Here is a 144,179-nt window from a genome sequence, read left to right as displayed (position 1 = left end):
GTAGCTGCACTTGATGCACTTGGCCCGGGAGCTGTTGTAGCGGGCCGGGATGAAGCTCCCGCGGCATCCCCAGGCGCACTCGTGCGATACGTCGAAAGCGAAGTTATCCGGCAATTTGGGGGGCCGGTTCTCCCCCAAGAAGGACTTGCAGAGCCGCTCTGCCTCCCTCTTGGTGATCATGCCGCAGCGGCGGGAGGAGATGGGCATGGCCCCGGCCCGCCGCAGGATCTCCAGCTGCACCGGCGTGCACTGCACGCAGGTGATGCCCAGGGCCACCCGCCGGTTGTGGATCTCGTTGTAGCTGAAGTTTTTGAGGAGGGTGTTGGAGATCTGCGCCAGGCACAGCCGCTCCTGCCCGTCGATGACCAGGGAGACGATCGGGATGCCGTAGAGGATCACCTGCCCCACCTGGTTGGGCTTCATGGCGGCGTGGCCGGCCCTCGGCTGGTTCATGGGGTCCGGCGGGTACGCGCTGGACGGCGACGGCAGCAAGATATCGGTGGGGCCGGGCAGCGGGCTGGTCGCCATCGTCTCAGCGCCGGGGGGGCTGCTCTGCTCTAGCTGCAGGAGGGGAGGGGGACAGAGACACAGCGCCGTCAGCCGAGGGCTCACCGGGATGGGGGGGGGGTCCCCGCCGCACGCACCCCGTCCTCCCCCCGCTCCTTGCTCTGCCGGCGTGGGGAGGCGCTACCCGTGGGGAGGATTGCTCCGCGACCCCGACTCCCCCAAACCTCCTCTGTCCTCGCCGGGAGCCGTCCTCCCCCGCGCATCCCAGGTCTCCGACGTGCACCTCCCACTACAGGTGTGGAGATGGCGGTACACGAGCGAACCGTCCCCGTTTGGAAGAACCCCCGACCCACGGGCGCTTCGACCCCCACGCACGCAGCAGAGACCCGTGTCCGTCTCCTCGTCCTGGAAACCCGCCGCCACCCGGGAGGGCTGCACGCAGAGCCTCCGAGGGGACAAGGCGACGGAGGAAGGGTCCCTTCTCCTCACGCCCCGGGATGGGGGAAAGCACGGAAGAGGAACGAAAAAAAAAACAAAAACCAAAGTTTCGGTGCTCCCCGCGGCTGCCCGGGCATCCTCCCCGCCCGGCGCCCGTTACCTCCGCGGCCGCGCTCCGGCCGTGCCGCCGCCGGACCTTCCTCCTCCTCCTCCTCCTCCAGCAGCCGCCGGGAGGGAGGGAGGGAAGCGCATCCCCGCTCCCGCCGCCGCGGAGCCGCGCGGCCGGACAGAGCCCCCCGCCCCGCGGTGCGGCGGCCCCCGCGGGCGCTCTGACGTCAGCGGCCCGGGGGGGCGGACGGGGCCGGACCCACCGCACGCCCCCCCCGGACGGTGGGAGGCGAGCGGGGCTGGGGGCGGCTCCCCCCATCCCTCTCGTCCTCCCTCTCTCCCTCCCCGCACCGGGAGGGGATGCGGGCGCCCCGTCGGGGCCCGGCCTCCCGCCGCCGCCCCCCTCGCCCCGAGCGCGGTTTTCCCGGCGAGAGGCCGGAACGGTGGACGGTGGAATGCGCTTTGGATTTTGGTTTTTTTTTTTTTTTTTTGCCTTTTTTCGCCTTCCTCTGTCTTCCCTCCGCCCCTTCACGGTCTGAGACAAATCGCTTCCAAGAAACTGAATATTTCTCCTTTTGTACCCCGCGTCTTTTCGGAAACGGTGTTTTTTAAGGGATCGGGAGAAGTTACAGGGTAGGGGAGGAGAAAGAGAGAAAAAGTTGATTTCTCGCCACAACCGTGTCCTCGCGAGCACGAACAGCTTCTGTGTCCTCACTGCCATTCCCAAATACACCGAAGTCATTCACCAGAACCACTTTTACAAGCACCCGGACCCAGATTCTCGCTCCCACAAAAACCAATAGGGCGCAAACATGTTCTGCTTGGGTTTTTTTTAACTTTTCCCCCTTTCCCCTAATTGGTTTATGCCCCTATTTAAGGAAAAAAAAAAAAAAAAGCCACCAGCACAACGGTTGTGGTGGTTTCTGCTTTTTCCTTTTTTTTTTTTTTTCTTGTGAATACAGTGAACTGAAAATGTAGATTTTTTTTTAAACATGAATCACCTCCAAAAGGTTGTGGGTCCTAACTGCCTCTCTGCGTAGTGCTGCGAGAGGATGGGGAGACCCCGCCGCGACTCCCCCACCCCAAGGCTGAAGGCCAATATCGCTCAACGCCGCTGCTTTCCAGGGAGGAAAACTGCAGAAAAACTGCTAAACCCCGGGAAAATTAAAAACTCATTCCTAGCCAAAACGGGGAGACAACTGAACCGTCAAGTGTTTCCTAATACCCTTCTGATTTATTTTTCTTTTACAAAAATATTTGTATCTCTCTTTTTCTCTCCGTGCACATGACCAGCACTTAGTATTCCTGCACATTTACCTATGAAAACTTGGCGATTTTTTTGTTTGTTTGTCTGTTTTTTTTCTCGGACATCACAGGTCCAGACAGAAATCTCTACATCGACCTTTCCCAGGACATCCACACTAAAGCTCGCACCTTCTCTCCCCTATCCGGGTATTGCTCGGGTCCTTGCTAACAATAATAACAATAATAACAATAACAGTAATAATAATAATAATAATAATAATAATAATAATAATAATAATAATAATAATAATAATAATAATAATATAATCACACCTCTCCTTATTACTTCTGTCACTTCTTATTAAACCTTGCTCTTCCCCGTGTCGCAACTGTCACAGGGAGACTTCCCCTTTTCCCCTCCCTCCTACTTTTTCCCGATCCTCTTCTGCACGGAGCCTGCTGCTTTCGTGTGAGCAATGGCCATAAGCCTCACATTGGTGACATTTTAATCAATGCTTCCTAGCCAGACTGACATGAATTTTACACTTCAAAACTCTCCTCCGTCAGCTAATTGATTCAAATTGTTTTATTGGTTAAACCCGTGTCACACATTGTATGATCTATTACCACGCCTCGGAGAAAATCTCCCCTCCTGTCTCCGCTCCCAGGTCGGCACCAGGAGGGACGGGGGGTTTTAGGGGGAAGCCGCTTGATCCTGCGGATGCTCAGTGCCTGCATCCCCGCAGCGGCCGCCGGGCAGACCGCTCCCCTCTCCCGCGGTCACTCGGCGGCTTTCCCCCGGCCATTCCCGGGAGAACCGGCGATGGGCAACTTCGCCCCAGGCTCTGAGCCCGGCGTTGGAAGAGGACGAGGAGCGGTTGCAGGAGGCGAAAGGGATGGGAGGGTTTTGCAGAACACCTCCAGCGAAGGGAGAGGCGGAAAACTCAGGCTCGGGACAGGGTCGTCGCTAGCCAGCAACTACGTTCTATTTTGTGGTAACTAAACGAAAAGTAAAACTAAACTACTTTTTTCTTTTTTTTCTTTTCTTCTTTTTTTTTTTTTTTTTCCTTTTTGTCACCTGCTTGTTGCTGTTGACCCTCCTGGATTCCGTTGTAAAAACTGAGTGGCTTCCTCCATTCCCTTTAAAGGGAAAACTCAAACCTGCGGGTCGGGATGTCTTAGTTCCCGGAGGGGGGAGGTGCAAGGGCCACCGAATTTGGGGCAGAGACTGACCCACACCAGCACGGTGGAGAAGCGGGGCAAGAATACACCGTTCTCTACTTTTTTTTTTTTTTTTTTTTTTTTTTTTTTTCACTTAAGCCTGTTGGGAAATCTCATGGGGTAGCAGGACCTCAGTGCGGGCACGGCGGGGGTGGCTTGGCAGAGAAAGGCTGGCCCACGCAGTGGCCGGGATGATCCCGCGGGTGTCCCCAGGCGGGCGAGGCCCGGCGGAGCTGCTCGGCCGCCGCCAACCCCAGCGGGGTCTCTGCGGGTCGGACGGAGCCCACCCTGACCACGACGAGGGGTGGAAGGGAATTCCTGCTGGAGGTGGGGTGTCCACAGTCCCCCTAACGGGTAGGTACAGATCTGGGGGGCTCCTGTCCGGATGTCGACTCCAGTTTCTCCCGTTCATTTCGCTGTTTGCTGTTGTCTTGGAGTCACCTCTCGACAGAGGAGTGGAAAAGGTGGAGAAACTTCTCACGGAAGCCTGGAAGGGCTAAGCAGGAGTCCTGACTCCTTTTCCCTCTTCCCTTCTCTATCGCGATTCTGCCTCGGAGCGGCCGAGCGGGAGGCGACAGCAGCCCGTTCTCCCGCCGCGGATCGCGTCGTGAGGAAAACGAGCAGCGGGGAAAAGCGGCCAAGTTTAAACCACCCTAGCCCACCCTCATGGCCTTTATTTACTTCCAGAGCGCTTAAATATTGTAGCAGAGAGGCCAAGGGAAGCGAGATAACCTTGGTGCGTTTAAAAAGACCACAAAGAAAACCACCCCCAACGCGAATCCATTCCCTCCTCCCACCTCTCCACATCCCATTGAAACTTCCAGCCGTGTAAGTAGCAGACACGCAAAGGTATTGTTATAAAACCTCTTATTCTAACAAAATTTAGACAGTAAAGTTTGGTTTTGTTTTTTTTTTTTTTTGGTTTGTTTTTTTTTTTTTAATACTTTTGTGTAGATTTTGCTTGCACTGCTTGGTCTAGAGCGAAGCTCTTTTCTAAGTAGTATTTTTTTTAATCGCACTTTATTATATTAAGCAGAAAGGGCATTTGGAATAGAGGTGGTCCCATCTGGAAAACCCCGGAGCTCATTTAGATCACATCACTTCGGGCTTTTGTCTCTGCTCTTGAATAACCCAGCTAGACATAACAAAAGGGTAGAGATCTCTACGTGGAGTTTTTCAGTGGCAAAAGGACGCCTCGGAAAGATGCTTCTATATTCGTAATAACGAGGGGGGAAACGACTCAACGGGATGTTCTCTCGGCTCTCGAAAGACACCAGGAGAGTGTCAGGGATGGGGTATTTTTTAGACAGCTTTTTACCCCACCGGTAGCTGAAAAACAGCACGCCGGCTGAAGGGAAGGAACCGAGAACGGCACCTTTTGTCTGATGGAGGTCCCTTAAATTCTCAGTTTAATGTGCTCGGAGCGATCCAAACCCGAGATGGTCCTCGCCGAAGGTACGTGCAGACCTTAGCCAGGAGGCGCGATACCCCCGCCGGGGGAAGGCTGCCCGCCAGCCCCCCAGCATCACTCACCCGATAGAAACAGCACCCCACAAAAAAAAAAAAAAAAAAAAAAAGCTGTTTATCATTTTATTTTATCCTACGGGAAGGGACTGGCAGCCCGGGAGGAGATGGGCGCTCCCTAACCCTCCATTCAGCTCCTAAGAACACGAGGGTGATTATTTCTGTTCTGCCTGAGGATGGGGTGGCAGGGAAGAAAAGAGCTGCAAGTTTTAGGTGTGCGTGAATTAGCACCCCAGGGAGTGGTGGACTGGGGGAGGGCGGGGGGGGGGGGGGGAAAGAAAGATCCCAAACGAAAAAAAAGCCACCTCAGCTATTGATTTTTTTTCCCCCAAACGCATAAATTAAAGAGCTCTGAACATCTTTGCATCAGAATCAGAAACGTGCCTGCTCCGAAGTATTTAAACGAGCAACAAATTTCCACGGTGGAGAAGCAGGGCCCCAATCGGGCTGTGATGGGGAGCAGCGATCCCAAACTTCCGAGAGAAACGTGACGAAGAGTCATCACGTCAGTAAATAATTCAATTTTGCGTCTTTCAGAACCCAGTAACCTTGGGTGTCTTAGAAAGCAGATTGTACAAACAGGCAATTAAGATGAGCACAGAGACTTTCAGAGGAGATATAATGAACCAGCTTTAATTACTATCTTGAAATTAAAAATGTAATATACAGATTTAAATTTATTTTCACCTAAATTGTGTATAAAATTATATGGCGTTCCCCACCCCCCACCCTTTTCCCAGGCTAAGAAACGAATTGCCACCAAGCTTGCCACTAAAAAGTCTGAAGTACTTTCCAAACCCTGCTCCCCAACACGCAGTAATAATGATACATTTATCATTACTGATGACCGCCCACTGGTTTATTATTGCTTTGTTGCAACTATTACAATCAAGAGATTTCTTTATTTACTGTTAACATTCACTTAAAGCTGAATGTTAATGACTCTTCTGAATTCACCGAAGACTTTTCCGTTATATTTCAGGAGTAGTTACGGTTTGGGTTTCAGAAACGGCAGAAAAGAGGAGAGATGCTGGGGTGGTGGTTTGCTCCTGGTTTTTGCTATTTTTTTTCCTCCTTCTTAAAAGGCTGTTTAAGAGGATTTATCTAAGTCGGATTTTCAACAAAGAGTTGCAAAAGCCTTGGCGTAATGTACGTACTTGACTGTAGCTAATTATGAGTGTATTTTATTACAGGAGATTCATTCATTATTGATAAATGTTTGCAGTAACTTCCTGCTATGTAGAGTTGTATTTTACGAGGAATAAACAACCTATGGGGATTGGGAGTGTTTGGCTTTTACGCTTCTGCACTCTTTGACAGTTCCCATTACCCACTTCGGGGTCTGGCTTGTCACCTTCCCTCTTTCTACACCCAAAAGCAACTTCTTCCCTCTTCTCTTACCGCCGCATTCCTCTCGTTCCCTTACCCCTTGCCATGATTTCAGGATTATCATTAAAAAAAATAGTGATTTGTATAGTACAGGATTTCACTATAGGCACTCTTCCCTAAAGCCAGGTCCATGTGGATGTCTCCAAAGGGTTGTACAGACCGGGATGAGCTCCTGTTTCGGGCCAGCCGATGCGCAGGAGCTGTGCAACAAGCAGGCAACACACAGGGAGGGCTTGGAGGGCGGGGAAAAGGGCTTCCCCGAGGGCTCCCCGCTTCGGCTCCAACACTCGGAGCCCCAAAGGTTTGGAGTTGCAGCCAGTAAAAAAATACGAATTAAAAATAATTTAAAATACCTATATATATATATATATATATATTTTTTTTTTTTTTTTTCCGCGCGGCTTTTAAAACATCGGAGCCGCTGCTTAAGCGGAGGAGACGCCTCTCACAGGCTGGCGGTCGCCTCTTATCCCACCTCTCCCTCAAAGTCAGCCCCTTCCCAGGCAACGAGGGTCGCTCCAGGGGGGAAAAAGCTGAACTGTCTGGGGCAGAGGCGCAGCGCTGCGCACACCCCCGCCACCCCCCCCCACCCCATCCCGGTGCCGGCAGGACGCGCAGCGCTGCGCGGGCGCCGAGAGCTCCGTGCGCTCCCCTCCCCAGGGAGGACCGGGAGGTCCCCGCTTTGGACTTGGGGACCAGCCAGCCCCGATCGTCCTTTCCGATCTCCACGCCTGGCGCAAAGTTCACGATTTGTATGGAAAATTAAAAACCATGTATTCGTGAAGGCGTAAGGGACACGGGAACGCGGGGCCGCGCATCCGGAAGGCTCCAAACCATCGCCCCTTCCCCTCCGCGGCAGCCCAAACTTGCGGGGGGCTCCTCTCGCCCAGCGGCGCTCTCCCAGCCAGATCCCACCCGGCAGCGAACAGCCGCCTTCCACTCCCCTCCCCGCCACGGCCAGCACGACCCTGCGACCTATCGCGACAGCGAGCGACACCGCTACTTGCTCCGGGAAAGGATGGTTGCACCCAAATCAAAAGGTTCCCACTCGCCCCATCCCGCCCCAGCCCCACGCTTACCTGGACACCCGGGCTCCATGGGCTCTCCGGGGGTGTGGCCGGCGCGGGGCCGCTCTCGCTCCGCGGCAGCTCCGCGGCGCGTAAGTTTGGCTCCCGCGTCTGCCGCGGCGGCTGTGCCGCGGGTGGGTCGGGTCTCGGACGCCTTCTAGCAGCCAGGCAGCGCCTTGCAAGCGGTGCGGGGAAGCCGCCCCCTTCCCCGGCCCCCTCCCCTCGCTGAGGGGAGAACGGCGGCCGCCCCCGCCCCGCCGCTACCCCGGGGCAGGTCCGCCCCGACGGCTGCGGAGGATGGGAGGAGGGCACCCCCCACATCCTCCCCGCCTAGAGGGGGGGGCAAGAGGGACCCTGTTGCAGGGGCGGACTCTGCTTCCCCAAGCTCCCCCCACCCCAAACTTCCCCTCTTCCCGCAAAATTTCCTTTGCCTCTTCCCCGCTTTCCCGGCAAAACAGGAACGCGGGCGAGCCCCCCCCCGCCGCCGCCCCAAATTGTGAGTGCTTTGAGGGACAGCGGGAAGGGTGTCCCCACAAGCACAAGCCCCTGAGGGAAATTAAGGGGCGTGTGGGGGGGGGGGGGAGCACTGCCACCTCCTCCAAGCCCTCGCACTCCCGCAGAGGCCCCGTCCCCAGCAAAACGCTTCCCGCAGATCACTCGACGTGCGGAACAAGGCGGCTGCTTAAAAACACAAAGCCGGAGCCCTAATGAGTTCAATTACAATGTGGTAAACACATTGCCTCTACGCTTTAATTAAGCCGGCTGTCCAATTTTAACTCATTAGTAATTCATTAAGAGAACAGCCTTTAGCTGGCTGCGAGGAGTTCCGAAGCTTGTGCGGTTACGCGCCGTGTACATCCCAACGCGTTTGAGGATGGGAGAGTGGCGTGTGTCCGTCCTCCCCCAGAAGAGGGGACTCCTGGACCCCAAAGGGAGATCGCCTGTTGTCCCGGCTGCTGTGGGACACCCTCGTAGGGAAGGGGGCCCGAAGGTGCCGGGTTGAGGAGGAGGAAAGGGGTACTGAGGTTACCCGGGACCCCCCATTCTTCTTCCCTCGGGAGAAACCGGATTTAAGGGCAGGCGGAGGGACACACTTGGGACTTCGGAGCCCCAAGTCTTAACAAAATCAAAACATACCAAAACAAAAAACAAAACAAACAAACAAACAAAACCCCAAAAAACCGCCCCACAAGCACGGAGAAAATGTTAGAAACGTATCTGGGCCAAGAAACAGGTCAAATTTTGCCCGAAAAGCAAATTTGGTTTGATGAGCGAGCCCAGGGGTCTGCAGAGCCGGGTCTTGCCTCTCCGCCCCGCGGAGAAGGAGGGGAGCCTGGGAACCGGGGCGCTGCGAGGCGCCGGGAGTGGGCGTGGGAGGTGCACCCCAAAATATCCGCGTCGAAGCCCCCCGTGGCCCGCCGGGGCTCACCCCGCTCCGCGGCCCCCCTGCGCGTCTCTCCGCGCCTCTCCGCTCGATGTGGCGGCTGCTGCGGGGGGCACCGCAGCAAAACGGGCTGGGGGAACCCGCGTTTCCCTTCGCTTTTCCTCCGAGGAGCGGCGAGCCGCAGCGTCCCGCATGTCCCGAGGATGACGGTGGCGGTGCAGGGATTTAGGGTTTCCCACTGCAGCTGCTGCCCCATTAAGGATTCAGGCATTTTCCCTTCAAATTGCAGCGCTTGGGGCGGCTCTGAGGCGGTCCGGGCTGGACATCCCCAAACCTTCCCCAAATTCTATCCCACTAGAATCGCTGCTTTTTAAGTGTTTGCATCATGACTATAGTTACCATTTTAGCACAGCTCCAACAGGCGGGAGGTTGCATTTATTTTTCCTAGATCTATTGAAAGTTTATTTTCCTGTCTTCCTTTATTTTTAGCTATCTTTTACATTTGAAATCTGAATATGCAAAAGTATTTAGCGGACAGGAGGAGGTTTGGTCTCGTCCCCCTTCACTACTGCCAGGTGCTTCAGAGAAACACACGCAAGACTACAGAAAAATCTTTCAGAAGTAAGTTTGGGTGGTTGTTTATTGTTTGGCGTTTCATTTGTTTATTTGTTTGCTTGACCACATACATTTATCTGATCCCAGACAGATTCAAAAGTCTTTATTTTTTTTTTCTTGCCTCTCTCCTTGGCTGGGCTCCTTGCAGCGTCCCCTGCCTGGCACGGACACTTGTCACCTCTGCTGTCCTCCCTGCCCAAGCTCACCTCCAGCTCAACAGAAGGAGGCAGGTTCAGGACCTCTGAGCTACCAAACAGTAAAAGAGGGGCTTCAAACTCCAGGTGTGAGTTGTAAACGACTAAATCCCTTCTGAAGAAGCCTTTAGGCAGACATCTCAAGAAGAAACCCTTAATAAGAGTCTTCTCCTTTGGGGAGTAGATTGGGAGTAGTTATCTCTTTAAAGCAGTTTTTCCTTTTTCACATCGCGGGCCCTCTCTGCCATAGTCTTGATTTTCATTTGGCTCCAGGCTTGCAAAATCGGATTGTCTGGAATTAAGAGATTTGAATATTGTTCCTCTTGATGTCAAAGAAAATTTTTTTCCTGCCAAGAAGGAATATCACACATGCAGGATCAAGCCCCAGTGGAAGGCAAGTCTGAGGGCACCCTACCCAGGGCTCAAAAGCAGAAATATTTAACCTGTTGCTGTGTTGCCTTTGTCACCTTATTTTCATTATCAGATCTTTAAAAAAATTGCCCTGGAAGCTAAAATAATACTGTTTATCTATTTCCAGAAATGTCTTCCACTCCTTTGTCTTGCCTAGCAAAGCACTGGATTCTGGACACCCAGGGGACAATCTTCCTCCAGAGCCTCCTGGTATAAATCTAAAAATAATCTTGAAGTCAGTGGGCTACAATTCATTTTATTACCCCAGTGTTAATCTAGGATAGGTACATAAAAACTGTTAGGACAATTAATCTGAATTAATTTCCAAAGTGAATTAAATTAAATTGAATGAAGACCACCTGAATTCTGAATAAGAACAACCTTCACAGGGGTTTCACGCAGTTTAATTAATCCACTTTTAAATTCTCACCTTCAGCTAATTTGGGTTATTTTCCTGAGTGTCCCCACGTAGGCAAAATCTTAGAGGTAAACGTGGCTCAGGGGAATTCCTCTGGATTTACCCAGATGTAATTTAGAACAGAAATGTATCCTCTAATACTCTTTGACCACGGCACAGAAATGATGCAGAAATGAGAGATATATAAATTGTGCTGCTGCATGGAGCTCAGCTTTATGAAGGAAACCTTTCCCAAAAGTTTTTTTTTTAATTGTTTTTTTCTCTTCTGTCTCCCTGTACCTCTGTGTGTATAAACACAGATACGTGTGCATGCAGACGTGCACGTTACAGACGTGTGCTCTATTTGACTTTGCTCTATTTGTTTAATCCATTAAAGCTTCTCCTCTGTGCACCTGGGACTTCCCATTGAAGTTAAACTGGGAGCTGAAGAAACAGCAGGATCAGCTGGCCGGGAGAGAGCTCAGCACTGCACCTTCTCAGCTGAAATAGGACGGCAAACCCGGAACCCACAGCCACTCAGGGCCCAGCAATCTAGGACAAATTCACAAAAGCAAGGTTGTCTTTCAAGGAGCAAAGCCTCTTCTACTGGCTGAGGAGGTGCCATCATCTTTACAAGGGTTGTGGGTGCAAGAGATGTTGTTGTGATCATTATCACGACATTGCAATATTGCTGAGGTGATGGTCCTCCACTTTCAGGGGTGCCTGGGGAATTGAGGAGAGCAGCTGGAGCAGGCACAGGAAGGTCTCAATTCTCTCCTCCCAAAAAGCCACTTCAAGCAGCTGACTTGTTATTTCAGCATGTTAGGTAACTATAACCAGGTGCCTGCTTTTTTTTTAAACAGCTATTTCAAAAATCAAGGGAATTACTTTTTCCTTCTGAAATCAGTGGCTCTAGGACTCAAGGGTTAAAGCTCCCTAAATTGCATTTCATGGCCAATACCACAGAGCCATAGAATGGTCTGGTTTGAAAAGGACCTGAAAGACCATCTATTTCTAACCCCTCTGAGATGGGCAGGAACATCACGAGTGGCTCCCTGGTGCCTCTCAGGTGAGATTCCCCAGGTCAGAGCAGTCTTCTCCCAGCAGATACTTGTGCCAAATGTCCCAGATTGTCACAATTACAGAATCTCTGAAATAACTCCTCAAATTACCATATCAATGGGGTAAGGTATAGCGTGATGTGATCATGCCAGAGCACATCCAGAAACCTGGAATTTTACTCCTTAGCACAATGAATTACAGCATGACCTTGCAGAGAGCCATTTATAGCCCACATTTTAAAGATAAGCTCTCAAATAAGAGTGCCCTGTGAGTAATCTGGTGTGCTGCTCATCTGTCCAGACTGGGCATTTCTGAAAATCAATCTCCTTTGGATTGGGATTTCTCAGTTGACATTCCTAAGTTGTAAAAATACGACCTCTTCTTCAAGCCTCAATTTATGCACCTGGAAAGGATGTGTGTGTGTGTGTGTGTGTGTGTTTAGGGAACAGCATTCATCTACCAGCATCTCAGAAAGGTTTTATAAAATGCAGTTGAGTTAAAAACTCAAATGTACCCTAGCCTTCCTTCTCACTTTTGCATAAAACAGTTGAAAATAAATAAATAACCACATACTATAGCTAAAAGCATCTCTGAAAGGCAGCAAAGATTCTCAAGATTTTAGAAACTATGGAGTAATTTCATAGTTTGATTCAGATATTCCCAGACTCATCAGGACAGGAGATTTTTGCCAGTCTTTCCTCCTTGCCTTTCAAATTTTAATTTCATGCACCATAAGATCAATCCACCTTCTGACACATTCCTTTCATAAATTTCGATACATTTTGGAAAAATTCAAGGCCACGTTGAACAAGGCTTTGAGCAACCTGGTCTAGTAGGAGGTGTCCCTGACCATGGCAGGGAGTTGAAATAAGATGATCTTTAATGTCTCTTTCAACCCAGACTATTCTATGATGCAGAGGAAAATGCTCCTACCAATTTGTCAAATTAAAAAAAAAACACGTTGCAAGAACCCAATGGAGTCAATCCTTACAGTGGACACAGGAGATTTTCAAAACAGGCAGCAGCAAATTTTACGGCACCTACATCTAACACAAAAGGTGAGGATATGGCCTCAAGTTGTTCCAGGGGATTAGATGTTTAGATGGGATGTTAGGGAAAATTCCTTCATGGAAAGGGCTGTCCAGTGCCACAGGCTGCCCAGGGCAGTGGTGGAGTCCCCATCCCTGGAGTGATTGGCACTTCAGGACAGGGATTAATGGTGAGCTTGGCAGGGCTGGGGGAATGGTTGGACTCGATGAACTTAAGACATCTTTTACAACACAAATGATTCTGTGATTCTCCCGCCTGATGCTCCCACCACCCCCTGCTGGGGTTGGGACCACTCACTGAATCACCTCTACTCCTACCTTGCCAAATCTTTTGTTGCTGCCATCCCCATAATTATAATTTAGGCATTTCCAGAACCCAGGACTTCACTGGTGTAATGGAATTTTCAAGGACTAGTGAGTTTTCACCAGTGGCAGAAACAGTTTCATTCCATTTCCTTGTGTCCTGCCTATTTTTCCAGCTCCCTCATCATGGTTCATCTTTCTTTTATCTGTGGTAACCCCTCTGTCTGCAGGGTCACCTTTCAGCTCAAACAGTGAAATGCTGCTCAGAAAACAAAATTTTCTACCTCCATGAGAGGGGTGTTCTTCATCACAACAGAAAAAATACTGAGAAGAGGCTTAAAAATATCGTCAGCTGATTTTGACATCAGGAAAAAAAATTATAAGGATTTTTCCCTAGCATAAACTTGTAAGTTCCTATATGAAGTACCTTAAAAAAGGACTTTTATTTCACAGCAATGCTAACACACTTTGATGAGCTGATGTTTAGAAATCAAGCAAGCACAAAACTAATTTCGAAGCAGCACCACTGTAGATTAGTTTGGCCCAGAAATTAAAGTCTTTCCTATCTGCTTTCGCTCATGATTGTTAATTAATTGGTAGGTAACAAACACAGACACCAGTTTTGCAGGAGTAGAAACATGAGGATATCATGGACTAGCTTTCCTGGTCTTATGTTATTAAGTCACAGTCCAATTTTCAGGAAAAACAAACCTGCAGAGAAGACATGAGAGGCGTTTTTGAAGAGGTGCCTACGAGCCATCTGCAGCCCAGTTGCTTTTTGTGCAGCACCGTGCTCTTGCTCTCCTTTGGGGCCTGACCTTGCTGGTTTATTTCTCTCACAGTTCCAGCCCCAAGATGACAAGTTGAAGTCCTTGGTCAGGCTTGGGGTGCACACCAGACCTGCAGGACAGCTCGATTAAATTCCTGTCTTTGCCATCAGCTGCTACTTGTAGCTGTGTGTGAGCTGTGCGAGTGGTTTTGCCTCTCTTTATGAATTCATCGAATCACAGAATGTTTTGGGTTGGGTGGGACCTTCATAATCATCCACCCCCTGCCATGAGCAGAGACACCTTCCACTGTCCCAGGCTGCTCCAAGCCCCATCCAAGCTGGCCTGGGACACTTCCAGGGATCCAGGGGCAGCCACAGCTGCTCTGGGAACCCTGTGCCATGGCCTCAGCACCCTTACAGCCAGCAGTTCTTTCCCAATGCCCAATCTAAACCTACTTCCTTTCAGTTTAAAATTATTCCTACTTGTCCTATCAGCTTCTTCCCAGGATAAACATAAGTGCCCATAATTTATCACTGTAGGGTTTAAGGAGACATCTCTGGTGCTGGATTAGGTAACCAGACCTGCCCAATAATAAATTTGGGGGATATGTATTAACCCATAGGACAAATCTGCAAGAGGATATTTAGAAATATGGTAACAATTTTGGAGGATCAGTGTCTTAATTCCACCCCACTGCAGTCACACTAAGTGCACTGACAAGAAGGTAACCAATTAACAGTGATTATAAATAGGCAGAAAGTGCAATAAAAGTTACTGGAGCCCTGGGATGCAGCGAGAATAGAGGTGCATGGACCACACACTGTGCTTTTACCCCATGAATTCCTGTCTCAGGAAATAAACCCCAGATAGTACATGACACCCTTGCTCGCCAAACCCACCATCCCCAAGCTCTCTGGTCCCCACTCTGCCACGTCCCATTTCTGCTGCAGGTAAGGCAGACGCCTGTCCCCCTCAGGACAGGCGAGTGCCAGTCCCACGGGGACAATCTCCTGGACGTGCAGTCAGCCTCCTCTCGCTTGAGGGGGTGTCAGTTTCCCAAACCTCATTAACTGAAACAGCACCATAAGTGTTTGGCTGAGTTTTAGGAAGGGAGGAGTTAGAGCACCTACTTTGCCTATTTATATTTGCTGCTGCCAAAGGAACTGAAAGGCCATTAGCAACCCTGCTGGTCTTTCAGCATTGGAACTAAACACCTTTAGCCCCAGAGGGCTTCACAGCAGCAGGAAAAACCTCACGCTTGTAAGGTCTCCAGCCCTTTATTACTTTTTTCCATCATGATTACCTTGGCTCCAGAAAGTTTTAATACCGTTCAAAATCCAATCCAGTTTTATTGACATCTCTAGTTTTGCCAAACAGTTAAACTGAAGCAGACGGCATGAATTTCAGTCAATCAATATTCATTTAGAACTGGACACCCATATGTAAGCATACTCTCTCCTTGGCAATGAGTAGGGAGGCTAAACAATCAATCCACACTTGTATTTAAACTCGGCGACTGCATTTTCAAAAACCCCCACATAAGGCAAAATTGAATGGTTGAATAAGGCAACATGTGATTTCTGTTATGTTATTATTAATAATTAATAATTCACTTAATAACACAGCGGGAGCCTAATCCAAAACCCACCGATGTCAATAGATTTCTTTCCAGTGCACTCAGTAGCACAAAGCAGACACAGAAGCTCAGGTTTTTAACAGCATTTAAGAACCTACATCCTGTGCTGGACTCTGACACCTTCTGCTTCATGGCCACTGGGCTCAGAACAGGGCAGGGAAGTGGTGGTGATCTGGTACAGAGGATAATGGAGCGTGGTGGATGTATGGTGAGTAAGAGAGCAGATCAAGAGCTGTCCAGGTACATGTAGCAGGGCTAGATTTAAATGTTGGCCTTACAGCACTGGTTGAATATGCCCACCTTTTCTGTTATGGGTATACACCATGTAAGACTGACATTTATTGTGTTGTACTTCAATATAACAAGCAGATTGCATCCATTATTGACAGGCTGAGAGAGCTGGGGCTGTTCAGCTGCACAAGAGAAGGCTCCAGGGAGAGCTCAGGGCCCCTGGCAGGGCCTCAAGGGGCTCCAGGAGAGCTGCACAGGGACTGGGGACAAGGCATGCAGGGACAGCACACAGGCAATGGCTTCCCCTGCCAGAGGGCAGGCACAGGTGGGAGATTGGGAACTGGGAATTGCTGGCTGGGAGGGTGGGCAGGCCCTGGCACAGGGTGCCCAGAGCAGCTGTGGCTGTCCCTGGACCCCTGGCAGTGCCCAAGGACAGAGCTTGGAGCTGCCTGGGATAGTGGAAGGTGTTCCTGCCCATGGCAGGGTTTGGAACAAGACAGACTTGAAGGTCCCTTGCAGCCCAAACCGTTTTGTGATCCTGTGATTAACAGCTGTCATACATTATCTGCATCCCTGCTCTGGCTGCGTGCGGAGTCTGATGTGTAAAAGATAAGAGGATCCAGGAAACAGCAAGCTGTTAAGTTTACTTAAAATTTTCCCTGGCCTTTTCCTGGCTGCCATCAACATCTTTAGGGCAGGTTCTGAGAAGTGCTGTGCCAGCCAGACACCCAGGCCTTGGACATCTGGACCTTAAAGCAAATATTACGGTTTTTGTTATTACCACTTTTGCCTCCCTAATTAACCAGTTGGGCACTTGCCAGCTCTTTCTCTCTGCATTGCAAGGACTGTTTCCATTGGGTTTAGGCAGACAGTCTTACTTTAAGATCCCTATTGATCAGCTGCCATTCTCACATGGTTAAAGCACTCCTCTTGGGGAACTCTCCAGTGTTTTAAGTGCACACAGTTACTCTCATGACTGGCTTGTAAACAGGTTTTAATGGGGCTATTAGTGTAAAAGGACAGGAAACTTTCAAAAACAGCCTTTTAAATATTCATGAAGATGTTTAATCTGGTGCTTAATCACCACTGTTTGCATATCAGAAAAGAGGGGGGGCAGCAGTGCCTCACTGTTAACTTCAACAGGACATTAATAAATGTTCTTAAACCCATGGTTAATGCCCAAATGGCAGCCAAACTCTTCAGAAAGCATTCCCCACCTTCTTCAGAAGAGCTTCCCAAAACTGGTGTCCAGGGAGAGTGTTAGCTCCCGGGAGAGGAGGTTCAGGGCCAGGCTCTGCTCTTGCCCATGCTGAGCACGGCATGACCTACACCTTCTGCACTGGCCGTGTCCCACTGGGCCACAGGGGCATCAGAGTGGGCTTTTCTGCCTGAGTGGAGGGTTCAGAGCCCCAGGGGATCTCCCAAAAGCAGCTGTGCTCAGGTGGCATGTGCTGTGTCCTGTGTCTGTCCCTCACTGGGGCCGGATGGGCCCTCCAGGAGATGCCAGTATCTCCCCACTCCCAACAATGGGTTCATTCACTCACGTTTTCCCTCCAGCAAAGCTCTGGCTCAGGCTTTCAGCTGGTTTAGGCTGACTGAATTGGTGCAAGGGTTTAAGCAGTGATTTTTTCTCCGTCCCATTTTATATGCCCCATTCTCTGTAACCCCCACTGTCCTATCCTGGCCATTCACGTGGTCATACCTACTCACTCGCTGCTCCGAACCACCCCAGGAGCCTCACGACTTGGGTAAAGGCAGAGTGAGCTAGACACAGAATTTCAGCTTCTGTGTTGCTTTGGGCGTGGATTTTAGCCACTTCTTTGGCAAATTTTGTAATACACGCTTTATTTTCATTTAAAAAGTAAAGGCGGAAAGGATAGTATTTCCCCAGTGGGAGAGACTTCATGCAATTTTAAAAACGTGCATTATTTAATCCAGCAGGCATTAAGATGCCTTGAGCTGTTAACACCTGTTGTGGAAATCCATAATACACAGGCTTAAAAAACCAACAACCCTGAGAGACCCATAAAGGTTCCTGCAGAGCTGTCGTCGCCTCTTGTGTCAATGAGTACTTAAGGGCCCTGAAATCTGTGGCTGAAATGAGCACGTGCTTTCTCTTCAGCTCAAAAAAAAAAAAAAAAATAATCCTTAGGATAATTTCATTGAAGAAGAAAAAAAAAAAAAAAGAAAAAAAGAATAATGAATATGAAACACCAGTGAACTGCATTTCTTACACAAACCTCTCATGCATTTTTCATACATTTCCCCACCCAGGCGCCTAAATGCTCCAGTTTATAGTCTATGTTACTACCTTGTAAAACTCCATGTAAAACTTCAGTCAACACATTTTTTTTTAGTGCTTTGACACACTGTCATTTAATGTATGTCAAACCCAGGTAGCCTGACCTCAGCTGGGGAGGTCACCACTGTCTCCCACAGAAGCAGATAAAAAAAAATTATACTCCCAATAGGAAATGCAAGGGTAAAGCAAAATTCCCTGGGGAAAGTGTGGAAGAAACTCTTAGTGTGATTTCACATTAGCAACACCTGTGCTCACTTCATCTTCATAATCAGCAGAAACCATTTGTGCTGTGAAGTCCTGGCTGTGCTGGAGCCAGTGGAAATTTTCCCATTTAAAGAACAGGACCCCTCTGAAGGGAGCACTCTAATGGGACCACCTAAAATTTAGATAGCTGCCTTCAACAAGGAGCTGAGTGCCTGGTGCCATTTGAGCCTCTCCAGGGCGTGCTTCTCGGCCTGTCACATACCTTGTTGACCCATGTCAGACTGTTGATCCCACAGGGATGCCTCTCCCATCCTGGGGTGTCTGGGAAGTCCTGGGTGACAGAAAAAGGGAGAAAAAACAGTAGCCATCTTTAAAAAGGGGAGAAATTAGCACCCTGGGAATTAGCATCCTCTCAGCCTGGCCTCTGTGCCTGGGGAGATCATGGAACAGAGGCTGTGCTAAGGGACATGGAGGATAGGGAGGTGATTTGAGACAGCAGGGCTGCATCAAGGAGAAATCCTGTCTGACTCACTGCAAGGGCTTTTTTTGATGAAGTAATATGTCAGTGGACCACAGAAGAGCTACAGATGTCATTTATTTGGACTTCTGTAAAGCCTTTGACACAACATCCTTCCCTCCAAATTGGAGAGTGATGGATTCCATGGTAGAGCTATTAGATTAGAGCTATTAGGAACTGGTAGGATGGTTGCATCCAGAGGGCTGTGGCCAATGGCTCAGGGCCCCAGGTGGTCCCTCAGGGCTCCATCTGGGCACCAGTGTTATTGAATATCTTCATTAATGGCACAGACAGAGGCATCCAGGGCACCTCGGCGGATTTGCAGATGGCACCAAGCTGAGAGGTGCAGCTGGCACAGCAGGAGGATGGGATGGCATCCAGAGGGACCTGGACAGGCTGGAGAAGGGGCCCAGGGGAATCTCATGAGGTTTAACAAGGCCAACAAGTGCTGGAGCTGCACCTGGGCCAGGGCAGCCCCTGGAATCCACCCAGGCTGGGGATGAGCAGAGGGAGCAGCCCCGGGAGAAGGAGCTGGGGGTGCTGTGGGTGAGAGCTGGACCTGCCCCAGCCTGAGCCCCCCTGCCCGGGGCTGAGCCCCCAGCATGGGCAGCAGGGCAGGGGGGATTCTGCCCCTCTGCCCCTGTGCTCAGCTGAGAGCCCACCTGCAGAGCTGCCCCAGCCCTGGCTCCAACAGCACAAGGACGTGGAGCTGCTGGAGCCAGCCCAGAGGAGGCCCCGGAGATGCTCTGAGGGGTGGAGAATGTCTTCTATGAGGAAAGCCTGGAAGAACTGGGATTGTTCATCCTGGAGAAGAGAAGCTTCGGAGTCATCTAATTGCAGCCTTCCAGCACCTGAAGGGAACTTACAGGAAAGATGGGAAAAGACTGTTTACAGGAGCCTGGAGTGCAAGGACAAGGGGGAATGGCTTCAAGCTGAAAGAGAGTAGATTTAGATCAGCTATTAGGAAAAAAATCTGCCGTGTGAGGGTGGGCAGGCCCTGGCACAAGGTGCCCAGAGCAGCTGTGGCTGCCCCTGGATCCCTGGAAGTGTCCAGGGCCAGGTTGTATGGGGCTTGGAGCAACCTGGGATAGTGGAAGGTGTCCCTGCCCATGGCAGGGTGTTGGACAAGATGACCTTCAGAAGTCCCCTTCTAACCCAAACCATTCCATGATTCTGTGGTTTATGGTTCTGTGATTTTTTCTAGGTGCCCTGAGGCTGGAGGCACACAGGTGTCTGCAGGTGCACTGGTGACCCAGCTCCCAGCAGAGCCTGGAGACTGAGCTGGATCAAGCAACTGATCTGTGAGATAAAACATAAATATCTATTGCCATGTGAGGTGTCCAGGGCTCTCTGGACTATCACATATGAGAGGACTGTGAGGGGACAGTGTCCTTCTGGGGCAAGACCTAAGGCCAGCTGAGATGCCAGGGTCCCCTCAGAGGTGGCTGGATTTAGTGGTGTGATTCACAGGGACGTTCTGTGCAAGGGCAGGGGCTGGAGGGTCCCTTCCAGTGCAGGACATTCCATGACTCCATGGTTCTGTGACCTGTTTTAAGGCAGCTGGGTTGAGTCCTGTGTGTTTGCACCCCGCCCCCCACGGCTGATTCTGCACAGCCTCAGCTACAGGAGACAGGTCCCACCTTGCTGCGGGGTAAGACAAATCCTACAGCTGCAGGAGAGTTTTATCACAGGGATAATTAGAAACTTTCCTACCTGCCTTTATTAACTAAATAATTTTATAATTAGTTTGCAGCACTCAAGCCATTTCAGCAGCAGGCACAGAAATCTCTGAGGAAGGCAGGGAATACCAAGATTGTTTATTCATGGATCCTAGGAAATTTTTCACCATGGCTGTCTCCTGTGGTGGACTCCTCGGGGACAAACGAGGATCTCAGCAATTTTATGAAACTTACTTAACACTCTAGCGATGTGCAGAGGACAGGTGACATCATCCTGGAGAAAGTCCAAGGCAAAGCTGTCATAAATCTGGGGGAAGCCATGGTGAGGCTCAGACTGGGAACTCATGCTGGTTGTGGTTATATGCCAGGCACATGATCTGGGCACACTTCTCCAGTTAAAGTTTACCTCTGTTTCTCTGTTGGAATCAGAGGGTTTTTTTTTTTTTTTTTACATCAGAACAGAGATCAGTTGTTTTTCAATATTATTCTCGATTTCTAAATGTCTCTGTCTTAGCGAGGCACAGATTAAGTCCCACTTGGCTTTTGCCTGAGTTTTACAGCTTGGCACTGAGATGCTGATGCCTTTCTTGAAAGGATCTCATGGCATTTACAGAATAAGGCTTTTGGTTTGACAACACAGTTATACAGGACCTTATCTTCAAGTATAGCTACTCAAATTTATTCAGGCAGAAAATTCTGAGGCTGGAAACATAGCTGTCAATTCTGTTTTGTAAACCATATGTAATGTATTTTTTGAATAACATCGGTTGTAGAAGAAAATTTTAATTTGTCTTAAAATACTTCTCTCTCTCAGACTGATAAATTTCAATGAATGGCTTTGGGAAATATTTCAATAATAAATGTAGCAAAAATACAATAACTTAATCTATTCTGTAAAGCTGTAGAATTAAAGAAAGGTGAATTTTTGATATTTTTAACAAAAACTGATACTTTCCCCCAAAAATGTAAATGAAAAACAGGAACACATGGAGTAATCCTACTCAGAATGGTGACTCCTTATGATAATTTCCGAGATCTATCCTGAAACTACACACTGCAGTAGAGAATTTTCAAAAATATAACAACAGAAAGAGAATTCTCAAAGTTGTTTTTCTAGCATAGAACCATAGATTGGCTTGAATTAGAAGGGACCTTAAAGATCATCTCATTCAACCCCCCTGCCATGGGGAGGGACACCTTCCACTATCCCAGGCTGCTCCATGCTCTCTCCTACCTGGGCTTGGCAACCACTCCTCAGGGATTTTCTCTGCAGTTGGGTGCTTCAGGCCAAAATAATTTCTTTCGCCTCTGTGGTCGCTTCTGGCAGATAATTGTGGGGTTGAAATTAAATCTTTCTTGGTCAGCCTTTGTTTCCTCCAGCCCACATGCTTCAGGGTAAGCCCATGAGTTGCTGCCCTGGCTCTTCCTCACTGAATGAGATCAGCAGCTCATCATGAAGTCTGCACAAGAAACGACAACCCTGGGTAATTTTTGAGAGGAAAAAAAAAATATGGAACCCAAATGAGAGGACGATCTCATGGCCATCCTTGCACCTGCAGTGGCAAAAGGTGCCAGTGGACAGAATGAACCCAAGAAGAGAACACTTCTGGAGACATCCCTAAATAGATGTTTATTTTTAACCCTCACACCCAAGCCTGGAAGATCCTATTCTTTCTGCAGGAGTCCTGTATTAGTGCTCCAGCTGAGGAACATGCATTAGCAACTCTTAGTCTCTTGTACTGAGCATTATGTCTCATCTTTGGAGTCAGATTAATGGAGATTAGTGGTACCACTTATGAGTTTAAACATCATTCTGACCCAAATTGGTTGTGCAAGCCCAACGTATAACGTTGCACATGCAAGGCTCTTACTGTCCAGAAAGTGATTTCATTAATTGTTTCAGGGAAGAAAGCTTGTGTTACTTTCTGCTCTAATCCTGAGGTACTGCCCCCCACGCTTTCCACATCCACTGCGAAACACATCTGGTTATCCATCTACGCAAGGATCCATTTAATAATCAAAGATCATTTTGTTATAGCTGCAGTTGGCCCGTCTGCTTGCCTTCCCCGAGCAATTTCATCCACGCCTCTGATCTGTTGGATATCTGCTCCAGTTTCCACAGGGAGTGACACAGGGCTTGAGGAAACCCGACAGAAAATAAACAGGCACGGCACTGCAGAAACTGCCGCACTGTATTAAAACAAATGGTTTTAATTATTTAAAATTAGATGCCTTGGCAGAAGCCATGCAGAAACTAAAAACAGAGGAAGCAAAAATATTCTTGTTTAAGACTACAGAAATGGAATTGATCCTAATAAGTCAAGTTTATTTTTGTGAAATAATTAAAGAAAACCTCTTGCATTTCTCTGGCTGTGTGACCAAAGCCAATTTGGAAACACACTGAACTTTTCAAGAAATCATTCATTTAGTTGGATTTCGTCCTGGTGTTATAAAAAAAAAAAAAAAATACAAAGGAATAAAAGAGAAGCACTTTCCCAGTGTTGCTTTTAGCATTTCCCATGGGACTGTCTACTGATGTCAGCTGTTTTTTGGATGGAGCGTTAAGAACAAACTCTCATTTCCCTGTTCACAGGCTTGGCAGCCCTTGGCTGGCTCACAGTCTTTGTTCTACCTCAAGGGTCTGCACCAACACGCGAGACCAAGGTCCAATTTATGCCTGTGTTCCAATGAAGTGGTTGTCCTGATGTGTGTGACCAGCTTCTCCATCCAGCCAGGGGAGGGACAGCGGCGTCTTTGCAGGAGATTGAGCACCCGAGGCAGGCAGACACTTTCTGCCTTGGTTGGCTTTCAAGAGCACCTCCACTTGGCAGAAGAGGAATTTATGTGGTCATTTTAAGAAGCCTCCCCCTTCCCTAAATAATGAAGACGGAGGTATCTGAGTTAGGCAGGCTAAATCACAGGAGTGACACGTCTCCTGGCTCCGCTGAGGAGCAGCAAGTGTCAGGGTGCTGTGGTTTACTGTCTCCTCCCCGTGACTGGCCAGGTGTGTGCTCCACTCTAAATTAACCCAAGTCCGGGAGACAAATTCCCACCTCTCTCAAGAACTGCTCAGGCAGCACTTTCAATAACTCACGTCCATCTCTCCCATCACATTCTGGAGACACTGCACCTCCAGCACAAGGAGCAAGGAGGGAGCTACCCATTAACCACCACCCCTTCCTTCAGCACCCAGGGCTCTCCCCTGGGGTTTCTCACCCAAACACTGACCCACCCTGACCCTGTTTAGCTGTCGAGATCCGACAAGATCACAGCCTGGGGTGGTATGGCTGAATTTACATGTGCTTAACAAATTGCCTGTTCACTCAATTACATTTTATTTAATCATCTGTAATCATATAAATTATGCCTGATGGTAGTAAATGTTCGTGTCAGTTCCTAATTACAGATTGATTAATTGACTGTGGTGATTTGTATTACTTATATAAGAATATATGAAGATGATGATAAATTATTATTAGTATGCAGCATTTCATATGAAACATAGGAGAAACTTTCCTTTCTTTGACACTTAGATTACACTTTCAGTGTATCAAAAATGTTTCGCATTATCCCATGCCCCAAAAAGGGACACTTTCACTACAATTAAAAAAAACCCAAAAACCAAACAAACAAACAAAAAAACAAACAAAACAAAAAAACCCCAAACCATAACAAAAGAATGGAGAAATATGGTGTGGTGAATTCCATCTGTCAAGAACTTGCCTGTTGCTTTCTACTCACTTCAGTATTGATCTGGACTGCACATCAAGTCAGGTTTTAGCATGAAATTCAAGAAAGTGAGGGAAAAAAATTGTGCTGGTATCATCTGGGGATAAGCCCTCTTGCTCTGGGGTGGCCACACTACTGCCTTGACAATTGCTCTGAGTTTGGAGGGCAGATGGTTTAAGCCTACATTTGTTATTAAGAAGGAATACTATGTGCTGAAGAATGTATGCTTTCCCAGAAAAATATTCAAGCAAATCAGGCTGCTCCAAACTCCATCCAACCTGTCCTTGGGCACTTCCAGGGATCCAGGGGCAGCCACAGCTGCTCTGGGCACCCTGTGCCAGGGCCTGCCCACCCTCCCAGCCAGCAATTCCCAGTTCCCAATCTCCCACCTGTGCCTGCCCTCTGGCACTGGAAGCCATTGCCTGTGTGCTGTCCCTGCATGCCTTGTCCCCAGTCCCTGTGCAGCTCTCCTGGAGCCCCTTGAGGCCCTGGCAGGGGCTCTGAGCTCTCCCTGGAGCCTTCTCTTGTGCAGCTGAACAGCCCCAGCTCTGCCAGGCTGGCTCCAGAGCAGAGGGGCTCCAGCCCTGGCAGCAGCTCTGGGGCCTCCTCTGGATCCACTCCAACATGTCCAGGTCTTTCCATGACAATATCAGTCATGAATGCTGTCAGCACTCATTCCCACGAAAAACCAGGAACTTTTGTCTGCCAGCACAGGTACTGTGCTACTTTGTGCTGCTCTGTTTCTGTCAATCCATTTCCCAAGGTCACCTGGCTCCTCCCACACAGCACGGCAGTCATCCCCAAACTGATGGTTTGTTGTGTTTTCAGAAAACATAATTAGAAAATGTCAACCTTTAGTACCAAGGTCGCTCACAGACATCGTAAATGTGACTACTGAAAAAAACAATCCTCGAGGAGCCCCACTAACAAACCATCCCCAGTCCAGCACTACTTCTATCACTAGAGACTCTTATTTCCCCTACAGGTAAACACCTCACAATCTTCTTTCTAAACCCCCATTTCTCCAGCTCCACTAATCCAGCTAATCCCTCTCTGAAGCAAGGATAAGTGACAGCTTTTTCATTCCCTTATCTAAAAGTTAGGTCTCTTATCAAAGGAATATGCTAAACACAAGTGACACTTTCTGTCTTTGGAAAACCCCAGTTATATTTAAGATCACAGCTCTGTATCTGTAGCCATTCTTCCCTCCGAATTTTGTTGCAGTTTTGTCACCTTGTTGAGGTTAAAGCACTTAATAAACTGAAAAATTAAAGGTTTAATTTATTTTCTACCTCTTTGTATCTGGCTGGAGATTGTACAGTGCCTTCACCTAGACTGAATTAAGCTCTCCATCATTTTGTTACATCTCAAAAGTGGTAATTTTCAGGTTTTTTTGACTTCTTCCTCAGTGTCCAGCTTGCCTGTTCTGCCCTGCCCAGATGCACCTCCCTCCCTCAACACTGAACCGAGGTGTATGGTTGGATGTTGAGAAGTAAAACCAGGGTGTGTCTGACAGCTGTTGGACAAGAAGCTTTTCTTTAAAAATGTTTCCACTCCCCTGCATCTTCCAGAAACCCACGGACACTGACTTGCAATGTTCTTTGCCTGTTTTGCCAGATTAGGATTCTGTCCTTAGATCCACAGGGTGGGTAACCACATTATGGCCATTAAACCATTCAAGGAACCCTTCTCTGAGCTGATGCTGTGGTGATTTGTGAGACATCAGCTCTGGGGAGTGACATCCAGATAACTGTCCTTTCACAGTCTGCTTCTGAGAGGAGACTCTGGGCTACCCACAAAGGACAAGAACTGGAGCCCATCTCAAAACCCTCATTCCTGAGAGCCAAATAACTCCATCTGCTTCCTGCTCTCGTTAAGGAGAAAATGTAGAGGTTTTGGTTAACACTGGTAGGTATGACAAAGGCAACCTGTTCCTTACATCTGAATTTTTTCCTCCACCTACCCTGGTTCAGGCAGGGTGGGTAGCATAAATCAGTTAGGCAGAGGGTAAGGCTTTTAGGTGGATGCATCTGTTGGTCTTCCAGTCTGCCTGTCTGTCAGTGCTGTCAGGCATGGGAGGTGTCAAAAGCAGGAATTCTCTTGGTGGTTGTTTTCTGTTTTGTGGCAATTTTTTTTTTTTTTTGTTATTTTTGTGTTTGGGGTTTTTTTGGTGGTTTTTTTTCTTTTGAGTGGGTTTTTTTGGTGGGTTTTTGTTGTTGTTGTCTTTTTTTTTTTTTTTTTTTTTTTTTTTTTTTTTTTTTTTTTTTTTTCCCTTTCCCTGTCATGACACTGTGGCTCTCTCTCAGACACTGTTGTAGCTCCTCTGCAGAAACTGTCCTGGTGGACGCCTGACTCTCACTGCAGGAGAAACACTCTGCTGCCCACGACTATGTGAACTTGGATAAATTACTTACCCATCACTGCCTTGGCTTCCCTATCAGAAAATTCAGTACAAAACAATTACAGAGTGAGATCTATTTAGCTAATGCTGATAAAGAGCCAAGGGACTGGGCATGGAGCACGCAGCAGAAACATCTACCATGTTGCAGTTGCTAACATGGTCACTTATATTCCTGTGTGTAAATAAATCTTGAAGGGGAAAAGCCTCTGGGATGACCAGGAAACACACAAATGCTGGAAATGTCTCATCCATTTACGGTGAGCTGAATTTCTAAGCTGGAGAGGAGTGAGTGGACCAGTTCTGTTTTCACTCAGATGTTTAGGTTTTGTATTCAGGATTGGCTGTGTGCCCTTTGGGACAGAGAGAGTATTTTTGCTGTGTGCTTCTGCCCTGCAGACCATGGAAAATCTGATAGAAGAAGGGGTGCCAGGGAGGGATTGGGAGATTCATCCACCTATCCATTCACCTCCCCATCCATTCACCTCTTGGCTGATCTGTCCACTCCCATGCAACAAACTGATCCAAAACCCCCAAAACTATATTCCCCACACCTCTTTGAGCTCGCAAGCTGGCAGCAGACTTGCCATAATTAGCTCATTTTTACAAGTTTAACAGGATCCCAGCCTTCTTTTTTTTTGACAGCCCTCTAATGCTTTCCATGAACAGGGTGGGAAATGCAGCTCAATAGACATTTCCATAGTCAGATGTTTAAATCATGATAGCTGTTGTTACAAAACTAATCTACGTGGCCAAACAAGCAGAACTACGCTGGTGCTTTTTAAAATTGCAGCAGACCTGTAGCTGATGCGTTATTGTCAGTTAATTCTCATAAAAGGTCATTAATGGTGCGTACAGTGAAGTGCAGGACTGGGCAGGCTGGGTCAGAGAGAGAGGGGATCTGCATGACTGATGTGCAATGCTCAAGGTCAGAGCATTGCAAAATTATTCTCTTCAATTATTTACATCCTTCCATCGACTGCGCGGTGGGCTTGGGCCTGTGCAAGGAGTTTCTGCTGTCCTTGTGGGGTTTTTCCATTTCCTCAGGAATGGCTTCCATTTAAATAAAAGAGATCTGGTGAAATCCTGTCCTGTTCCCCGTGGCTGGCAAAGGTTCAGGGTGGTACTGCTGCATTCATTCGAGGCTGGGGAACCCTGTCCTCCCTGACATGGCAACCTGTGCTGCACATAAATCCTGTGAGTCCATCCTGCACCAGCCCCTCGCGAGGAGATCCCATATCCAGGTATGAAAACGAGGCTGGGAAGAAGGATTAAGGCTGCCAATTTCATAACAGATTATATCCTTGTTATCATCATCATCAACAACAACAACGAGGAAGAAGTTTAAATGCTTCTCTCTCCCTACCTCCAAACCTTCAGCAAAAGGAATCCAACTTAATTTTTTTTTTTTTTTTTTTTCTTATTTTGCTGATGGCAACAGCATCAGGCGAGCTATATATCAGCCATGATATATGGCCCTGCGAGCTGGCTGTTGACAACTTATGGCTCTTTTGTCTGTGTTTGCCTACTTGGCTGTTTAATTACGTGAAGTGCCTGTTTTTCCGCGTGGCGCTCATTTCGTACCAGCGGCTGCTGGAATTCATGGATGGTGCTATGTTTGCACCAGCCATCGAGCTGATGTTTCAAACACATTAGCACGACCACGCTGCAAAATGTGGGGTAAGGAGGAGTTGCTATTGCAGCTCCTTGGTTCGACTGAGTGAGCTAAGTCAGGCAGGATATTTCTTAGAATAAAGTGATAGAATTCTGTGATTCTATGAAAATGTTTCTCTTTATAGTTTCAATACCTCCTTGAATCTCTTTTCTTTTTTTTTTTTTTTTTTTTTTTAATGTTAATGGAATTTAAATTACTGACCATAGCAATTTAACTTTTGATGAAAATAGCAATTAATAGAGAGGACATTAGAGAGAAGAATCCTGAGACTTTATGAGTATGGATTACTGTAAAGCAACATAATAAAATGATTACAGCATGCATAAAAGGTCATTATTGCTGTAATAATGCTGTCCCAAAGTACCTTTTTTGTTCTGCAGGACTGAAACTTGTTACCAAACCTAAATGAAAAGCAAGAAGTTATGTCTCAGGCCTCTGTTACTGCAAAATTGAAGAATTAACCCAAAAATCTGATAATAATTTTCATTAATTTTGTTCAGGAATCTATTCTCACATCCTTTTATCTCTTGAAAGAAGAAAATTTAAGCATGGAAAAGGGCAGAATTTTTAAAGGGACAAATCTGGAGTTTGTGATAGAAATGTCACGGATATTTTTAATGAGCTCCATGTAACCGTAGCTAGAGGTTCTTATTAAGATCCATGTCTTCTACTAGCTAAAGTAAGAAAAAAGCCAGAGCCAGAAGATAAATTCCATTTCTCTGTTCTCTTTAATCTACAGATGGTGCTTGTGAAATAATACTATCTGAGTGGACAGCTTTTCTGAACAGCTGAATAAAGTGCTGTTCTAGGTCTACTCAAATGAGCACACTTGCTTTTTTGACATTATTTGAACAAAAATTAAATTTCTGGTTTGGCTTTGGATCTTTGCACACTCTTCTATAATGAAAGGGAATCAGTCAAAATGAAAATTGAAAGAAAATAGTTCAAAGTCTGCTAACGGCACTTGAAAAATTACAGGTTTAAATTAAAGGTTTAAACTTTAAAGTGAAAGTTTTAATCCTGAAATTTTGGGTTGTCTGAAGCATCTCAAATGCACCATGAGTGTGACAATAGTCTTGGTTGCCTTCCAGTGGGGCTGTTTTGCTATTAGATCTTAAAAGAAATTCTGTCTGCTGTACCTAGGACAAAAATCTCTCCCATCCCACTTTCATTTAATATTTGTCTTCCCACCTTTCTCTCTTGTATCCTTCCAGTTCAAAGCTGTCAGTGGCTGGAGGTGATGGCCTTTTATCAACCATATTCATGGTGGCACTTCTGACAAGTCCAAAAGTTGAGTCTCCACTTTGGGACATCCCTATACTCACTTTAGTGGATTTAGAAACACAATTCCTGTTAACCTATGACAGGGTTTAGGCCCTCAGATCACTTTACCTTAAAAGATTTTAGAAGAACCTCCACTAAACATGGGAAAACTTGAAAAATTTGCCCTTTTGGAAGGGACAGGTGGGATTGTTTTATGGAAAAGGAATGAGGTGCAAATCCCAGCAACCTCATTTCCTTCAGGGGCTTGGTTCAGGCCTTGAAATTTTAAACAAAGAGATGCCCAAAGACCGTCAGAAAAAAAATCCCACCTTGTATTCTCATCCACGTAGCTACAAATGCTCATTTCCCATTTTAATCTCTGTCCAGAGGATGAGCAGGCAAAAGGCATATAATTTCAATTAATCTGAGATCTGCAAGTATAAGAAGCTATAAAAGAGCTTATTATTATTTATTTCTCCAGGCATTTTATCCATGTACCATTAGAGAGATACAGCTAAATGTGCCTTCTGTGTCAATGATAGCGCTCTGTGAAATAGCAAACATTAAAAACCCATGGGAGAGGTTATTCTTTTCATATCTGACAGAGGTTTCAGTAAAATGCTTGGGTGGTATTTCACCTGGATGCCAGAGAGCTGTGTACAGGCACACAGCTGTACAGACTTTTCATCTCCTCCTGTGCTGGCACTGCTGAGGCACCTCCAGTGCTGGGGACAGCTCTGGGCCCTCAGGACAAGAGAGACACTGAGGGGCTGGAGCGTGTCCAGGGCAGGGAACGGAGCTGGGAAGGGGCTGGAGCCCCAGGAGAGGCTGAGGGAGCTGGGAAGGGGCTCAGCCTGGAGAAAAGGAGGCTCAGGGGGGACCTTGTGGCTCTGCACAGCTCCTGACAGGAGGGGACAGCCGGGGGGGTCGGGCTCTGCTCCCAGGGAACAGGGACAGGAGGAGAGGGAACGGCCTCAGGCTGGGCCAGGGCAGGCTCAGGTTGGACATCAGGGAAAATTCCTTCATGGAAAGGCTTGTCCAGCCCTGGCACAGCTGCTCAGGGCAGTGGTGAGTCCCTATACCTGGAGTGATTTAAAAGCCGTGTGGATGTGACACTTTGGGACATGGATTAGTGGTGGCCTTGGCAGTGCCAGGGGACTGGTTTGAATTGGGTAATCCTGGAAATCTTTTCCAATCTAAACTGTTCTGTGATTCTCTGTGTTTAACATGTTTGAAGATGACCCACAACTCTGTCCATGGATGAGTCCAGCACCTAAAGTGCCATCATCTCACTCTGTGTGGCAGCGCTTCCTTATCCCGCTGCTGCCAGGAGGACCCTCAGCGGGTCCCCAGTGTGCCTTGGAATGCCCATTGCTGGGGTTGGTGTGGCTGTGGAGGCAGAGCCACGCAGCAGCTCCAAGGATCATCAGTGCCACAGCACTGGGGGACCCCGGCTGCCAAACCAGAACCTGCTGGCCAGGGCTGGGGGGGCTCCTGAAGAGCTGAGTCATGGAGATCACAGAATCACAAAGTCAAAGCATGGTTTGGGTTGGAAGGGACATTTAAAGGCCATCTAGTCCAAGCACCTTGCAAGGAGCAGGAACACCTTCCACGAGATCAGGTAGCTCAGAGCTCTCTCCAACCTGGTCCTGAATGTTTCCAGAGAAGGGGCAACCACCACCTCTCTGGGAAACCTCTGCCTGTGCCTCACCTTTCTCAGTATAAAATTTTCTTTCTAATGTCTTGTCTGAATCTTTTATCTTTTAGTTTAAAACAATTCCCCGTTGTCCTGTCACTACATGCCCTTGTCAAAGGTCCCTCTCTGCTCTCCAGGAGCCTCTTTAGGCCCTGGCAGGGGCTCTGAGCTCTCCCTGGAGCCTTCTCTTGTGCAGGTGAACAAGACACTCTCTCAGCCTGCCTCCAGAGTGAGGTCTTCCAACAGAAAGAGCTGCTGAACCCTAAGCAGGATGTCCAGAGTCCTGACAGGGCCTTTCAAATACGGGGCACTGGAGGAGGGAGGGAGCCCCTGGGTGCAGGAAGGTTGGAAAAACTCCTTGGGAAGGAGACACAAACATACTGTGATAAGCATGGGTGTCAGCAGCACCCCACACTGTACAAGAGTGATGGCCAGAGTGATGTTTCATTCCTGGAGACATCGATATAGCAGTAGCTGATGCCACCCTTCTTCATACTTTTCTGCCCCTGCACCCCTCCCTCCTCTTATTAATGATTAAATGGCTGCATTTGGTAAAGGCACAATAGGAAAAAAAAAAAAAAAAATTAATAGAGGCTCCTTCATCTCCTCCTGAGGGGGGCAATGGCACAGAGGCATCTGTGTGCATGTTTAATGGGTTCAATTTCCTTTCCCTGCCATGGTTTGGTGGCTGACAAGGGAATGCAGCAAGATGGTGGTTACTGCTGCTTTATTGAACGGGACTCCATGAACACTCACTTGGGTACAACACGAGCCGTGCCCAGGCTTCCCTCCCCTCAGCATCTGTGCACGTGGCCAAGGGCAAGTGTTTCTTTGAGAGGGATCACCCCCCTTTTCTCTTCCCTCCCCCTCACCCCGTTCAAAGTAGCCAAACTGACACAAAGGATGCTGGCAAACTGGATGTTGCTGAAAAAGCAGAGCTCCCGGAACGCCCCTTGGAGCACTATAAACGTGTGTCGAAGGAAATTAATTGAATGCTGTGTATGGAAGGAAATAACAATAACAATAATCACACACATCCCTAGCAACTAGAGAGGGAAAAGATCCATGTGGTTCTTTCGTCTCTTCTCTGCCAAGGAGTGATTATTCTCTTCCCCAGTTAATCCCAGAGCCATCAGGCAGATATTTTGAAGAGGGGAGGTGTTTTTCCAAGGGCAGGTGGGTGCTAAGGTCGGAAGAAGAGGCATTATCCTTTTTCACATTTCAAAGGGGATGCTGGAGTCTCACTGTGGTGCTGATTACTGAATCCACAATGGTCATGAGGGCAAGGATGGAGGACCTGGAATTCAATCATTGCATGTGGGCAGCACAACAGACAGAGCTACAGAATTCCAAAATATTGTAAAATACAGGCAAACCTAATGGGAAGAAATGATGATGTCTAACATCAGTTCAGAAGGCTGAATGATTTCTTTATTATAACCATGCTATAATACATTAATATACTATAAAGGAAGATACTAAAACTACACACCTACTTTCTCTAACTGCTATATCTAACTACTAACAACTTGTGACCTTGTTCTCGAGAGTCCAGACACAGGTGGATCTGATTGGCCATCAGGCTCAAACAATCCTCATTAGAATCCAATTAAGCAGTCACCCTAGGTAAACAATTCTCCAAACATATTCCACATAGGAAAAATAAGGAACAGAAGTAGAAATTGTTTTCTCTTTCTTTCTCTCTGTGCACCTCTATGAAGAATCCTAAGAAAAGGAAAAATGTGCTGCCACACCAAAACTATTTGGGTTGGAAGGGACCTTTAAAGGTCATCCAGTCCAACTCCCTGCCGTGGGCAGGGACAGCTCCCACTAGACCAGGCAGCTCAGATGCAAGGTTGGAGTGGCTCTGCTGGCATGGACTGAAGGCTCGTGCTGGTTCACTGCTTTGGGGTGTTTTTGAGGCCAGCAAGATCACTCTTTATAAGATATCTTCAAATGACACATTCATGCAGATTTTTCCCTGTTGGTTGAGCTGCTGTCCTCAAATTTGTTTTCTCCCACAGAGCCACCCAGCTTACGCTGGGATGTAACAAAACAAGAGGTTTCCCCGGAATCGAGGTAGGATTGGCAGCCACACGCGGTTCTCCTCTCCTTGCTTTGCAGGATTGCATCTTCCTTCAGGACCCCAGACCAGCCTTGAGCTGAAACATTCCTGCCACATGCAGGAGCTGACAAGCCGTCCTCCCGCTCCTGGGGAAGGAGGCTTGTAGGAAACTTATGGCCATAAGGGACTGTGGGACTTGCTTGGAAGAACTGTACAGACTGGGGATGGGATCTGATCTACAGGATGCCCTTCCAGCTGTGGCTCACACCGAGGAGTGGGATGTGTCCAGCTGAAAAAGTGCCTCTGAGTTGGATGGACTAAATCCATCTATTTCCTTGAAACCCTGACAGCTGCTTTGCCTCTCTGCACCTTCGCTCCCCATTTATAAAGAACTGATGAGAATATGCTTCTGCTCTCTCACACCGAGGCTTCATTCATTAACAGTTACAAAAGGTTTTGAGATCCTCAGATGGCCAGTGCGAGAGAAGTAATTATTTATTAACAGCCTCTGTGAAGGTGTGGGCAGCCATATTACATCTCTCCAGGGTATTTAATTTAGGTGCTGAGCATTTATTGTGAGTCCAAGAAAGTAATTGCCGACCTGGGCAGTGGGAGGTGGTAAGACTTTTTTATAAATTTTTTTTTTTTTTTTTTTTTTTTTTTTTTTTTTTTTTTTTTTTTTTTGGTACCTGAATGAAATGCCTATAAATGCAGATCGTATTTTTTTTACAACGGAGATAAAGAGTCGAGACCGAGGGACCAACAGTCCTTGAGACTTTTACGGAGGCTGAGATGTGTCTTTGTTCAACATCTTGTTGGAGGGCGCCCAGGGACGGCCGGGGTGGTGGAGGCAGGGGTGCCATGCTGCCTCTCCCCTTGGGCATCCTCCAGGCGTTGGGAGGCCGGCAGCGGATGAGCACCTCCTCACGAATTTCCCCTGGGCTGATGTTCACCTTGCCCTGGCCTCCCTCCTGGGGCTGAGCCCCCTGCCCAAAGCCTGCCCGTGTCCCCCGCAGGTGCGCGGGGACGCCGCTCACCTCGCTCCCAGCCGTGGCGGTAACGCGGGGCCTTTGCCATTAAGCGCCTTCCCGTCTCCTTTTCTTTTGTTAAAACCAAATGGAACAATGTAATTAGCTTGTTACAATTAAAGTGACTCGACTGGATAAATTGTAATCACCCAGACTGAAGTTAGGCATCCCTGCAGGTCCCGGCCAGAGCAGCTGAGCTGCCTCATTTGCATAATTAAAATATACAAATGATAATGGATTTTGTACTCAATTTCCAGCGGCTGTAAATTCGAGAAACTATGAAATTAGAATAACTGAGATGGAACCCGCCTTGAGGTAATGAGGATGACAAGTTTTGACAGTAGGGGTGTTTATAACACTAGTTTCTCGCTGCAAAATAAATAAGTACAAAAAAGATTAGACAGTGATATTACTTAATAGTTCCATGGACAGTGAGGAAAGGAGATAGACTGGTGATTACCTCTGCAAATTTACGCTGCCTTTTTGACAAGCTCACTCCTAACCTTAGGGGACACCTTTCTCCTGATTATGAGAAATTGAGAATGAATTAAATGCATAAAAAGGGTTGTCACGGATAGACAAACTAAAGGAAAAGAAATGAAATTAGTCTTGCCATTTTAGCTTGCCGCAGGAGGAGGGGGGGAGAGGGAAGAGGAAAAGGCTGGGAGAAAGGTTTCACTGCTCCTGCAAGGAGGAAATGAAGAGACTGAGTGGTCCAGAACCAAGGCTGATTTCACAAGAAATGGAAATTCCTTGGGACCCGAGGTGAAAATAGGAGAAAAAAAATTTTAAAAAAGAGGTAGATAATTTCTTGTCCAGGGAAGCTACAGGTACAGTCTGGCAATGAATTGTAGTTTTCTCTGACTGGCTCTTTTTGTTTGTTTGTTTGTTTGTTTGTTTGTTTTTTAATTTATCAGCAAATATTTTATGCCTCCATTTTTAAGCTTCTGGTCTCCTGAGAACCCATCAGAGCTGGAAAGCTGGAAATCTGGGCTAAGCCAGGAGTGGGCAGGTTGCCTGGCATCTCTGACTTCTCTACCTACACATCCAAAATAGCAGCAGTTTTATGAATATACACACAAAAAAAAAAATCTTTTCCAAAATTATTCTGCAAAACCAAGTGTAAAAACCCCGATGGTTTCTGCTCTCCTCAACTTTTCCACTTGGCCCAAAAGAATTAATTAACAATTGAATGTGGTTGCTAATGCTTTTTTTGCAACTTTTCTCTCTTTCAGTAGGACATGCAGCAGCAAGAAGAGAACTGAACCTATTAGGATAAGTGTTGAGCAGAAGATATCCCTGGAAGGGTGTGAAAGTGGAGAGCAGAGGGTTGGAGCCAGGACTGATTCCAGTGAGCAGGATTTACCTGTTTCCAGCTTCTGTGAACTGACCCTGGGATATGATGATTTTGCTTTTCATTCGCCCCTTTTTTGCTCTGATAGGAACTGCACTGGTCAGCTCAGATGGAAATTCCAATCCCATAAATGGCTGGATTTCCCAAGGGGTTAAAAAGGGGCATTTGTTTGGTCTGGAATGAGGAAATTGGAATGAGGACTAGGGACTGGTTGAAGGAAAGCTGGCAAAATGTTTTCCTTTGCCCCGTGTGGAGGCAAGGATGGGACCACGGGTGTGTGGGAGCGCTGAGGACCAAACCTGCCTTGCCAATGGGTTTGGGAAGGGCGATGATAACTCCACTATCCATCTGCCTTCTCCAGGACCCCATGGATCCCACGCTTTAAAGCTTTTAGTTCCTGTGCACTCCAATTAAATTCTGATGATATCACTGACAGCCTGGAATAAGGAAGGTGGAAGAAGATGGAGGGAGGTGAGAGAAACGGGAAAGGAGGAGAAAGAGGGAGAAAGCACAAGGGTAAGGAGGAGTAAGCAGGGAAGGCAAGAGGAACCCAAAAAGCAAAGAATGAAGAGGTGCTGAGAGATGTGGGCAGGGGCTGGGGGGCTGCAGGGATCCAGAGGGTCCCATCCCCACCCACAAGGAGCACTTTCTCACCCTGCCTGGTCAGATAATAATTAAATATTTAAATATTTTTAAAGCAACTGTATGTCTCCCTCTGCTTGCCCACAGCCATGGGTCAAAACAGTGCAGTGCTCTATATTTATCTTTTGAATATCACCTGAATTAATCCTGCCATCCTTCGAAGGCTTCTGCTTGTTTTTAGGCCCATTGGGTACAGCTTCCTTTCCTCTCTGCCTTTTTTCCCAGCCCTCAGTGCGTTTCCAGTTCAGGTACAGCCGTCATTTACATTTTATAGTTTGCTTTACAGCATCTTGTGATTGCATTATCTGTTAAAGAATGTATTTTTAATGTGTTTTATAGCGTGCTTTATAAATAAGTTATTAAAGAATGTACCTGCAGCTAGTGATCACTTAATAAATATTAATAAAGCAATTCCAGATGAGGCCATCATTAAGAGTGTTGCAGAACACCCTTGCTAGCTACCTAGAAAGAGTTTCTGTGCTGGTTACCAAAAAGTTCATGAGAGAGTTACGAAGCAGAGATGGGAAGGAACAGGCTGCCCAGAGAAGCTGTGGCTGCCCCATCCCCAGAAGTGTTCCAGGCCAGGCTGGACAGGGCTTGGAGCAACCTGGGGTAGTGGAAGGTGACTTGGAACAAAATGATATTCCAGGTGCTTTCAAACCAAAGCCATTCTGTGATTCCAGGATTTTATGAAGGACACAGTTTCGAAATGTCCTTCTGCCCCAGAACTCCAGACTGACACGGCTTTTGTTCTGTGGGGGTTTTCTGGGTTTTTTGTTTATTTTGGTTTACTTGGAATTTGTTTGCTTGGTTGAGGTTTTTTTTTTTTTTTTTTTTTTTTTTTTTTTTTTTTTTTTTTTCCTGTAGTTTTTTTTTGTTTGGTTTGGCTTTTTTTTTTTTTTTTATGAAATACCAATAGCAGGTATTGATGAAGTACCAATAGCAGATATTAAGAAGGGGACAGTAGAAATAGAGAGAAGGACTCTGAATGTATAGCTGGGTTTGTGTCCATTACAAGTGAGGAGCACAGAGGTGGCTTTGCAGGAGGTTATCTCACTTCACTGGCTTTTCCCCTTCTGACTAAAATGTTATCTTAGCACTAAGAAATAGTCAATCAGATTTCTTTTTCCATATGACTGAATCTGTATTTTATGATAGCCAATAGACACAAAGTCCCACGGTGAATATGGTCATTGCCTTCCATTTGGCAAACCTATTTTGTTTCTGGCTAGAGAAGGCTTAACAGCATCCATGGGTGGGTGATCTGATGACAGACAAGGGCCTTTTTTTGTGGGGAGTAAAGCACCTAAATCCAGGCAATTTGCAAGATTATTTACTGTACAATAATGAATTTGAAATTTTATGGGCTCAGCTTGCGCACAGCCAGTAGGATCATGGGCAGCTGCTGGATTAGTCACAGCACCACTGGACATTGTGCAGGGGTTGCACAAAACTGTCCTTGGTGTCTGAGACCGGAGCAGACAGGAGGGTGTTCTCTTCTGCTCATGCTGATGGCGGAGACCCAGGGGAGGTTTGAGCTGACATTGGGGAAAATGTCTTCAAAAAGGGTTGTCCAGCCCTGGCACAGCTGCTCATGGCAGTGGTGGAGACACAACCCCATCCCTGGAGGGATTTAAAAGCTGTGTGGATGTGACAGTTGGGGACTTGGAGCAGTGGTGGCCTTGGCTGTGCTGGGGGAATTGTTGGACTTCAAGGTCTTTTCCAGCCTAAATGATTCCATGATTCTGTGAGTCCTGAGAACTTGAGAATACTCTTCATAGTTTCCTATCCACATTGCTGTCCTAGGCTGCCTTCTGGAGCAGCAAACCTCTGACAATCACCTCTGCCAGACATTGCTATCTGCCATGTCTTTTTTCCATGTGGTGCCACAGTTAATTATGACCATTGTGGATATATTTGTTCCTCCATTAACATCCACCTCCTTCTTAAATCACATGCAAGCTTCCTCCCACCCGTATTTCCTTGCCCTACTCCACGGCCCTTATTCAGATCCATGTTTCCAGCAGATCAGATATGCTCCCAAAGTGGAGAAAGTGCTTCATGAAGGAGGAGGCAGCAAAGCTGTCTTCCTCCTTCCACCTCCCCTTTTTTGCTCTCATTACGGGCCAGGTGCCCTCCTCTCACAGCCCAGAAAGCAAAGGATGGGTTTGAAACTTCCCTCTTCTCTCTGCAGCTCCCATAATTGCCTTTGACACTGTTTATCATCTGTGATAATACAGCTGTGCCCTGTTACCTCCAGCTGCCCTAATTCGTGTTATCAGTCTGGCACCAGGGAGAGGGAGGTGAGAGGTACACAGGAGAGGTGAAGCCATTACAGAGCTGACAGGGCAGTGAGAATGGAGGGTGGTGATGGACTAGCCATCACTTGACCTGAATGCAAACATACATCCTATTGGATTGACCTTTCCCTGAGAGTAATGGATCTCCTCGTGCATCATTTTTGCTACATTGCTGGCCATTCCAAGGAGATGTTTTCTGGTAATTAAGATAGATCCCTCATATAATCCACCCACAGCGACAATCAATAGGCGCCTCCTGAGGGATATTTCCAGATTATTGCTATGTCAGCGCAACTTGTGGGAGCTTTGTGGATCTTACAGTGAGAAGCACGACCAGGAAAGCAACACAGGGGTGGTTTCTGGGGAGGCAAAGCATTTTCAGGAGGCGTATAGGGGGTCCGTGGATACGTGTGGGCCACTGTGCCCTCTCTTGTTTGGGGTGACAAACGCTTCGGAATTATAAACCCCCATACAGCTGTAAGGAAATGTCATTGCAGAAACCCTTGCATGACCATGAGCCTGATAGGACACAAAAGCAGGCTCAGAACGGAATGACTGCAGCAGGGTGCCGAGGTGGCCACTGGTGGCATCCTGGCTTGCTTCTGCCATAGTGAGGCCAGCAGGCCCAGGCGAGTGATTGCCCCTCTCCACTGGGTGGGGCTGCACCTTGAGTCCTGGTTTCAGTTTTGGACCCCTCAAAACAAGAAAGATACTGAGGGGCTGGAGCGTGTCCAGGGAAGGGAACAGGGCTGGGGAAGGGTCCAGAGGGTAAATCATTAAAGAGAGGCTGAGAGAACTTTTTGGCCCTGCACAACTCCCAGCCGGGGGGGTCGGGCTCTGCTCCCAGGGAACAGGGACAGGAGGAGAGGGAACGGCCTCAGGCTGGGCCAGGGGAGGCTCAGGTTGGACATCAGGAGGAATTTCTTCGTGGAAAGTGCTGTTAAGCGTTGCAATGGGCTGCCCATGGAGGTGTTGGGGTCCCCATCCCTGGAGGTGTCCAAGGAATGCCTGGACATGGCACTCGGTGCTCTGGCCTGGGTGACAAGGTGGGGAACAGCCATAGGTTGGACTCAGTCTTGGAGGTCATTCCCAACCTTAAACTTCCTCTGATTGTATGAATCAAACTTGTTCACTACTCTTCTCAGTTGAGAAGGTGCTTTCTTGCTTGTGCTTCCTCCTTTTTTACGTGCTGTTTTGAGGCACCCATAAGGCAGGGAACAAAGCCCCCAGCACTATACACAGGTACAAGGCTACAGGTACCAGGTATAGGCACTTGCAAAGGTGGAACGGGGAAAAAAAAAAAAAAATCTTTGTTTCCTTTTGAAAACTGAGCATTTTTGATGGAGGTGTCCACCCAGGAGAGCACATCAGAGAGGGATACAAGTGCATCTTGCTTTTCTTGATTCAGCCACTTCTCTAGTTGTTAGCCAAAAATAATACCACAGTGTCTTTGGATTCCAAGCAATTTTGGATCTGGGAATGAAATCCCTTCATGCTGCAGCTGTAGAAAGCACGAAGGTACCCAATTTGTGCTACCCCCACCCAATTTGTGCTGCCCCCTTTAGTGGCACAAAATCTGTCAGTGGAACAAGGAAATTCAAAATGTTGAGCGCAGTTCAATTCTCTGGTACTTGATCCAGCTAAGTGAGGACACTCCCCTGGAGTTTATATCTATTATAATATCAGAAAAGACCTGAGAGCTATGGAGTCTCTGCATTGCATCCGCGAATCATCCATCAATTCCTGATTTTCTTAAGAATGTCTCTTTGCTCCTTTTTGTCTCCTTTTGAGCAGGTCTCCCACCATGGAGCCTAGAAGAGAAATACTAATTCTAAAGAAACATTCTGAGACACCAAAATACCAGCGATGGTAATATACAGCATATTTTATGGAGTCTCACACTGTGCATCATTTGCTGTAAGAAATTACAGTAAAAGACATGTTTCTGAATAGCTGGATCTTCCCCAGTACTTTTTTGGGGGGTTCAGTAGCCCATCTAGTTGGTGAGACACATCAGCAGCACTGGTGTTTTGGAAACTCCAGAGTGAGGGCTGGCTTTGCAGCTCTTGAATTGTGTGCTGCTGATGACAAGAGGCCCTGAAATTTGTTCCCTTACTCATGTTGATCTGAGAAATGCAGCCAAACACAAGTTGGGATATGCGCTTTAAAAATGTCAAGGGGAAATTATTTCAAGCTCTGAATATATATGAAGTTAATAACTTGCCTCTTCCCATTTCCCTTTTTAGCTTTTATTCTGGATTGCTGACCTGATTTTCCAGAAAGGGATATTTGATGGGTCAGTGGTAGGGAGGGATGCAAATGATTCCCTAAAAGGTTCAGACACCATTTTTTGCTACCAGAGCCTGGTATTCTTGCATAATCCTCTGAGGGCTTCTGGGCTGAGAGGAAACCTCCAGAGTGTGACTTTTTTTTCTCACTGAGCATTTCACATTTACCTGATGCACATTTTTCATTGGAGTCATCTTCTTATTTGTCTTTGCTCTGGAAAAAAAACATCTTCAGGTGTTCTGTTAAAAGGGAAATGTAGGAAACCCCTCTTTCAAGGGAAAATCTCTTCTGGAGGTCCCCAACCTTTGGATTACATTCTAAACATTGAGACATAGAGATACTCTCTCATCTCCAGATTTTGTTGTTAATATTTCCATGAATTTATGAAACATTTCTGCTCTTTGTCCCTCCTAATCTTTTAAATCAGCTTTACATACCTTCCATGCCCAGTTTGATCTCCACGGCTTTTCATGTTGTGGGTTTTTTCGTTGCCTTTTTTTTTTTCATTATAGCTTTCCATTTCATGTTAGCACATAAAGAAAAATGCATTTTATTGGAATAGCTATGTCACACCAAAGATTATTTTTTCTCCCTGTGGATGAAACCAGATTCTGTTTTTCATGTGGCTCATGTTATAACAATCTCACTCTGGCTGTATGGCCAAAACCTATTTGTAGTATTTTGAGAGGAAATTTTTATTATTTAAATGCAGTTTTACCTGTGATACATTTTAGAGCTATAAAAGAACATTAACTGGTTCTTATTTTATTTGTTTCATAACACTAAGGGTTTATATGAATTGATAAAGCTCTTAAAAAGTCGATTATATTTGTACCTCTCCACACTACTGTGTGCAAAATTTGTAAACAGTAATAAAAAGAGATCTGTCCACCACTCAGCCAATGTAATGTCCTTTTTAGAAGGTATGGGTGCTTTTCTGATTGGACTTAAGAAAAATAATCTGATGGATGATTTGTCTTATGTCAAATTAGCACTGTCCCTTTGGGGATAGAGAGGAAAACGTTACCCCAGCAGAGGGGCAGGACATTAAATATAGAGAAGTCTTGAATTTCCATTTGGGTGAAGATATGCAGTACTGAAACACATCTACTTTAGAGGAAGCAGGTGACTGAAGTTTTTATAGAGTAACTCAAGAGTTTTTAAGACTTTGAAGTTTCCAAATTATTTCCCCGCCTTTGATAACTCCCCAAGAATCCTAGAATGGTTTAGGTTGGAAGGGATCTTAAAATCCCATCTCATACCTCCCCCCTGCCATGGGCAGGGACACTTTCCACTGTCCCAGGTTGCTCCAAGCCACATCCAACCTGGCCTTGGACACTCCACGGGATGCAGACACAGCCACAGCTGCTCTGGGCACCCTGTGCCAGGGTCTTACCATCCTCACAGCAATTCCTTCCCAATATCCCACCCAACCCTGCCCTCTGGCAGTGGGAAGCTATTTTCCTTTATCCTGTCATTCCAGGCCCTTGCAAATAGTCCCTTCTATTTTTCTTGTCAGCTCCTTCAGGTCCTGGTAGGTCACAATTAGGTCATCTTGGACCTTCCTTTCTTCAGGCTGGAAAATCCCAATTTTCTCAGGCTTTCCTCATAAACAGAAGTGCTCCAGCCCTCTGATCATTTTTATGTCCCTGTGAGAAACTACTTCCAACTCACCTGGCTGCAGGATTAGTAGGGTCCCCACTAATTCCTGGTTCAGTGTTACAAACTCATTGGCCTGCCATCACAGGGTACTGGCAGCAGGTACCAGGCCATCAGACCCACCATAAGGATGGGCTTTGGAACAAATCCCCCAGATATTCTGACTCATTTAATCTGATCTTGAAAGTAATTCCTAGTAAATAGAAGACCATGAATATCTTCAGATCTTGAGAAACAATCCTTTAGTACGTGTGTGTACGTGTGATTGTGGATTAATATCTTTCCGAGCTCCAGTGAAAGGGGCCATTATAAAAATGAGGTTGGCTAAGATGATTAAACATTATTTACAGAAAGGACATGGGTCTGATTAAATCACAGGGAGGGGGGTCTGTTTTATGGTGAAAGGAAAAAAAGACGCATCATTCAACAGAGGTGCTTTCTTCATTTCAGTAATTAGAGACTAAAGCAACTTGGACAGTCTGTCAGCTTCAATATGGTGGCATTAACTAGTAGATCATGTAAATAAAAGCTATGTGATTAGATCAAAAATTAAAGGCCCATAATTTTTCCTGTTACCTTGCAATTTACTGTTGAGGTCTGTTGAAATAGTCTCACCAAGCACACACCTCCAAGAATAATTATCTATAGGGCTGCATTTTTAAAAATTCCTTTAATAGTTCCCCCTCAGTTCAATAGAATCCAGTTAAGTGACCAAATTTTGGGAGAGTCTGGCTAGAGAGCTCCACAAAGAGATCTTATGGTGGCAGAACTCAGCATCTGAGGTTCCTGTTAGCTGCTCTTTTCAAAATCAGACCCTAAAAATTTCTGCTATAAGGTTTTTTTTGTTTTTTTTTTTTTTTTGTCTAGTCTTGGGTCGAAGTTTATTTTATTAGTGTGGGAAAGAGAGAAAGAGATTTCAGTGCTTTTCCAATAAACTCCTTGGCATGACAGAGGTATAAAATGCAGCCAATCCCAACCTCATGTAACCTGCCCAGGGTTTAGGCTATGCTGGAATCATACTGAAATGCAGAACTGGATGAGTGACACTGGAAATCCTTGTCAGGCACCTTACTGAGGGTAAGTATCAGCAAATTATGGGAACTATATAGGCAGGAGGAACCTTTAAATTACCACATGTTCATAGAACCGTAGAATGGTTTAACTTGGAAAGTATCCTTTAGATGTTGTTTATTAAACATCTTCTTTTCCCAGGATAACTTTTTCCTGGAGGACACCTGACTATTTCTGGACGCCTCAGAGCTAAACCATTGCTGGGCTATGGAGACAAACAAGAAATCTGTTTCTTCCTTGCACAGATGCTAAGAGCAGATTGGGAAAATTGTCCTCAAATGGGACCCATTTCTCCTGCCCAGCCAGCAGGGCCGTGGCCACCCATGGGTGAGGAGCTCCCTGATTCTCCAGATGTACGGTCAGAGTACGGCCTGGTGAAGTTAATTTTCTGCAGCAGTGCGTTTTTTGGAAACCCACTGAGTCTGTCCCACTGTCATGTGTGATTGTGCCACCCTTTGTAGTCTTCTGCTCTGGACAACCACAACTTTGTGCTTGAAGCCAGCACCAGCATTGCCAGCCCAAGACTGATGCTTTTCCAGGCGTGTGATCTAGGCAGAAACCAACTTCCTGCAGTTAACAGAACCTGAGGTATGCAGGATACAGCTGCCCCATCTTCCAGGCAAAAAAACAACCAGGTGGCTGGGGTCTCTTTCTCTGGGAGGTCTGTTGGGATGATGCCTCTGGCTCTTTCCAAAGGGACAAAAAGCTTTCCCAGTGGTTTTGTATTTGCAGTCGCCACACTAAGACTGTTGCCTGTTTGCACTTCATTCTGGGCATGTTCTTAATGTCTGTTTAATCAGTACCTGAAGCATTGTATTCGTCTGCATCGTGCTTCCAGAGCAAACATGGATGTTGGCAATGGGGAAATGCGAGGCAGGTGCGTGCCTCTGTGTCATCAGGGAGTTCATACCAGCTACTTTTTATCTTGCTTTTTTCTCCCTTGTGTGCCACATAGAGGAATTTTGAATAAGTTAATGAGGTTTAGTAGTCTCCTGTGATGCAATGAGGTACTTTTTCAAACCCATAAAAAATGGAATGGGATTAAAACCAGCGTTTTAGCAATGCCATTCCTGGCAGTGGCACAAGTTCCTTGCTTTCCAGGAGTCTTTTGTTATTTTTAATTTATTATGCATACTGTAGTTGCATCTAAAAGTGCCATTTAGAGACCACTGCACAAAGTGCCATGCGTGAATACATATCAAAACAGCCATTTTTTTGGCGAATAAACCTTAAACACTTTTTTCCACTAGTAAATTTCATTGCTGTTTCCACCGCACTTTCCGTTGCACGTGGCACTGACCCAAAACCACCTTTTTTTTTTTTTTTTTTTTTTTTTTGCTAAATGTGAATTGCCTGTATTATTCCTCGTGGAGTGGCTGCTCCTGCCCCCCCACCTCTCTCCAGGGGTGGGGAGCCGCAGATGCTGCGGAGCCGGGGCAGCTCTCCTGTGCCAGGGGGGCACAGCACTGGGTGCCCTGCAGGAAATGATCACCCTGCAGGGATGAGCCTGCCGCCATCCCCGGCGCTCCCCCGGAGAGGGGGCGGCGGTGTCATCCATCTGTCCTGCCTCCCTGAGGCTGTTCCCGACAGAGGGAGCAGCAGATAGGAGCAGAGGAAGTGTTTTGCTAATTTGTGCCGCCGGTGGGTAGATGCCAGTACCAGGCTAGGCTAGACTGGTACAGCCACGTGCCAAAAGGCAGAATTTGAGTGGAAAAAAGATGACAGCCAGAGACCTGGATACAGATAGTCCAAATTTACCCAGTGTGTTGATGTTAATTGTACTAATTCTTCCTCCTATGTGCTTAGCTATTGGTTAGGACTCTGCCAACTTTGTTTTTTTCCTACTTGGCTCCCCAACAGAAACCCATGTGAGGACAACAAGCATGAAAGCATGGGAAGGAGTCAGGAAAATTATTCCCTCTATTCACATCAATGTCAAGTTATCTCTACGTGTCCAGGGCCCACACAAGCATGTGGAAAATTATACCTTTCTCATACCCCTGAATTCCTTTTCTATGAAAAATAAAAGTAAGGGCAAATTTTATATTCTGTTGAATGACGAACTTGCTTTGCTGCTTGAGTCTGACACAACCAGTGCTTCCAAAGCTCTGTACTGAATGACTTTGGTTGTATTTGTTACACTCTGTGCGAGGCAAGTTGTGATACACATTTAGCACCTGGCTTTAGGGTTTATTTCAGGTGAGAAGGTGAAGTCCATGGTGTTATGAGGTGGGGTGTACACTTCCCCAGACAACAGAGCCCAGTGCCGTGTAACCCCTTCATCTCTCCATTAGGTCAATATCAGAGAATAATGGGATCATTTAGGTTGGAGAAGACTTTCAGGATTACCAAGTCCAACCATTCCTCCAGCACTGCCGAGGCCACCACTGACCCATGTCCCCAGGCATATGGGTCATGCACATGGCTTTTAAATCTCTCCAGGGATGGGGACACCACCACTGCCCTGGGCAGCTGTGCTAGGGCTGGACAGCCCTTTCCATGAAGGAATTTTACCAATATCCAGTCTAAACTGCAGGGCAGCTTCCAGCCTCTCTGTCTCAGCCTGTAGAGCCACCAGGGGTTGTTGTGAACATGCAAAGTGACTTAATTTCTTCTTTCAGCCAGGTCTGTCTCCAGATCCCATGGGCTTGCTGTAGCTATTTACTTCACCTTAAAATTGCCACTTAATCTCTGTGTTGTTGTTTCCCCACTGGTGAGATGAGAACAGGACCAATGATCTGTTAATGTTTCTAACGAAAGGGAGGAAAGCGCTGAGTGTAATTTTAATAAATGGCAGTGTGGAAGTTTTCCCTGCTCCACTGCTTTCTCTCGCAGATGATATAAACCACACAAACTATCTGCTCTCCTCCTAACACTCCCTTCACTCCAGTGGAGTTAATGTGATTTAATGCACTTACCGTCCTGGCACTTACAATTTAAGCGGCACGCTCTCGATTGCAAATGATAACCTTTTAATGACATTTCCCCCAGAGTGCGGGTGGCTGCAGCTCCCATGGCAGCCCCCTTTCTCCTGTGGGAAAAGAGAGCCCAGACCCTGCCTCAGCTAAGCTGAGCCCTGTGGCTCTAAACAAGCCCTGCTGACAGAAGGTGTACGTCCCACCAGACTCTGCTTTTCCTACCACAGACGCTCTAGGTTTGAATCCTGTGGCTGAATTTGCAGCCCAGGCTCTGGGAATGGAGTTGTTGCCCTTCAGTGCTGTCTGCCAGAGGATGTTTAGCTGTGTTAGCTGGCTCTGTGCTGTGCACATTGGGCTTTTCTCCTTCTGCTGCAGTTGCAGTTGGCACCATTAAACTCTCGGTGTTCACTGCCTGGGGATGTGCAATTATTGTGGAGCCTTCTCCTAGTTACAGTAGGAGACACCGCGTTACTGCCGTCACTACGGAGTGACAAACGAGCTTTTAATGGCACCTACTCTACCTGGAATTATCTGTAAACTACAATTAAGGAAGTAGATACTGAAGGAATTAAAGATCAGAGGAAAAATGACATGCTTTTATGGTGACTTACGGGGAGATCTGCAAATCTGAGGTAGTTTTCTGTGGGACAGGTTGAGAGATGCAACAGAATGCAACAGCTTTAAATGATCTCTTCTCCACCATCACTGCAGAATGCCAGTGCTGCTGCAGTGTTTATCAGCCTACACTTCAGCAAATCTGCAGGAGTCAGTCATCTCCAGAGCTGACTGGCCCATAGGTACAGTGGATTTTGAAAGACTGGTGTGAATTTTGGTGGGTTGGTTAATTTGGAAGGCCTGCCACTAAGGTCTGAATCTGCAGAGCTGTCAGGCGCTTCCAAGGAACCCTAAAAAGAAGTGTGGTCAGGCTGCAGGAGCAAGACCAAATTAGCAAGTCAGTTAGCAGGAGATCTAAAATGACTGGAGCAACCTGCTACTGGTTTCAGGGGCCCCAAAACTGGAAAATGCCCAGTGCACTGGAAGTGTGGCCCTGGATCAGATATTTGTCCTTGTGGCAGTGGTGTCCACAGAGAGGACATCTGTGGCCTTCCCTCATAGAAAAGCTGTCCTGCTGTTTTGAAAGAGGATGAAAGAGCTAAAGAAGAGCAAATGAGAATCAAGATCATAAAATCATAGAAACATTTAAGTTGTGAGAGACTTACAAGATCATCAACTCCAACCATTAGACCGTCAAGTCCAACCTTCAACATAAAGTATAAAAAATATAAAATTTACCAAGTCTGTCTTCAGACAAATCTGTTGGAATCACAGGGACTAAACAAACTCCCTAGGATTTCACCCTAAAAAAAGCATCCAGCTGTCAATCCACTTTCAAAATTATTGGCTATCTTTGAGGAAGTTTTATCATGGGAATCACTCTGATAGCGAATCTCCAGAGCATGACCCAGGAAAAAGTTACCGAGTATTAAAAATAGAATTACACTAAGCAATGCCTTTTTGCTTAGTCATCTTTCCTTTTCTGTGGTATTTTATTATTGCTATTCCAATGTGCTGGTTATTGAGTATATGATTATTCTTTGAAATGAGTTTGGACAGCGTCTATAGCTTTGTAGCAATTAAGAGGCCGCAGACTTTAGCAGCTCAGGAGAAATGGAATAGGTTTTAATAGCTTTATTTATCTTTAGCTTCTGCAGAGCTGTTTGTGCTTCCTCAATGGTGGGCAGTTTTGCATCAATAAAAGGATGCTGGAACTTATTTCTTGTAAATGCAAGTAGGTCATTATCAATGGCATGGGGAGCCTTGCACAGGGCTCGAGAGAGACGCTTTCTCTCTTAACTCTGTCATCAATTACAAGTCTGCCAATGAATCTTGGAAAATGTGAACAAAAGCATTTTATGACCTGCCTCAGTAAAAGTCTGGCAGGCTGCAATGCTTCCTCGCTGCTGCTAATTGTCTTCCTCACAGAGCCTGCTGCCAGCTTTAATGCCCAACGCCTCCTTTTACCTGAGGGCAATGGAGTGAAGTCTGGCCAGGTAAGCCAGGTAAGTCAGATAGCTGGTGCTGTTAAATTAACTCTTCTAGTTAATTTTCTAACCTTTAAAATAATTAAATTAGCTCTCAGGCATCATTTTTGGGGCTGCCCTGTGCAGGGCCAGGAGCTGGGCTTTGATGGTCCATGTGAGTCCCTTTCAATGCAGGGGATTGTGTGAGTCTGTGATTCTTCATTCGCCTGTTTTGAGTAGATCTTTTACACATAACCCATGTTATATGTGAAGAGCCCTTCATGTGTGCTGGTTGCTGGTGCAGGTTTGGGAAGGGATGAGAGGTCAGCACTGGTGTCAGAGTCCCAGCTTGTTTTCCTCTTTTAAATGATGAGAAATCACAACTTTGGCACAATCATACAGTTCATCATTATCATCCTGCTGCTGTCAGAAGGTTTTGTGCCCGCCCGCCTGTGGCTTCTGTGCTTGAAAGATTGGTTGCAATCCAATGGACAACCAGAAAACAAAGCCTCCTTTTATTTTGAGGAACACATGTTACTGGCTGAAGCTCAAAGATTGTGATTAATTTGTCACTAAATTGTGAAACTGTATAGAAGGAATGGGAATTGGTCCATTAGCACCCAGCTTTCTTTCATTTGCTCTTTTCCTTGTCAGGTGATTAAAAATCTGATTTTCCTGGTAACCTCTGGTCTGTGATATTCTCAGCAGCGCACACAATAAGTTTGTTCCTGAGTCCTCACTCTGTTTATTTATGGCAGTTCCCACTGGAGCTGTCAAACAACTTCACTCCAGCAGCCCACAGGAATCAAAGCCACACTGAGCAGTGTTTGAGTTCAAGCTTAAACACCATTGGAGGATTTCCTGGCACAGTTCTTTCTGTATTTTATTGAGTGAGTTTTTCAGCACCCTCGGGTGTTTTCTGACTCAGGACAGCATATCAAAGAGATCAGAATAGCACTGAATACTGGAGCACAAGGAGCGAACATTTTCCTGAGTCCTGACTCATCGTCTGATTCCTGACAAGTCTCTTAAAAGTGCATGAAATGCAACAATTTCTTGCACGAAATGAGGCACTGCTAACTCATGCTTTTTCATGTAAGAAGTGCTAAGGATCTTCTTCTTCCGTGGCATCCTAAGGATTACAGCTCATGTCAAAATAGTGTCTTTTGACACTTCTGGTTCAACTGGCACTAGTAGAGCTGTGCATTAATGTCAGATATTTGGATCATTACAGGTGCAAATGATGCTTAGGGATCTATTCAAACTTTTGTTTTCCTTTGCTTAGCTGATATTTTTCAATAAGCCTTTTGCTTTTTTTTAAAAAAATGAATTCTTATTGCTCTCAAATTCTTACTGGCAAAACATTCTTTTCCGGTGCAAACACAAGGACACTTCATACATTGCATACATGTCTTTCTCCACATAAATATTAAAAAATTGGTAATATAAATATGTTTACATACACTGTTACGAGCATAAGATCAACATTTTGAGAAAAAAAATCTTTTGCTAGGCATTTTTGTTTAGATTAAATACACTCCTGTGTTGCAAGGATGGAGATGGGGAGCTAAAGTTCAGCACAAAGTTGTTAAGCCCGTCTGGCAAGACGCAACCCCAAATTTCTCACCTGATTGCTCCTTGCTGCCTACGGGGTAAATGTTCCAAATGATGCACAGGAGGTGTGTGGACAAAACCTATTAATAAATAATTGGTTTTGTACCCATGCCTCCTGCACACTTTTTTTTTTTTTTTTGAATATTCCCTTCTCTTTCTTGCCTCCAAGTGTCATTCATGGCAATCTATAGAAAATAAGACTGAAGAGTAAATGCAGGGTAAGAAGCAGTGCTTAAGGGAAGAGCTCTCAGCTGTATTCCCCTCCATCTGAGGTTATGAAGGCAGACAGAATATTTCCTCACATTGAAGGACATTTTTGTTGTATGCATATTCCACATCACGTAGCATTTTCCTTATCATTGCACAGTACCAATCCCTAGAAAGAAGAATATGGCCCTCAGGCCTCATAATATCATCCTTTATTAGGAATAAGAACAAAGAATGCAATTAAAATACAAATATTTCACATCCCAGAGGTCTGGATGCTGTTTGGCAGCTCCCAGGTGGTTCCATCTTTGAAGAAGCATTACGGATGCGGATGCGCGCGAGGGGAAGCACCGCCGGAATGGGAATGGGAATGTGGCTAAAGAGGCACAGAAATGCTGCTGGGGGAAAAAAGGGAGGAAACCTTTTTAGGGCATATGCTCTAGATGGTTAGGAGACCTCCTGAAGGCAGTGCCTGAAGCCCCAGGTGCTGGGGACTTTTAGGTTTGTGTTGATCAGGGCAGGCAGGAGAGAGATTAACTTGAAGGTCACAGCCTGTCCCTGTGTCTTTCTGCTCTTTGTGCTGTAACCTTGCTGGAGAAGAGAGTCTGGATAGACATTCACTGTCCTGGACTGTGATTTTACAGCCCTGAATAACTCCCTTTAAATTTAAAAACCTCTTCTGGTGTAACATAATTACAATAATTTACTACTGGCTTTGGTTTTAAAAAAAAAATCATTCTGAATTTCATAACAAAAAAAACAAAACAAAACAAAAAAAACCCAATCAAAAACAAAAACAAAACAAACAAACAAACAAAAAAAACCCAACCAAACAAAAAAAAAACCACCCTAAACTCCAGATCTTCTGAGTGGTGCTTGGCCAAAAATGAAAGGACAAAGCACCAATAAATACTTGGTTTTTGCAACTCCTAGAAATCAGTAATACCATTGTATGAAATGTTACTGATAAATTACATTACCTGTCAATGTTACATGTATTACTTTATTAAAAATTCGTCCATATTGTCTGACTTCTGCCCCACAGAAGCTGGTCTTCAATCCCAGGTAAACTGCATTTTTTTCACTTAGATCTCTTTAAAGTGCTGGTTAAAAAAGCTCCAGTGACCAAAGAAATCAGGTGCATTTCTGGATGTTTCTATCCCAACAGATCCCCCAATAATTTTTTCAATGTCAGTCCACACTAGAGGAAGACTCAACTTGGACACCTCTTCTGCTGCACTCTGCAATAAAGATTCTAACTTTTGCCTGGCATATGTGACAAACTTTTCTGAGGTTTCCTCTGGGGAAAGAAAGGGAGGATTTGTGCACTTTCAGTTTGCAAAGTTTGGTGCTGGCTGTGTATCCCGGCCCAGGATCTTCCTGCGTTTTCACCCACCACTGTGAGCTTGGGGTTGCTGCTGCCTGTGGCTTCGTGTTCCTATAAAATTCAAGATTTATCATCCCTTGACAATCGATTGGCCATTCCTGGATCAATACTTACCACTTGGGTCAATTAATCTTGATATTCACTTTAAGAGTAGTCAGTATCTACTTATTGATTTTAAGAATAATGAAAAGTAAGTACATGGGACCCAATCCCTGGACTCCTGGTTGGGGCAAACCTCCTACCACAGTCAGGCTTTGGCAGACATTGGAGCTCTCCCCCCCAGGTGTAACAATTCCCAATTTGCTTTTTAAATTCTTGGCTATCTCTTTGTCCAAAGGTGTCATGTCACTCACAGACACGAGGTGCTCGTGTGGCGTTTCCAAAGCATGAAAGTAAAGTTTGAACAGCAATGAGCTGAGACAGCATCTTTGGTGCTCCTGTGGGCTTTGACAGGCTACTGACACCACTTACAGAAGGTGTTCTCAAAATTAAAGATTAAAAAATGTCCTTGCCACACTAGGCTTTGATGCTTTATGATACAGACCTCCCATAATTTCTGCTTAGAATGTTCCATGGGTCACTCCGAACTCATAGGTTGTGCTTAAACCAACAAAATGAAAAAAAAAACTCATAAAGAAAAATATATTTCAGAGTTTTTAAGCAGTTCTTGATTGCCTGTGAGAATTTAAGGCTTTCCTTTTCTTTCCTTCCTGAAAAAGCTCAAGGAACCACAAAATCTGGCTCTCTATTATTAATTGACGTGTTTGCAGTAAAGCACTGCATACAATTTTACACATGAAATGTAAGAATAAATTCCTTTGACTTGAAAAGAAAATAATGATGTATCAGTAAATTCTTCCCTGACTACAAATTTATATTCTGGAAAGTGCTCGTGGAAAGTGGAGCCATTTGTATTCTCTGTAGTATTATTTCTGTATCTTTAGAATGCTCTGAGAATAACAAATGAGCTGCCAGTTTAGAGTGACAATATGTTCAATAAGATGGAAATGGCCTATCTAATATTTGCAAAAATAAAATAAAAAATTAGTCCCTGGAGGTAATTTTTAATTTTTAGAGTTTTGCATAAAATGCTACAGAAAACCAAACCAACACTGCAACCAAAATACATTCTTCAACTGTTTGTCAGAATAACATTTTTTGTTCTGCTGGACAGAAGAGATCCCTTTCCCTTTCCCTTTCCCTTTCCCTTTCCCTTTCCCTTTCCCTTTCCCTTTCCCTTTCCCTTTCCCTTTCCCTTTCCCTTTCCCTTTCCCTTTCCCTTTCCCTTTCCCTTTCCCTTTCCCTTTCCCTTTCCCTTTCCCTTTCCCTTTCCCTTTCCCTTTCCCTTTCCCTTTCCCTTTCCCTTTCCCTTTCCCTTTCCCTTTCCCTTTCCCTTTCCCTTTCCCTTTCCCTTTCCCTTTCCCTTTCCCTTTCCCTTTCCCTTTCCCTTCCCCTTCCCCTTCCCCTTCCCCTTCCCCTTCCCCTTCCCCTTCCCCTTCCCCTTCCCCTTCCCCTTCCCCTTCCCCTTCCCCTTCCCCTTCCCCTTCCCCTTCCCCTTCCCCTTCCCCTTCCCCTTCCCCTTCCCTTCCCTTCCCTTCCCTTCCCTTCCCTTCCCTTCCCTTCCCTTCCCTTCCCTTCCCTTCCCTTCCCTTCCCTTCCCACAACTTCCCTTCCCACAACTTCCCTTCCCTTCCCTTCCCACAACTTCCCTTCCCACAACTTCCCTTCCCTTCCCACAACTTCCCTTCCCCTTTTCTCTCCCTCTCCTCCACTAATTTGCCCTCTCTTCCTTTATTACTCTTTCCCTTTCTTATTCCACTTTATTTTTCTTCTTTTTTCGCTTATTCTTTTTACTTCTTTCCACTATCCTGGCTGCTACAACCCCCTAATCCACTGTTCAAATAACCCAGGAAAAGAATATAATCATACCCATATAAAGGAAAAAAAAAAAACAAACCCAAACCCTCACTTCAAAAGAGGGTGACAATCAATTAGAAAAAATTAGGCATCCGTGCATAAAGGAGCAGAAGAGGAAGCTGAGTGCAGCCCAGCAATGTTTTGTTTAGTCTAGGGGATTAATTATTCAACAGTTGCTGTCATGATGAGAGTGTGCACACCAGACTGAAACTGGCACAGAGGTTAATTGGTATCTACGGGCTGTCTCTAGTCACCTGATACCCTTAAGTAGCATGGTTGCTATTTTAGTACCATTTTGGACTTCAGAAAGAACCCACAAAAGAACCCTAAGTCACACGTGAGGAGGTGGAGACACGATTTCCTGGCATGAGGAGTTCGGGAAATTGGTACCCAGCATCAGCTTACCCAGTGAGAAGAGAGAGATCTTGTGTGCTTGATGCAGTTGAAAAATGGATTCCCCATTTCTGCTGTTTTAAGCCTTATGGGTGCTATTTAAACTTGGCATGTCATAAATCCAGTATCTACCAGAGCGTTTGTTCTCCATCCCATTTTATTTGTGAGCGTGTGCAGAGAATTGCAGTGGTGCAAACAAAGATGTGTCATTCCAGCCAAAACCAAGTCCCAAACTTTGTTTCCTCACAAGGGGCAGCAGAGGGACAGGGACCGATCTGTTCTCTCTGGTGATCAGTGACAGGACCTGAGGGAACATCATGGTGATGTTTAGGTAGGACATCAGGAAATGGTTTCTCCCCCAGAGGGTCAGGCACTGCCCAGGCTCCCCAGGGAATGGGCACAGCCCCGAGGCTGCCAGAGCTCCAGGAGAGTTTGGACAGCGCTGCCAGGGATGCACAGGGTGGGATTCTTGGGGGGATCTGTGCAGGGCCAGGTGTTGGACCAGATGACCCTTGTGGGTCTCTTCCAGCCCAGGATATTCTGTGATGCTGTGTTTTGCCAAAGGCCTTCTTCATTCAGAATTTTAGAGGAGGTCCTCAAGATTGCCAAAACCACTCTGGCTGGCAAGATAGAGTTTGTGTATGCACACGCCTCAAAGGCTTCAGGGGTGACCTGATAAACCACAAGAAATTATCAGCAGGGCTGGCCAGCACATGGTGCTGAGCTTAAAAACAACCCTGGGTTTATATTCCTGACTGACTGTTGGGAGGTTTTGCTTTAGGTTCAGAGAACCTTCCCTGACCTGATATCCCAAGGGTGGCATCTCTTTTTCTTCAGTCCCTGCTTCAGAAATTGGGATATTACCCCCTTTGGCTTTTGCCTCCTGCATGCAGGGGAATATCTCCAAAGCTCCCAGTAGAGAAGGCAGAGATGGTTCCAAGTTAGAATGCAAACCACGGGCAAACACCTGGCTGTGCCACAGCCCCTGCTGCCGTAACATCTGAGGGTGTGTACAGCAAATTTTCAACAGTTAAGGTGTGCCCAGTGGACTTAGAGACTTGACTCTTTTCAGGGCTAGGAAGTAGAGATATTTTTAGTATCTTGTGATACTAAGACTTTTGGAAAAGGAGACTAGTGCTCATCAGCTAGCTGTGGCTTACCTGGTAACAGAAAAACAGAAGATGCTGGGAGCTGTGCGCAGGATGGATAAAGCTGAAGGAGGAACACAGGCAAAACCTTTGCAGCAGGAAGAGCCACAGTCTTTAAAGGAGCTTAACAATATGTTCTTGTTACACAAACAAGGCTTGGGCAAGAGCTCTGGGGTGGGAACAAAATGCTAGAGGTGCCAAGGACACACAGGAAAGAAACCACCTCGCTGTCTCACCACCTGGCAATATCTGACACCACCAATGCTTTGCCTGAACAAGAGCAAGGAGGTGACCATCACCCACCCATAACCCTTCCCTGGGTTTATAAATCAGGAGCTGGCTTCTGACTGACATCTGCCATTCAAGGTCTCCACCTGAGAGCATTGCTGGCTTTATTTTGCTCCCTGCTGCAGGCAGCTCCTCTCTCCCATTCCACACCACGGCAGCACCTCTGCTGCTGGGATGAAACGACAGCAGACATTTGAACTCATAATGTGAGAGCGTAGTGAGAGGAGCTGGGCTGTTCAGGAGCTTGGAGAGACTCTTGTTTGCTGTTTTCTAAGTTCTAGTGATGCAGAAATGATCACATCCTCTGTCAGGGAAATGGGGAAGTAAAACAGTGAGCATCAAGTAAGAAGAAGAAATTATATTTAATGAAATTGGATTCGGAAATGTTTTTGTTCCAGCTACTTTAAAGCACCACTGGCACCCTAACTGAGGAACTGCCAAGAAGATAATATTTTCTTCTGCCGTGGTAGGTTTTCTTCCCCCTTCCCTGGCTTTTTTCTCAGTTTTGGCAAGTGATAAATCATGTGCAGGGAGAGTGCATGTCTCTTCTATTTGTCTTTAACATTGACCTCAGCTCTAGGGAGCCTCGAACAACAAAAACCTGTCTTGGCCCAGATTGTCTTCTGGGTTACATTAGTTTCCCCACTGTGAAAGGACAGACCTCATCTTAGAAACCACACAGACATCTTAAACTCAAGCATTGGGACCAAAGTCCCAATAAACATCAAGGCTCAAGTGTGTTGCCGAGTCAATCCAAGGGATAAAGACATCCAGATAATATTTCTCGCTATTGGCATAAAATATTACCATATTACCAAAAATATACCAGTATTACCATGAGTTAAGAGAAAGCAGTACTTTCAAATGATCTTCCTGTGCAGTTCCTGAGTTATCAAGATGCTGAATGGACAATTCTGAAGGAAACAGAACACCTCATGGCGATAAAGGAGGCTATTTTCAGTATCTTTGGCATCATAAACTCATAAATCTTGAAAGACTTTGCAAAGGAAAGAGTTGTTTCTTCTGCATGCTCATCTCTGACCATCGGTGAAGCATCGTGGGGAACATCCCATCAACATCCCATTTCCAGCACCTGTTTTTTTGTGTGTCAGAGCAGCAGGCTGGGTCCTGGGATGTTGGGATGTATGCAGGTCCCATGACTATCCAGGGACGCAGGTCTCTGCTGGGACAAGGATGAAGCTCTCCTGCTGTCCTATTGCAAATCCCCTTGTGAACCCATTGGGGGTGAACCCCCTTCTCCAGCGTCAGGATAAAAATCCTATTTAGCAACACCATCACTGAGGACAAAATTGAAAAGCCTTTTGTTGAACAAAGCACCTTTCACTTAAAAAATCCAGGCAAGATAAAATGACACGTGTGCTAATGATGTATTTTATGAACCACCATCTGTCTCGGGAAAGGTCAGAGAAAAATGGCAACCGCTGCTCAGGTGATTGGTGGTGGAGGGGGGAAAATGGCCTCATCTGAACGTGACAAGAAGCTTCAGTGACATCATATAAATGCCATAATTGGGAAGTGGTAAATTGAACAGGGCTGCCTTTGGAATTTGATGTGTCAATAAACAAGTTCAAGGTGACACGTTGGATCAATACGGCACGACAAGAATCATCCGACAAATTTACTGCAAAGTAATTGGGTGCAAAATGACTCAACTCAACCTTCACACTGCAGAAAATCAAACAAACAGGCAACCTACAGGCAACAGTTTGTATATGTCAGATGCTGCTTAAGGTAGCTTGCGCAGTACTAATAGAGTTGTTTTAAAGAGAGATGGGGGAAAAAAAATAAAAGTGAGGTTCCCGTTATTATGAGTGTGACCTGAGGCATTGCTATAACCCTCTATGCACCTCGAGGGTGTATAAATAGAAAAACAAACCACACAATTGCTAGAGGTAGTCTTAAATATTGATATTTTTCTTCCTGTCTCTGTTGAGATGACAAATAAAATAAACTATAAACTGGGAACACCTTTTTTTTTTCTCTTAGCACAAACAAGAGGCTTTTCTAATGGGTTTCTCACCTCTCACTCCCCTTATTTTTTGATAAAGGAAGGTGTAACAAGTCACATATATTAAAAAAAAACCCTGTATTTTCCCACATTACACAGAGCTATTGAATGCAAATCACTGGCTACCATTAGAATTAACCATCCCCACTTACGACAAAACCTGAAAAGAGTCACTCAGAGAAGTCTCTTCAACACATTAATTTGTTGACAACAAATTTGATGCTTGATTTCTCCCCACTCGACAACCTTTAATCTTGAGTTTCTCTGAGGGGAAAGTCAAGAGCTTATTTTTTTTCCAAGAAATCTGGGCTCTCGCCAAGGCTACGAAAGAAGCTGGTACACTGACTGCACACTTTGGAAATGTCACAGAGATTGATTGTGTTTTAATTGTGCATTCATTCTGGAGTGAGAAAAGAGAGAAGATGAGTGGAAAGTCACAGCCAAGGAGAAAGAAGCCGTTCATGTTCTCATCCCCTCCCAGCCGAGCTGAGTTTTAGCAGAGACTACTTTTTAAATTCTTTTTTTTTTTTTTTTTTTGCCAGTGGTGGCTTTGTGGTTCCCTGGAAATGATGGGGAAGCCTCACTCCTGCCTTATCCCTGATGCTGCTGGAGCACAGGGAATCCGACACAGACCTCAGGCCCTGGCACTGACACATGGCTCCAGCATCCACATAATTTACAGTGATCTGAAAATGCAGGAGAGCAGACAAACCCAACAGCTGAGCTTTATTGATGGGCTGACGCCACCGGATAAAGCACTGTGCCGTATTGGTAAGCTTTGGGCACATCGAGAATTTAATGAATGTCAGAATGTGGACAGGGGAAAAATAGTAAGATTGAGACACAAGATTTGTGCCAGGGATGGGATTAGTGTGAAGAATTATGAGTGCAGTAGTTATGTTAAAAAAAAACCCAACCTGTTCATATATACATATATATACACACGTATAATAGAGAGATTTGCCCCTGGTTGCCATCCTGAAGTTCTCATGCTCCCTCAGGCAGGGACATCCCTGGAGCACTGCCCAGGGCCAGAGGCTGTGCAGCCTCTCCAAACCCAGGGGCCTCTTCAGGGTGGAAATTTCTGCCAAGACAAGTGGGCTGTGTCCCACCAAAGAAATGTAATCGAGGTGAGCCAAACAGTAGTGGTCCGTTCTTTTTGGGGAAAAATATTCCCAGATCTTGCAAGTGATCTGGTGCTGAGATGTGTGTAACATCAGAGGGCCAGCTCTCCCCTTTTCCCTGCCACCAAAGTTATCCTGCTATGTAGCAGAATGGGAAAAATTTCCCTTTTTATCCCAGCAGTGGTGTGGGATGCCCTTGAGCTGCCACCTGACCAAAGAACGAGGCTCTTCACTTACCAGAAGATTTCCTTGTCTTTCAAGAACGACTTGGAATATCAGCTGGGAAGTGGGAACCGTCTTACCCTGTAAGATTAGGCAGTCCATTCTGTAAACCTGACATTTCTGTTGGGATGTTTTTCTCCCCTCACTCTGGCTGAATCACAGAGGAGTCACAGCAGAACACTGAAACTGGACAGTCTTGGTTGGAGGAAGTGATGTGATGCAAGCCATCCCTTCTACAAAAGGTATCTTGAAGTGGTTTTACTGGTTTTTTTAATGTAGTTTTTTTGTCAGTTTCACACTTTTTTTGCTTGTTTATTTTGTTTGTTTGGTTGTTTTTTTTCCCCCTGAACAATTTGCATCCAAGCCAGCTCTGGCTGTGGAAGGTACTGCATGGGATATTTGAAAAGCTGAAGAAGTAAAAGTGCAAGTATACTTTATTTTCAGATTTTCTAGGGAATGTTTAAAAACATCTCAAATGTTATTAACCTAATTCTGTCGTACTCTGCGAAGAGAAAGTTCTTCTTGGTAAAGCTGAAAGCCTCGTGTCACTCTGCTGCAGCACATCTGCCAGGATGTGGAGATAAGATGGTATTTCCACCAGTGTTCCAGATATTTTAGATTTCTACAGCAGTAGCTGTAGATGAATATCTGCCTCTGTACCATTCTTTGCTTTGAAGCAGCTTGCACGTCTGAAAACATCACCTCTACACCTGAGAGAGGAGTCTGGGTTGTTCATTTCCCATTAATTAAAGTGGGAATCAGATACCCAGTCTCTCAGGTTGCTGTGCAAACAAAACCGTGAGGGAATCACACTTTGCAGGGCACAAAACGGGGACCTGACAGACTGGTGGCACGTGAGCCCATTGGAAACATCGATCCACAGTTTGGGGTTTCCACCACCTGAAGCACAGTGGAAAAAATCCCAAGCAAAGAGTTCTTTCCACTAATTTTGCTGAATTTCTTGTTCCTCAAACTGAACTCAACTGATTTTCTCTCTTTGAACAATATTGATTTTCAATGTTTCTCTAATTTATTCTTTATCGTCTTTGTTTACTTGTAATGATTATTCTGTTGTTAATTGATATTTCTTCTGTGCTCCTTAAAACCTGATTGAAAATCAATTCAAGCCAATGGTAAACATGTCTCTGATTTCAGTGCATTTTGAAGTTATTATTGTTATTTTTCCCCTCTTTTAGTATATCAAAAGGGAAAAAAATACAAATGAAACAGTCCTTTAAGCTGTGTAGCTCTTCCTGGAAATATTTGTATGTATGGTACCTTCCCTAAATCCTTAACACTTTGATTGTCTTTGGGTTATCAATCACACCGGTTATTTTCTTGTCTGACTTAAGAGGATTATTGGGACTGGATTTTGTACTTTGTCAGTATTACAGAGTGACACCTCCACACTCGGGGCTGGGCTGCAGCCTGGCAGTGAGCCTGCCTGGCTTCCCTCTCACTGAAATCACCTGGACATGCCACCCACCTTGCTGGTGACAGTCCTTAGGAAATCTGTCCAGCCCAAGCAGAAAATTCAAATTAAAGCACCTGGGAGGCAGGGAAGGGGTGAAGGGGACAGATTTCAACCTAAGGAGCAAGTGATAAAATGTGGTTTTTCTTTTTGGGATCCTGACAGAAATCAGATGCCTACAGCACAGAAGCTTTGGTATCACCTTAACTCATGCGAGCAGGTGGAAAGCAAAAAGGTATTTCATTTTGTGTTGCACTGAGGAATGAATCTGACCCCATTGCTCCTCTGCAGAGGAGCTCGTGGGCTGTTCTTCAAAGAAAAATATTATTTGAAAGATTTCTCTGCTGCACAGGTGAGCCCACTTTTCCCTTCCAGTTGCCTCTCATCTCATTTTATTTACCTGTAGGGATGCACGTTAATAGATTTTGGCAGATGTTGGACCAAGCCTTGCCTGAGGGACCAAGTGCTCTTTGGGTGCTGTGTTTGACCCCAGATTGTTTCCTTCTTGAGTGAACAGGAGCAGAAGAGGTGTGGGTGAGGTTGTCTGGGGTTGTGGGATCATGTCCATGGGGCGTCTTGCAGCCCTCTGTGCCTTCCCTTTCTCCTTCCAAGTGGAAAGGAGCTCAGATGCTGCTGGACCCCTCTAAAGCTCCTTCAGAGAGGGTCTAACCCTGTTCATTGTGTGATCTCACAGAGAACTGATGTAGCCAGGCATGTCTGCAGGTCTGATCCATCAGCCCAAGGGCTCTTCTCTTACCTGGAATAAATATTGCAGCTTTGGCCATTTAAAACTATCCTGCCATGGCTGGGACAGCCATGTTAATTGAGCTGCAATTGCAGGGCCTGAAAGGCATCAGGGTTTGTTTAGAGTTGCTATTAGTTTTTCTGGGTTGCAGAGAAGCCTTGCATGGAAATTGAGCCCATTATGTATTTGGGTCTTGCTTAACGAGATGCAGTGCAAAAGGCACTCCATTACTTTGGAACTAGAGGCTTTGCCTTCTTTCCAAGATTGATTTTTATTTCACAAATTATTACTGCATGGATTAATGATCTCTCTGCATGCAAACGCTCTCGGCTGCTACCCAGGTACATTAACCTTTCATAGAACAAAGAATTCCTCCTCCACGATGTTGCTTTGACCAAGGAATTTCTCTTCTAGGTGCTGCATATTAAATACACAGGCATCACCTCCTTGCTCTTCCCAACCACACAGGACCTGAATTCAGAAATTTTGGGCCTGTGTGTGTGAACCTGTGACCTCCTCCCATTGTTACCTTCTTCACTGGACCACTGCAGACTCCTAGTGCTCAAGGGAAAAGTTGTAGGTTGTAATTGATAAGATAATACTTGGCACTAACAAAGCATTTTTGGAGCACAAATGCAGCACTCAGGCACTCCCAAACAGGAGAAGGCTACAGTTTATTGGCATGTAAACTGGGACTTGGAGGTGGAAAAAAAATGTGTCCATTTTTTTGGGACCAAAAGGTCCCAGAGAGAAGAGTCCAGACTCCTGAAGCTCATCTCCATTGTTGTAAGGTAATGGATGTTAACAGTTCTGTAAACAGTTCTGTTAACAGAAGCTGTTCCCCTGAGCCCTGATGTGCTAAGACTTCTACAAGGATGTGCTCGAGAGGTAAGTTCGTAGCAAAGGGGTCAATCCTGCAACACCTTCTGCAGTGAGGGTGATCATATATACCACAAATATGGGACACAACAAAGGGGAAGAGCTTTAAATTGCCAGAGGGCAGGGTTAGAATGGATATTGGTCAGGAATTGCTGGCTGGAAGGGAGGGCAGGCCCTGGCACAGGGTGCCCAGAGCAGCTGTGGCTGCCCCTGCATCCCTGAAAGTGTCCAAGGCCAGGCTGGATGGGGCTTGGAGCAACCTGGTCTTGTGTCCCTGCACATTGCAGGGGCTTAGACTGCATGGCTTTTAAGGTCCTTTCCAACACAAACCATTCTGTGATTCTGTTTAAGCTGTTGTAGAAATGTGGATTCTTTTATTATTTATGTTGACCGACATCCTTAGTCCAGTTCCCTCCTGGTCATTCTGTAGTGGCAGCATGCTCATTTAGGATTGAAAAGTCTGCTCTGCTGGCAGATTGCTGCCTGCTCTCAGTAAATAGCATGAAATGTAGCCAGCTTTGCTGTATTTGTGAAACTTTCCCCACAGCTCTAATTATGCCTGGGTAGTACTAACATTTAGTCAGCTTAAATTATTAAACTCTTGCAGCCCCCGCAGGTAAAAACCTGTTTAATTAATGACTGATTAGTTAAATCATTATGTGTTCTGATATGAATCACAATAATTTTTATAGGCCGTATTATCATTTTAAAGGCATGCTAATTTATTGAAGGATTCCTTTTCCTAAAAGGAACAGAAATAGGCGTACCTTAGAGTTTAGAAGAAACCACCTCCTTTATTAAGGACAAGCTATATCAGGAAAAATCTAGTATAGAAAGATATTCCCTAGACAATCCCAAATGCTCCTTATTACATCTGGAATCTGGAGATGCTCAGACTCTAGAGTAAGAGTCCTTCAGATCTGGACATTTTTATGTTTAAACTTGCATTTTTATTTATTTCCCCATTTGGAGGGCAAATCCTGGCACAACTCCACACTGACGAGGTTTCCAGTGCTGCCAGCAAGAAGAAGAGTTGATGTCCCCTTTCCATCATTGTCCTGCTGCCCTGTTGGTGTCTGCTGCCCACCAGAACTCCTGTCCCAGGCAGGAGAGCCCCGTGTTCAGTGCAGCTTCAGTCTGGACTAAAATGGGGCATCACTGCTTGTATGGTTTCAGCCAGGTAGCTTGTAGCTCTTGCCAAACCATGTTGGTCCATGGCCCCATGACACCTTGCAGGAGATGGACTGGCATGCCCAGCTGTTATCCTTGCTACCTTGACCCTGCTAGCTGAATGGTTGGCTGATACAACCTTTGGCTGTGACCCCCAAGGCTGAAATCTGATCCTGGGGCAAATGCCAGGGCTTACAGCTGTGCCAGAAGAATAAATAAATAAAATATATATTTATAATAAACCCATATATATATAATAAACCTCAAACCTCTTTTTCTCTAGACACATCATTCCTGACACACCATTGCCCCCAGATCACATTCAGGTGCTCAGACACCTTAAATCTCCAGGATACCGATGAAGGTATTATCAGACACTGGAAAGTTTTCTCTGACAACAATAATTTCTGTGAGGACTACAGATTTCTTCGGAAGACTTCATTCAGCTAAGCTTTGACAACTCACAGCAAAATGGTCGTGGCATTATCCATCAGACTTTTGCCTCTGAGCCGGACTTTCTGTGATAGACATAAGCTCCTTTTCCAGGAAGCAAATATGTTTGACTGTTGGGAAGCAGAGATACACAAGAGATTGTACATAAAATCTGAATGCTCTCTGAACAAGAAGGACTGTGGCCACACTCTTTCAGGAGCTGACAGAAACCTACATTTTCTTTTTGAGTGGAAGCAGTGGGCACAAACAGGAAACTCCCCATTCCCAAAACCCCAAGACCATCACCGAGAACCTGAAACCACGCACTGATAGCCTTATTTTCCAAGGCACAGCTATGTTTGGTCTCATGGGGACTGTAATAGCCAGATTTGCAAAATCAGGTGAAATTATGCTGTTTCTTGATCTTGTAGAAGCTGAGTTCAGTCTCTCACTCGAGGTTTGATGGATCTTGTCCTCAGCACAGCAAAGTGATGACCTTCCCATGCCATGACCTTGGGCGTGGCCTGCAAGTGGGGTGCACACCTTGAGAAGAGGCGGCTGTAGGGCAAATTTGGGTGAATTCAGAGGAATTTCAGCTCTTTGCCCAGCTGAAGGCATCTGTGCTCTCCCAGCAGCAGCATGGAACTTTCAGGGGAGCCAACAGGAAGAGTCAGCTCTTGCTGGCAGGTTGGGTGGACACACTTAACGAGACACATATACTGTAGTGTTGCCTCACTGCAGAAATCTAGGATGGCACTTGCAAAACCGAAAGGAGAAGGGAAAAAAAAGGTTATTTTGAGCTAAATGCTCTCACAGAAACATAATACACTGCAAAACACTGCTCACTTCCCTTTGGTTTGCCTAAGCACTGCAGCCAAACAGTGCAACAAACACACTCCAAAGAGAAGACACAGCTTTATTTTTTTTTTTTTTCCTTAGCTCTCTGCTTTTCTCTCCCTCTTTTCCTATCATATTGAATCATCAGGGTGTGAAATATAATAAAGCACTGTACCATTCAATCTGTCGGCTGTACCTTACAGGTGTACTCCAGGTAAATATCCCCTTGGCTGGTGAAAAATGAGCTTACCTGAAACAGATGACTTTGATGAACTTCAGTAGCTGGGCCTCTATCACTCTTTTCCAATTGGCTTCCCCAGCAAAGCATGGTTACCCCACACAAATTTGTCTTACTGAAGGAAAGATATTCTCTAATTCACTTTGTTCCCAACGACTTGCCCCCCTCGCTGACGTCTTCACTTCATCTGGCGTTTCATAAAAGCATAAATGGCAGGGCTTGTCAGCTCTTCCACTCAGCGACTTTGGGAAATAAATTAATTATTTACCAGCCTATCGCACGCCCCATTGCTTTGATAAAACTGGAATATAAATAAAAATGACCATGTATTAAAAGGTGACATTTGCTGGATGCAGCAGTGGCAGGTACAGGATCACAGCAAAAGATCCTGCTTCCCCCCACTGCCCTCCCCAGGCAGTCCCTGCTCGGTGCCAAGCAGGGGCTGAGAGCAGAAACAAAGCAGAGACCTATGCAGATAAGATCCCTGTACCTGCAAGGACTTTCACTGCTCACCATTTTAATTTTAGATAAGTGCTGAAAGCGTCTCTACTCTTAGAAACAAGAACATCTAGAAGATTGAGCTCCACCTGACTAGCAGTAATCCAGGCAAGCCATTCCGAATGGTTTGGAGGTTTATTCTTTTTGATGGCTCTTTGCTGATTTCTGGTTTAATTTGTTAGTTTTTTATTCTTTTCTCAGACAGACCTCTCAAGAGGGCAGGGGAAGGCCAGGAGAAGTCCTGGGGGTGACTGGAAACAGAGAGATGTTGTGGGCAGTGGATCCTCAGTGGAAAAGTCAGAAACCTGCTCCTTCTGCAAGCCCAGAGGGTGCAGGCTGGGGAGTAGAGTGAGGTATTTTCCCCACTTTTTTCTTCAACAACTCATTTGGGTGAAAACACATTGTGATTTCCTGAGTAAGTCTGTGATTTGGGGAATAACTGAGCTGGTTTCCCTTTTTGCCTGAGTATTTTAAAAATACTGTTTGAGCAGTACAGAGCACCACATGCATTACAAGACGGATTGGCTGGTTGGGGGGTAGGAAATGACCTTTCCAGTGAAAAATCATTTTGTTCATCATTAATTGTTATCTGCAGTAGAATGTACTGCTTCTCCTCTTTAAACGAGTCACAGAAGTTAATTACTTCATCCTTAGAGGCCTTTAAGAGGGACAAATACACTACTTCCTTTTGTTGACTGGAAAAAGTGAAGGTGATGACAAGACCTGTCCACGGCTGCGAAACCAAGAGTTTTAAAGCCTTAAGTAATTGCACTGATCACAACACCCATCCTGATTCTGTGACTCTATTTCCCTCTTAATGCTCTTTTTGCTGCTTTTATTCTCACAGAATAAAAGACTTTATGGATTTTACTCCTTCATCACTCTCTCCCACATGGATAAGAGAGGAAACTTGAGGCTGTGGGCATCTGAGTTTCCTTCTTTCCCAAACTGGAATCTTTGGGGTAGTGGACTGTATTTTCTAGACATGCAGAGATGCTGAGAGGACTGGACAGGCTGGGTCAAAAGGTGAGGCATTTTGAGGTGGGAGACCCTTTTATACCCCATATTTTCTAGATTTGCAAGCAAGCAAACTCTGTTTCACTGAGTGGTTGAAAAGGTAGAGCAACAAGGCTGTTAATGGGGCTGCACAGGAGTTTGTGCATGAAGACACCAAGTTACTTTGGGAGATAGAGAAAAGGCAGGATGCAGAAGGATGCCCAGAGGAGATCTTCCTAAAATCATCAGAGCATAAGCAAGGTTATTATATCTACTTAAAAATTAAGTGCTCTGTAAGGTGGCCAGGCATGATATTTCCCATCCCTTTATAAACTTGTGCAGAGCCCCAGTAGACCCAAACCATTAAACAGAGCTTTTCCAGGACCAGAGATAACCTCACTAATCTCAAAACTTCCCTTCTCACTGAATCCACTGCTGTCCTGAGCAAATTCAGCATTTCACTTCAACTCTTGCTGTTTTTCATTCTGCAAAGCAGCAGGCAGGGAACAGAAGCCTCAAACTTGAATGATTACAGCAAAACTCTGTTCTGGTTTGGGTTCTTTTTTATTTTTATTTTTATTTTTTTTTTAATTTTTTTTTTTTTTTTCCGCTGGTCATCATGGAATGGATTAATCTGAAACCACAGCCCAAACTAGGATATGTTTTAAAAGCCTTCAGAGCAGAATCGCACTCATGTTCAGTGCCTCAGCTTTTTGTTTCAGGCCTGGGTTTATTTGTGTCTTCCTCCTTCTTCCTCCATTTTTTTCTAAATGGTACCACCAAGTAGTAAAAGCACCATCCATGTTTCAGATGCAGCAAAATAAACTGCAGAAGGAAAGTGGCAGATAAATTTAACAAGCATTAAAGTTATATATAATTTAAATATGTATAAAATTATTTGGTATATCGATTAGAAAATGGGCTGTTGACCATTTAAAGGCAACAATCAATTTCATAGTTCACAGGTCAGGTCAAGTTTCATTCTAATGATCTAAAAAACCAAATAGCATTAGGAGATAATGAACTCCACAGGATTACAGATGTGATCTATAGCTCTGCTGTGGCACAAGAACCAGCATATGAGAGAGGGCATCATCTGAAGTGCCCTGGCCTCCACGGACAAAAACCATGTTTTTATAACTTGGCAAGGTGTCAATTTATGATGTAATCAAAGGCAGACAATGAAATTACTCTGCTCCTAAAACCCCACATGGTTAGGCTCAATGACATCAATGAGCAAGGGAGGTAGATCCCCATTAATGTGGTCTACAAAGTTATCTTCTCTGTTCTGGTAAGTGAACGTCAGGCATACCCACCCTGTTAATCAAAGGGAGTTGATAGCCCTCTCTGCTCCCACCAAGGGGTTGGGTTACACCAGGGAAATACTGCAGGGCTGCCACAGGGCTGCTCCTGGTGCACTGCTGCACAGCAGAGGGGCAGCTTCTCCAAATCCCAGCGAGGGAAGAAGGAAAAAGCAATCTGAGCGTAGAGAGGGAGACGAATTTGTGATGAATTTGTGTCCATTTCGATGTAAATATACAGATCTCTTATGTGTATGTGTAAGGGCAAGCATATTTTCATTGGGATGTAGAAGAAAGAGGCCATATAAACTTTTAATGAGAGGAGAAAGGGTCAGTGACTTTTGAAATGCCTAGTATATACCTCCACAAAATCAGAGTTGTTAGGTTTGGAAGGTATCTGTAGAGATCATCCAGTCCAAACCGCCCTCCAAGGCAGGGTCACCTAGAGCAGGTCACACAGGAATGCATCCAGGTGGGTTTGGAATGTCTCAAGAAAGGGAGAATCCATGCTCTCCCTGGGCAGGTGTTCCACAGTTTTGCCACCCCCAACATAAAAAAGCTCTTCCTCGTCTTGAAGAAGTTTATGGCCATTTGAGGCTATTTTTAGCTGTTATTTTGAGAAAATTGCTGGTTTTCGGAAGAACCATTAGCTTTTGGCTTGGGTCTTAAACTTTCACATTCATTTAGCCTAGAGGAGACTCAGGAGTGACTTTTCACTCTCTACAACCCCCTGAAAGGAGGTGTTTACCTCCTTGTCCCACGTTACCAGTGACAGGACAAGAGGACACAGCCTGAAGCTGCACCACAGAGGGTTTAGGTTGGAATCAGGAGGAATTCCATCAGGTTGGAGTCAGGAGGAATTCCCCCATGGAAGGGGTGGTAAGTCATTGGAAGGGGCTGCCCAGGGAGGTGTTGAAATCCCCATCCCAGGAAGTGTCCAAGGAAGGCCTGGGCATGGCACTGAGGGCTCTGGGCTGGTGACAAGGTGGGGATTGGGCACAGATTGTACTCAATGGGTTGGAGGGCTTTTCCAACCTCAGTGATTCTGTGATTCTATAAATCTTCAGTCTATATCTTCTGAAGCACACGACCAGAATTTTTGTATCCTTACTTTTTTGCTTTTCTTTGCCCCAAAATTTGAAAGGAGTACAAAATCCATCTATATTTGGGGCTGGGGTGGGCTGATTTTAAATACAGGCATGATACCTGTGTAATCTCAATATCTTATTTCCACCTCTGGTTTGGACACGTAAGAAATTTGGCAGTTTCTGAGAGGATGCCTGAAATGTGAGGTAGTCTTGAAGAAAGATGAGGCAAGACTCCTCTGAGTGTCCATTAGATAGAAGCAAAGGAGGAAATTCCAGTGGACATGTGAAAGGTTTTGCACCTTTTTAATTGTGGAGGCGCCTTGAACACCCTCGAGCGTCTTGGATGGCAGTCAGTGCCTGCATTTCAACAGCTGGGTCCCAGTGTAAATGTTCATGCAGATTCTATCAGCTGGGCATACGACTTTTTTGTCTTTGTGATCAGCTCGCATTGCTGCCTTGAGCTTCTTTAAACAGCATTCACTTCCACACTGCTGTGTGTCTGCTCAGCTGTTGCGGTGTTAATGGTCTTACTTGGATTATGAATTGGGCTCATTAGACTTATTTTCTTCTTTAATATAATGAGTGTGTAAGCTCTAAACTAAGAGGCATAAAACTTTGATAAATGAGAAAACTGGATAATTGCACAGATCAGTGCTGTGCTCTTAGGAGCCTTCTTTAAAAAAATGGAAGAGGGAGAAAGACAGAAGGAATGTAGGTGAAACAGAGAAATAAAAGTATCTAAAATAATGAAGCTTTGCCATCATCATATGCTCTTCTTGCATATCAGAATGGGTCAGCTTGGCTGGGATACAGGGCCCTCAAGGAACAACCCAAAGCATTTATGCTGAAGGGGGTGAGAAACTGGTGCAGGTTGCCTGGAGAGGTGGTGGATCCTCATCTTTGGAAATATTCAGACTCAGAGTGGATGAGTCTTGGAGCAACCTGTTCTAGTGGTTCTTGGACTAAATGACTTTCAAGGGCCCCTTCCAATTTAAACCATTATGTGATTCTATGATTTCAACCCAGTTCTGACCTCTCTTAGTGGTAAGGACACATAGGCTGTAACTGCAGATGGCTGCTCCAGTTCAGCACATCACAAAAGCATATGTTGAATAACTAAGCATGGATGAACTCACATATGTACTCAAAAGGGTCCAATTCAGCTTGGGGGTTAGACTACGTGACTTTTCTGGTCTCTTCCAACAAAAAACTGTCCTATGAATATGATCTTGTACATCCAGAATTCCTATAGATATTCAAGCAAATGGATAAATGAAGAATCAGCCCAAACGTCTTTCCTGACAAAAGCAAAAAATATAGAGAAAAAATACTCCCAAAGGCGAAGAGAAAGCAAAGAAACTGAAGAGGGTGAACCTACAAGAATATGTGTTTTCAGAACCAATCAACCTATGAATGACCCTGCCAAAAATCTCAGACCAAAATGTGCTTCAGCTTATTGCAGCACAATGGCAAGAAACCAGTCCCGTGAAGCTGTGCTGTTCAATGCAGTCCTGGATCATTGCTTATCTATTCTAATAGGCAAGAAATACAATGGCTAAATTATAATTATGTACTGTACACAGCAGTGTTAGCAAAATAACATGATGTTTTGTACATTTCCCATCATCTTCTTAGGAGGTACAGCGAGCTGCAGGTTTGTAACAATCTTCTGTTTCCTCACCTCATTAATCTCCCGAAGTGGAGAGAGAGCAATACAAGCAGAGGGAGCCCAGAAATGTATGTACATTACCGAATTAACCAGGCATGTAATTAGTGCTCAGGTGCTTAGTCAAGGAAGAAACATGCAGGATTATTTAGATTTGGATTTAACACCCCAAAGTTTGAATAGTGGAGGTGGGTTGTATGAGTTTTTCAATCAGCTGCTCCAGCTGTGCTGGAGAAATAGGGAATTGTGCCCTTGTTTCTGCCTCTGGCATTGTGTTGTTTCCCAGTCTTCCTCTTATTTATGGGAATATATGAATGTGAAGCATGCAGCATGTCACAGTCCACCCTAGGAATGGGGACCACCCAAGGACGTGGACAGTGCTGCTCACCCCAATAAAAGAGTCTGGCATGACCCAATAATACTTGAATCCTTCTCTGCTGACTGCCAATAAGAAATGCATGTGGATGAGGCTGGAGTTTATTTTCTCGTGTTCTAGAGGGCTTCTGCTTTACCAGGGTAAATTATCTCTGTTGTGGTACCTTCTGATTGACACCTCCTGAGAATATCCTGCTTTAAGTGCATTTAGTGTCCATGGGGATCTGAAGGCAGATGAGTTCTATTCATCCCACAGGGCAACCACGTAATTTCCAAAGCGTGCCCTGGGATGCTGGGTGTGTGATCCAGCTTGACACTGAGCTTGCCCTGCTGTGAAGTGCATTTTGGGCCCAGCAACACCCTCTGTTTCTACCTCATGTCTGGTGAACATTTGCAATCTCAGCCTGAACCACATGGAATAGAACTGGCCAAGGTGTGCATCCCAATCCACAGAAACCATCAAAAGCAGGGAATCATAGAACTGTTTGGGCTGGAAGGGACTTTTAAAGTTTTTTTCATTCCAACCCCCTGCCATGGGCAGGGACACCTTGTTCCAACCCAGATCCAACCTGGCCTCAGACACTTCCAGTGATGGGGCAGCCACAGCTTCTCTGGGAAACCTGTGCCAGGGCCTCACCACCCTCATTGTGAAAAGCCTCTTTGTTTCTAGTTTAAATCAACCCTCCTCCAGTTTAAAACTGTCACACTTTGTCCTGTTGCAACACGCTTTGCTAAAAAGTTTGTTCCCATCTTTCTTGTAAGCACCATTTAAGTACTAAAATATCACAATAAGGTTTCTCTGGATGCTTCTCTTTTCTGGGTGAACAGCCCCAGCTGTGCCAGGCTGGCTCCAGAGCAGAGGGGCTCCAGCCCTGGCAGCAGCTCCGGGGCCTCCTCTGGGCTGGCTCCAGCAGCTCCACGTCCTTGTGCTGTTGGAGCCAGGGCTGGGGCAGCTCTGCAGGTGGGCTCTCAGCTGAGCACAGGGGCACAGGGGCAGAATCCCCTCCCTTGACCTCCTGCCCACACCTGAATGACCAACTATGCCCCATAACTCATTTCCAAGCCTTTCTAGCCCAGCTTTCACTACTTCCAGGCCACCTCCTCAATCCATCTCCTGGAGCCCCACATTTTGACACCATCCCATTGCAGGCACGGGGCTCTGCGTGCATTTTCATGCTGGCCTGGATAAAGCACGGTGAGACGCTAAATTGCAAATGGTAGCCTTGAGTTACATTTATGTAAACACCACCGAAAAGCAGAGATAAGGGAATGAGGCAGATTCCTGCACGTCACCTCGCTGGGGCTATTTGCTGCTTGTAGCCGGTGAATGAGAGAGAAGGCTCCCTGGAACAGCAGCACGATGATAAAATTGTGATGAAAATACTTTCTGTATTGCTTTTCATTGAAATATTGCCCCTTGGCGGGAAGCAGATTGGTAACATCAGCCAGCAGGAGTAGAAAGTGGGTCTTAACATCCTGTAAGCTCATCATGGCAAACTCAGGCCGTGATGTGTTTGGTGAACAGCCCTCATGTGCTTAATTTTGAAAGTTCAGAGAGAGGTTTGGCTGGAGTGGTAAAGGAAATGTACATGTGTGAAATGCAGAATTTGTAGGAGCAGGCTTTTGTTGTGCAAAAGACATCCAAGATTGTCAAGGAAACAAGGCAGAATCCATTAAAAAAGAGTAGCTTAAATATTTCTCCCACAAAATCTACTGTATTTTCCTAGAAGTGTGCACAGAAAACTTCTGGGGGTTGTTCTAATTCCATGTCTAGGAATTCAGTTACATATTTGGGGAAAATTGTGTTAATGACAAATCTCAAAGCAAACTTTAATTTATGAAGACCTTATCCAGGGCAGGATTTGCTATGGTTTCAACACGTATCAAATGATCTGTGCACACACATGTACATAATGCACATTCCCCACAATGACCTGATAAAACTAATTTAAAGCAGCTAGATTAAATAAGGACTAAATAAATGATGATTATATGTGAATTTGGCTAAACTTCCACCATTGATAACTTCACTTACAATCACAGAATATCGACTTTCCTTCACCCACCTCTCATTAGAAGTATTTCTGCTAAAGCAAGGTTTAATTTTAATTCCAATTTTATTTTTATTTCTTATGTAGAGATGAGGCAGTGGGGGACTCATAGGGCGTAATTCCAGGGCAAAACCCTTGCCTCATGCTTATGCTCTCAAATCTTTTCTCCTCTCCTGGTAAAACAAGCAGGATTAGCACACGATAAGACCAGTGGAGATAATAATTACAGTGGCTATGAGCGAACTCCAGAACCACGGAACAAATCCCCAAACAATTATTAAAATGGCTCAATGCATTACACAAATTGGAAAAGACTGGGACATTTTTGGGAGGGGCGAAGGGAGGTAAGACACATTATTTAAGTGTTCTTGTAAGCCTTCTAAGATATTAATGTTGCAAAGCTTCTTATGAATATTTAAGAACATAAAATGGAGATACACTTCAGCCCAGCATTACCACAGAAGCCTGTAATACAGTTGAGTCCACTTAAGAAGGCAATATCTGACATCCATGACAGATTTAAACATGATAAGGCAAAGGTCATGTTTATAGCTGAAAAGTCCATGCAAACTAGTTAAATATTACTGCAGTTAGCTCTGTTATAGTTATTTTTATGTATTGATATATGCGTTTGTAGAATTTCCTTAAAGATTCAACTTTGCCTCCAGGTGCCTGTACTTTTGGAAACACTTAAAAATTACTTATTATTAAATTATTTGATGTTTTACGGAGAAAGAACATTGTGTTAAAAAGGAAAAGAGCTTTATTTCTTCCTCTATTAGGAGCTGCCTGAGAGATATTCCTTAATGTTGATACCACTAGGACTGGTTTCAGCAGAACTTTTCATAGGAAAATGTTTTATTTCTGTAGAGTAATGGGTGCCAAAATTTTTCTTCAGAGACATTATAACATTCATAATATCTAAGACAAAACTTTTTACCTCACATTACATTTTTTCCTCAGTTCTGAATGAAAATATTTTCATGGAATCAAAAACTTATAGAATACGATTAAAGAAATTATTTTAATTTATCAAGTTTAGATTTTGATTAATTTTCTTCTCTTTCAGCTGGTGTCTTAGAGAAATATGACATAAATACCCTTAGAGAAATATGACATTTTCCTAACTAACTGTGATATTCAAAATGACTAAATCTCTGTGTCGATTTAAAATAGCCGCCAGGATATTCCTGCTTTACAGACTGATGAAAACAATTGTGGTTATGGAAATTTTTATATTCCTTTCAGCAAAAGTGATTCTAACTGTCCAAGGAAAATTGGATGACTTTTTTTTTTTTTTTTTTTTTTAAGGAGAAATAAACTTCAAAACTAAAGGATCAAAATCAGGAGTGGCCTCTGAAAAAGAGAAAAAATACCAACAAAGCTGTTGTATTTTACAGGAAACGTGACTGTAAGAGAGCTTTATAAACAGCAGATGGCTCCCATATAGAAGAGGCTGAGCAATCTGAGCAAACAATAATCAACATGAAAAAGCAACGCTGAGTTTGACACACGGGGAAATTTAAGACTCTGAAATGAAAAGATATATTGGAACATACTGTAAAGAAAGATAGAAATGTCTCTGGTTTGGTCGTTTGGGTCTTGGTAGCTTCTTGGGTCGGCATGGATATTTTTGTGGTGAAAATCTTTGTGGTGGAAAGCTACACCTGCTACCCACACGGGTCGTGGGATTGCCTCAGGGCCTTGCTTTGATTTCCCATCACCTGTGCATCTACAGATTGTACAGAGGTGATTAGTGAGCCGTCATGGTTTAGGACAGCCCTGGTGCTCTTGCTGGGATGCAGAACTGTTGTCACCACAGGTAGTCTCTTGTGCATGGCTTCTCCAGTCTCTTCCGGCCCTCTGAGGTATCAGTTTCTCCCTGGAGAATATGTCCATGGATGATATAACAAAATCAGGGAATGGTTTGGGTTGGAAGGGACATTAAAGACCATCTCATCCAACATCCTGCCATGGGCAGGGACACCTTCCACTGTCCCAGGCTGCTCCAAGCCCTGTCCATCCTGGCCTGGGGTACTTCCAGGGATCCAGGGGCAGCCACAGCTGCTCTGGGCACCCTGTGCCAGGGCCCCACCAGCCTCACAGGGAAGAATTTACTCCTATCATGCAATCTAAATCTCCCCTCTTTTCATATAAGGCTGTTCCCCCAGTCCTGTCACTATCCCTCTCTGTAAGACACCACTGTTAGAAGTAGTTTTCTTCAGTATTAAATATCTTAGTAAGAACAGAGTATTGAAGCGGGCGGTTTCTATCAGATTTTTTCCTAAAACAAAAGGATGGAATGTGCAGAAAAATCTCAGTTTTGTCTCAGTGGTTGTCCCCTGTGCAGACCCATTCGGCCACTGACTAGAAGTAGTTTAACAGCTTATACTTATTGACACTTTCCAGTGTTTTTCCAAGGATCCAAGGAAATTTCAGGTGACAACAGGGGTATCACATGCAGGGGTATCATACCAAGCTGGTTCCAGAATGCTCTGTTTGTCACATATTTACTGCAAGATTTCCAGCACATGTATTTTAACGGCATTTATTAAAACAACACATAGACAAAGAAATAAAAAATAATTAAGGAAGGCAGGAATGGTAGAGAGGAGGAAGGGCAGAGTGGAGAGGGGAGTGGGGACAGAGAGGTTGGTTTCTCCCCTTTCCAGGCTAACCTCCTACAGGGAAGTGTAATGATCCAGTTCCACAGAAGTGTCCCAATTGGGCTCCTATTTTTCCAGGGTTTGCTGAGGACTGTGTGTGATCCTTTACTTCACACTCAGATGCACTGGTCTATTAGAGCAGCCTCTGTGCTGTGGGATGAAGGATTTATTTTACCAACATAGCAATAAAAGTAGTGTTTTGCAACCAGTAAAGCACTAAGGAAGCCCGCTCCTTTGGTCTGGCAAATAGTTGTGTTCCCTGAAGATGTGACCTGCTCCTCAGGTGACCATGTTAAAGTAGGGTCCCTCCTGTGACTTGGTCTTTTCCAGCTTTATTATCAACCCAAAAGCTGGAAATGATAGTGACTGAAACAGATGTATGAGAATTGTTCCCTCCTTTTAAGCTCCGATTCAGTTCAGTAGGAGCAGAGTTAATTTTGTAGGACTGAAATAAATGAGATGGAAGGTCACAGAGCTAAATGTTTTCCACAGCCTCCTACCCTGCATTGCTCCATTTCACTGTGTGTCTAGGATGTTAGTTTCCTGCTTTACCTCCTATTTTGACTTCTTAAGTTTGTGCCACTAGGGATCAATAGGAATCTGTATTTTGTAGCTGCTGTCTTGGAGAAATAATACAATTTGCCTCAAAACCTAGACTGCATTCCAGCCCAGACTACAGGGATAGCACAACTGAAATAAAATCCTTGTGTCCATTCTTTTCTTTTATTAAGACATTCTATATGGTAGAAAAAGTCCTTATTCAACATTTCTCTTTAAGGATACTAGAGATTATCAGGTTTTTTTACCCTCTGATTCCAGTGGTTTAAGTCTATCTTGTGAATACCAGGGCAGAAATGCATGAATATTATATAATTTCTGTAGCCAATTACAGACATAATTCCTAGGGAGAAGATGGAATTAAACAAAAATAGAGTTATAGAATGGTTTGTGTTGGAAGGGGCATTAAATACAATCTATTTCCAACCTTCCTGTCATGGGCAGGAATATATCATTACCATATGTAAACACAGTTTCTAAGGACCAACATTTCAATATTTCTTCATGTTTCTACAGGAGAGAAGCCTCTTGGCTAAGTCCTTGTCTGCAGTAGGACGCTGCTACATAAACACAGGTGAGGCAGGAGGTGTAAAACTTCTCTTTGCAAAGCCAAATGTCATATCCACAAAATAATCAGAGCCAAGCCCATGCTTGGTGTTTAACTTCTTTGATGTACAGGGTTTCCTTCTCTTTTTTGGTGGTTTCATAGCTTTCATTAAGGGGCAAACAACATCTAAAGAACAAGACTCAAGGAATACATTTGGATGAACTATTTGCTTACGTGCCACCATATGTTGCATCCCCACAGGTTATTGCTGCCAGAGACTAGTCTAGAGAAAAGGAATCAATCTCACTTTTGGTACCATCGTAGCTGTTCCTTGACTTGTTAATCAGGCAGAGACAGTAATTATTTGTTGTGGTGACCAGACAACTCATTGGCTACTCTGATGGTCTTTTAAAATGAGGTTAGTTAATCTTTCCCACTGTCACTGTGTACTGAAACCTGTTGACAGGGGAATTAGGGAACTGAAAATCTGTGCGTTTACAAAGGATTAGCATTAAAAACCTCCTCTGAGGACAGAAGCATCTTCTTCTTAGCAGAAAGGGTGAACAGTACGGGAGCTATGGACCATCACTTTGCAGTGAGAGAAGAAAGCATCTTGGAGTGCAACCTTACATCTATTTAATCATAAAGTCCTTTAGCATCCTTTGTTCACACCACACCGAGACATTGAAAGTCTAGGGCTTGGAGCTCAACTGTCTCATGCCAAGCTTTCCCAGCTGCAAATTAGTTGTGCTTTACTTTCTGAGTTGATTATCCTCACGATGTCGCCTTGCTGTCTGATCCAAGCCCTGCTGACATAAATGGGAACCTTTCCATGGACTTTAATAGTTTTTGGATGAGGCCTTAGCTATCTCTGTAGCTATTAAGAGAGGCACAGGTTGTGGAATGAAGTGCAGGTGTTTTTGCTGCTGGGAGGAAGACCTTGTACTGTATTTAATGTTCTTTAATTAATTGAGTCCCGAGGTATAGAGTGGGCTTATGTTCCCAGAAAATGCATTAGGGTAACGCAGCACCTTCCATTTGCAGCAATCCAAATACAGTATTAAAGTTTTATGTTTATTGAACAAGCTCCAGGAATCCACGTGCAGGAGCGCTTCACCTTCCACTGGAATGCAGCTCCTCCTTTGGAGCTTAACACAGGAGTCACTTCACAAGGACAGAAAAAGAGTGAAGCAAAAGGTGTGAAACACCAATGAAAACACCAGGGTTCTGATGTGAGTTGTCAGTAAAGGACCAATGCCATAAATGTGGCCAGAATTTTCCCAGTGTCTTGACCTTGCTGTCATGTTGTGAGGGCTTTGTGCAGCTGCAGTGCCCTGTGCTCAGTCCAAGACTTCACACTTCCAAGAGCAGAGTATCTTCAGGTTATGCTGGAAAACTTAGGCCAGGTGCCCACATTTCTGAAGCTAAATAGTCAGGGCCAGCCTGGCAGCCTGGGATGTCTTTCAACGGAAAGAAATAGGTGAAGAGTGAAGAGTGATTCAATTTGGTTGGGTAAATCTGCCCCTGAAGTTGCCTCTTTCTCTTTGCCGACTGGCAGAGAGCCCAGCTGACTGGTCTGAGATGCCATTCATGTGTGAAAGTGAGATTAATCCAACCTTCAGCTAATGCAGTCTTGTGGGAAGCCTGCCCCAAGCTTCTTTGATGCTGCCAGTTCTGCCAAAGTGAGGAAGGATTCATGAAGTACTCTTGAAACTGAGAGTGAGAGGAGAGGCTTGGCTTTGGAAATCTGTAGAAAAAGAGAAAATCCACAGGCTTAAAAAGAAGGAACCAATTTCTGCATTGTCAAAAATCTTTTACAGACTCAGAATAACGAAGTAGATGACCTTGAGTGGCTCAAGGGGTCTGTGGGGAAAGGAGTGGTGTGTACTCCCAGAAGGAGATGAGAGCTGGAGCAAGGAGGGTAGGGAAAACCTAGGAAAACCTGAGTAGGAAAAATAGGGTGGGGGATGGCTGTGGGATGGCTGAAAGAGCAGCTGCAAAACAGTGCAGACCAAACTGCTGTGGCTCAGCCATGTGCAGGAGGATTTGGGGCCAGGGGGAAGCAGATGGGGGGCAACAGAGGGTTTGGGGGCATTTAGCCATGGGCAAAACAGGTATTACTGAGATAAACTGCAACAGGGAGAGGCTATTTTGAGGCTTTTTTGAGAGAGCTTTTTTTGAGGCTATAAACCTTGGTTAGAAGGAGTCCAGCCCCCACAGGAATTTCTGCAGATGTTAATGGCTGCTTTGGTGGGGAAGAGCACCCCGTTATTTGGGTTGCACTAAAATATGTTAGAAGACCACTTATTCAGATTAGAAATACGTTTCCTTGTACAGAACAATCCAGACACCCCTGCTCAGTGATATTTATTGCAAAGTCAGAAAGTCATTAGGTGGCAGAGTTCAGATTTCCAAGTGCATGTTTGGTAGTATATACAAGTCAATATGTTTTTGTTTTTTTTCTTAATTTAACTTCTTGATTGACTTATTATGTACATTGGCACTTTTAAGAGCTTCAAATAAAACACAGTGAGAGTTCAGAACAAATGTAAATGGCCTAAAAGAAAAGGAAAAAAAAATCCTATAATCTTTTTTAATGGCTATAAAACGTGGGAAGGATATATCATAAGCTCCCCGCATGGGGTCCTTGTCTGCGTTCAATCCAGTATTGTAATTTAGACATGACTTTTTATTTAATTTCTGACTGAGAAAGGGAAATTAGAAAACAACATTATCTCAGCTGCTCCGTTATAATGAACAATATTTCACAGTGCCAGTATAAGTTACCTTAAGAACTTATTTTATGAGACAAACATTGGCTGAATTCCACAAACAACTGGGTTTTCTGGTGTCTTTTGTCTGCTGAAGAACCCAAACTTAAGTAAGGTTTTTAATTTAAATAAAGCCATCGTTATGGTGACGTGTGTGCTGCATGGGTGTAGTATGTGGACCTCTGCAGTGATGGAAGTGATGGTGGAAGGCTCTGGGTTAGAAGCAGGGAATTAATTCCTGCTGAAGTGCAAAGCAGAGGCTGCTTTGTGTCATGTTAAATATTGTCTTCTGATTTTTCCTTCTGGAGCTTGTACCTATGTTTGTCTCCAGCACTGCTTGGTACAATAGGTGTGACAGAGACCCACGGAAACACCTTATGATCTTGGTTTTTTGAGAAGTCCAGACTGAAAAAGAAAAAAAATTAAAATGCAGGATTCAGCATTGAAGAAGATGGAGTGAGGCACACAGATAGCAGGGCAAGGTGGAGATACAACTGCCTTGAACAATCTCAGGTCAAGGCCAGAACAAATCTGCTCCTAACTCCTCCAAATATTTCCAAGAACCAGCCCCAGGACAGGAAGCTGCCTTGGATGAGCAACTTTTTTGTTTTCAGCTGGTGTAAACCAGCCTTCTCTGTTTTTTCACTGCTGTATAAATGTAGACCATTGATATAAAATACTGACTTTGGTTGTTTTTCCTATGGGGAAATCCCAGATCGGGATTATGCAGCTGAATGTTTATTTAGCTGTAAATAACACACTCTCCTGTTAATCTCTGTATCTGTTTTATCAATTTTTAAGTCATGGAGATTTATCCAGTTTGTAATTAACCCTTTTGTATGGCAAAAGGCAGGATTGTTTCTTTTCCCCCAGCCACTAAATACATAATGTTCTGATAAATATTTAAGCAGTAATGAGGAACGTAATGCACAGTAATCCATTAGTGCTGCATTCTGGGGGAGCAGCATGGTGCTAAAATGGATGCTGTAAGTGCTAAAATCCCAGACTGAGCAGAAGGACTGCTGACCACTGTGGGATTTGGCTTTGAACTATTCTACAGGTTGGAAAAACCCGTTTGAATGTGCAGACACATTTTCTTTGCCTGCCAAGTTAAGCTTGCTTAAAAAAAAAAACCAACAAAAAAAAAACCAAAAAAAAAAAAAACCAAACCACAAACAACCCAAAAAACCCTCCCAAACAATAATGACAAAAACCAGTTATCTCTGTGAATGTGCAGCCAAATATTTTCCAGTCAGAAGACCACCAAAAGCCAAGAGTGTGAAATCAGAGCCTGGACCAGGGGCGAGACACAGGTGGTGTTAGAGGTACGACCACAACTTGTGACCACAACATGACCACAGCTGGCTCCACTAACATCTAAAACCAGGCTGGAGGGGGATCTATGGGGAGAACTTTATCTCTTCGAGCAGCCTTTTCTTCTCTTTCCCCATTTTTTTTCCCCTTTACTCATTAGGTCTTACTGTCAAATTACAATTATGTCTATGGCAGTTGCTTTTCACAGCAGGGTCTTGATTCTTGATTCCCCAAGGGCAGGGAAAGGTGAGGTTGGATACCAGGACCTTTGTGCTCCTGGCAGCCACTGCAGCTGAGATTTGTGCTCACTTCCAAGCAGAATCCTAGCAATATTCTCTTCACTCATCTGTGTGCACTGAGCAACAGCAAGTGGCTCTGAAGACATGTTCTGCTGGGGCACATGTCAGAGCAGGAGGGGGACTTGGTGTCTTAGCAGAAACTGATAGGAGTTGGTAGAAACCAGCAATGTTTCCTTGAGGTCATGGAAAAGGAAGTTTTCAGGAGTATCTGTGAATTTGCACCTGGACCAATAAACATTTTTTTTAATTGTTATTCATTTTACACCTCAATAAAGCTTAATTATAAGTAAGCAGTAAGAAAAGCTGGAGACATGTTTCAATAATATTGCACTTCTCTGAATCATTCCTGTGGGGCTCCAGCAATTTTGTTACCATGAAGCAAAATAAAACAAATTAAGAAAACTATTCAAAATTCATTTAAAAACATCATCCAAGGAGCATCATAATAAAAGCACAATAAGAGAGACAAGCTCACTTGGCTAATTTCCTTCATGTGCTGTGCATGTTTATAGTGTGTCTCTTAGTATGTTTTAATTAGCAGCACAATCATCAACTGGTAACTAACAGCATGTATGGTTCAGGTTGGGAGATGGAGTCCACCCATTTGGAGCAGAGGAGGGGCTGAAGGTTTTATATTTTCTCTGTGGGTCAGCAGAGCCTGCTGGGAAAGCAGAGCTGCAAAGCTCTAAGTCTTGGCCAGAGAGAATGCACTTGAGGAAAGGAACAAATTTCAGACACTGGACCTTCCATCCCTTGGGGCTTCCCATCCTTGGTCCCAGTTTTTACCCTTCTGGTCAATGCAGGACTCACGGGGCAGACAAATGTATTGATCACATTGCTCACTGCCAGCCTGAAAACCACTTTATTTTTCTCTTTTCTTGTGGGTGTAACATCCTTTTTGTGAATTTAGCCTCCTCTTGGATGCATCATAAAGAATCTTCCCCGTCCTTGTTTTCACTACAGGAAGCAGCTTGCTCAGTTTGCCTTTGGTGTGCCCTCCCTTTACTGAAGCTCGGCTTGGAACATTTTATTCTGAGAATTACTGTACCTCTTGCTGCTTTTGTTTTATTTTAATTTAATTTAATTTTAAGTGATGCTTCTGCCTCCATCTGAGCCCCAGTTGGTGGTGTGGGAACCACATCAGGTACCTGAGGCTGTGGCTGAACCTCTTCAGGGCCAGGATGGACAGGGCTTGGAACAACCTGGGGTAGTGGAAGGTGTCCTGCCCATGGCAGGGGGTGGAATAAGATGAGGTTTAAGGTCCTTTTCAACCCAAACCTTTCTAGGATTCTATGATTCGATGACATCCACTCCCCCAGAATTGAGGTGCACCTTTCTTAACATCTTCCAGAACAGAGCTGACCTGTTTGTCCTGATTCTGGGGCGGATTATTCCAGGAAGTCTGTCCAGCACTGTGAGCTAGAAACTGCCTCCAAAAGAGATGAAGAAGATGCAGCCACGACAGAAAGATCCTGCTTAGTGACCTTGGAAGGTTTTAGGATGCCATTTACTCTACGTTTGGGCACTATTCTCGTATCTGGAAAAGCATCACTTCACCAGGCCACCTGCACAATAGCACGCTCAAGTGTTTCTTCCTTGACAGCCCCATTTAATAGGATTTTCCTCGCCTGACCTGCTTCAGGTACTGTCTCTGGAGTACTTGACATTGCTGTGCAACAGGGACTTGCAGCATCTTGCAGTGATCCCGTTGGTCTTGTGATGTGCACTCTGAAATGACGGTCTTTGCATCTGGGAAAAGCAGGTTAGTAGAGGAGGAAAAGGTTTGGCCGTATTTTCATCTGAGAATACTTTTGTCTGAATGCTTGGCCCAGCCAATTTCTGCTATTACTGAGGTATCTTGTCTAGTTAACTTTTTTGCCTTAAAAAACAGACACTTCCCCTTAAGAATATGTTATGAACTGCTGCACTTTGGCAGTGTGATAGTTCATAACAGAATCGAGAGGAGCATGAATTATTGTCAGAGCTACATTAGTAATGTGTAATCTGCAGCACTGGTTAATTTGTTTTGATATTAAAGTTTTAATAGGAAATATAATTTGATTGCATTTTAAAAATAAAAACTGATTTTCTGTATTACAGAAAAATATTATGAATAATAAGCAAAAAAGGGGCTAATATAACTAGACATTTCTATTAACAAAATGAATATGTTTCATACACTCTCTGTGTACTAATTCAAGTCTTCAGATGCCAGTTTGAGCTGATTTAACATCAACTACAGCCCTGTTTCTTTGCTCTGCATTTTGCCACATTGCTAGCATTAGCTTGGGGATGGGACCAAAGTTTTGCAGTATCAGCTCCTTGCACATCAGTTGCTGGCACTCGATTATTAACAGCATTAACACCTTGTGCTGCACCCTCAGTGCACCAGGCTGGGTTTGGCCTGCATTTATAGATGTTTTCCAGTTGGACTGAGAATAACTAAAGAACTCAACCGTGACAACAATGAGCTCTCATCCTCCTGAATGAGTGTGGGTGGCTCGTGCTGGTGTTGTTAAGGATTATGGCAGGGGAATGGCAGCTCAGCAAAGGTGCAACCCTGAGTGTGACGAGTGCTCTGGCACGAAGTGAAAACGTTAAGACCCAGCCACACTGGGTCAAACAAATCATAGAATTGTTTAGTTTGGAAAAGCGCTGTAAGATCTGTGGGTCCAACCATTTCCCCAGCACTGCCGAGGCCAACACTGTCCCTCCCACGTCCCCAAGTGCCACATCCACACAGCTTTTAAATTCCTATAGGGATGAGGAAGTCAACGCTGCCCCGGGCAGCTGTGCCAGAGCTGGAAAGCCCTCTCCATTAAGGAATTTTCCCTGATATCCTACCTAAACCCCCCCTGGCACATTTTGAGGCCATTCCCTCTCCTCCTGTCCCTGTTCTCTGGCAGCAGAGCCCGACCCCCCCGGCTGTCCCCTCCTGTCAGGAGCTGTGCAGAGCCACAAGGTTCCCCCTGAGCCTCCTTTTCTCCAGGCTGAGCCCCTTCCCAGCTCCCTCAGCCTCTCCTGGGGCTCCAGCCCCTTCCCAGCTCCGTTCCCTGCCCTGGACACGCTCCAGCCCCTCAGTGTCTCTCTTGTCCTGAGGGCCCAGAGCTGTCCCCAGCACTGGAGGTCTGGCTTCCAACAAAAGGTTCAATTTATTATTTTTTCAACAATGCTCTCTCATGAGGCCTGGGGAAAAGGCTAAGGATGAAGTGAGTATCCTTTGACTGGTGCCTTCCAGCCTCTAATCACTGCCCAAGCTTCACTGGTTTCCATATTTAGCAACTTCCAGAGTATTTCTCTACCATGCTAGAGCTGAGGCTCCAGAGGACAAACTGTTGCTGTGGTGTTTTTTCACCTTTAATAAGCTGCTTTGCCCCCTTGTAGCTCTGTCCTTATGCTGTGTGACATTGTTTACAGTGGTTAAAGACCTCAGGGCACTGTTATTAAAGAATGTGAGCTTAGAGTAATGGAAGAGTAAAAGCTGTCCCATGGCGAGGAGCTGGAGGTACATGATCTATTCAGCTTATCAGAAAGATATAGAGGAGAACAGATGAGAGAGTGTATTTCCTTCCTGGATCCTTCAGTGGGTACCAAAGGACTCCTTACTCAGGTGGGAAAAGACATAACAAGAGCCAAGGAGTGGAGTCTAAAGCTGTAAGATGTCAAATTGGAAACACAACATTTTTCTCAGTGAGGATAATTAACCATGGATAATAAACATTAGGGGGAAAAGAAGATTTCTGCCTTCCTGATGACTTAAAAAGTTTGTCTTTCTTCCTTAAAAAGAAACAAAACAAAACAAAAAAACTTTGAGTCAAGCACATGATTTGAAACCAGATACATTTGAATGTCTGACATGGAAAGGCAGGATATTTTTTTATACTCGATATCCAAAAGACCTTTCAGATTTCAGAAAAGTCAATGCAGGAGCATTGCACCCAGGATCTTTCCCTAGGTAATTATGTTTCACCTGCCTTGATAGTTCTCCTGTTTCATTTACATTTCAGCTGCACCCTGTCCTTGACTGGAGACAGATCCCAGTCTAGGATGGATCTTATTATCGATCACAGCTTTCCTGGTTCTGGTTGAAACGAGGAGGATGCATTGCTGTTTCCAGTTAATGCTCACTGGGTTTCACTCCAGACCTAGCACTGGGTGATGTTTGTGTGATTCATCATCTTTGGAAGGGAGGCAAGGTGATGGTTTTGGACATAGGAAAGGGAGAAGATTATTAGTGGAGCAGACAATGCACATCTGATGAAAGTTCTGTACCTTCAGTATTTATTATTATTATTATTATTATTATTATTATTATTAGTGCCACTATTAATCACCAGCAACAGTGTAAGGCCTCTCATGTCATTAGCAGCAGGAAAAATGACCCCTTGATACTACAGGGAGAGGAAAAATTTAGTTAGAGCGACTTGAAGCCCTTGATCAAGAAATTCAGAAGTTTTTCAGGTCAATATTTCTTCTCAGCTTCAGCTCTTTTCTTCTACTCTGTTTCTTGACTGCAGGACTTTCTGACTGGACCTGTTCCTAAATCTCTGTTAATATCTTTGAGTACCTACATAACTTTGAACACACAGTTACCAGAGTGAGGAAGAAAGAGATTCACCTTTGACAGGGGATTTTATTTAGCCTAAGAAGTGCCAGCTCCAATGGAAGAACTGGAGATAATTAACTCCTTATTCAGGTGTCTTTGGTAAGAACTTCATTTTGTCTGAGATGAATTCTAGCCTTTAATTACTTACCTTGTGCTTTCACCCTTCCTTGTCAGTACTGAAAAAAAAAATATGTTTTTGTCCATCTCTAAAATGAATGTTGTCTTTGCTTTTGCCAACCACGGTGAATTGTCTTGTCTGAATATTACTTTTTTCCTTACTTTTTTTTTTTCCTTTGTAGCTTGGCACAGATCATCTTCCAGTTCTCTCTTACAAAGAGAGAAGGGTTTGGTACCTCTACTCATTCTGGATAAAGGAGCTCATAAAGACCACTAGCACTGGGGAATGGACAGCTGGGGGGGGGGATGGATATTTTATTAAGCAGCTTAATTCCTGTATTGATAGTTAGAATTTCTATACTTAACAGATATCCTTTAAATTTTGTGAAGTGTGAGACTAATCCTGTCAAAAAAAAAAAAAAAAGGCAATAAATACGAGCATATAAATTTAACGGAGAAGAAAGAATTATATCTTTGTTTATCCTTGTGGTATAGAAATAAATAGATCCTGCGCAACAACCCTGCATAAAGCATGAAAGAAACCTCAAGCCCATGAGATTTCTCCAGAGGAGTCAGTGAGAATGGGTTGTGCTTGGTGGCAGTCTGATTGCTCTGTCTCTGATAAGGACACTGGAGAAGTCAAGTATGGACAGGTTAGGGGTTGGAATGACGAGTTTTCCATTTCACAGGTGTCTGAGATGTCTTGAAGGAGGCAGTTGGTGGGGAATATTACAGAGGTATGTGCATTTCTGAAAGGCACGAGGAATAGGAAAAGGACTGTCCTGATGTACAGTGCTGGACCATTATTATAACAAAAATTAAAACTAACCAGCAGCACCACATCTTCCTTTGCCAGGCGGGCCCATTTCATATAATTAATCTGTTACTAGACCTTTCTCTTTTGCGTTTTTTGCTTAATGTCCTCTTTTTCGCCACCTGTGAATTAAAAATCACCTATTTCTTCTCTAACTGCCAGATTTTTAAGCTCTGTTTTATCTGTCTGAAAACCACGTTGTGTTTCTCCTTTTATGTACACCAACCTTGCAATAAAGTTTGTGACACCAGAGCTCACAGTGCCTTTATCTCCAGCCATATCAGCTCCGTGGCTGTAAAATCTCCATTACCTTTCCTTCCCAGTCTCTCATCTCTCTGAACCACCCACTTGTCCAAAGGAAAATGAAGAGTAGCTCTCTCTTTTGAGTAGCCCTAGGCTGGGGAGAGCAGCAGGGAGAATACCTGGGCTTAGGCTGGAGAAGAGAGGGCTCCAGGGAGAGCTCAGAGCCCCTGCCAGGGCCTCAAGGGGCTCCAGGAGAGCTGCACAGGGACTGGGGACAAGGCATGCAGGGACAGCACACAGGCAATGGCTTCCACTGCCAGAGGGCAGGCACAGGTGGGAGATTGGGAACTGGGAATTGCTGGCTGGGAGGGTGGGCAGGCCCTGGCCCAGGGTGCCCAGAGCAGCTGTGGCTGTCCCTGCATCCCTGGCAGTGTCCAAGGCCAGGTTGGATGGGGCTTGGAGCAACCTGGGCTAGTGGAAGGTGTCCCTGCCCATGGCAGGGGTGGAACAGATGAGCTGTAATGTCCTTTCCAACCCAATTCTATGTTTCAGCTCCGGGTACTGCCACAGACCTCCTTTTACAGCAATGCTGCTTTTCCAGACGTGTCTGGAAACACTGTCCTTTTCAAATTATGTTTGTCTTCTTTAATTTGATTGACTTTTTCCCAGTGAGCACCCAGCACAGCCTTGTTTTCACTCGCAGCTGCTGGACACCCCTGGCATATTTTGTTTTAGGGCATTTCTTCCAGCCAGATAGAAGAACTGCCTTTCATTTCACAGCCTGCACATATAATTTTCAGAGATATTTTCAAGGGCTTTTCTTGGAGTATATCACACCTAAAGAGGAAGGGCCACTGTGCTCTACCTCAGCTTTCCCAACACCACCTGGATTTGCTTTGTCCTTCCAAGTGGTGTTCCACAGACCAGGAGATAGTTTCCTTCATGCTTTATGGTGAGGGTGAAATAAAAGGAGAAAGGTGCTGTAGTAGTATTTGTTGTCTAAATCTGATAAAAACAACATGGCAAAATTATTCAGAAGAGATATGAAAAGGTAAAAAAAAAACTGGCAATGGTCTCTGGTGAATTGCTGGTGTGTTTGGCTGTGAGAAATGGAGTGAGGAGGAAAAAGTGATAAATCTGGTAATACCTGGGCTGTCCTCAGACCGCAGCCTGGCAGCAGAACTCATGGCAGCAATAGTTCAGAAGTACCTAAAGGTAATCTGCACTTGGCATCATGGCTTATTTGTCACATTTTATAATAATGCCTGCTTGAGTTTATCGTTGTCTGTTCATGCATTTTAACCACACCAAGGCATTATGTACAAGCCATGGGAATATTCCTGAAGGACAGAGGCCCAAATTCTTCCCTGTCACTCTGAGTTTTGTAAATCATCCATTAGCTTGCAGTCTGGGCTAAACTGATTTTCTTCCAACAAACCGCGTCAAGCCAACTTGAGGTCCCTGCAGCGGCTCCCTGGCGATGCTTCAGGAAGTCATTCTGATTTACCTGTGTGGACAGATTGAAAAGATTAATTTGGATCTACAGACTGAGTTCAGACAAACACCAGGGTGTGAGTTTGAAAGAACTCCACTTTTCATGAGCTAGACCAGACCCCAGGCCTGCTCAGACCAGCACCATGACAAAGTGTGGGTTGGAAGCTGAATGCCTGAATTACTGAGTTCGATCTCATCCCTGTTGTGGGTTGTTCAGCAGTGCCATGCAGAGCTTGATGGATTCAATTGCAAATATGGGCTGTGTTCATGTACACTTGACTATGCCAGCTTCAAGCTGAGTTGCAAATTCAGGGGAAGGAAAATAATTCAGAGTGAGACTCCAGCTAGGCTGCTGGGTTTCTCCAGTCAAACTAGAGGGTTTCCCGCATTGAAGATAAAAACTTCTAGACACCAACAAGTTTCATGGGAAACCACATGAGAAATAAATAGGTGCAGGTAGGCTGAGGTGTCGTGAGAAACAAGTCTATGCATAAACTCTGCACCAAAGATTAGAGAGTGTCTTCTGTAGGAATCTATAGCTCCTCCCAAAGAGGCTCCCTGACATCCAGGAAGGAAAAGCTGCTGCCTCCTAACTCAGGCGGGACAACCAGAGTATGAAAGGTGCTGCAGAAGGAAAATGCACCTCAGCACTCTTCAAAGCAGGTTGCAAATTTAGATCTGGATCATAAGTCTGTCCCAGGGCTCCAACGCACACTGTGTGACTGCCAGCATCTCCCTTCACACTGTATCACACCCCCCGGGGGGGTTATTTCACATTTAGGTCCTCCCGAAGCAAAGACTGTGACAATGCTTCAGCAAAAAAAAAAAAAAAAAAAAAAAAAAAAAAAAAAAAAAAAAAAAAAAAAAAAATTTTTCCCAAACCACACAGTTTTTGCAAGGGCAAGCGTTTTACAGCACTCAGCCCCCTGAAAGGTGAGAAAGAACATACGGGAGTAAGTTCACATAGATCATCTCAGTACAATTTCAGCTCAGGGCTTTTTTTTCCTTTAGTATCTCCCTCACAGGTCCTCCTTCTCCACGGCATCCCTTAGCAGAAATCACAGCATTTTTACATCTCTCACGAGATAAAATCACACAGTAGAACCCTTTCCTTTGTTCCTCCTTCAGGAGTCTGAAATTCCCTGGCCTGTGTTTTAATGGAGGTCAGAGCAGAGCAAAATATCCCCTCCTGGCCTTAAAATCTATGAATAATATTTTCCCTTGGAGATTCCAGTCAGGGATAGAGCAGGAAGAGTCTCAGTCACACCTGGGCTATGGACTTGGGCTGGGTGTAGGTTGGATAAAACCATCGCATGCGGATGGATGGATTTGATGCACGTCCCTCCGTTCATCTGCACCTCCATCCCAGCCCCACGGGGCAGTAGCATTGTTGGTATCACAGCAGTAAAGCCACTGTGAGCTGGGATGGCATCTCACATGTATGCTCTTGCTCACTGATTTAGTATTCAGAATTTAGAATTTATTGAGGATTCTTCCTTTGTCACATCATTTATCAGAGACAGACACCACCGAGATGGAAGGGGAAAAAAAAAATTAAAAACCTGTTTATTGCTCAACTTGCTCTAGGCATGTTTTAGTTTATTGTTCAGCTTGGTTCATTTCAGTGTTTCAATTTGAACGGTTCGCTTAGTTGCTGTGGCTAAAAAAAAATAAATTAAGAAAACCATAAGAAAACCTATTTAAAAAAAAAAAAAAGAAGAAGAAGGAGAAGAAGCAGCAGCAAAAGTTGAGATTTGTAGGGCCCCTCAGCACCTCCCAATGTCAGAGGTGTCAGCGGATAATTTAAGGGCGCAATCCCACGTCGCCCGAAGAGACGTGCTCCCAATTCCCTATTCCGCACGTGTCCGCCCACGGAGCTGCTGTTGGCACCCCTGGGAGGAGAGACCCGCATTGCAGATACCCTGCCCAGCCCCACGGGGGTCGCTGCTCCGTGCCTGCCACGCTGCTCTCCACGGAGCCCCTCGCCGGGACGTGCCAGGACCCGCGCGCGGCCGCTCGCGCTTCCCAGGCGCACAGAAGGCGCGCGTGGAATTCCTGGATTTACACTGGTGTGAAGGGGGCTGGTGCCCGCAGGCAGTGAAAAGGTGGTCACATCTCCTGCGGTCACCCAAGAGCAGATCTGATTCGGGCCCCACGGATTCCCGAGAACGGGAATCATCATCGTGTGCTACCTCTCCGCAGCAGCTCTTGTTTCAGCAGCCGTAATTACGGCTCTGCCTCCAGACCTCGCCTCAGACAACTCTGCCTCCAGCAGGGTAGAGGCTTTCCAAAGAAAACAGGACCCAGCTTCTCCACGCAGCTGCTTTTAGCATTTGAAGAAACCTTCTCCAGCAGCAAGTGCAGTAATCTCAATGGGAGATAAGTCAATTACAGCAAATTGAGCTATTTAATTTCTGGCTGCAAATGGCTTTCAGTTACACAAGTAGACACATTAATCTAATAACTAATGATCATATATTTTACTAATCATACAACGCTGCGTGAGGTATTATATCTAATTATATTTAAGATTAAGACATCTTTATATGTGTATTTTTGCTGGTTGCCAGGCTGGCGCAGATGGATGAAAACAGAAAAAGAAAGCAGGAATAGTTCCAACCCCTGCCCTGCCCAACCCCTGTAAGAAACACGACATTCCTTTGAAAGATGGAAAGATACAATTCAGAGAGGATTGGCTGAGGTTGCCTTCAGGATACAATAGAAGAGAATGGGAAAGAAAAACTGCAATAAAATATTCTATGATACCGTCTTTTTTCTTTGGAAGCAAGGATTGAATCTAGAGATTTGATGCTAGTGGCCTGGGAGCATAAAACCAGAATTGTTCAGATTGGAAAAGCCCTCTCAGATCATCAATTCCAAACACTCCCCAGCAATGCCAAGGCCACCACTGCCCCACTGTCCCCGGGGCCACATCCACATGGCTTTTAAATCCCTCCAGGAACTGGGACACCATCAATACGCTGGACACCTGTGCCAGGCTGGGTGTCACTTTTGCTGAAGACATTTACCCTAAAGTCCAACCTAAACCTCCCCTGGTGCTACTTGAGGCCGTTTCCTCTTGTCCTGTCCCTTCTTACCAGGGAGAAGAGACCGACCCTAAATTAAATTAAACTGCTCACGTTGTTCTCACCCTCCTAATCTGACCTTGGAGCCTCCAGGCCTGCGATGCTGATGAGAGACAGCCAAGAGATGTTCCCAAAATCTGTACTGGCAGAAAACCTGCCTGCCTCCAGCTCCTGGGCTTTTCAAAGAGCTCATTTAGGGACACTCCTGAGGCAGATCAACGACAAGAACCCTCAATGCAACCCAGAAATGCAACCTGCAGTGCCCAAGATCCTCTCAAGGACCTTAGAAACATAGAATAACAGTACTGCTAGGGCTGGGAAACATCCCTAAAATCGTTCTGCTGCCCATGGCACTGGCTGGGTGCTTTCCAGTTCCTCATTCACCTGGGGTGCGCTATTTCCTGTGTCTGGTGCTTCCAGAATAGAGCAAAAGCACAGGACAGGGAAGTCCTATATGATCCTCTTCCCCAGGGAATGTTCTCCTCCAGGATGTTGTATCTCTTTTCTCTGTGATCCAAGGAGCAAGGGCTGACACCAGCAAGTTTCCCTACACTTATATGGGGTTATTTCCTTTTCCAGGCTCAAGGAAGCCTCCAAGAATCCAAGGGATATTTCTTTAAATAACTACCTGAAACGAGGTCTTCAATGCAATCTTTTAAAGCTTTTCCTGAAGAATACTAGTCTGTGCTAAGATCACTCCCTGAGCTTGCCTGGGCTGTTGGTCAATATGATGATGCAGTTATGCAATCACTGATTATTCTCTTTGGTAAATACTTTTATTTATGCGGGTATTTTTTTGCATCAGTCTAGCGGCAATCCATCATATGTGAAGGTCTCGTGGCAGCTGCTGTTGAGATCAATATGTGTTAGGATGCCAGAAAACTGAGCTCATTTTTCTTCTCTTTGACATCGTAACTAAAGATCATAAAAAGAGATAATGATAATGACGCAAGGCAATGATTAGAGGTACTCTGCTAAAGGAAAGAACAGAATCAAGCAAGCAAGAAAAAAAAGGGTGGTAAAATAACGGAGAAGGACCTTTCTCTTTCCCAGGGGGAAAAGCTGAGTTACATGCAAGGGAGGCATGTATGGAAATCACAATTAATAATCCTTCACCCTTGCCCTATCCCTCTCATGCAGACCCCTTGCATTACAGCACCTCTGCAGCGAGCACTGCCAAAGCCAGGGCCTGGGTCTTCAAGCCCCATTCTGGGCAAATTCAGAGAATCCAATGGAACACTGATTTATCAGGTGGAAAAATCCCCTCCCTGCTTGCCAGGGGTTGTTCTGGAGCAAGATCAGCCACCAGGTTCTGTGAGATAGGGCTGGGCCGTGGTGCCATAATCAGCTGTGACTTACCCTGCAGTGCTTGTGTGGGAAAACAACACTCTTCACTCAAGCAGAGCCACCATATTGCACAGGGGCCAAACAATCTGTGATATAATTTATATACTGTATACAATATATAACATGATGAACATCGTATAGTGCAGCTTATGTACGTAATCCCCCCAAAATATCCCATGGCATACAAGCCATGATAGGCAGGCATCTCCACATATTGAGCCCAAGGAATCCTGGAATTCTTTGTGTTGGAAGGCACCTTTAAACACCATCTAGTTCCACTCCCGGGGACACCTTCAATAGGGCAGGTTGCTCCAAGCTCCATCCAACCTGGCCTTGGACACTACCAGTGATGGGGCAACCACAGCTTCTCTGGACAACCTGTGCCAGGGCCTCACCACCCTCACAGCCAGGAATTCCTTCCCAATATTCCATCTAACCCTGTCCCCTGGCAGTGGGAAGCCATTCCCCCTTGTTTTGTTCAGTACATACCCTTGTAAAACACATGCATGCACTCACATATATTCTGTATTCTACTTCTAAGGAAAAAATTAGCATAAACACATGAGAATGTTTCCATACATAAGAAACATGTTTCCATACATCTTTCACACATAAGAATCATCTCTCATTCATAAGAACATTTTTTTCATACATAATCTTATTTTATTTTGTCTGAATATAGAGCGCATGAGTATATTTGCACACCTCCGAAGTACGCCACGAGCCTTCATCACAAGGTAAAATCTGAATAAAGCCAAAAAACATGTGCATTTGTTACATAGCAAGTATGGAAGTGAGACACATGCACAACCCAGCCACTGAAATCCCGACATCAAGTGTCAGGTAAGTCCCAAAAGCTCAAGATCCTTTACAGCATCAACAAAGCCGTCTCAAGCCCCCAGATCTGCAGCCAGAAAATCAAGCTCAGTGTCAGTATGAGCACGCTTCTCTTGCTCTGATTGCCTCCCTGCAAGCAGAACCCCATCCTGGGAGGCAGGAGCCATGTTCAGATGTCAGAGGGAGACTGATCCCCCCTGTGCCGGCGCCTTGGGCAGGTGCTCTTTGTCGTTCAGTTCCACTAATCACACCGCAGCTCTGACATCCCTCCCAATATTTAACTTTCCTGGGACCTCTGGTAGTTTATTAACATTTTCATGCTACAGGTACTGGTGTTTTCTGCCTTCAATTACGCGGCCACTTTTAGCTGCGGGAAAATTCCCTGCCCCAGGCGAAGCGTTGGCTGCAGTGATAGGAATAATCATTTGTGGGTGATATTTCAGCAATGCGCAGAGGGAAGTGGAGGACGATCTGTGACAAACAAAATGGATAGTATCAAAAATCAATTCCACTCCTGCTATAGGAATGAGCAATGGCAAGGAAAAAAGAGGCAATGCAACAGCTTTTATAGAGGGGGAGGACTCGAAGGGAAGAAAGGATTCTGCTTAGAAGAAATACTCACCTTGGTATGGAACAATAAAATGTGCCGCTTGAAAAATTTTAAGTTTTGGTGTGGATTCAAATGTGCCTATAAATACTTCTATTGGGTTTGGTGCTGGGAAACCCAGTTAGTGCCAGATCTCAGGCCCAAGCCTGTTTCCTTGACCTTTCTTCCAGATTCTTCCCCAAGACAGGGGATCCTTGTTCTTGTCTGTGCATGTATGTGATGTGTGCACGCATGAATTTGCATGCCTGTAAATGTGTACAGATGTACACATGTCCATTTTTTCCCCTTAGAGTTATGGTACCTAGGTAGAACAGGGTCTGTGGTCTATTTAAATTCTTCTAGGTCTTCAAGGAAGTCTTCACTTAAAGCCATGGTCAAAGGAGCACAGCAGTGACCTCACACCTGTCAAAAGTGAATGAGAAATTTTTGTTAAGATACCTGATTTGGCTTAAAAAACGGTTGATTTATGCAGACATGGCTGAGTCTGGGTTTTCAGGGCTAAAACTCTCACTAAGTTACTTGTAAAACCTCGTGGGTTTACCATGAAAAAATACCTTTGTGACGAGCCAACGTGTTGATTATGGGTTTGGACCACTCAGGACAAGAGAGACACTGAGGGGCTGGAACTTGTCCAGGGAAGGGAATGGAGCTGGGAAGGGGCTGGAGCCCCAGGAGAGGCTGAGGGAGCTGGGAAGGGGCTCAGCCTGGAGAAAAGGAGGCTCAGGGGGGACCTTGTGGCTCTGCACAGCTCCTGACAGGAGGGGGCAGGTAGGGGAGGTGGGGTCAGGCTGTGCTGCCAGGGAACAGGGACAGGAGGAGAGGGAACGGCCTCGAGTTGCCCCAGGAGACGTTTAAATTTAAAAACTTAAATTTTTTAAATTGGGAAAATCACTCCATGGAAAGGGTTGTCCAGCCCTGGCACAGCTTTCCAGGGCAGTGGTAGAGTCCCCATCCCTGCAGGGATTTCAAAGCTGTGTGGATATGGCCCCTGGGGACATGGCATAGTAGTGACCTTGGCAGTGCTGGGGGAATGGCTGGATTTGATGATTTTAAAGTACTCTTCCAGCTAAATGAGTCTGTGATTCATTCTATCTGAAGGCACAGAAATGTCTAAAAAAACACACATCATTTTCACTACTGTCAAATCAGGAAATTTGCTCTGTGAATTATGGACCTGGTGCCTCCCAAAATGCCCACAATGACCAGAACCATCTTGCTTTGTTCAGGAGGTCCTTTCAGATATTCACAGCTCTGATAATTAGAAAGCTACTTCTAATTTCCAGCCTAAATTTATTCATGGCTAGTTTAGATCCATTTGCACTTCAATAGGCCTCTCCCAGAGGAAGGAGGAGGTTGCAGGGCTGTATGTGGAGGTGATAGGTTTGACCCAGAGAGGAACCTGGTTCCTGCAGCCTCTGTCAAAGTCCCTGGTGACTGGATTGAGCAATGGTCATTTGAACTCTACGAGTGGGGCTGAAATATTAAGGATATCAAGCTTGCAGGTGGGGAATTCAGAGATGCTCATCACTTCTTATTATAAATTAAATATTTGGTGGTGCCAAAATGGTATTTACTTAGAGCCGAGAAATTGTCCCTTACTTTCTCTCAATTACTTTCATTTTTGTTGAAGCTGGAAGACAGGAAAATAAAATACCTTCGTTTATTTTTCCTTGACTGATTTTTTTTTTTTTAATTGTAACTTTCAACACTCCCTACATTGCTGAGAGAAGAGGATGAGAAATGCTGACCAAGTCATTTCAACCAGTTATTAGAAACATGTATTAAGCTTAAATTTTAAAAACTGATTTTCAAATGTTTTCCCTTTTGTCCCGAACAGGTCCCTGGAAGAAAGCTGTGGTACAGTACACCTTGAAAATCAACCTGAGCACCCTGTCCTCTAGAGATGGTAGGGAAATATGATTTTGCCTGAGCACTTATAGAAAGAGAGAGAGAGGGTCTATGCAGAGTCTATATTTGGTATGGACAGAAATAAATTGCCTCTTGAAGTGCCAAGCAGACTGCAGCGTATCTGCCCTCTCTTAAAGAAATAGAACCTTTAAAAATGGATGGGAAGTGGAAGTGAAAATACCACTCTTTCTTACTCAGAGCTTTTTCTAGGCCATGGAAAAACCCCCTCTGGAAAGAGTCATCCTTTTCACTCCTTCTGGTAGGTGTGGAAAGAGGAGTGCAGGGCAGGGGAACCTTGAGCAGGTCATCCCAGGGTCTGCTGCAAATTCTGGTTGGGGCAGGATGGGGCCCTGCAGCATCTGCCCCCTCACATTGCTCCACAGTCACACAATGTTACTCTGGGCTCCCTCTGCTTTTATCACCTTCCCCACAATTCTCCAGCCTAGAAAATCAAAAAATCACACAATGGTTTGGGTTAGGAGGGTCCTAAAGCTGATCCCATTCTATCTTCTGCCATGGGCAGAGACACCTTTCACTAGCCCAGGGTGCCCCCAGGCCCTGTCCAACCCAGCCTTGGACACTTCCAGGGATTCAGAGGCAGCCACAAAATCTCTGGGAAACCTGTGCCAGGGCTTCACCACCCTCACAGTCAAGATTTTTTCCTAACATCCCATCTAAACCTAATATCTTTCAGTTCAAAGCCATTCCCCATTGTTCTGCCACCACACACCCTTGTCCAAAGCATCTCCCCACACTGCTCCAGCATCCTCTCCTGTTTTTCTAGCACACTCTCTGAGATGCAGCTTCTCTCTGGGACCATGCAAGGTCCCTCAGGTCACCCAGGGTGATGGGACAGAGAGCCCTGGTGGAGCCCTGGTGGAGCTCACCAGAACCCAGCCCTGCAACATCTGACCTGCTGCTACATGAAATTCATAGCTGTTTAAACAAACACAAGACAAATAAACTCTGCAGAGTTTGTGGGTTTTTTTTGGTTTTTTTGTTTTTTTTTTTTTTTTTTTTTTTTTTTTTTTTTTTTTTTTTTTAAATAGGAGCCCATTGCTGCTAGCACCCAAATTCCACTAATGATTTGAATATAATTAGTGCCTTTCCAGGTGGTGAAGAGGGTTGATCCACCTTCGCCCACTTTTGGTTTTATTTACAGCCTTCCCCTTTGTCATCTTGACATTTGCCACATGAAAGTTGGGGAAGTCTGGGGAGGGAGGGCTGAAAGGAAGCAATATCTGATCATGTAAACAATTAGACCTTTATCCATCCTGCCCAAAGAGGTCCTTTATCTGATGACAACCTCTGCAGAACGGAAGAGGAATAGGTACCTCCCTTTGGGACCATCCTAACTATTCAATCAATTCTCCTCAATTACTAACAAATCTAAATGTGATTTATCTGCCCAGGAATCATTCCAATATCAGGCAAGGATCTATCAATAAAACCCCCAAAGGCAATCTTTTTTTCAGAGCTGTCAATAGAACCTCTGAAGCACAAAGAGAGGGAGCCGACAATTGAGATATTTTGCTTTTTTTTTTTTTTCTTCTTTTTTTTTTTTTTTGAGCACTTAATTAAGTCGACAAGAAGCTGTCAAGGATAATTTTCAAAGCACACGGCCTCAGCATCTGACATTTGATAATATTACACTCCATGTTGATTGAAATTGATTTTTTTCTCCTCCTTTTTTTTCCCCCTTTTTTTTTTTTTTTGTTTTGTTTTGTTTTGTTGGTGGCGGAAGGCTGCAAAAAAGGGGGCATTTGACAACTTTCTTGCCCATAGATCCAAGGACAGCAGGCCAGTTTGTTAAGGTCAGTCATGACAAACAGTATGATGGGTTTTTAAAACCAGCTGAGTTTAACAATAGTAGGGCACGGGTGTGTTATTTCAGTGTCAATAAAGCGAGCTGCTCAGCAGTTAGCAAATATCTCAGCAAGATCAGAGGCGCCGGGATTAGAAGTAATAGTAAATTTATAGGGTCGGATTCTGATCTCAGTTAATACCATTGTAAATCCAGAGCGAATTTCATTGACTTCAATAGTTTTTGATCCAGAACAGCACAGATGTGGTCATTTTCTGAACTTGTTACCTGAGCTGCCAATTGCATCGTTGCTTTGGATTTATTTGGGTTTATTTTTCACCCTGATGGGAGCTGGGCACTTCCCCTTGTCCCTCCCCCTGTAGAAGTCACCACTGTAAATCTCTCCAGATGATTATCTTCTTAAGTGCCTAAGCTACTTTGTAAACCTATACATGCAGTAACTGCAATTCCCATGCCTTTGAAACTAAGTGCAGCTCTCCAGATGTGGAGCAGAATCTGGCCCCTGTCCTTGCTCAAACAGGAGAAAAAAAAGTACAGATGGCAAAAAATCAGGTTCCAGGCTATTCTTGCTTTTGGCTCTCTAATCAGTGATCAGTGTTTACTATTTGCTGCTTTGCACTCCATGCAGAAAGCAAAGCAGACTCTCAGCAAATTGATTTGAACGATAATATTTTATTAAAGTTCTGCATTTAGTTGCTCTTGCAGCTGCAGCCGAGCAATTATGGCATTTCAAGAATAACTTATTGGTTATCAGAATCCAAAATATTATTTCTTTCGTCTCAGCTACAGAAAAAGACCCTGGAGTAAGGCAGTTGTGAGAGGCTGGGAAGCAGGAAGACGCTCTCCTTGGCCTCTGGGCAGAACAGCAGTGACCTGCCAAATTTTTTGGGTTCAAGAGGGGATAGCTTGAAATAGAGTGGGGCTCAGAATGTACAAGTCCTAATCCTAGAATCTTTTAGGTTGGAAAAGCATCTAAGGGACCAATTACTCCTCACCACTGCCAAGGCCACCACTGTCCCATGTCCCCAGGTGCCACATCCACATGGCTTTTAAATCCCTCCAGGGATGGGGACTCCAACACTGCCCAGGGCAGCTTTGCCAGGGCTGGACAGCCCTTTCAGAGCAGTTTTTCTTAACTACCCCTGTTTGTGCATATACTGCCTGGCTTCAGTTTATGCCCAGCCAGAGGATAACTCACATCACCTGCTCCAGCACCAGGGCTCAACAGGAATGGGAATGGCTCCAGAGGTGCTCCCTTGGTCCCACACGGAAGAGGGGCTCCGAGATGAGGTCAGATCCTGCCCCTGTTTTATTTATTTCTATTTCTTGCACAGCACTAGATGGAGATGCATCAACATCAAGTTGCACCCCCGTTTCAGAAGACCCAGTTCTGGACATCTTGAGCAGTGGCGACAGGGTCAGTCTCGTCAGAAACGAGATCTGAAGGGCCAGGTCTGTCTTAAACAGATAAATAACTTCTCAGGAGTATGTAATTCAGACACCGGCCAGCTTTCATGCGTCAGAGAGCATCAGAGAGCAAGCAAGCTAAATTAATTAATTGAATTGCCCAAGGTCATTGAGGAAATGTGCAGAAGAGGTCAGCCATGGCCACAAACACCTGCAAATCATCATCCCCATTGCCACAGGTGTGGTCTCAGCAGAAGCGTGGGATGAGAAGGGTTAAGCCGGGCTAGATTGGAGACATAATTATCCCAGGTAAGAATTAGCTCGCCAGGAATTGGGAGCAAGGCACCACCTGACTCAAGTAAATGATCTAAATCTGTCTGTCCCACGCTGATCCCCACGCGGCTCTCCCGCAAATGATGCACCAGAATTAACTGGAAGTATTTTACAGTAGGTACATTTCACCCCTCGGAGGGATGCTATAAATGTTGGTCTCACAGATGCCACTCCTGCAGTACCCTGAGATAAGGAGAGAGGGTATAAATCCAACTCAGTGCCAGCACTGCCTCTGGAAAGCTCTCACAACAATTAAAGCAGAATTATAACAGGTTCCCGGGAGTGACCGCAGTTTGGATTTGAAGGGTGAGGGATCCTGGTCTCTCCACTTTGTTTCAAGCAAATGAAGCCTGGGTTTTATGACTTTTGGGACCTTGTGGCTAGGAAATTAAAAACTTACCAGGGTCACTGCTGGGCACTGGAATGTGACTGTAAGCCAAATTGTTAATCCAGTCTGAAGGTGTCCTAGGCCAAGGGTAGCTGTCCCACTCCCAGCTTCTTCCCAGGGGTGCTCTGGGGAGCAGCCTGGGCCAGCAGCACCCCTGACTGCCTGCTTGGGTCTGGCCACCCCAGGTAGCAGTATAGATGAGAGTGTTTGTGCTAAAGAATGGCCCAGGTGGGCTGATTTTGGCAGTCCAGGTATAGCCTTTATGGTCTTCCTTCATGGCTTCTTGGGCTGAGAGAGAATTTGGGACCTCAGCTATAGCACAACAAGTGCTATCAAGATGAAAAAGTGGAGGTGGGAATGTTCACCTGGGCAAACTAGCAGTGATGCTGCTCTTTGGAGTGGCCTCCAAAGGACAGATCCAGCCCTGGCCCCCAGTCTGCTCCCTCCATGGCTACCTGCACCCTCATGCTTCCAGGCTCATCTCATGGCTGATCCCACCAGAGATGCTGGCTCAGGTTTCTCTCCCAAAGGTCTGGGGTCAAGAAGACACTGTGGCCAGCCCTGGGACACTCTGCATCTCCATCCTGCCCTGTGCCATGGTTTGCTTGCTTGCCCACGGGGCTGAATCACAGCTCTCGTGCTTGCCATTGTCCTGGAGCAGGTCTGCAGGATTTCCTGGGAGGACTCAGAGGCATAAAAATAGTCATCAGTCACAACCTGAGCAAACTTCTGATCCACAAATACGTTTTTTCCTTGATTAGGCTCCACTTGGCTGCACAAACCATGAGCACCAAGATTTATTCCTGGTATTTGGTTTCTGTTGTTAACTCCTTGTTTCCCGAAGCTTTGGAATAATGGAAAAAACTTGTTTCCGTAATAAAAAGAAGCATGCAAGCGTGGGCTAGAGTCTGGTGATCTGGGAAATCATGAAGGAGGTGCATAGCATTCACACATCATTCTCCTCCGGCTTCCTCTGCTCCCCCTTCACCGTCCAAAGGGATGATCCCTGCCCATGGTCTCCCTCAAAATGTGCCGGGACCAGCCAGACTGGGCTTGCTGGGATGAACTCAAGCTGCTCTGAGCATTGTGATTGTCATCAGCCCCACAGTGTGACTTGCTGTCCCAAGGGACATCTTTCAGTGGTGGGCTTGGCAGTGCTGTGGGAACAGGTGGACTCAATCATCTTTGAGGACTTTTCCCACCTAAATGATTCTATAATTCTGTCGTTTTATCCCTTCTCCTGTGGTTGGCTGGAGTTTGGCCCTCCTGTGTCAGGGGGGCAGAGGGTTTGCACGCCTGAAAACTCAACAGTTTTTCCCCTAATATGTGAGTTGGTCTTATAAGAGATAAAGCTTATTTTCACAAGCCTACCTCCGCCTCAGAGTCTGAAATTAAGGTATACAGCAACTTGTGCAATACCCTAGAGAAGGATTTACTCTGAGCTGTCAGTCCCCACACTGAGACCTGAGTCAGTGCAGGCAGGATGGGCTGAGTCCTCCTTACCTTGGCCCTGAAGTGGTCAATCAACAGCTCACTTAGACCCTGAAGACAGCATTCTACCAGAATCCTGTCCAAAAAAAAAAAAAAAAAAAAAAATCTTCCCCTGTTGAGACTCCATCTCTGCCTGGGGTTGCCTCACCCTGGGGCACAGCAGGGGGATCCCTTGGAGGGTGATAAATGCAGCAGCACCAGGCTCACCAGAGCTCAGCTGGACCATGGCGTGACCCGGGCTTCGGCAAAATGACTTCAGGGTTTTCCTTGGGGAATAAGAGCGGGAACTTAAGTGGTCTGGGGTCTTGGGGTGATGAGGGCAAGCAGTGTCCAAGCAAATTGGGCTGGTCTGGAGCAACACCTGGGGATGCTGGCCATGGGGATGCTGATTTCACCTTCCAACGCCTTTGCCTCTGGCAAGTCACTTAACAGTGAGGTTTCCCTCTGTGTAAAATGGGTAGAATAATCACTTCCTACCTTGCAGGGGAGACATGAGGATTAATTAATTAATTAATTAATTGTTTTGGAAGTAATTAAGTTTCTTATTTTACAATGAATTGCTCTTTTATTTCTGGTATTTTTTTTTTTTTTTTAATCCTGAAAACTGTGGAGCTCTGGGGGACCTTGAGTTTCACCATGGCCATGAGCTGATGGGTGTTCCCCAGGACCAGGACAGCTTCAAGTCCTCACTGGAAGGACAGAGCTGGGGCTCTTGCCATTTCCATTGGGTTTGCAGGTTACAACCACCAAGCCATGGCCCTTATGGGCCAGGTTTAAAAACCCAGTAGTGCCATTTTTCCCATTTGAAAGACCAAATCCTGCCAGCATCTGGCTCCTCTAACACCTAGTGACCGAGGCTAGGGCACATGAGATGAGGTCTTTGCTCCTGACAGGCAGCAGGGCTGGGTTCTGGGTGCCTCTGGTGTGCCCAGACCCTGGGGCTGGTCCCTGTTCCCCGGGGGCAGCTCTGAGCCTCAGCATCTCACTGGTCCTGTGGAGCTGGCAGAGAGCCCCTGTGGCAGTCGGGGACACGGGGACACCATGGGAGAAGGTGTTCTGGACAGGAACAGTGACACACAACTCTTCAAGAGATGATTTGGTTTTACCTTTCTTCCCCTAAACCAGCCAAGCCTTTCAAACTGCAATTAGGAATTTTGAAAGAGTCTCTAATCCTTGAGATGCATTATGCAGGGTTCTTAAAGCACAGGTTCTGAAGTTAATTTGGTGTCATATATTCAGATTGTCCTTAATTAACCATTTAAGATGCAGAGTTCAAAATCCCTTGTTATGTCATCATTTTCAGAAAAGTTGCAAGAAAGAAGACGCATGAGGAACCCAGCACGATCTGCTCTCAACAGACATCTGACAAAGGGATAAGTGTGGCTAATTCCCCGGGGCATTATTTGTACGCAGTGCATAGGTATGGGTGAATTATTGCTGTCCCTGACTGTCTCATGATTTTTTTTCCCCTTCTCATATGATCTTTTCTTCCCTACGCTATGTTTTGACATCTGAGAAATTCATATTGGCAGGTTGATCTACATTGTCTAATACAACATGGAGTGTAATTAATCACAAATCCTGCTGAGTTTTTTTTTTTTTCAGCAACTTCAGACATGCTGAAATGGCAGAGATCTGTTTCAAAGTAATGAAGATTACATGACTAATCTACACTAAAAATTTGCCATACAGACCAGAGCCACTAAAAAAAACAAGATTTGCACTCAGACTTTGAATTATGCGTCGGTATTTACCACTGCAGAGCCAGCTCAACACACAGACTTGGGAAGTCTTGCAGTTAAGAACTGAGAAAATGAGGCACAAGGAGGGGTTTTCATCAAGAACTGAGAAACTCTTGAGGACAAGCAGAAGACACTTGGACAGAGTAGGACTGAACCTTACAACTGAAATGTTCCTAGAATGGTTTCAGAAATTAAAACTCGAGGAAAGCTGACAGGAAAAGAGAATCACAAAATTCAGGATGATGCATACTCTGGTTGTAAAGATGATAGCACCTCTTTATGTTGAAATAAAGGATAGGCCAGAACCTGCCAAAACTCAAGAATCAAATCAAATAAAATCTGTTTTAAACATTGCACTTTAAAGCAGGCTACTGAGTCAAATGTGGGATGGGGCACAGTGACAAAACAACCAGTAAACTTCAGCCATCAGTGTTGCTCCATTTCAGAAGGGAGACCTGCATAAAAATTGGGGAATCTTGTCAGTATGAAGAGGAGAAGAGTGAAGATGAAGGTTAAAGGGTGGTAAGAGGCAGGGGAGTTACCTGGAGGTGTTATTTCAGAGACCTAACAATGGGTCTCCACCTCACATCACAGTACACACTAGAAAAACTCATAATTAAATCAGCAACAGCTCAAAGGAAATTAGAAGGATTTGAAAGCTCCAAGTTGAATGCGTGCCCACCAAAGGAAAAGGAAAAAAACATATCTGGTGTCTTCAGTCTAAAACTATAACAGGACAAAACCAGCCAACCAAAAAAAAAAAAAAAACCACAAACACAAAAAAACCCACAAGAAACAAACAAACAAAAAAACCCAAACCAAAACAAAAAAAACCCAATAAAACCCCCAAAAAACCAAAAGCAAAAAAAAAACCCCAAAAAAAACCCAACCCCCCCCAAAAAACAAACAAAACAAAACAAAAAAACCCCAAACCAACCAACCAAAACCAAAAAACCAAACCAAAACAAACAAAACCCCCCCCCCAAAAAACCCAACAAAAAAGACAAAAAACCAAAACAACAACAACAACAACAAAAACAAGAAAAGGAAGATTTTGAGGAAAAAAAAGTTGCTGAAATGGCAAACACTGGTAATAAATCAGAGGGAGGAGCCCAAAAGTTTGTAGGGCAATTACAACGCAAGAGCAACTGCAATGTCAGACTAAAGTTTCCTCTACCATGTTTCCTCTACTAAAGTTTCCTCTTCCGTATTACCATGTCTCCAACAGCAGGTGATACAGATATTTAGGAAGGCATAGCACAACATTTAGCTTCACAGGACCCTTTCTCAGCCTTCAGGGATTTGAGGCTTGGTAGCTTCCAGTAGACCTCACCAGGGACTTCAGGTGTTTATGATACAATAGTGAAATTTAGGGAAGATTGGGCCTCAGCAGAGAAACCAAGTGAGATTTTCACATCTGTATTCAGTACAAAGAAGCCCAGAGTGTGCTACACTTGTAAGGTCTGTTTCTTGGGGTTCAGCAGAAGATAATCCAGAAACTGAAGTTTCAGTAGGGGAAATCTAAAGTGGCTTGGTACAAGGAACGTGGCAGTTATTAGGGTGGTATGCTGTTGTTCTCTGAGCTGTAGAGGAACCTGAGCGTGACCTTGGTGGCACTTTTCTGTGCTGTGTCCTTGCTTGATGTCACTGTGACTCCTGCACACACACTCTCCTCTCCAGGGTGTCTGCAGAGTGACAGTGCCCATAAGTCTCAAGTCTGCACTAAGGAAACTGTTAGATGTAAAGATCATCAGGGCATTCATGGTAAATACAATATCACAGAGAAGGCTCAGCCCATCCTTCATAAGGGGAAGACAAGCTTTTAAATCTGTTAGAGCTCTCTTGAAGGTCTTGTTAAGCTTATGGAAAAGGTGATCTGATGTTACATAGGTAAGCTTTCTATGACATTCCATCCTGAAAGCTCAAGAAGCTGCTAAAAGGGTAGGACCTTTAATCATCTAATAACTAGATGGGATAAAATCCCTAGGAAATAGAGCACAGGAATAACTTGCACATGTTACCAATGCAATTCCATTTGTGTGTGTGTGTACATAGTAAGATCCATTCAGTTCAGCACATTCATAAATAACCCAGGAAGGAGTGTGGATAGAGAGATGACAAAGCTCATTGATATTCCTGAATTATTCAGGGTGGTAAAAGCCAGAGCTGACTGATGAGACTTGCTGAGATCTGCAACCCCAAGTGACGAGAAAATAGAATTGAAGTTCAACATTACTAAATGCAAAGTAATGCACACACATGTACTCTGACTTGTCTATTGCCTTCAGAAAAGAAAATCTGGTGTCACAACAGGTAATTCTGAGAAACTGTTAGCTCACTGCTTGATTGCAAGTAGAAAAGCAAACTGGCTGCTGGTGATTACTAAGAAGGAGGGAAGAACAAGCCAGGGATGTTATGCAGCTGCATGAATTAACGTTGCATCTGCGTCATCCTTTTCAAGACACCCTGAAGGAAAGCGTAGGAACAAGAATGGCAGGATTATCCAAGAGAGGAATGGCTTCACATAAGGTCCAGGAAGGTCCACAAGAAAAGGTGAGTGTGGAGACAGAGGTGTATAAAGCCAAAAGAGGTATATTGTTCCTGCTGTACATGGTGGTCTTCACAGGTTGTCAAAAACAGATGAGGTGGAAGCTGAGAGTCGATGTGATTTCAGGACTCAATAGAACTAATTAATGGAAGAGAAATCCATGAAGGCCTTTGATACAGACCTATCACTTTCACTTCAGGAAGTCCTTATGCTGGAAATTCAGAGAGTACATTTGATACAAAGTGATTTGTGCTTGCCATATTCTTATATTTGTCTCCAGGCTTGAGCCAGGAGCAATGATCAGACACAGAGAACTCAGCCATGGGGTCTTTTGCATTGAGGCAGCTGTTGTGTTTTTTTTGCTACAGCAAAATCCCTAAATTCTACAGCACCTCAAAAAGGATCTGAGAGGCCCTGTGATCTGGACAGACACCTGGAGCAGACCATGCCTTTCCCAGCCAGCTTCCCAGGCTGTCTGCATGCTCGGGCATCCATCACAGTTACACTGCCTCATTTCAGGATCATTTGCTCAGAAATCAGGCTGAGGAACGCATTTTTTTAAATGAAGGGTGGGTTCTCATGCCTAATTCTGAGCCAGGACCATTTCACAGCTGAGGACTGTCCAAGCACAGTGGGTGACTGACCATTATCCCCTCACTGCAGGGAAGAAGGGATGGACGGGAGGGTGTGACTGTTGTCACCTGTCTTGTATGAATATCCTGAACAATGTCCGTGTCACGAAGACACTTGGGACACCCAGGAGCTTTTGGAAACCTGAGCCCTGTTCCCTCCAGTGAGAAGGAGGAGCAGGATTCCACCTCTTTGCTGTCAGAAAAGCATCCCTGGCCTACACGCCGCTCCTGCTGCCGCCTTTAAATCCCACCAACCTCCCTGCTCTGCCTTAAACCGCCAGCTTTAGAGGTCCCCACTCATCAAAGTCCTGTCAGGCAACAAGAGGGGGAACAAGGAGGGCTTAATTGATCAGCTTCGAAAGTAGCCTTGAGAACTTGATTCAGATATTGACTTCCAACGAGCTGGTTTAACTCCAGCTTCCAGAGCCAGCAATGGCTGAACATCAAAACTATTAACCTCTGGCCTTACCAGTTGGTGAGACATCACAGCAGCAGTAATTAGGAAGTCAATCGGAATCACATGTCTCACTTACACTGGCATGTCAATCAATAGTGCCAGTGACAGATTCATTAGGCCAGGCCTTGCAGCACAAGCTAGTAACAACCTCATAAAATACACTTTTGAGGCAAGGCAAAGAAAAATCTGCTTGGAGGACTTGACTAGATGACAATATGTATTGATTAGGGCTCAAGCAATTTATGAAGTGCTACTTGCTCTGCAACCTTTCTGTCTTGGTGTTAAATTTTCCCAAGTAGTGGCTAAATAAAACAAAATATTACACTTTTTAAAGCCTTCTTCTGACAGGGCATTTTTTAATTTTAGTTACAATTTACAAATAATCTAGCAAGGTAAAATTTGTATAGTTACTCAGTAGTGAAAGGTAGTTTCATTTGATAGAAGATATCCGTCTAAATGAGAAAAAAAAAAAATCTGAAACATGATAAGGAAACTCTCCTACCTTCCAGAGACAAATTTAATTATAGCATTCTTTCCTTAGAGTAAAAGTGGTTATTTCTGTTTTTAAAACCAAATTAAAAGCTGGATTTTTGGACTACAACCATATCTCTACTGCTTGTTGTAAACAGTGTTTTTTAAAGACAGAAGCAATTGGAAACTTTATGGAATGCTCCTTGCAGTGCTGCTGTTTTCACTGGATCTTTGTGCCTTAATTTGCTTGTATCTGTTTTTTGTCAGGATTTCCCCAAGGTTCATAAGGACTCGCTGCCCGCTGTTCTGTTTGTCACTGGGGGTGGGATTTATTTCCTCTTGCCCTGCACAGTGAGGGAGGATCAGGCTTCAGGGAAAGTGTAAATGCAGTGTCCCTGCAGTGACATCTCTCTCTGTCAGATTTCAGGACTTGTGTGTCTCGACCCTCTCTCCAAGACAATATCAGAACCAGAGCACTTTTGTCTCACTAGCCCAAGATGCCAAAATGCATCTGCTAGGCTGGTGAGACAATTTTCATGAGTGGTGAAGAAATAAGGGATTTTTCAGAGTGTCTCTCAGCATATCATAAATTACCTGTATTTGGCTGTAACTGGCAGGGCACCTGAAAAAAAAAAAAAAAAGTGGAAACAGTTTCTGTGAAGACCAAAAAAAAATTGTCTTCTCAAATTTTGGTGCTCAAAGAATGTCTCTGAGTTCTTCTGCTGTGAGAATGTGCTCAAGTCCTTATTCAGCATTAGCAAGACTCACTTCTTGCTAGGTATAATTTTAGTAACACTCTGTGATAACAAAGATTGTCCAAAAGTAGCAAAATTGTCACTGGGTTTCAGCAACCCAGGGGAAAGGGGCTCAGGAAGACACAGGAGAGAGATTCTGACTGTCTGTGAACTGAACACCAATGCTTTTTGCCTTGCCTTGCCTTCCTTTTTTCCCCTCCCTAATGCACCTCCTACTTAATTTTCCAGCAGGTATTTCATTGTCACCAGGATCATCCTGGTGATCAACTTTAATAATCTACAGCTTTGTACAGGAAAGCTCTTAGAAAATCCAAGAATCCAAGGAACACGGAATGGTTTGGGCTGGAAGGGATATTAATCTAATTCCATCTAATTCCATCCCCAGCCATGGTCAGGGGCACCTTCCACTAGACCAGGCTGGTCAGAGCTCCATCCAGCCTGTCCTGGAAGGCTTTCAAACCCTTTCAACACTTCAATGTCTTCTTTGCTTTTAGCTAAATGTTAAAGACACAGTGCAAGTGTTTGATTGGTCAGAGTTCAAGCACTTCTAATTGTAGGGAATGTTTCTCCGTTTTTTTTTTTTTTCCAAGTGCCCTTGGCTCTGAGGTAGCAAGGGAATATTTCTCAGGGTGAAAAAGCTGATCTCCTGCAATAACACCACGTCCAGAGGAGACTGCAGTCTCTTATTTTCATATCAGATTAATAAAACCACCAAAGCACCCCCTGTGAGGAAGGACAGTGACCGAGGGCTTGATAATTTGTTAATAACAACAGTTTTCTGGCTAATTATTTTGGGAACTTTATTAATGTTAATAGTACAGGTGGACCAACAATTTATAATGACTTATTTCCTTACCAAAATCAGACTTTTTCTGCTCTTGATTCGTCCAAGAACAGACTACAGTTTGCTCAAATTGATTAATTACTTTAAATTACTTACCAGATAACTTCTGCAAATAAGTCTGGCTTTGGGTCTGTTTCACAAGCAATTCACAACTGTGCACTACACATGAAAGCTGAACTGTGGGATGGGACAGGTGATTCACCCTGGGAGTTTGGTTTTCCAGTTTGGGGGATGAAATATTTTAACTTGTTTTCATTGCCAAATGTCTGTGGATAACACATTAAATTGTCCTCTCTCCAATTCTCTCCAACACTCCTGCCAGTAAACTCCTCATTCCACCAAACAACCCTGCCAGTAAATTAAAATTCACTAGAATAACCAAGAGAAAAGGCCATAAACACAATCTAAGTAGAAACAATTTTATTTTAAATTCAGAATGAATACACATGACCATATTTTTCCATTGCTTTCCATGTTATACCAATTAATTCCTAAAAACTTCAACCGTCTTTCCTAAAATAATCCCAGGTGGTTCAATAAAATCCAGTGGAAACAGAAGAGTGAACTGGGCATGAGCTATTGTGTGCTGTGAATCTCTTAAATTACTTCTAACATGGAAAGTTTTGGAAAGGAGGAATATTCACTCCATGTACAGACTGGAAGAAGGTCTCTTTGCATATGGTTTCCTCTGTAATAGCAGTTTGTTTCCCATAGTAAAGCAAAAGATTTAATGGAAAAGTAATAACGGCTTACATTGGCAAACATTGAAACCAGCTGTGTTTTTGCGAAAAACAATAAAATCAGTTTGCTTCCTCCAGTAGGGTGACTTTTTTGAGACTTTCTAAAGGCCCTTTGGTTTTATCCCTCGGTAAAGTTATTTTAAAGGGTTTGATGAGAAGGCCAACTCCAGCTCATTACAAACTTTGTGCATGGGGAGATGTAGATGCTGGCAAACCCAATGGGAAGAATGATGATGTCTGACTCCAGTTCAGAAGGCTGAATGATTTCTTTATTATAATTATGCCATAATACATTAATATACTGTATAAAAGAGGATACTAAGAACTACATGCTACTTTCCCTAACTATCATATCTAACTCACTCACAACTCGTGGCCCTGTTCTCCAGAGCCCAGACACAGGTGGATCCAATTGGCCACCGGGCCCAAACAATCCACCACGATCCAACCAAGCACTCACTCTGGGTAAACAATTCTCCAAACACATCCCACAAGAGAAAAACAAGGAGCAGAAATAGAAATTGTTTTCTCTTTCATTTCTCTCTGTGCACCCCAATGAAAAATCCTGAGAGAGAGAGAGAATTGTTGCTTGCCACAGGGAGAGGCAGCTTTCTCTTTCCTGCAGCCTCCCCAAGCAGCCCTGGGTGAAGGTGAGGGACACCCTTGGCCAGTCCCGTGCCCCACCCACCCAATCTCCCACCCAAGCCCTGGTGGCACATCACCCAGGGCTGAGGTGGCAGCAAGAGGTGGGTGTGAAGACGTCCATCCTCTCTGCCAACCCACAGCACCCTTGCTGCTTGTGGCTGAAGGAATCCTGCTGTTGCCACAGCTCAGAGCTGCTGGCATGGACAAGCTGTGGTGGTCACTGCCGTTTTAATTGTCTGGTCAGGGGGACCTGCTTGGATAAAATGGGTTTTATCCAAGCCTGGCAAGTCCCTGAATCGCTTCCACTCTTCAGCTTGGGCTTTGCAGGGCTGATTTGCTCCAGTTTTATCAACACACACAGATCTGAAAGAGGAAACTCTTTAATTAATATCACAATTAAAATCCAATCAGCGCAGCACTCAGTTGAAATCTCTGAATTAGCACAACAGGTCGTGAAATCAAATTATGAGGTATTAGAAGGAACTGCTTGTTGCAGTCATGTCTCAGCAAGTTTAATGGGGAAAAAACCTTTTCTGCTTTTTCAGCTTTTCTGTGCTGTCGGTGCAATGCACAGCTGGTGTAGCAGCACGTGTGTCCATATGACATTCATGGTCATAATGCTCTTCTGATTTAAGGCAGCTTTAAGGCAGTAGAACAAGCAGAAAACACATCATGGATGTTCATGTCCATATGAGATACAAAACTTCTTGCATTTTAGAATTTTGGTTTATCAAAGGCTTTCGGTGTTGACTCTTGAAGCATCAGTTGTTTCCTTAACATCATTTCATGAGTGAAGATGCAATGAAGTGACCCTCCTGCAGCAGAAGGACTGTCCTTCCTTCCTGCTAGGGTAGATGGGCCTGTGTCCCTGCATCTCCAATCCCCACATCCCTGTATCCCTGAATTCACCCCTGGAAGTGTTCAAGAAACAGCTGGATATGGCACTCAGCGCTGTGGTTTATTTGACAATGTGGTCAGTCAAGGTTGGACTTGGTGATTTTGGGATCTTTCTCAGCTTAAACGATTCTGTGACCCCTGCACCATCCTGGCTGTGGGTGCTCCATCCCTGGCAGTGTCGAAGGCCAGGCTGGACAGGGCTTGGAGAACCCTGGGATGGTGGAAGGACCCCTTGCCCATGGCAGGGGATGTATTTGAGCTTTAAAGCTCCTTCCAGCCCAAACCATTCCATGATTCTGAGATACCTCTGCTCTAAAAGTGTGGCCGTGAGCCTGCAGACTCATGAAGGTCAGCGGCAGATCATGGGAGCTTCCTGAAATATGTGATTAAGAGGAAGAAGGAAATCTATGTTTGGAGGAAGTGATCATTAGGGTCTCATAAACAGAGGTGCTAAAATCACAGTTCTGCTATGGTGCCTATGAACAATAAATTTTTTAAAAGAAAAAGGAATCTATAGGAAATACAAAGTTTCTGCAAAACGTTTTCTGGTGTCCCAACCAGCTTGGTTTTCTAGTAAAGAGGATTTTAAAACCCTCATCTAAAATTTTTCAGCAGTCCACCTGAAAAGCTGAAATCAGAGCACACCCAAAACTCAGATTTTTTTTTTTTTCCCCTCACTAACTTTTTCTCCACCCATGGAGTGGGTTCTCACTAGTTAGTTCTCACTAACTCCTCTCTCCCACAACCTTTGGGAGGCTGGATACTCTAAGGACATTAAAGACTTTTCTGAGATGTTTTGCCTCAACACTTTATGAAGGCAAGTCATGCAAGACATCTATTTTGGGGTTGAAAACTTATTTTTAGGGATCTGCTAGTTTTTTAGATGGGAAATGTTCTTGGATTTGCCTAGTGGAAAGTTTCCCTCTTCAAGGCAGGGGGGGCTTGAACTAGATGATCATTAAGGTCTATTCCAACCCAAACTATTCTATTATTCTCTTATTCTGTGCCTCAGATTTTATCTGATGCAATGACTGCGGGTAAAATTTTCATATTTTGTAGCCAACAACATTTTTTTTTAGGAAAGCATGGTTAATTTATGTTTAATTTGTGGAATAGGTTAAAACAGAAAAAAAATAGCTGGAAAATCTAAAAGAAAACAATTTTTAAAAACTGAATTAAATTTTGAAATTTTCCTAATAGCTGGTGTTTGAAAAGGTTTAAAAATAGGGTAGAAATTGTTTCCTTATAGCATGAACATTTTGACTACCCCCCAAAATATTTTTTAGATTAGCTTTTCAATTTCACAAAAAATAAACAAGTAATAATTTACAGCTAACTCTAGGTAGTCCCCTTCTTGCTCTTCAGGTTTCCCTTCTCAAAATATTATTTCTTCCCTAGATCTTGGGGTGGGTGGGGGGTGGGAAATAAGAAAAAAATTAAGATTATTTATATTTTTTTCAGAAAAGCTAGTATCCTTCCAGCTAGCACTAGCCTGCTTGGGTCAGAAGAAAGTAATTTCTCTCTCCCAGACCCAGTTCACAGATAATATTTTGACCTTTTTAAGACTCTGTAGACCTAAGGTCACCCTGTGTTGGTCTTGTTTCCCAAACAACAAGGGACAGTTCAAGAGGAAATTACTTAATGATGTCATGTAAACCAGGGGAGGTTTGCATGAGATATCAGGAAGAATTCCTTCATGAAAAGGTTGTCCAGCCCTGGTCTAGCCAAAGAAGTGATGGAGTCACCATTCCTGAAGGGATTTAACAAATGTGTGGATGTGGCACCTGAGGTCATGGGTCAGTGGTGGCCTTGGCAGCGCTGGGGGAATGGTTGAGCTTGGGGGTCTTGCAGGGTTCTTCCAACCCCAACGGTTCTGTGGTTCCATGGACGTTATTCCCGTTCCTCTGGTGGCTGTGTGAGGCACGGGGGGCAGATGGACCCTTGAGGAGGTTGTTCTGCACCAAGTTCCCAGACAGGCGGGAGTTTCATTCTCAGCACATCACGCAAGAGGCTTCAAGAACAGCTCCACACCTGTCACTTGGCTTTATTCTGTACTCCTTAAATATGAAAATCCCGATTTGAAGCTTCTCAAGAGTGAGATGATGCTCTGGCTCCAATACCAACTGTCTTATCCAGTTAGGTTTCATGTTTTAATCATCTTCAATGAGAAAACATCCAAGACAAACACCAGTAAAAAGTAAAACTTTCTAAGAGAGACAGATTTACTTGAGGCTGACAACTTATTTCCATGTCAGCAGCACATGGTAAAAACCCCAAACCCCAGGCTTCCCGTGGATGTTGCATCACTGCTTTGTTTTCCCTCTGTGGGAAAGGGGTCCAGGACTGGTGCATTGTCACCAGGTCCTGGGCTCTGCAGGGATGGGTAACAAACACAAGGATGCCATAACCACATTCTCCTGCTAGAGGAGGAATTAGTAAAGGAAACACCTCTTGGGCTCCTGCCAGAAGTGATGGGGTTGTGCTCTTATTCTCTCAGTGTCCAGTTCATCAGCATTCCCTGGTAAAAATATTACAAGGATCTTAGTTTTGGTTTCATCTGTCACGACCAAAACCAACCTGCTTTTCCTGGGACCACCTCCTTAGCCACCTTTCTGTGTTTAGTTGACAGCTTTGACACCGCTACCGCTTTGAGGCTCATGCAAACACCAAGAGCAAATTTGACAGGATGGTTCTTCCCTAGAGAATAATGCTAGGAACGACAGGAGCAATTTCTGTGTATGCAGGGGAGATTTCCTGTGGCTTGTTGAAAAGACGAAAGGCAGGAAGACTGTCACTTAAAAACAGAAGAGCAACCTCAAGTAGCAAACCAACAGCCATGTGGTTTCACCTCCTGTTGCAACTATTTTTATCACCACTTTATGCTCCATTGACCAATGGATTTTTTTTTTCCCAGCTTTGTACTTTTATATATATTATCCATACAGACAGGACTATTATTTTTATCTTCATCATTACATAGTGCTGCTTTTTGTGCCATTTAGACGTGAACCTCATTTGAACCCTAAAGCCCCATTTGTGGCACACAAAAATACTGTCATTTACATTCTGTGCCAAAGTATTATATAAAAAGCATCAAATGGGTGGAGAGGCAGGAAGCTGGGAGTAAAGATATATAGTCAGCAAAGTATATAACTTCTGGCATATTACTACTTAATCCTAACATAATTATTCTCATCCTTTTATTTGATTAACTTCTAATAGTTCCTCTTGGTGTTAAAGGTCCCAGTCTGATCATTTGATTTTAGTGTCTGCTATAATTACCGATAATGTTCTTTGCAAGACAATTTAATGATAACCGCATAATGGCCTATATGAAGAAAGCTGCAGGGTTTCAATGCTTTTGAGTAATATAAAATACATTAGACTAACACAAGCTATCAACATGACAGGGAATGTTTGATTTACACCAAGGACTACGTTATAGAGTTGTGGATTTTTTTTCCCCCTTTCTTTTCTTTTTTTTTTCCTTTTTTTTTTTTTTTCTCTTTTGCAACCGTTTACAATAAATGACAGAACAGTTGGACAATCTGCAACTTGCTGAGAGCAATAAAATGTAGCACAAAGTTAGAAGTGACATGGAGCCAGACCCAGAGAGCTGTGCTGAAGCATCCAGACAGACTGGAACGGCAGCAGGGCTTGCTTTGTTCTCATCATGGGATGTTACAGGGGAAACATCAGTGCCTTTTTTAAAACTTAGCCAAAGTTTCTGACCTCACATATTTTTCCTGAATAAATGTGAGGTTTGCATATCCAGGAGGCTTTTTCACTGTATTTAAAGTCACTGAACTACTTGCCCCAGTCTTTTTTTCCCAGATCTGGCATAAAAAATAAATTTGATTTCAGCCCAGACAGGCTGCTGTTTGCATTCATGTTTTGCTTCACACTGTCACATTTTCACAGCTAAATACTGCACTGAGCTAAGTGGTTCAAGCTTTGCAAACACTCCTTTGCACAAAATTAAACAATCGCTCATGGTTTTGGCAAAATGCAGCATAATTCGTGGTGTGCACATAGGAGAGAAAATTTCCTGTCAAAAAAAGGTTAGCAGTGGACATATTACATTTGCTACTCTTTTTTATTCCAGGATAATGGCATTTGGGCAAAAGTAGGCCTGTCCTGTTTATAGTGCTTTATGCCCCATTAGTATTATTGCAAGTCTCTGGACTCACATGTTAAAGCACTTAATCAAAGGCAATGGGTTGAAAATCATGTCCCAGCACTTCTCATATTTGATTCGTTCCTCCCAGATAGAAAGAAGTAAAAAACACATTACTAGCATCAAAACAGCACATGCATTATCTGCTAAGCAGTTGAGAAGCTATCATTGGGTTTTATCCCTTTGGGTACTAGGACGGACAGGAATTTTCCCCATTCATCCATTCAGAGATCTGAGACTGCTATTTTTCATTTTTCTCCCTTTGACAGACAATCCTTTCAGTTTTTTTCATAGATCTCAATTTTAAAGACATCTTCATGTCACTTATTCTAATTGCAGGCTGCAGGCATCGGGTCTGAGAAAGAAAAAGAAAAAAAAAAATAGGCAAAAGAAAGGAAATCTTTAGAAAGACAATATTTGAAGTAGTGGTAGCTTTATGAAGATCCTCCAAGGATTTTCTCTGAGACAAACCTAATAACGGGAGAGGAACATATCTTAAGGGGAGAATTAATTTATACATTTAATTACTTGGGATCCACTCCACTTCTTGGCGATGCATTTCGATTCTCCACGCGAGCAGCTCATCAGCTTGATGGGGATGGAGGGAATCAAGGAACAGGGTGTCATGGGTGAGCCCCGTCCAGGACTGCTGCAGCACGGCAGTATTGATCCAGGTGCATCTGTCTGCAGCTCAGGGAGGTGCTGCTGATGGGTTTGTCCCTCCCTTCCTCCAGAGCGAGGCTAAACCTGTGTCCCGGGAATTTACAGCCTGCAGGAACACCAGGCAGCCTGGGCACAAAGGAGGGCAAGGGGGTCCTGTGGGGAGGAGGAGGCTGAGCGGGATGGATGGAGTGAGGTGTGTGGGTGCCTGAACCATGCAGGCTGCAAAACTGATCCCCGGGAAATGAGGGGCAATGGCATTTTTGATGCCATTCCTACTATTCTAAAGCAAAGAGTTTTATTTTATTTAGGCATGACTAAAGCAAGGGGACTGAAACCCGAGATGCTCTGCAGAAGCAGAGTGAGCTCCATGTTTTTTAGGGCTGTAACTTTTGACTTTGGGAGAAGTGAGGTGATTTGCAATAGGGGAAAAAAAGTAGACTTTACCCAGGGAAAAGAAGAAAGAAATTATTCAGAATAATCCACAAAGCCTATAGATGTTCTCAGGTTCATAACCCTCACCAAACAATTTTTAGGTTTCAAGGGCTGACATAACTTAGCCTTATAAAATCACAGCATGGTTTGGGTTGGAAAGGACATTAAAGCCCATCCCATCTCATCCCATCCCATCCCATCCCATCCCATCCCATCCCATCCCATCCCATCCCATCCCATCCCATCCCATCCCATCCCATCCCCCTGCCATGGGCAGGGACACCTTCCACTAGCCCAGGTTACTCCAAGACCTGTCCAACCTGGCCTTGGACACTTCCAGGGATCCAGGGGCATCCACAGCTGCTCTGGGCACCCTGTGCCAGGGCCTGCCCACCCTCCCAGCCAGCAATTCCCAGTTCCCAATCTCCCACCTGTGCCTGCCCTCTGGCAGTGGAAGCCATTGCCTGTGTGCTGTCCCTGCATGCCTTGTCCCCAGTCCCTGTGCAGCTCTCCTGGAGCCCCTTGAGGCCCTGGCAGGAGCTCTGAGCTCTCCCTGGAGCCTTCTCTTGTGCAGGTGAACACTCTCAGGCTTAACTTGATAATATTTATATACTGCCCTTTCTGGACAGTCCCATCCTCACAGTTGGTTTTGCAGAAAAATTTTTTTCATGAAGAACAAAAATCCCTGGGCAGAAGCTTTGCTTTGAAAAGTGTTGTGCTTCCTGTACAGCTCCAAGCACATATAGGTTTGCAAATAAAATGCAAATAACTAAAGCTCATCAGTGAAAGTTCTGTGGTTGATTTGTACAGGCACACCACTTTTTCTCCCCTCTTTGTTTTCACTTATGAGACAAACAAAATGAAGACAGAAAAATTAGACATTTCCATTTTCCTCCTCAGTGAACTCTTTTTTGGTTCACTCTCCAGTCCTTCAGACTCCCAGATCTTTTTCAATACCAATGAAACTCAAAGCATAGAGATAATTTATTGATAAGAAAATACTAATATAAATCAATACATTATATTTATAATATTGATAATTTGTTTAGGATACTTTATAATTACAGTTTTTTTGCTTCTTTCTGCCAACATCTAAAGGAATTCAATGGCCAGCTAAAAGAAAAATTATTTTTCTGGAGATCTGGGGAGGCATTGGCACACTGGGGAGGTTGCCCAGGGAAGTTGTGGCTCCCCACCCCTGGAAATGTTCAAGGCCAGATTGGACAGGGCTTGTAGCAACCTGGGATAGTGGAAGGTAGTGGTGTTGGAAGCAGGTGGTCTTTAAGGCCCCCTCCAACCCAAACCATTCTATGATTCTGATGTAAACCTCCCCTGTACCCTTTTCAGTTTGTGGGCAGATGGAGTACCTGGGCCACTTGTCTGAGGATGTGGAGGGAGGAAATGGGAGTCCTTGATGTCAGAGTCCAGATGATTTTCCTCTGTTTTCCCCTGTTACCTTGAGGCAGAAACTTCTGGACCTGGGAGGTGTGGTGTGTACGTGGTGCATCCTCTGGACAAGAGCCATTAGCTATTTACTCTGATGCGTGCTAAACTCACCCTTTGGCTGGCACTGCCATATCCTTTTTGATTCCCCCTTTCCTGAAATATCAGTGGTGTTGACAGTGTCTCTTTTCTTCCCTGGTCTGGACAGTCCCAAAAATTCCCTGGGCAAGGCTAGCAAAGAAACAAAAGCTGCATTTATAGCACAAGCTCAATCCTTTGTGCATGCAGCACAGCCACAGCCTTAGATTTGCTCTTTATTCTCCCTCCCCTTCTAACAGAGCCTAATGCCTTATTTACTTTTTTGACCTCTGCTGCACATTGAGCTGTCAGTAGCGATGCCTAAATCTTGTCCCAGTGAGTTACGACTAATTCAGAACCCATCAGCATGTACAAGTAGTTTAAACTGTTTTCCTTCTAGTGTGCATTACCTACACACTGCCTCTGCTCCTCAGCTGCCACTGAACTGCCCAGCTGTAATTTGGTGGAGCCTTCCAGCAAGCCTCGGGACACCTGAGTGGTCAGCACAGGAATCCAAGAGGAAGACGAAGAAGGAAGAGGTTATTAATGCCAACAAAGAGGATTTTTCTCCTCTTAATGGTGCTCTGACACAACTTTCTGGCACAGCCAGCAACCTCATCTAGTGGAAGTGGGTCCTGCCCATGTCAGGGAGGTTGGAAAGAGAAGACCTTTAGGAGTCACTTCCTACCCAAGTCATTCTTGGCAAATTATGACTCTGTGACTATGATAGTTGTAAAGTTATTGCCAGGCCACTGTCAGGTTTGTTGCTCTGCAGGATTGTCATTAGGGCTCCTTCAGCAATGTGGCATTGCGTCCTTACTTCTGCTGATGCCTTTGTACCTCTCTGTTCTCCCCAGAAGTGGATTCTAATTTCCAATCACTCTTTGCAGTGTGTTGGGTCCTAAAACCCACTCGTGATTCAGGTTTTCTTTGGATCTAGCAGTCTCAGCTTCCACTGCAAGCAGATTGATTTAGAGGGTGATTCACCCCATGGAAGAGGATGTCAAAGGTAAAGAGAGGAAATGCTTTCCATGGAGGTTTCTTTTCTTCACTGGCTGGAGGAAAAACCTAAATAACCACATAGTCTGACACCGAGGTGGTTGAGAACTTTTCACAGAATCACAAAGTGGTTTTGGTTGGAAGAGACCTTGAAGATCATGTCATTCCATCTCCCCTGCCAAGGGCAGGGACAGCTTCTACTAGACCAGGTAGCTCAAAGATGAAAACTCTCTGTTTTGTTGATAACAGAGGACCACCTTCCTACAATTACTTTTGTTCTTTATCTCTGCAACTGCCCCTTACCTCTTCTAAGATTTTTTTATCTATGGTTAACATCAAGACAAATATTGAAAAATTGTTCACTGGAAAGTCTCCAGGGCAGTCAGTCTGAGGAACAAGGAGATCTTGAGCAGAGGCACTTTTTCGGTCCAGTAAACAATTAATTTAAAGGAGAAACCAAACAGAACATTAAGGCTACTGGAAAGGTTGCTACAAAGAGTTGTTGGCAATGGAGAAAGAAGTTGCACCTGGAGAGGTTTTGTGTTGGACAATAGGACACAAATATTTCTGTAGGACAATGCTGAAGCCTTGGGCAGTAGCTCCCAACCTGTTGGATGTATCCCACTTGGACACATCTCTGGCAGGTTGAGCTGCTAACAAAGCAACTTCACATTCCCAACGCCTCAGCCGAGGAGATAAAAATTTCTCTTCTCCTGTGGTGGCAAAGCACCCTCTGGAGATGCAGAGACAACCGAGCAACCTTCTGCACTGCCTGGATGGATATGCAGACAGGAGATCATTAAGAGATTCCCTACACATATCCTAATTAAAAACTCTGCAATGCAAATAGGAAGATAAAGGGATTTCTGACAATAAGCAGGATGAAGTGCCACTCAAGCACTAATTAAATATGATGGCAGTTAATCAGCATGGAGTGTCTTCCAACAATTTGCTAATGATAATGGTGGATTGACCTTGAAGGCTCTTGGAAATGTTTTCCAGAAGTCCTTTCGAATGTGTCAATAACATTGTTGGAAGTAGGTGACACTCAATAAAAATGATTTTTTTTTTCTTTATAGGATTCATAACAGGGTTCATCAGGTCTTCAGTTCCCAGGTGTATTTGAAGGTTCAACTCCATCCAGAAAATTGGCTTCTTTGTCCATCCTGGGAGGATGATTCCTGCTTTGGTTTATCTCTTTTGCTCTTTGCACATATTGAAAGGTGATTTGCCTGTTACATATTACAAGTTGATCTTCAGAGAGCTCCAGTACTACCTGAAAGGGAACTGGACATCAGGATGGTCCCAGAACCTGCAACACAGTCAGAAATGAGGTTTCATTTCATATTCTTTAATGCAAAATCATGCATAAAGGGGTTTAAGAGATGTCACAGTGGGAATTTGGCATGAAACTCCCTTGATTTGCAAATACAAAAAGAGATAAAACATTTGAGTGCTCAGCTTAAAATCTGTATGGCATAAATGACAATGCCAGTATTTATATTGCAGCTTCATCAATCCATAACTTTAACAATAGGCAATTAATCAATACCTTTAACAACCCGGAGAGAGAATGACATCTCTGGTAAATCTGAATGCTATGCTATAGATCCTTGCCTTAAGTACTCATCCCTGTGTCACAGCTGAAGTACTTGACTGAATCCTGGAAGGTGCTGAGCACTTTCAGTTTTTATGAGGTGACTGCATTCTCTGAAATCTCTGCTTTCCTGCTGGTAAGTAGAAATGAGTGCTTTTCATATTGGCAAATAAAATGCAAACAGATTTTGTTGACCTCTTCCTGATGAGTAAACTGGTCGCACTGGACTTAAGAGAGAACATCTCTGATGAGTTCACTCTGCCTCTCTACAGAGAGGGTGTCTATTAAGTTTATTTCACAGATAGATGTGTAGATGTTTTCCCACTAGAATCTGCTTCAGTGTCCTTAAGGAGGACGGGCAGCCACCCCCAGGCTGTTTTCAGCACTACTTACAGCTAATTCAGAAAACAGCCCACACCATCCACTGGCAGCAGCATCCCTGATTAATCCAAGTTCTTTATCAAGATGCTGTGTACTGTGCGAATATCTTACTGAGAAGTCTTGTACACAACATAAGCCCATTAAAATGATGGTCTGATTCTCTAAAGGTTTGGCTATATGGCTTCCCATAAAAAGTTTCATAAACCACCCACAATCAGCCGCCTTAATCCTCAATTCCTAAAAGCATATTGTGCACAGAGTGACACACTGAAAAATGAGAGGAGTTCTCTGGGCACAGCACCAGAACTCGACTGCTAATTGTGGAAATAAATAACAACAGCTCCTAGAGGCCCGGTGTTTGGGTTGTTTGGTTGGTTGTTTGTTTATCCTCCCTACCAGCAAGATTTCTCCATGGGTGGAATATAGAAGTACAAAATGAAACAAACAAACAAACCAACTCACTCTCTCCTGCATAAGTTTGATTAAATGCAATATGTTGTGAGTGGGTTTTGGTGGTTTTTTTTTTTTTTTTTTTTACACTGGGAAAGCCATCAGGAAATGGAAAAATCAGGCAGTTTAGAAACTGAAAATCGCTCTTACACAGCCATCCAACAGTGGCCAGCAGCTTGATTTTTCTGCTAAATATGACACCCAACAGCGACAGAACACTGCAAATAAGGCTCGGCTGGCAAGGAGATGTTCTACAAATCAGGTTCTGCAAATCATCTTCCATTCATTGCCTAGACCCTGTTTTAGCTCCAGCTGGCTCCTGAATGGTCATCCCAATGAAGCCTGTGGTTGCCCTAGTACTTTATGAGGGTTTGCTAAGACTTCTGGCTTTTTTATCAGTGTCAGGAACAGCAGCTGTAGAACCCCAGACTGGTCTGGGTTGAAAGTCACTTCTAAAGGTCATCTACTCCAACCTCCCTCCCATGGGCAGGGACAGTTTCACTAGACAAAGTTGCTCAAAACCCCACCCAACCTGGCCTTGGGCACTTCCACGGGTGGGATTTCTACCATGTCTCCAGGAAACCCGTGTCAGCCCCTCATCATCGTCACAGGAAAGAATGCCTACCTAGTATCTAATCGAAACCCGCCCTCTGTCAATTTGGAGCCATCTTCCCTTGCCCAAAGTCCCTCTCCAGCTCCACTCGAGCCCCTTTAGGCACTGGCAGGGGCTCTGAGTTCTCCCTCCAGCCTCAACAGCCCCAACTCTTCCAGCCTGGCTCCATAGCAGACATGCCCCAACCCTCCGACATTCCAACTATTTATTTTCTGAGGATGAGGAGTAGCAGGACCTGCTGCAACTAATTCTTGATGGAGCTCCTTATTTTGCATCTTGGTACCACGGGGACATTTCTGGGGGAAAACCATGTGCCCATGCCCTGCATAGGGATAATATGGCAGAAAACAGAGTTTAGCTGAAGGAATCTGTTTTACTACTGTCCACAAATTGCAGTCTCAAAGATGTTAGCCAAGAAGGAAAAACTTTGATTTTGGATGTTAAATTTTGGCACTGCTAATAAAAGCCAACCTCCCCGGCAGCAAATATGAGATAACCAGCAGCAGATGCCTTGGAAGAGGGCAATGATTTTCCATACACCAAATTAATATTGAACACTGAAGTTTTCTTTATGCCCGGGGTATTTGCCATCAGATTTTTTTTCCTCATATTTCACATCTATCTTGTATGTTAAGCAGAAGGTCTGACATTATACAAAAGGTAGATTATACAAAAGGTAGAGTTTGGTGAGGTCTAGCTGGCAGTTCCTTAGAGCCCTGCTAGTCAGAGACTTTTTACTTCTGAGTACATCCAAGAAAACTTTGCCACTAAAAGATCAGCCCAATCCCCATTACAACCTTTGAGTTTGAGTTACCAGGTTTTACCCGGAAAGAGAAATAATTAAAAAAAAAAAAAAAAAAAAGAAACCACTCAAGTTTTCCATTTAAACACATTCCTTGTGGAGCACAAACATCAGTGTAAAGCCAGTCTTCAGAACTATATATTGTTTTAATCTTAGTTCCAAGTACTAGAACCTTGTTCTGCGTGGAAGAGAATACCATGAATAGGCCAGGTTGCATTAGTGAGTGGGTCCCATCTGTCTCCTGCTACAACTCAATTTGATTTCATTCATTCTCTTTTGTCTCTTTCACTTTGGAGCAGACTTTTGAGAATCTCACAACAGGCACCAGGGCAACTGCTTAGTGTTCAAAATTGCTATTAAGAATCCACAGAGGCATCTCACAAACAATAGGACTGGCCACTTTCTCCAGGTATCATTTCATCAGGCTCTTTAGAACCCCAAATAGAAGGAAAAGGCATTTCAAACCGTTATTTAGTGAGGTTAAAATATCTGTACAGCTTGCATCTGGCCAGTGTCAATGGGATTGTAAGGGTTTCTTTTAGCTTTTACTTGCTCTTTCCTTGCGATAATAGTAAGAGGGTATAGATACAGAGGGAGCTATTCTGTCTTTGTTTAAATTTTAAATAGGCCATAGAAATGCTGTTCAGTAGAATTTGATTAAAATTGGACTGAATAAAAACTCTTTCCATTTTTACTCATGTGGACGAGCACTGCACACCATTTAATTGGAGGCATTATTTATATGATACTCGGTCTGTAATGTGCATATTCAGAAATGTAGATTGAAAATCAGTTTTCCTCTGACATGATTCTGAAGTTCAACCATCATCTCCCCTTTTTATGGTGATACCAAGTAACTCCAGCTTCGTTGCCCTTTATGTTAACACCAGCAAGTAGAACAGAAAATTGAAACTTAATGTAGAGAACAGGAACGGGGAAGATCAAGAAGGAATTGTGCTCCTAGTGAATCCCATCAACTCAGCAAAGTGGCTTAGAAATCGCCGGAAGGGATTTTATGGAACAAGAAAATGTTGTTTTTAGGATGGTCTGCAGGGTACACGGGAAGATAGGATCATTCCTTGCCAGGGTTTGAGGCTGCTTTAGTTACATCTGGATTTCACCCTGGAAAATGGGGTTGTGCATCCCAGGCAGGAAAAGATAAGTCTGCGTTTTCACAAGTTCTCTGGCCAGGTTTTTATCCTGTGTAGTTTGCTACTCTCCTTATCACTCTTTGCAGGACGTCTCTTCCAATGACCTTCTTGGTCTCTTGCTTAAAAAAAATATAGTGAGTAGAAACTCCATCAGGTGAAAAGTTCCAGCTGCTACCAGGTGTGAGTGCAGGGAGTACAGCAAAAGGAGGATTGGTGTTAAATATTGGGTGATGGATGAATGGCAGTTGTGTTCACACGCAGGACACTGTATCTGGAAAATGTGATTTGTTTTCCATTAATCATGTCTGTTCTTCAACTAAAAAGCTACACACAGATCTGCAAGGATCTCTGGGATCCCTGGTACTCAGAAAGGAAAGAAGGAACAACCAGCTCAAAAATTATGTGAAACCAAATGGGAGATTGTCCCATGATTGCTCAGAAACCTGTAGGGTGACATACGTTTAAGTGGATATCACTGACTCATTAGCCCCATTCAACAGCAAATTCCAAGTTTAAACTACCCACAGATCTCCATGGTGTACACTTAATTTCAAAACAATTAAAACAGCTGGATGGGAAGTTGAACAGCAGTAGAGGGCATAGAAGCTGCAAGATCATTGTTTATTTTTTTAAGGAACTATCAGTCCTGTCAGAGGGAAGTTCTTCCTGCAACAGACTGGCTGATAAAAATGAGAACATATGGGAAGCCAGTATTTTATGGTTTAACAGCTTTCCTATGTGGATGAGGCCCCATCCAGCGAGGCTTGCCTTGCTCTGTGGACCACGGGGATGGATTTACTGGATGGAAGGTGGTCCATATGGCTTGTAGCCCTCTCCCCATCCCTAATACCTTCATTGTCTGAGACAAATTTTGCACTGCAGAAAAGACAGCAACCCCCAACCCACACTGCCCTGAGCTGGCATCACCTTGATGCAGCTCCCTGTCCAAACTCAAGGGCCCAGGTGGGCATCCGACCTCGCAGCCCTGCAAGAGTTGTGTACAATCTGTTCTCTTATGCACAAGTCTGATGGGGAGCAGCTGATGGAGCTGGGAAAGGGCTCAGCCTGGAGAAAAGGAGGCTCAGAGGGGACCTTGTGGCTCTGCACAGCTCCTGAAGGAGGGGACAGACAGGGGGGTCAGGCTCTGCTCCAGGGAACAGGGACAGGAGGAGAGGGAATGGCCTCAGGCTGGGCCAGGGGAGGATATGGGGAAAATTCCTTCATGGGAAGGGTTGTCCAGCCCTGGCACAGGCTGTCCAAAGTGGTAGAGTCTCCATCCATGTAGGGATTCAAAAGCCGTGTGGATGTGGATGTGTGGGACATGGGCTAGTGGTGTCCTTGGCAGAGCTGGGGGAATGGTTGGACTCAATGATCTTAGAGCACTTTTCCAGCCTCAAAGATCCTGTGATTTGATCTGATACATCCTTTGTTTTATGAAGTAAAGCTAGACCTACAAAGTGTCCCTCCTGCCCTTGTCACTGAGGTGAAAACATGAATGTAAAAAACACTCACCAGCTCTTTACGTTAGGAGCGATATCACCCATTCTTCTTGAGAAGTTCAAATCCCTTTTATGCAGCCCCTTAGAGTTTGACAAAAGTGGTTTCCCACATGAAGGTGAGCTTGAGCTCACTTTGATTTAGCCAACTGGTCTCATCCAGGCTGCTGAATTCCAGGTTTGTGACAGGAATGTCACAAGTCACCTCCTTTGCTGAGTTTTCAAAGCTCTTCTCAGCCATGCCCATTTGATTGTTGGAGAGAGTAAGGCACAGGTTGATGTGATTTTTCCCAAGTGGATAGCAGGGCAGAGGAGGTTACAGCACAGCTTTTGAGGCCAAAACTACAGTTTTGGCTTACAAAGCATCGTCTCCCACCAATATTTTGGCACCTCAAATTTCCCTACTCTATAGCTTTACAGGTGAACCTGCTCTGAGCTTTATTTCCTTCTTCCAGATTTAATCATTTTTTTATTAAGACTATTTAGCACTGGTCTATGTATCAACCCTATAGTACCCTGCTGACACACAAAATGTCAACACATCAAGTTAAAGTGCTGGATCCACCATGTTCCAGTGGCTTTTTCAAATGATAACAAGCTATACTTATCATTTGCCACCCAATCCACCTGTGCAATAAGCAAAAAGCCAAGCAAACTGGGTTTTTTTTCCCCCTGCATAAAGCAGTAATTTGTGTGGCAGAGTCAGACCAACTCAGGCTGCACGGGGAATGAAGATCAAAGGGGAAATTCACCTGCCTGTCTTGTTTGCTATTGATCTGAATCGTAGCCACTTTATCAGTAGCACTTTGCCATCACCCCTCAGAGATCAGAGCCTCCTGTATCTTCCCAGCTCTTTTATTTATAGAACCATTTAATAAATACATTTTCTTTCCCTGATCTCCTTTTTTTTTTGTGTGCGTGTGTGTGTGTTCTGTTTTGTTTGACCAGCAGAAACAAAGGGTTGCCCTCAGTGTCAAGGAAAAAGAAGGGTATATGGCCCCAATTCAGCAAAGCATGTAAATACGTGCTTGGTTTTTAACAGGGCAACAAACACATGCCCTTCCTCTTAGAGGCATGTAAATATGTGTGGGGTTTTGAAATGCAGCTGCATGACACAGAAGTAAATGTCACCAGGGGAAGGAACTGGTCAGCTGAATATTCATTTTCCATCTTTGCTTCCACTTTCTTCCTCTAGTTCATTACTGGTAATTACTGGGGTTCAAACCACCTCCTGATGAAAGGGAAGGAACTATGAACCCTTAAATGCCTTTTTGCATTACCCTTTAAATGGTAAAAGGGACAAGGCAGACTGTAAAAACAGAGAGGGGAAAATGAAATCCCAAACCATGCTGCTAAGAAATGAATAAATGACTCTCCTCTTCACGCTGCCAGTGTTACACAACCTGCCCACATTGGATTGAGACCTACGTGATCCTCTTCTAATTGAAATCACTTTACCTTGACCTCCAACAGTAAACTGAAAGCTTGTTGCTCTTGCTGCCAGCAAGGCATGAGCAGTAAGTTGTAGGAAATCCCAGCTGGGGACACGAGATGCATTCACATGGCATTAATCTTGGGCTAAGTGGCACTGAGTCAGGAGGTACCAGCCAGTCTGTAAAACAGCCGTCGTGCCCGTCGGACGCTGCCGTGTCCGCTCGGGCTGATGCCTGCCCAGCTGCTGTCCTGTCTTTTCTGCTTGAAGTCATACAGGTACAGCAAGCAAGGCTGGAAGGAGCCCTAGAAAGCCATTCAGTGTATGACCTTGAGCTTGGGTGGGAAGAGCTAGACCTAAGCCATGCTTGTGCGTGTGCTTTACCAGTGTTGGAGGTGTGTTATTTCCCTAGGCAAACTGCTCCAGGGCTTTGACAGTGTTTTCAGCGAGACCCTTAATTCCTCTGAGAGTCTGGGGGTTGCACAGGCACTTCATCAGTTCAGCCAGGTTTGCATGTGTGGGTCTGAATAAGGTTCACAGGGTTTTCTGGAGGATTTTTCACGGTATTGTGACACCACTGATGGCAAAATGCTGACCTACAGGGAAAAGCAGGGATGGGGTGGGTTATCTTGGCAGGTGGGTTACCTTACCATGTGGGTTATCTTAGCAGATGCTGCCCATAATTCACCCCCTCTGTGGAGAACAGGTTATTTCCTTTTTAGCACTGCCAGCTCAGGTTCCCTCTCAAGGAGTGCTCTTTTTCCAAAGGCATTTAAAAAAAAAAAAGGCCTTGGGTTTCCCCATGTCTTGTCGTTGACTACAGCAGCACATGAGAGCTCCAGGCACAGCTGAAATGACCTTGCAGGGGACAAGACCTGAGAGAAGCTGGAGGTGCCCCATACTCCAGGGGCTCCCTGAGCCCACATGGGCTGGCTGAAGGCAGAGATGGGAGAACCCTTCTCCAGCTCCTTCCTCTTTCCTTTCCCCTTCCCCTATCCTTTCACTTCCCATTGGAAACATTGCAAAGAGTTACATCAAAGATGAATGAAATCCGTGTGCACCAAATTTGACAGAGATTTAAAGGTGGCTTTGCTCCAACTGAGAAGCCACAGGAGGAAGTGGGATTCACCATGCCCTGATGAAGGTCAGTCCTTCTTTACTAACTGGGATTATCTTCAGGCATTTGTTTTATGAGGCAAGAATAACTTAATATAAATACAGGTAAGTATTTAATGAAACTGAAATCCACCCCTTCATACGCATGTGATTGTCTTTAAGAGAGCTGAGTGGTATTTACTGGCATTGTGGAGAACAAGAGAAGCAAGGTCAACTCTATAAAATGAAAGTACAACAAACAAATGAGAGGAAGGCTCTGCAGCATTTTACTTACAGCTCAGGGTTCCTGGTCCTGCAGTGTAGGATCTTTGAGGCTAATTTCTGAAACAATAAATCACCTTTTTTTTTCACTGAGCAGTTAATTGAATTACGCCTAGAGTGTCTGCTGCAGCATGTTGGATCAAGCTGTCCAGTTTGAAGCCAGAAGTGGACAAGGTCCACAGCAGAGGAGAGCGAACCTTTTTGGGGTATCACTCCAGTGCTCACCTCCATGCAGTGACAGTGGCACAGCTCTGCCCCGTCCTGTTCTGGTAGGATGAGGGGTGATGATTTTATACCAAGAGAGGGTTGATTTCCATAAGGTATAAGGAACAAGTATTTAATAATGAGGGGGGGGGGGTGAAACACTGGAACAGGTTGCCCAGAGATGTTGTGCCTATCCCATGCCTGGAAAAATTCAAGGTCAGGCTGGATGAGGCTCTGAACAACCTGGTGAGGTTGAAGATGTCCTTACTCATTACAGGAGAGTTGGAACTAGATGACCTTTGGAGGTTCCTCCCAATTCAAACTATTCCATGAATTTATGATTCCGTCATTCCCCCGCAAAAGGGAAAAAAGTTTCATGGCACTTGTGTGGGTCTTCAAGGTTTATAATCCAGGTGAAGAAGGAGAAATTGTGGAGAAAACATTTTACGACATGGATAAGCCAGGACTGAAGTTCCTCAGATGATTAAGTTAAGAGTTGGGGCCCATAAAATTTGGTGGAGAAACTCCCAGTGGGTTTCTGTGATGCCCTAGAGTGGGCGTAGGCTTATTGGAACTGACAAACCTTTGCAGTTTCCTCTGTCCTAATTACTTTATAGGGTATTACCATACTAATACACAAGCATCAGATCTGCCTGTTTTTTTTAATCTAAACTTGTAAAAACAGTGCAGCATTAGGAGTGTGGTAATAAACGAAAAACGTTAACATGCAATTCCCTTATGCTTTTGAAAAATTACTTCATAAATGCAAAGTAAAATATTTTCCTTTTTATTACCTGACAATTACATATTAAGAATTTCTTTTTATGTTTAAAAACATATGCAATACGGGCAGGCAGGCTCCAAAATGTAATTGCCTTCTTTCTATAAGAATCAGATGTCATTTTCTCCAAACTAAACTCTGAAAAGAGATAGGAGAAGCAAATTGTTGTATGCATTAAATTTTGAAACATCTGATAGCATTCCTCAATTAAACTATTTAAATGAAAAAAGATTGCTTTACAGCTCTATCATATCCACTGAATAAAACCTCTGTTGAGGCAAATTGGCAGTGGCAGGTACCAAATGCATTGGCCTTAATGAGACTGGACAACCTAATAGAGGTCATTGGTAATTGTTATTATATACAATATTGCACTGTCAAAAAAAAACCCTTAAGCTACACACATTGCTCAAGACATCTAAGTTTCATTGCTGCAAAGGAAGGCTTTTATCTTTCTATGTGAAGCAATATGATTGTTGTTTTCTCATCATGAATTACAGGCTGCTCTTTAAAGGTGCTACAGCAAAGGGAAGCAGCACTGGTCACCATTGTCCTATTGTGAAACACTTCATGGAGGAAATAAGAAGCCTACCTGGAACATTTTTCCATCATTTTCGGGAGCTGGGTTGGGGTTATGATTACATGTCCTTGCTGTGGGTCCACTAGAAAGTCCTGTTAACTGAGCTGTCCTGGGATCAAGCTTATCTGGGTTTTTTTTTGATACTCAGTTGCTGCAGAACCTGAAGGACCAGAATTTGTCTGTGTGACAATGATGATTCCCTGCTACTTGATAAAAAATTACAGCTCTTAAGGTTATTTTGTTGGAGGGAAGAATTAGCTCTTATTGACTCCTGAGCCTGCTGTGCTAATATTAAAATCAGGCCTTGTGAAGAGGGGTCACACTCTACACTGCTGCTTTTCTTTTTCCAAGATCCTCCAGGTTGCTGCAAGCATTTCCAATGGCAATTGGGCCAAATTAAATAATTCACAGCATTGTGGATCCCCTCATTTTGAATTTACAGAAAATATTATTGTGATTTGCCTAAATGATTCTGGAAACTGTGGCTGCCCCATACTTGGAAGGGTCCAGGGCCAGGTTGGACAGGGCTTGGAGCAACCTGGGATAGTGGAAGGTGTCCCTGCCCATGGCAGGGGGATTGGATTAGATCAACATTCCAAAGCTTCATAAGTAGCTCCATGCAGCTGAACAGAGTCTCCTGCCAGATTTTGGGGGGATAGATAGCATCCTTTTGGGGAGTCTCTAAAACAAAAATGACAGTACAGTTCAATGACAAACTGCTTTCTCCCCCTATATCTGGTGCTCCTTCAAAACAAAACAAAACAAAAAGAAAACAAAACAAAACAAAACAAGCCCCAAAAGAAACAAACTTGTTGATTGCTGGGAATGTCTTGCAGCAAAATTTTGATACAAGCCCTGCTGTACTATCCTTTAAATGCTATACAAAAATAGCTAGTATCTGCTGAGTATTTTACAAAGTACACAGTGTGTGTCCATTTAACCTAATAAAATATTAAATAACATTAAAGCTATGATATTTAGTTCTCCATTTTCATCTTACATAGCCTTGTGGGCTGGGACAAAGCAAGCAGAAAGAATTTCCCCATCCTGATTCGGGGATGTTTTGAGCTCAGCTCTGCACACAAGGGCAGGGATGCTCCCCCAGTGTGAAATCAGCTCACACGTCCAACCCTGCTGCCCTCTGCCAGTGATGGGATATCTGGGCCCAAATCCTTGCCCACCTCAGTCCTACATGACTGTGCTTGGTTCCTGCAATCCTCCCACCCACGCCCATGATAGAACCCATGGAGGTACAAAAAGGGTTGAAATTACACCACGGTTCTCAATCTTCTGAGGCTTTAATTCTCCTTAGATAAATTTTTACTGTGTGCTTTACTCTTATTTTAGAGACTCAAGCTTCTTTGCTGAATGTTGTAAACCATTAAGGTCAGCACTACAATATTTTAATGTTGCTATTTAACAGAAGCAAGATTTTTATGGCAGTGAAAACTGCTGTGGGGAAAAGAAAATGCTATGCAGACACCTAGCAGACAATTGCAAGCAAAAATCAAACAAAACTTTGGGCAAGAGAAATGTCTTTATGCAATTAATGTGTTAGCTCATACTGTCAGACTGATTGAAATGAATCACTTTTTCCCTTTCAGAGTGGGGGATTTCAAGGGAAGGACAGTACAAAGGTCCTTTCTGTAGCTGAAAGAAACTGCATTATCTTACTTTTTTTTTTCCCCCCATACCATGCATGCAGCTGATGCACAAAACGGTGTAATTACAATCTGACATGGAAGTGATTGTCTGAGCCTGAAAATCAGTAATGTTAACCTTCTCAAAATAAATTTCAATTTGATCCTGTGAATTTTACATTGAAATGAGTTTTTTCTTTAAAACCCTGGAGAAAACAGCCCTGTATGTGCGCATTAACAAACAGCTTTGCAAATCTAGGCTGAAGTGAATATTCAATTTCAGGAGGTCAAATTGAGATTCAGTCTCAGCATCACGGGAACTGAGCCACATGAGCCAAAGTGAACTCTTTCCAGGCCTGGCAGAGATTTTACCTGTCACTAAGGTGGTCATTTGCCCCCTAAGCCTCCCCTTTGCAGTCCCAGGGACGTTTACATCCAAAGCTATATCCATTTGCAGTTGGTTAACTACCATCTCTGCAGTGAATATCCTGAGGAAGGTGGCTTTGTCTTCAAGACTAAAAGAGATTTGCTGCATGATTTCAGGATTTCAAAGAGCAGATTTAAGCTGTCTCTTGCCTTCCTACTGAGTCTTCCATCCCCTAGTGCAGAAGGAAGAGGATTTTGAGGAGATACCAAACTGTGTAGGGCAAACATCAATCATATGTCCCAGACCTTACCAAATCCCAACCCCACATGTTCCCCATCAAGTCCCAGACAGAACTTCCCTCTAATATTGAATATTATGCTGGAGATCTGGGGTCTGCAGACTCCTCTCAAAACTACCTTTGGTGTTTATCTGTGCTCTGTGCACGTTAGGGCAGGCAGTCCTTGACTCGGGGAGGGGTTTCCTACTTTTAAGGAGTTCTACTGCATTTAAGAACAGTAAATAAACAATCCGTGCTCGAGGCTTGGTTTCATTTTTTATACACACACAACCTGAGAGGTGAAACCCCTCAAAGACTTTCTCTCCTTAGGCAGGAAAGTACTTGTGTGATCTGAACATGATCCCAGCTGCCCAGGGCAGTGTTGGAGTCCCCATCCCTGGAAGAGTTTAAAAGCCATGTGGATGTGGCACTTGGGGACATGGGCTAGTGGTGGCCTTGGCAGTGCTGGGGGAATGGTTGGACTCTGTCTTAAAGGTCTTTTCCAACCAAAATAATTGTATAAAATTCTAGTTTTATGAAAGCCAACTCCTTGCCTTTTTTAGTCTTTGAATCTTGTTTTGGCACCAATAATCAGATTTCTGGGGTTTCTTGATCAGCATTTGATAGTCCTGTGGGAAACTGCAGCTGAGAATATAGCAAATTCTTCTGAGGAGATTAAAAATTCTTCAGCTTCTTCCCAGCAGGGCAGCAAGAAGAAGCTTTATTAAAAATGCTGTATTTTCCTAGAAGAAAAGAAATACTCAGGATTTCCTCACTACTTCCCTTCATTTTCCTCAGGTCATGAAGAACAAATCCCATTCTGCAGCAGGGTCATTAGCTGTATAATGATGGGTCATAGACCAGCACCACATTAATACCATGACTATGAGTGCACCTGATACCAGACCACAATAAGCACCTGCTGCTAGCAGGATCCACACAGTGGCTTTGCACTCTGACTTGTGCTGGCTGGCTCTGCATGATCCTGAAACTCCTCTTCTTGTGGCATCTGACAGATAGTTCAAAGAGCGAAGAAATCTGCTCTTCCTATTTGGCTTAGTGATTAATAACTTCTTTTTTTTTTTTTTTTTTCTTCATGTATGACGAGAGAAAGAACTGGAAGATTCTGAATATTTAATTAACTACCTGAATAATCTCTAATGCAAATGCTGTGAAAACAGAAGGATTAATAGCTCAGTGTGGGGTGGTCACACACACCTCTGATGTGCCACTGGAGAAGATCTGGTCTTATGGGAAAGCCTGAAGCTACACATTCGTGGCTGAGTAAGGAGGATGCCTTATGCACTAGAGGGAATATTGAAGGAGACTGGAATTTTTCACTTGAAAGGAAAGGGTTAGAATCACAGAATAGCCTGAGTTAGAAGGGGGCTCACAAGGATCAAAAAGGGCCAACCAGGTCATTTTATTTCAGGTGGGTTTCTAGAGCCCTAACTTTAAATACCCATGAATGAAAATTTTGGCTCAGGTAACATTGTGGAAGTAACAAAATAAATTGCCCTTTTTTTTTTTTTGTTGTTGTTGTTGTAGTTGTTGTTGTTGAAATAGTTGATAGCAAAACTATACATTGCAAATAGTTTCCCCACGTTAAAAAAAACCCATAGTGATTTAGTAACTTTTCACACACCCTTTGCCCTGTGCAGGGCATTGGAAGTTCCTGTCCACACATCTGACCTCATACGGCCTTAGACCTTCAGCAGCTTTGCTTTAGAGGACACGAAATGCAGAGACCCCGAATGTGTTGTGGGATTGATGGGTCTCTGTGTCCCCTCACATCCATCTCTTCCCCAGCAGACAGGGGCGTTACTGGGGGCTAATGACTGAAACCCCACAATGGCCCAGGCCACAGCTCTGTGGCCCTTGTTGGTAAACAACCACCAGGGCAGCGCTTACAGGCTCTTCCGACGGCACAAAGACCACTCCCATGGAGCTTCTCCTGGGCATGGGATGCAGTGTGGTCACCATCCACCTCTTTCCGAAAGGATGAGTTGCAGAACGTGGCCAGCACTGGCCTTTGGGTGTGGAGAAATCAAGGTCAGCAGGAGCAGGGCCGTGTATGTGGCATGGCCAGCAGTCCCCTGCACGAGAGGGGACACGGCAGGAGGGTGCCAAGCACTGGAAGCTGGAGCCACCATTTGTGGCACTCATGGTGCACGTGCTTCAAAGTGCTCACCATGCATTTGGTGACCAAAGCTCCACAAATGGACACTGCTGCAGTCCCCAGACCCTGACTATCAGCTGAGTTTTCAATCTAGCCTTAAATGAATTTGCCAAATTGGCACCTCTGGTGTCTAATTCTGCAAAGCTCGGTCTCTTTTATAGGGAAGTGCTATTGATTTTTTTTTTTTTATCGTCTTACTTTGTTTCTTCCAGCTCTCCCCTCCCTGCACCCACCTCCAGCAGGATTGAACACTTTGATTTAAGAGAGGCTGTTCAGTGCAAGAGACCCTCTTGGTGGCGAATTAGAGGATGCCTTGCCCCGCACATCGCAGCAGTCAGACCGCAGAGACGCGCGTATCCATCACCCTCATGCCTGGCGTTTACAATACAATTATATCCTTCCAGCTGGTAGCTGGGGCTGCTGACAGCCTACAATGCCACCCCAATGCCAATTAATAGGTGGATCTGGCCCCTAAGAAGCCAAATCCATCAGTGCCACCGTGGATGCAGCGCGCCAGCAAGGGAGCGGCGTGAGCGGTGCCTGGGCTCTGCTGCGTTTTGGAGGGCTGTGACTCGGTGGAATCACTGGGGTTTGAAGGGCAATGGCTAACTTTGTGCTTGCTTGCTGAGAGCTTCGCACATCTTTCTTTTTTCCTACAGAACAGAACAGGGCTCTTACTGAAGAAATAATTTGCAGTTTCTCTTAAAGTCTCCTCCAGCTACAGGAAAGTCACTTCTGACTGGGAAGCTGCATTTGCGTCTCAAACATTTTTCCTATCCTACAGCAAAAGGTGAACAGAATTTTTCTGGCTTTTAAGCAGAAAAATAAGGTTGTCTTTGGCAACTCCCTTAACTCTGGTAGGTTAAGATCAGTTTTGAAGGCTCACAGTGACATCTTCTATCCATTCCATTTCTTTCTGCAACACAGCCCTTCTCTCCTCTGGAGTAGCCTGGCACCTGTGGGTGGTCAAATCACTTCTGGCATCTGTCAGTTTAGGGAAAGGCTCTTTGCTTCCGTGACTTCAGATAACAGCATTGGTTATACCATAGTGCCCAGGCTCTGCATGTGTGATGTTTGACTCAAGCAATAGGGAATTTCAAGGGCCAATGTGCAACCCAGCAGTAGAAACCCACAGAGGTCTGCAAATGTGGAAGATGAAGATACAAGCCAAGGGCAGAGGACTTTAAAAAAATGTGTATCGTTATAGAATTGCAAATTCATTTCCCTAAAGAAACGTAGACTGTTGAATCCTTTGTTAGAGTAAATCCCAACAGACTCCTTTGAGATCAAACAAAAAAACCAAAAAAAGTTAAGCAGTTCCCACCAACTGCCTTTTTAAAGTCTTCTCTTGCTGAAGCTGCCAGAAGAACGAAGTTTCATCTTCCAGGACTGAAAAAATGAACCTTTGTTGTTTGGAAATATGTCAAATCTATAGCTGGAGTAGACATAGCTGACAAAAAATAATTTTACTGAAAGGTCCAAAATTATTCATGATGTCAGGAAAAAACTGCACCACACGTAGAGACAAAATAAAAAATAGCCCAAACAATCTATTTGGAAAAGCTATTTCATTTTTCATTTTTCATTTTAAAAACACATTTTTAGTCTCTTAAGAAAACCCTGAAGACTTCATAGACGTTAAATATCTTCCGAAATAAACAACTCATTTTTGGGTTGACTCAAATACTCTATCTTGTCTTGACCTAAAACTTTTATTGTCTTACATTTAACCAAAACAATTAGCACACAGTTTCCTTGGGTTTGACCTGAACAGAAGTTTCTCTGACATTTGCACCAGCCAACAGCCCTAAGCCCGTTATTTGTTCAAATTTTGTGAAACAGACAGGGAAGATGTAAGATGGACAGTGAGTCACGGTCTCTAGTTTTAACAAGTTGCAGGCTAAGGTCGAAATGTTACCACCTGGGAAGCTTGTGGGAAATTTTCCACCGACATTGCAGGAGCCAGAACATCATCACAGCCTTTTTTTTTTTATCTTTCCCTTTGATGTTCAAAAAGCTGTTTGCACCACTCAAAGCAGTTGGTTTTCCCTACAGACTACCCAGTGAGATTGAGTTGCAGGAGACCCTCAGCATCTCCCATCAACCTTTTCCTCTCAGCGGCTTAGTGAGGGCTCACCTCTGGAGACTTCCAAACTAGACTGTAAGTCAAAGCTTAGGCAACATTTAGCTGTTTCATGTGAGTCACAGAATTGAGAAGCAGCACTGGTATTGTCACAGCTGAAGTTCCAGCAGAGAATCATAGAACCACAAGATGGTTTGGGTTGGAAAGGACCTTAAAGCCCTTCCCATTTCTCCTCCTGCCATGGGCAGGGACACATTCCACTATCCCAGGTTGCTCCAAGCCCTGTCCAACCTGGACTTGGACACTTCCAGGAATCCAGGGGCAGCCACAGCTGTTCTGGGCACCTTGTGTCAGAGCCTCACCACCCTCACAATGAAAAATAGCAAGAAAAAAATGTTTTATAAATCAGTGCATGTGAACTCCTTGTTTTGTTCTTGTGGAGCTAGTATTAAAACAGGCGCCATTCAAACCTAATTGCATTAGGTCCGAAATGGAATATCCTCTTCTGCAGAATTAGTGCTAATTCCTTCAGTAATTTAGTAATTACTACTAATTCCTTTAGTAACACCAAAGGGGACAATTCTACTTGTCCTCCCTGATGACCTCGTGGGGTACAGCCTGCCCACCCAGCTCACCTAGAATTTTGGTTCCAAGCATGTTGGGCAGCAGCAAAAGTCTTGGTTTCCTGTCTGCGACATAGAGGTAGGAGAGGACAAAGGTCTCTAGAGGTAAAACTTGGTTGTGACTCAGCTAGTCACAACCTTCACCTTTGGACCCCAGGAATGTCCCATGGCCACCTGCAAAGAATTGCAGAGATATGCCAGCCAATATGAGGAAATATCTCCTGGACACCAAAAATGGTGTGTCTTTGGGGGCTGGTTGATTTCCCACTGTGCTCATATACCAGGACACACTCCTGCAGACCATTCATAAATACTTTCAGATGGACATGCCAAAGGTCTTTCCCTTTTCCCACCATCACTCTTGCTCTTCAGGTATTCCTGTTTGAGTCCTGGGCCTGGCTGGAGCTCTGGAGTGTTGCCAAGGTGCAGGTAAACCACGGTGATTTCCTTACATAAAATACAAAAGCACAGGATTCACAGAAGAATTGGCCCCAGCAGCTGAAAGCTTTCACACAACCATCCTTCCTCAGACCTGCATCGATGGAGGACTTGGCCACCATCAAACCCTTACAAGTTGCAAGGTTTCAGGTACTGGTGGACACCAGGGAACAGCTGGATGGAGCAGGAGATCAAGCCAGGGTTTTTTCCCAGACCAGCCCTTTCACTCTAGTTCTGCACCGCTGTAGCTAATACAGGTTTTGCCAGTTATTTCACCAGGGAAAAGCATAGATCTTTTTGTTGGCTGACACTGCTGGCAGTAGTTATAAATTGTCTTCTGAAATAGCTGGAGAGGTGTAAGGTCTCAGACATGAGCCAGCTGATGCTATTCCTTCAGCTCAGACTCAGGACCTGCCCTTGGGAGCGCTCCCAGGCTCTCCAGCACCATAGGAAGTGGGCTTGCTCCAACTCCCACCTCAAGTGTCAGCTTTTCCAGTGCCAAAATCAGTTTCAAATTCTCCACCACCTCTCAGGGATCAAGCAGCACTTAATAATTAATACTCTGAGTGCTTTCAAATCACCTGGAGAAAGAGCCAGCACAAAATCAAACTGTTATGGTCAATGTCACTGTTTGGGCTGTGAAGGATGAGTCCAGCCTGATTGCAAGTTTTCTAGAGCAGATTAAACTTGACATGTCTTTTTTTATTTTTTTTTTTTCTATGAACAAGTCTCGCCTGTGCAGAGCAAAGCTTAAAATTCATTATTTACTTTGCATGATGCTGACATCACAACAGAGCCCTTATTCACTCTGTCTCAGTTGACGAAGAGAAGAAGAATCTCCTGTTTTGCATGATGAAGAAAAACTTCTGTAACCATCTGCATTTCCCCCACTCCATAAGATTGCTACTCCAGGTACAGACACACTCACCTTATGCTAGTGTGTGGGATGCTCTGCATTTATTTTTTTTAAAATTTGTACAAAAGAAATAGATGCTGTTCTCCTGGTTTGTCTCCCTCTCCATCTGGTGAGATAAAGTTATCAGGAATAATCAGATCATAGAGTGGGGGCTGGAGAGGAAATTGTACATTAATACTAATGTATCTGGCATTGCAGGAGACACGAAGCCTGCTGTTCCCTCATTGGCCTGGGAATGTTTAACAAGCTCACTACATACCTTTGCTTTGCTTTGCAAAAGAAGAAAACCCTGCACAGCTCCCCGAGCATCTGACAAGAATGCACAGACATAATAATTTCTTTGACCTCAGCCACATGAGTTTCTGAAAAGAACAAAACAGCATCATTTCATGGCATTTACAGTTTAAACCTTTCCTATTCAAGTTTCTAACAAAAAAAGCCAACAGCCCATTCTGGTCATGATTAAAATTCATAGGCTTGCTGCAGAGAACAGATGCAGAAGCAATTTTAGGCCAGTCATATCCCAGCTCTGCAAAATTAATTTGACAGGTTTGCATTAAAGCACTGATCAATATCCACTTTAGAGCAGCAGAGGCTAACTGAGAAAAAATAAGTGACCGGAGTGCTACCAGACGAGAAAAAATGAATCTTTGAGACTTTTTTCCCTCTAAGCTTGCACCTACATCAGAAGTCCTGACCTCAATCCATTGATCGGTTGCAGTTAACATGACAAAAGGCCTGGCGGATATACCAGAGCTATACCTACCAGGGAACAATCAACCCTGATACACTAAATGTTTGACAGAGTGACTAGACTGCTGAATTAGTATTTGCTTTCTGAGGTCTGGCAGGCAACCTTTCCGTCCTGCAGTTTCCTAGATGCTTACAAAAGGGATTATATATAGACATGGTTTATAGAACTTCTCTTAAACTTTCTTAAAGAAGCGCCTCTTAGTATTTTAAGCTGAGACCAAGATAATAAAACTCCACAGCCTTGTGCCATTCCGGTAACGTCTCCAATGGGGGAAAGGTGCATTTCTATTTTCAACTTAAAAAGGACAAACTGTTTCATTAAAGTGCTCCAGAGGGTGGTTTTTTTTTAATCTGTGGAAGAGGGAGGAAACAACTCGAGGCACCAAACCTACCCCTAGCCTTGCTTAGGAGTGGGAATGACACAATCCATATTAAGGCTTGATAGGAGAGAAATGGATGAAAATCTCTGCTGCCCTGGGTAGTGTGGGTTGAGTCCAGCAAAGGAGAGCACTTGTGTAACCCCACACACACCACGGGTTCATCAGCACATCACCACAGCAGCTCTCGTGGTCCTGGCTGGCGTCGCCCGTGGAAGGAAGGTGTGGCACTACAGCATTTCATCAGATGGACTTCTTGTCTCACAAGTGATCCTGCAGCCACGAGTAATGGTTATGACTCACCAGGCACAGTTCTAGCTTAACTGCAACTCTCCTCTGCTCCCGTGGGACACCGGCTGTCCCTGGATGACACGGAGTCTGACTGCACCCACCGCACCGCTCACCGAGCGGACTGTGGTGATTTGCCCGGGAAAGAGGAGGGGGAGGTGGTTTGGGGGCTTGAAAAGAAAAGTTAGAGCGATTTCCTACCTGCCACTCCTTGCCTGGATTTGTGCAACATCCCTGGGCGCTGCGTGTAAGGAGGGATGCTGACCTGGGGTGTGGTGAGGTCTCTCCAGGGCCGCCTCCTTCTTCAGCTGCACCCAACAGCTCCAACCAGCACTCACTGCAGGCACTGCTGGCTGCCACCACAACTGCACAACTGCAAACTTCACCCTGCAGGTCAGACCTTTAAGTGAAAAATATCTACAGAGATTTATTCTCCCGTTTTCCACAGAATTTGATACACCCCGTGGTCTACAACCTTATACCAACCTACATATAGGACCTTCCCTACAAGAGCTGTTGTGAAGATACTCGGTTCACTGCCATCTCCAGAAAATTACACACCTTTTTTATTTCTATTCCTGATAATTTTAGAATTTTCAACCAAAGCAAGACAATTTCGTGTTATAAACTTGACTACAGTTAGACATTCATTACCCTTAATCACATACTAATTACCTGACATCACTCCACAGCAAATTGTGAGTCATACAGACAATGTTTTGCCAGGAAATATATGAATTAAAAAGTGTTTATCGACATGTTGTGAAAGTTGATGCCCCGTACCAGGCACTGGAGCAGGACATTTGATAATTTCTACTGATGTTTAACATATTCTGGTCCCAAAAAGGGACAAAATCTCATTAAAATCTGTCGTATATACCTACACAGCAGAGTCAAGGAATGGAACAGCCCATCCCATGGTTGAAGCACCTGCTTCATCCTTGGGAAATAGAAGTTTAGTTCCCAGTATTAAAGCAGACCTCACTCAAGCCACCAAGGACCAGATTTCTTAAATCTGAGGCGCCTAATTACTTCTGAGTTCAATGGAAAGCTAAGCAAGTCTCTTAAATACCATTTAAAATCTGTCCTCAAGCTACTTGGCTCCTTTTCTGTCAAATGACAGTCATCGTTTTCCCTAAATTCCCAAGGCCCAAGGAGTTACATGAATAAATGTATCAGTCAGCTCCTGCACTCCAGCGATGGAGGGCATGAACAGCCCACAGAGGGACAGCTAAACCTCACTGCACCTAAAATATGCTGGAAATGTCAAGTACCATTTGCCAGTGTACTAAACATTTCTATACACAAACAGATGCTGCAGGCATGTAGACACCAGCTGATACATCAAATTTGCTTCTCCCATGCCTTGAGGATTCTAGTGGAAGAAGCTTAACATGTCTCTGGCTCTCTGAACCCCCCTGCCTGGGGCTGATCCCCCAGCGTGGGCAGCAGGGCAGGGGGGATTCTGCCCCTGTGCCCCTGTGCTCAGCTGAGAGCCCACCTGCAGAGCTGCCCCAGCCCTGGCTCCAACAGCACAAGGACGTGGAGCTGCTGGAGCCAGCCCAGAGGAGGCCCCGGAGCTGCTGCCAGGGCTGGAGCCCCTCTGCTCTGGAGCCAGCCTGGCAGAGCTGGGGCTGTTCAGCTGCACAAGAGAAGGCTCCAGGGAGAGCTCAGAGCCCCTGCCAGGGCCTCAAGGGGCTCCAGGAGAGCTGCACAGGGACTGGGGACAAGGCATGCAGGGACAGCACACAGGCAATGGCTTCCCCTGCCAGAGGGCAGGGACAGATGGGATATTGGGAACTGGGAATTGCTGGCTGGGAGGGTGGGCAGGCCCTGGCCCAGGGTGCCCAGAGCAGCTGTGGCTGCCCCTGGATCCCTGGGAGTGCCCAAGGCCAGGCTGGATGGGGCTTGGAGCAGCCTGGGACAGTGGAAGTTGTCCTTTCCAACCTGGGATAGTGGAAATTGTCCTTTCCAACCTGGGATAGTGGAAGTTGTCCTTTCCAACCCAAACAATTCTGTGATTTTATGAGTTTAAATTATTCTGGCCCTTGAACCTAAAAATAATTCTGTGACAACTTATGGACCTGGGAGCATCTATAGACTTTGTAGATTATTCTGTATTACTACTCTGTATTATTTCTTCTTTTCTCTGGGTAGGGTCTTTTTTAAATTTCCTGTTGCAAATCATTATTGCTTCTCCTGAAGTCAGAAGTTACAAGCCGTAAAAAACCTGAACTTCACTCTTCTTCTGCAAAGCATTTGGGCAGGTTTCAGGCTTTCTGCTTTAGCAATGCCTAAGTAAAGCAAAACTCATGGTGTTAGAATAATAGGAATGGTGTCCTATTGGCAGGGGGGAGGAACAAGACAAGGTCCCTTCCAACCCAAACCATTCTGTGATTCTATGGTTCTATGCCCAAGCATTTCCACAGCCTTGCAAAGGATCACATTTATGGACCCTGAATTAACACGGAAAAAATTCTGCTATTCTGAGCATCAAAATCATTCCTTCGACTCTGGCACCTCTTTTAAAGGTATGCAAAGCTTTTGTAGCCATGTGAAATAAAAGTACCACTTGGCAGATGTGGTTGTCTGACCTGCAGATGCAGGTTAGGATGGTGCAACACAAACTGTTGCACAGCCAGTACCAAAGCAGGACATGTTATTGGTTGTCAAACCAGATTTCTGCTAATCTTTCACCCCAGACCCCGAGTCAGACACATAACCAAGAAAAATGTGGTACCTGTAGTGCAGCATGATGTGTCTGTGGCACACACAGGCTGACACGCATGGTGTGATTGCCACCACACTCTCAGGCAGGTGCTGAGCACCTTGGCACTGCCTCTACTAAAGATAAAAGGCCTCAGATACAAGCAGTATTTTACCATGTGTGGTTTTTTTTTTTTTTTTAATGATCCATATTACAGTGCAGTGTATATCCCTAAATGTATACTGCAGCACATCAATAAAATGGACCAAATTTCCACCTCATTTGGAGCCATGCCTTTTCTTTATCTCTCTGCAATAAGTTAACCTCTTAAATATTACAACATGCTGCTCCTTATGTCTCTTAAATATTAAACAAGGGCTGTACAAAATAGATTTAAGAACACACAGTAATCAATAGCAATGATCACGAGGGCAGGAAAATGGAACCGTTTAGGGGTTTTTAATCTGGTGAATAAACCTGGCTCTTTCATTCAGAGAAAACAATGCAGCCAAAATCCAGCTGAATCACACACTCTCTAACACCAGATTTCCCTCATTTGTTCTGCTTGGCACAGCTGGATTTTAAAAAGGAGTAAGAAGTCATCCAGGAAAAATACCTGCCAAAAATATCCCCAACCACAAAATATTTCATGCAGTCAATGGTTAAGCCTGTGCTTCAGAAATGCACTGGGGGATGTCTTCCATAAACCCCTGACACATATGCATTCTTCAAATCAGATGGGGGCTTCATTCTTTTTCAGTGCCCACTTTTATGTTATGAACTTCTCATAACTGAGATGCATTAATGCGGTTTTTATGTATACATAAAGATGAGGTCTTTACAGTTGGCTCTGGGACCTATTTTCAAGTGAAATGTGTGTTTAGATAAAGACATATCTGCAATATAAATGTCTTACAAGGAATAGAAGGACATTCAGATGCAGCTGAGATTGTGAATACCTCTTTGAAATTATCTGTAGGAGAACAACCTAAGTTGTGTGTGCACTATTAATAATAGAGTGTCCATGACATCATTTTACTAATTACCTGGGTTTAGTGCACTCCATTTAATAGTATTCATTTTACTTTTCTAAATGTAGTCACTCTTCTCTGAACAGTTCTTCTGGGTTTTACTCACGTGGTGGTTAAAGAGAAGTGAAGCGAAAGCGTGTCAATAAAAAGGTCATTACATTAATGCATGTACCTATTAACTCCCACCCAGGGAAGAAAGGAGCCGAGTGGCATTGGAGGGGTCTGGGATCCATCACGTGTGTAAAAACCTCCTTTGAGAATCACTTCTGCAAACACAGATTCAAGCATGTCGCACATCTGCCTCTCCTGGTGCCACTGGGACAGATGCTCCAAAGCCTTTGGGCTTGGACGTGCGCAGAAATCCGCGTCTGGATCTCCGTGGTCCAGAGAGCAGACCAGGAGATCACCAGGGTAAACTTCCTGTCCTACATTTGTGCCACCCCCAGAGTCTCATGAGCCCTCTAGGAGACACCAATCTCCTCCCAGAAATCCCCATTTTCACCAAGTAACAAATTGCAACAGTAATCTCCCACCTTTCCTGGTTTGTGACTTGCCATAACGGTGTGCATGGTGATAATCAATTTCACTGCAATAACTATTATTTCTTCACTTATTTTGTAATTGTGAGCGTGCTGATAAATGGATTGGACAGTTACTTAATTTCACAATCTGGATCGTAAATATCCTGTCCTGGAGTGTTATTTGTCAGCTTTGGCAGCGATATTCAATCACAGTCAAGAGTGTCCATGTCCAAGGCCAGGCTGGATGGAGCTCTGAGCAGCCTGGTTCAGTGGAAGGTGTGGCAGGGCTTGGATGGGATGAACTTCAGGTCCCTGCCAACCCATACCATTCTGGGATTCTGTGATTCAGGAAGCCCCAGACATGCTGGATGCTCACAGCTGAGCAAGACCCCTCCCAGAGAACTCATCTGGAGCCTTGTAACTCCAGAGATGTTTTGCCTACGGAAAACCCAAGCACATCTCCATTACATCTTGATCAAGACCCCTGCGGTCTGCTT

The 144,179-nt window shown here is 44.7% G+C and overlaps 1 protein-coding gene across 1 annotated transcript in view; it reads right to left on the bottom strand.

The window, feature by feature from the left end:
* SKOR2 (SKI family transcriptional corepressor 2) overlaps positions 1 to 1,126 on the bottom strand; it is a 27,060-nt gene extending 25,934 nt beyond the window's left edge. The window contains exons 1-2 of the mRNA XM_054003541.1: positions 1,106 to 1,126; positions 1 to 561 (exon numbers count right to left, since the gene is read on the bottom strand). The exon at positions 1 to 561 is cut by the window's left edge and continues 1,692 nt beyond it. Coding sequence (XP_053859516.1) covers positions 1 to 528 — 528 coding nt within the window. The 5' untranslated portion in view covers positions 529 to 561; positions 1,106 to 1,126. The remainder of the gene's footprint in view (positions 562 to 1,105) is intronic.
* Between the last annotated feature and the right edge of the window lie 143,053 nt (positions 1,127 to 144,179).

This window comes from Vidua macroura, chromosome Z (assembly GCF_024509145.1).
Source record: "Vidua macroura isolate BioBank_ID:100142 chromosome Z, ASM2450914v1, whole genome shotgun sequence".
NCBI classification, from domain to species: Eukaryota; Metazoa; Chordata; class Aves; order Passeriformes; family Viduidae; genus Vidua; species Vidua macroura.
This window is presented reverse-complemented; position numbering and strand designations above follow the sequence as displayed.